The 131120-nt window shown below is 43.9% G+C and overlaps 3 protein-coding genes and 1 long non-coding RNA gene across 4 annotated transcripts; all 4 read left to right on the forward strand.

The window, feature by feature from the left end:
* The first annotated feature begins 971 nt into the window (after window positions 1-971).
* On the forward strand, window positions 972-17294 carry LOC308310705 (uncharacterized protein). Its single transcript, XM_080757087.1, has 6 exons — window positions 972-1226; window positions 6245-6309; window positions 12261-12804; window positions 14572-14685; window positions 15692-15835; window positions 17085-17294. Exons 3-6 carry the CDS (start codon window positions 12725-12727, stop codon window positions 17263-17265), a joined length of 519 nt encoding a protein of 172 aa, XP_080613213.1. The 5' UTR covers window positions 972-1226; window positions 6245-6309; window positions 12261-12724; the 3' UTR covers window positions 17266-17294.
* Window positions 17295-27856: 10562 nt separating this feature from the next.
* On the forward strand, window positions 27857-41865 carry LOC308310703 (NLR family CARD domain-containing protein 3-like). Its single transcript, XM_080757085.1, has 9 exons — window positions 27857-27973; window positions 28874-28987; window positions 32401-32486; window positions 32804-34586; window positions 35117-35290; window positions 36006-36179; window positions 36261-36416; window positions 37524-37573; window positions 40171-41865. The coding sequence occupies exons 4-9, from the start codon at window positions 32989-32991 to the stop codon at window positions 40776-40778; spliced, it is 2760 nt and encodes a 919-aa protein (XP_080613211.1). The 5' UTR covers window positions 27857-27973; window positions 28874-28987; window positions 32401-32486; window positions 32804-32988; the 3' UTR covers window positions 40779-41865.
* An 11320-nt stretch (window positions 41866-53185) lies between these two features.
* Window positions 53186-99634, forward strand: LOC308311009 (NACHT, LRR and PYD domains-containing protein 3-like). The gene is made up of 24 exons (XM_080757504.1): window positions 53186-53594; window positions 56686-56757; window positions 61888-62066; window positions 64385-64456; window positions 66103-66276; window positions 66720-66793; window positions 70270-70383; window positions 72317-72430; window positions 72980-73137; window positions 74072-74099; window positions 74730-74843; window positions 75813-75935; window positions 78793-78906; window positions 80036-80090; window positions 84157-84254; window positions 86529-86642; window positions 87934-88047; window positions 91502-91587; window positions 91907-93881; window positions 94420-94593; window positions 95211-95384; window positions 95466-95621; window positions 96241-96290; window positions 98967-99634. Exons 6-24 carry the CDS (start codon window positions 66723-66725, stop codon window positions 99569-99571), a joined length of 4437 nt encoding a protein of 1478 aa, XP_080613630.1. The 5' UTR covers window positions 53186-53594; window positions 56686-56757; window positions 61888-62066; window positions 64385-64456; window positions 66103-66276; window positions 66720-66722; the 3' UTR covers window positions 99572-99634.
* A 14296-nt stretch (window positions 99635-113930) lies between these two features.
* On the forward strand, window positions 113931-125520 carry LOC308310706. Its single transcript, XR_013963525.1, has 5 exons — window positions 113931-114044; window positions 117552-117730; window positions 120059-120130; window positions 121703-122391; window positions 125291-125520. It is a non-coding gene; the product is annotated as an uncharacterized lncRNA (long non-coding RNA).
* Window positions 125521-131120: the final 5600 nt, after the last annotated feature.

The raw sequence follows: 131120 nt of genomic DNA on the forward strand, positions 1-131120 counted from the left end.
CAGTCTGTCTCGAGAGACTACATCATTGGTATTAGGAAACGTTCCAGTCAGCCAACTGATTATGAAGCAGTGACTGATGCAGCAGCTACAGTAGCTGTCATAAACTATACAGTCATGTAAATATAATGCTATAATCCTGCATTGATGGAGTAGTACAGTGGTATAGCTATACAGTAGCTGTCATAAACTATACAGTCATGTAAATATAATGATATGAATGAATGAATAGTTTATTTCGATCTTTCAGAGGGGAGACATTACACAAAAACAGTTTACTTTTTATTTTTAGGTGATGGAAAAGGCATAGGCAGAAGCGTAAAGCTTATTAGTGCCTATCCTTATCAAAATGTATTCCAAAATACTATTATGCAATACTGATATGCATAACAATCAACATATAAACAAAACGAACAAATTACATTTATAGAAGAAGAAAAGAAAATTAAACAAACAAAAAAACAAAAACAAAACACAGACAACGAGAAACAAGTAGGAAAAAAGAGAAAAACAGACAAAGCTACAATGTTATACCTATTAGTCCATGAACACTACATAGCATAAGCATAACCCATAACATATAATCCTGCATTCAAAACAGGTGGTTCGCAGGGGCAGTTGAGTGATATCTGAGCGCTTCCAAACTCCAGTCTCCAGCACTTAGAAAAAAATATTAATCTGAAAGGACCCAAAGTAGCTCATAACATGTCAACAGTGGACTTTTATATGAAACAAACACTTTGAGGATAGAAAGAGGATAATTCAAGCTTTCCCTACAGCTGCAATGTCGGTGAGTTTGACGTCGTTTAATACAACCAGAGAGGACTTTTCTGTTTGGATGAATGGGCTTCCATTGCACCTATAGGTAGCGCCTTGCCATTAACTTTAATATATGGTAACTAAGATGGACGCGGTCTGAGAGTCATGTTTCAGGGCTAGCGGTCTGCATGATTCTCTCTCTGTCGCCATGCAGGCTGGATTGTCCTGTCTTTAAACGTCGAAGCCATCAGATCTACAAGCTCGCGATGCGACGCGCTGTGAGCTTGTGTGAGCTTGTAGATCTGCTCCATGATCTGCTCTTGTAGTGTGGGAGGAACGGAAGTGTCTCGTTCCCTTCCCCCTTCATTCTAGTTTAGGCTTATTCATTCTCGGGGGGAGGACGAAACGAATCCGTTCCTTTTCCCTCTACTCTCCGGCCAGCTCTGCTCTGCGCTCAACAAGGTCTACAGGTATTTATAAAAGATACTTTATGCTGTTAGTATGTTGTGTAAACACTTAACCTGTGGTTAACAATAAGCCTACTACATGTATCCCTGAATATTGAATACTTTACTTTTTAAACTACCGGTAAGCAACAGCTACCTATCCTTAAATATTTTCGATATTATTAGCCTGTGTGCACTTGTCTTCTGTAATCTCAGCATCATTGAAAATGAAGACGTTGTCCTTTTTATAAGAAAACAAATAAAGGTTAAATGTACTTTAGAACCCCTACCATGAAATGTTCTATGAGCAGGGTGTGGCTTAGCCCCTCTCGGAACCCCCTGGGTCAGCCCAATCCGAACCGAACCGGGCTGACCCGTAGGGTCCCTGGTCAAGCTAAGATTTTCCAATGCGATTGTTGGAACGCGGATATGAAAAACTCAACCTTTCTTCGATCTGCTCGCTATTACCGCGCTTTGTATTGTGTTTGATTACGGATGTGCGAACTATAAGTACCTTACATACCTCTGATAAAATCTCCTGTGTCGCGGAAGCCGTTAAGTATTTTTAATCCATGTTTGATTAAAAATGCGCTTTGCTTCTTCTCTTCCTGCCTTGCTATTGTACCGCCTCCAGCTGTGCTGTTGGCTAGCTATGTGTCCCTACGTTACTGCCCCTGATTGGCGGAGCTATGTTTTTGCTGTGGGGATGTTCGTTTTCCATCTTGCTGTGTCTGTTGTGTTCAAAAAGGACCTTTCAAAGTGATTCCACATACACCAATTGCATTATTTATTAGTAGTAGTAGTAGTATCACTACGTGTAGAGTTTGTAAATACATCAAAGATGCGATAATAATCCATTTTTTATGGATAAAGCCATTATATGGCTGTGTGTGTGTGTGATGATTTATCGGTTAATCGGTTTAATGATTTATTTGTGCCTTTGCAACCATATATGGTTGTGTATATGGATATTATTGTATATGGATATATTGTGTATATTCCTGCACTATACCTGCATTGAGTGACCTTGGTACATAGAATTTGATCTATTGAAGATTCTGACCTTCAAATGTACATCATTTTTGTTTTGATTGTATTGCTGTATTGTTGTATTGTTCTTTCTGCTTTGGCGATGTAAACGTATGTTTTCTCATGCCAATAAAGCCCTTTGAATTGAATTGAATTGAATTGTGTGTGTGTGTGTGTGTGTGTGTGTGTGTGCAATGCCGGTTTGTGCCACAGGGTGGTGCCAGATCTGACTTTAACTTTTGGTGCAGTGTGTCTGCGTACCAAACACTTCACTTTTGTGTATTAGTTAGTATAGTCTGGCTTGAAATTGTCAATAGTGAATGAATGCTCCATTAGTTGGCTGCTAAATAAACCAGTTTAGTGACATTATCTTTGTCTGTGTGAAATGCCTGGACACCTATTCTGCTGTATCCAGTCCAGTCATCTCACACACAGTTAATTATTTTCATTACACAAAAGTGGCACCTCTTTAGGCTTGTCATTTAAATAGACATTACATAATTGAAATAACCGATACCCCAAGTGTATAGCAATTAAGCAGCATGCTTCAACACAGACATTATTAATTATTAGCATATTTCATATACACGCAAGACATTTCATTGTAACAAATCCCAACACACATACTTTGGTGAACAACAACTGACTCGGACTACTTGTAAACTTGGGTTCACGGTTTTTAATATGGTATAAGAAAAAATACTGAAATTATTATGGCGCAGTAGCTGCAGCATCACACACACAGCAACAAGAAATGCCTCCACATGCAGCTTTTAATGAACTTTCTGCATGCATCTGGGGCAAGAGGATGTGTTTCAGTGCCTGCATTCTAAGACAAGCTTTCCCTTCCAGTGTATCTTTCACGAGGTCGATCATGGATTTGTCCAGATGTTTTGCCATATACACATTACTGTACACATACATGATGGCTCTCCCTGGAGCGCCATCACGGGAACACCGTCCCACCTCCTATATCATGTAGAAAAAAACGATCAGACCAAATTATGTGCATGTTTGTTTCCAAATTTTAATTCAGTGTCTCCGACTTGAGAAATAGATTGAGTCTTCAAGTTCAGCATTAATAAATCTGTACATTTTCCCCATACTTTAATTGAGAATGACTAGGAATCTAGAATTGGTTCACAATATAATTGGAAAGCTTTGTGATTTTTACTATACTGTATGTTCTATTTGCATGCATGATTCAATAACTTTCCAGTTCAGTTTTAAATTAATTATGCCATTATAGGATTCAATATGTTTTGAATCTGCCAAATAGGTGTAATTCCAGCTCATATTACCTGCCAGTTCAGGATGTTCTTCGGAGGGCCCCAGTGCAAAACAATCCGGACATCTTCAACGTGGATACCCATTCCAAATGCAACTGTCGCCACCACACATCGGATTTGGCTGTCAGGTCTGACAAATGTGGCCAGGATCCTTGCTTTAGCTGCATCGTCTGTGTTCTTCATGAACATGTCAATGAGTTTATTTTGTGGCTGATGCGCACCACCATTCCAAAATCCATCCTGAAGGCTCACGAACAATGCATAATAGATTTCTGTGACATGCTTTGTAGAACTATAAAGAACAGTTATTAATGTAGTTAGTATCAACATTATACATAGCAGTGTGCCACTGTGCATATTGACAAATATAATACAATTTAATTGATTTGATCTTTATGAATAAAATGATAAATCACAAATGTATCATTCATTGGATTAACACATTTATCTCAACAATTATCAACCAATCAGAAAAATTCAGCACACTTAAAAAAGTCAAAGAATAATTCACCAATGCCTTATACACCATCATTACATACTCACTTGGCATATATGATGCATTTAGGAGACAAAGGTCCCATCCTCTTGAGGTCCTTTATAAGCCAATCCAGCACTTTAAAGTAGTTGAGGGTGATTTTCTCCATGGACAGATGTATATTAGGCCTTATAACAGAAAGACATTAAAAGCATTAAAAGTATTTACCTCAACCACAAACATAAACATAAACATTACCACACACACACACACACACACACACACACACACACACACACACACACACACAGCCATATATTGGCTTTATCCATAAGAAATGGATTATTATCGCATCTTTGATGTATTGACAAACTGTACACTTTAAAGTGATACTAATAAATAATGCAATTGCTGTATCTGGATCACTTTTCTTTTTGGAAACAGCTGGTCTCCAAATATTGCACTACGTGAATGTAACGAACATCCCCCACAACAAGAAGACCTCCGCCAATCACAGGCAGTAACGTAGGGACACATAGCTAGCCAACCGCACAGCTGGAGGCGGTACCATTGGATGTCAATAAACAAGGCAGGAAGAGAAAGAGCTTAGCGACATTTTTAATCAATCATGGATTAAAAATACTTAACGGCTTCCGCGACACAGGAGATGTGTCGGTATGGTATGTAAGGTACTTATAGTTCGCACATTCGTAAGTCAATACATGAATAACCATGGTAAAAGCGCGCAGAAGTCCGTAACATGGCTTGTTTACATTGTATTTGTTTGTGCGTAACTGGCGACAGCCCCACTTGAAGCAGGACCCAATGCAAGTAAAGTCTTAAAAGTGTCAGAAACTTTACTACATTCGGGTTCTGCTTGCGGGGCTAGGTGTGGCTGTAAACAAGTCCTTGGCTGAACTTTGCTTTGAAAGTACAATACACCAAAGACAAGACCCTTGGCATTTTATCTGTTGAATTATCCTCCATTTTCAATTAATCTCTGAACATATAAAGACATGACATACAAATACACACTTCTATGAAAAAAGGAATAACAGTTAAATAAAGTTACACTCGACGTGCACGCGCACACGCACGACTTCCTTGATAAACATGGCAGCGACTTACAAAAGACTCGGCTCGGTTCAAATCGCTAGTTGGATTTTCTTTGGCGTTGCTAAGGTTGAATTGGTGTAAACGCTTTCTGCCCCTTCACGTTTTGGATTCATTGTGCACATTACAAAAGGGTAAGAAGCGTGTATTGTGGAAACATGCGCCGTTTCTGAACCGCGGTGCGAGGGGCCCAGGGTGTGGAACACAGTATAGGTGCATCCCCCAAACGAATGGTTGGGGGATGTTTGCCATTGTCCTAACATGGCAAACATCCCCCAACCATTTGTTTGTGGTCACTAGTTAGTGGCCACGGGCTATTCTGAGATTCCTAGCCTGCTAAGTCATGACATGTTTGCCCAGCCGAGAGACAAAGTAACGTCACACTATATATACAGTTATTTAAGATATATTAATTAATTAATACCACATATATTCATGTCCTCACTGTATTGCATTACTGCTTGTTTTTTAATGTCTTTGCCTTGCTTTGTTTTTGTCATTGCTCTGTAAAGCACCTTGAGCTGCATTTCATGTCATGAAAGGTGCTATACAAATAAAGTTTTATTATTATTATTATTATTATTATTATTATATGGGGCTAGCTTATATCCTACCAAAACATTTGAACTGATGCTGGAAAAACATGCAGGGTAGATGGCCCATTTTAGCATTTCAATTCATGCAGTGAGTGAGAGAGATATGGGTAAGGGAGGGAGCAGTGCTCCACCTTGTGGTACCAACTGGCATTGGCGCACGCCATGTGAAAACTGTGCTGAAAACTGAAACTGTGCTCACAGTAAGACGCACAGAGAGACGGATGTCATTGAATTGAGAATTATATATACACAACAAAGTGTGAACATCTAGCTATAAAGCAAGTCTTCTCACTTTGTGCTATCTAGATCTAGATAGACAGATACAACCGTTCTCAATGTGTGAAGGGCTTAGTATAAGATAAGACACACCAGACACAACCGTTCTCAATGTGTGAAGGGCCGTCATTTGTCTTGTTTTCATCAACATTCTGTGTAGACGTGTCATGATCAGTTGTTTGTGTGAACCAGGTAACCAGTTTGACAACCTCCTCTGTCTCTGTCTCTGTCTCTCTCTCTCTCTCTCTGTCTGTCTGGACACAGGAGTCATTTTTTATCCAGTCCAAAGTCTACAGTACAGCACCATGGGCGGACAGGATTCATGACGGGTAAAGATCCAAACAAACATTTGATGACTTGTAGGTCTACATCATACTTAGTATTTTAACCAGTGTTTGTTCAGGTTCAGAGCGAGGCAGCGAGCCTTTGGGGGGGTTTTATGATACATAATAGGGATGTGTAAATGTGTCCAAAATGAAAATCGATTTGTATAATCAAATATTAACGATTAATCGATTAATCGTTTGGGGGGGGGGGGGGGGGGGGTTTAATATTTTTTGAATCCTACAAATCTTCCCCCCAAGTGGTACCTAAGTCAAAAACGTTTGGGAACCCCTGATGTAGATGATTAACAATAATTTTAACTCTTGAGAGTTAATAAGGGTCCATTTGGTTACTAACTCCATCTTTTAAATGAGGACCACTGGTGGTCCCTGGACCAGTGTTGAGCCAATTGATCACCGTAGCAACCCCAGCCTAGGCCTGATTAGGTAAATTCCCAACACCTGCTAAATCCTCCAAACCTGTATCTGGAATCAATCTCCACTCACACTCAGTCACTCACACTCCTCTCAGTCATGCAGCTACACAGACACATCCCAAGCAGACTTTGGTAGGCCTATAGCCCTGTCCTGTTTGGATGACAATATTGCCTTTCCAAAAAAAAAAAAAAAAGATTATCGATTATTATTTTTCATAATCGATTTCGCGTCCTATTAACGATAATCGATTAATCGGACCCATCCCTAATACATAAACAGTAATGTGTTATGACTGACTGCACACAGGGTCCTATGCATAACATCTAGTTATGACTGACTGCACACAGGGTCCTAGCATAACATCTAGTTATGACTGACTGCACACAGGGTCCTACACATAACATCTAGTTATGACTGACTGCACACAGGGTCCTACACATAACATCTAGTTATGACTGACTGCACACAGGGTCCTATAGACATAACATCTAGTTATGACTGACTGCACACAGGGTCCTATAGACATAACATCTGGTTATGACTGACTGCACACAGGGTCCTATAGACATAACATCTGGTTATGACTGACTGCACACAGGGTCCTACGCATAACATCTAGTTATGACTGACTGCACACAGGGTCCTATGCATAACATCTAGTTATGACTGACTGCACACAGGGTCCTATGCATAACATCTAGTTATGACTGACTGCACACAGGGTCCTATAGACATAACATCTAGTTATGACTGACTGCACACAGGGTCCTATGCATAACATCTGGTTATGACTGACTGCACACAGGGTCCTATAGACATAACATCTAGTTATGACTGACTGCACACAGGGTCCTAGCATAACATCTAGTTATGACTGACTGCACACAGGGTCCTATAGACATAACATCTAGTTATGACTGACTGCACACAGGGTCCTAGCATAACATCTAGTTATGACTGACTGCACACAGGGTCCTACACATAACATCTAGTTATGACTGACTGCACACAGGGTCCTATAGACATAACATCTAGTTATGACTGACTGCACACAGGGTCCTATGCATAACATCTAGTTATGACTGACTGCACACAGGGTCCTATAGACATAACATCTAGTTATGACTGACTGCACACAGGGTCCTATGCATAACATCTAGTTATGACTGACTGCACACAGGGTCCTAGCATAACATCTAGTTATGACTGACTGCACACAGGGTCCTATGCATAACATCTAGTTATGACTGACTGCACACAGGGTCCTATAGACATAACATCTAGTTATGACTGACTGCACACAGGGTCCTAGCATAACATCTAGTTATGACTGACTGCACACAGGGTCCTATAGACATAACATCTAGTTATGACTGACTGCACACAGGGTCCTATGCATAACATCTAGTTATGACTGACTGCACACAGGGTCCTATAGACATAACATCTAGTTATGACTGACTGCACACAGGGTCCTATGCATAACATCTAGTTATGACTGACTGCACACAGGGTCCTATGCATAACATCTAGTTATGACTGACTGCACACAGGGTCCTAGCATAACATCTAGTTATGACTGACTGCACACAGGGTCCTATGCATAACATCTGGTTATGACTGACTGCACACAGGGTCCTATAGACATAACATCTAGTTATGACTGACTGCACACAGGGTCCTAGCATAACATCTAGTTATGACTGACTGCACACAGGGTCCTACACATAACATCTAGTTATGACTGACTGCACACAGGGTCCTATAGACATAACATCTAGTTATGACTGACTGCACACAGGGTCCTACACATAACATCTAGTTATGACTGACTGCACACAGGGTCCTATAGACATAACATCTAGTTATGACTGACTGCACACAGGGTCCTACACATAACATCTAGTTATGACTGACTGCACACAGGGTCCTATAGACATAACATCTAGTTATGACTGACTGCACACAGGGTCCTATGCATAACATCTAGTTATGACTGACTGCACACAGGGTCCTATGCATAACATCTAGTTATGACTGACTGCACACAGGGTCCTATAGACATAACATCTAGTTATGACTGACTGCACACAGGGTCCTATAGACATAACATCTAGTTATGACTGACTGCACACAGGGTCCTATGCATAACATCTAGTTATGACTGACTGCACACAGGGTCCTACGCATAACATCTAGTTATGACTGACTGCACACAGGGTCCTATGCATAACATCTAGTTATGACTGACTGCACACAGGGTCCTATAGACATAACATCTAGTTATGACTGACTGCACACAGGGTCCTATAGACATAACATCTAGTTATGACTGACTGCACACAGGGTCCTATAGACATAACATCTAGTTATGACTGACTGCACACAGGGTCCTATGCATAACATCTAGTTATGACTGACTGCACACAGGGTCCTATGCATAACATCTAGTTATGACTGACTGCACACAGGGTCCTACGCATAACATCTTTGTGGTGTGAATTTGTCCCCAGTGGGACAATAAAGATGAGATTTCATAAGCAGTGAATTAATATTCATAACTGGACATGTAACATTTTATTCAAAGGATTTACTCTTGTTTTCTTTCTTAAGATTTATGTTTTGGGGCTTTTATGCCTTTATTGAAGGACAGTAACTCACAGCATATGGGGACTTGGGAGTAACACGCAGCAAAGGTCGTCAGGATCGGGATTCGAACCATTGCAGCCTAGGGCGCCCGTACCACAACACCGGCGACCCGGGGTGTCTTTAAAAACAAATGTTGGTCATTTTATCGTCTACTCGGGCTTATGCCAACACCACAGTTTTAAGTTGCTCGAAACTCCTTCAACTTGTTTGTTAGTAACAACATATCAAAGGTCAGAAATCCCAGTGGCTGAACATATTGAAAAATGCTGAAATAGGTCATGGTTACCTTCACCTATTCACCTATAGAGGGCGCCAATACACTGTCACAGGTTCATGTCTTTTTTATTTGCAGTGAAATCACCATAGGGCGATTTTAGGTCGCTTCATATAAGAACTAAAATAAACCGACCACCCCGGCCTTTCTGTCAGGGGAGTGGCTGTGCGTCGTTAGTGAATTAATGTGGCCGCAAAAGCATCATGGCCACCATGCACCTATTCTAATAGGCTCTGCATTACACGCACCCCTGGCCAATAGGACGCATCATGGCCTGCATGCACCTATTCTAATAGGCTCTGCATTACACACACCCCTGGCCAATAGGACGCATCATGGCCTGCATGCACATATTCTAATAGGCTCTGCATTACACGCACCCCTGGCCAATAGGACGCATCATGGCCTGCATGCACCTATTCTAATAGGCTCTGCATTACACGCACCCCTGGCCAATAGGACGCATCATGGCCTGCATGCACATATTCTAATAGGCTCTGCATTACACACACCCCTGGCCAATAGGACGCATCATGGCCTGCATGCACATATTCTAATAGGCTCTGCATTACACACACCCTTGGCCAATAGGACGCATCATGGCCTGCATGCACCTATTCTAATAGGCTCTGCATTACACACACCCCTGGCCAATAGGACGCATCATGGCCTGCATGCACATATTCTAATAGGCTCTGCATTACACGCACCCCTGGCCAATAGGACGGGCTCTACGGCTACAACCAGTATTGATTTCGTTTCGTCGACTGAAACTGACGAGAAATGTTCGTCGACTTCCTTTTTTCACTTGCAAAAACTACGTGAAAACTATAAGCTATGACGACTAAAACTAAGACTAAATATATTGACAATTTCGTCAACAAATCAAAAAACAATCAATATACATTAAAAGAATAAAAAAATGTAAACTACAAAATGTCAGGAAGGGACTAGTGGACAAGAGATCCACTATTAGTCATGTTACACTTGGATTCATGCTGAAAATAGCAGATCTACAATTGATCTATTTTGTTTATAGCGTATGAGAGTTTGTGGTGAGAAAATAAAACCTTTAGTTTAGACTAGTCATTGATTAGACCAGTCATTAGTCCTACAACCTATTTCAAACCCTCACCCTAACCCTAACCTCCCACGGGGCAGCACACCTAAACCTAACCTTAACCCTCACCTTAACCCTAACCTCCCACGGGGCAGCACACCTAAACCTAACCTTAACCCTCTCCCAACCCTTAACGCACCCCTCACCAACCTTAATCCGGTCGTTTTAACGCACCCCTCACCAACCTTAATCTGGTCGTTTTAACGCACCCCCCACCAACCTTAATCCGGTCGTTTTAACGCACCCCTCACCAACCTTAATCCAGTCATTTTAACGCACCCCTCACCAACCTTAATCCAGTCATTTTAACGCACCCCTCACCAACCTTAATCCAGTCATTTTAACGCACCCCTCACCAACCTTAATCCGGTCGTTTTAACTCACCCCCCACCAACCTTAATCTGGTCGTTTTGACGCACCCCTCACCAACCTTAATCTGGTCATTTTAACGCACCCCCCACCAACCTTAATCTGGTCGTTTTAACGCACCCCCCACCAACCTTAATCTGGTCGTTTTAACGCACCCCCCACCAACCTTAATCCGGTCGTTTTAACTCACCCCCCACCAACCTTAATCCGGTCGTTTTAACGCACCCCCCACCAACCTTAATCCGGTCGTTTTAACTCACCCCCCACCAACCTTAATCCGGTCGTTTTAATGCACCCCCCACCAACCTTAATCCGGTCGTTTTAACGCACCCCCCACCAACCTTAATCCGGTCGTTTTAACTCACCCCCCACCAACCTTAATCCGGTCGTTTTAACGCACCCCCCACCAACCTTAATCCGGTCGTTTTAACTCACCCCCCACCAACCTTAATCCGGTCGTTTTAACGCACCCCCCACCAACCTTAATCCGGTCGTTTTAACGCACCCCCCACCAACCTTAATTTGTCAATTGTGTAAATCTGTCTGTCCACTGTACCAAGACATCAGAGACACATACTGTCCACTGTACCAAGACATCAGAGACACATACTGTCCACTGTACCAAGACATCAGAGACACATACTGTCCACTGTACCAAGACATCAGAGACACATACTGTCCACTGTACCAAGACATCAGAGACACATACTGTCTGTCCACTGTACCAAGACATCAGAGACACATACTGTCCACTGTACCAAGACATCAGAGACACATACTGTCCACTGTACCAAGACATCAGAGACACATACTGTCCACTGTACCAAGACATCAGAGACACATACTGTCTACTGTACCAAGACATCAGAGACACATACTGTCTGTCCACTGTACCAAGACATCAGAGACAAATACTTCCCACAGATTACGCACACCTGACATGAGTGTGAAACAATGACCAACGACCTGGCCTATCAGAGACCTTTCTAGTTTAATGTGTTTTAAATTCAGAGTGCTATAATGTAAGAGATGTGTGACCAGTGGCTGTAGATTCAACATGGATTATAATGATTCACTAAATATTGTTCATCCTCTCTTTTCTACCAGGAGTCATCAGGAGAGAAGCCGCCATCATTTTCAACAGCACTGCATGGGGCCAGAAGAGAATGTCCCATTCATTTAGCTTCATAGATGGATAGATGGATGGATAGAACATTTAAAAACATCCTTATATTAAATTAAGAGTTTGAAGGCTGGAATCAAGCCAACCTGCGACCTGATAAATTAACTCGTAACACATTTGATTCCATTCACAAGGATCGGAAAACCCTCAAAAAGAGGGTTTTTAATTGACCTATAGCTAAGACCCGCCCTCTCCCTCTTACACACTCCCACCTGGACACTTTCCAGCCAGGCTCATTCATTCCAATGTAAAGATCATGGATTTTACACATTAAATACTGGTTCATTTTTGGAACCAGACCTAGGTCTATAATGGTGTGACGTCAGGTTCTCTTTCTAAATACTGGATTGTTACGACATTTTACTGTAGCTGATAATACAATATCTCTATGGAGAAAATGAGTGGGAGTTCTGCTTCTGGCGCGTCATCGTTGACCTCTAGTGACGGAGACGACCCGACTGATGAAAGGTTTGAATTGACTCATTTCTCCTGCGTGTTTACAGATGCGTGTGTGTCGTTACCGATGTAGCGCGACGCTGCTTTCAACCACCTTATGGCAGACGCACCGCTCTGTTCCTTATCACAGACGCACCGCTCTGTTCCTTATCACAGACGCACCGCTCTGTTCCTTATCACAGACGCACCGCTCTGTTCCTGCTAAATACACTGAAGCATAATTAATCTATCTCTGTTCCTGCTAAATACACTGAAGCATGATTAATCTATCTCTGTTCCTGCAAAATACACTGAAGCATAATTAATCTATCTCTGTTCCTGCAAAATACACTGAAGCATAATTAATCTATCTCTGTTCCTGCTAAATACACTGAAGCATCATTAATCTATCTCTGTTCCTGCAAAATACACTGAAGCATAATTAATCTATCTCTGTTCCTGCAAAATACACTGAAGCATAATTAATCTATCTCTGTTCCTGCTAAATACACTGAAGCATCATTAATCTATCTCTGTTCCTGCTAAATACACTGAAGCATAATTAATCTATCTCTGTTCCTGCAAAATACACTGAAGCATAATTAATCTATCTCTGTTCCTGCTAAATACACTGAAGCATCATTAATCTATCTCTGTTCCTGCAAAATACACTGAAGCATAATTAATCTATCTCTGTTCCTGCTAAATACACTGAAGCATAATTAATCTACTCCATCGTACAGCGGTGTTGTTGCTCGTCAAAATGATGAAAAAGTTGTCAGGAGGACAGACGAGTGATGGATGTAAATAGATTTACAAGCTTACACTGACTCCCACTCATAAAACAATGTTTGCTCATAAAACAACGTTACATATGTTTAAAATTGTAATGTTGTGTATATCCAAATAATAATTGATTGTTTTTTTATTTAGCAGGCAATATTAAAACTTAAAGGACAACTATATTTTTTTCAACCAAGGTTGATGTTTTAGGTTGTTATTAGATAAAGTAAAAGATGAGTGAATTTGCTGCTTTCTTTAGTTTTAGGGATTTTAGCTGATTTTGACAGGGGGCGGGGGCATTCGTAACCTGACGCTGCCAGATCCAAAAAGCTTGCTACACAAATTTGTTTCACAGCTTATTTGGATCTGGGATCGCGGAAGCAAATTCGATGACGGGGCTGTTCCTTTTTTTCAAGATACATGGTAGATGATTGGATGGGAGCGTCTGTCTATCACCGTGTGGGCGTGCAAACACAACCAATCATATCGACGTGTCTATATACCGTCACATCCGCATCCCGCCTTTAGCTCACGCTGATTGGTTCGGTGCGAAGCAGATCTGACTCAGGGCTCAACTCTGTCAGAGATCCCAGATGAGTGTTGTGTTGGGGAATATGTTTCCGCAATACCGCCCTCATCTGGCAGCGTCAGGTTAGGGCATTCGAGCATGGGGCTAAATATGTATTTTCTTTTACAAATTTTTATAGCAATTTATTTTGATTATTTATATTTATTTATATTTATTATTTATATAATAAATTACATCTGGCCACAAAAGATCACAGGATCTACTGAAAGGGAAGGCTCACTGTGTGTATAGGCTCAATATGTCAGTTTGACACATTCAGTAGATCCTGTAATCTTCTGTGGCCAGATGTAATTTCTTGGGCTCTAGTAGGACTATAATAAATAATAAAAAAAGAGAAAAAAGAGAAATTAAAAAAATATATACACTCATCTTTTACTTTCTCTTATTTATAAATAAACTAAATCCTGTTGATCCTCTCTTTGTAACAGGGTTGATCGTCACAGAGCAGTCTCTCCTGTACCCAGCTGTGTCTCCATGAAGAGTGACTCGTCCATGCATGGACTTATTGACTTCAAAGATGGACACCACTCTACTGATCAAAGGTTGAAACATGAACTCCATCTGGTGTCTGAATTGTGTACTCCAAGTCAAATCAAACTTTATTTCTAAAGCATCTATCTGAGCAGATCTAATGGGGAGGGGCAGACATGGAGTAATGTGTTCACGTTTTATAGTGCCGGTGAGAAGGCGGTCAGCTGTGTTCTGCACTAGCTGTAAACGCCTGAGTGACGCCTGGTCGATGCCAATATACAAAGAGTTGCAATAATCTATTCTTGATGAAATCAAAGCATGGATAACCATCTCCAGCTGTTTTTAGGGGGAGGTAGGATTTGACCGTGGTGATGATTGGAAGAAGAGTTTTAACGACGGAGCTGATTTGTTTATTAAGTTTAAAATCTTTCATCAAAAATAAAACCAAGAGAGGGGACAGTGGTACAGCCGGTAGTGTTGTCGCCTCACAGCTAGAAGGTCCTGGGTTCGATTCCCGCTGTGGGCGCTGGGCGCGTGTTCTCTCCTCTGCGTCATCAGAGCCCATACCCGAGGCGGGGATGGCGAAAGGGCCTTTCTGTGTAGAGTTTGTATGTTCTCCCCGTTTCCCTTAGGGTAGGTACCCTCACATGTTCTCCCCGTGTCCCCTAGGGTAGGTACCCTCACATGTTGTCCCCTAGGGTAGGTACCCTCACATGTTCTCCCTGTGTCCCCTAGGGTAGGTACCCTCACATGTTCTCCCTGTGTCCCCTAGGATAGGTACCCTCACATGTTCTCCCCATGTCCCCTAGGGTAGGTACCCTCACAAAAAACATGCAGTAATCCTGGTCTCTAAACGACCTCCCCCTGCCAGCCGGGGGGGCCTGATGGAGAGGAAAGGAACTTGTCGGAATAACGCTGTGGTCAATGCTTACAGCTGAATGTTTAGGTTTAACTTTATAAGCTTTTCGTTTGTTTTCAACTAGGAATAATCACGTTTGAGTAGAACTTCCTAGACTATGAAATTGCCAAGCCTGATATGATTGTCTATAAATCCTGTTGATCCTCTCTTTGTAACAGGGTTGATCATCACAGAGCAGTCTCTCCTGTACCCAGCTGTGTCTCCATGAAGAGTGACTCGTCCATGCATGGGCGAGTTGTCAGAACAACAAAGAGGAAACATCAAAGCCACATGGAAAACCCTAAACAACATAATTCGAGAAGGTATGGGAAAAGGGGAGTATCCCAGCTACTTCAATAAAGAAAACATAACCATAGACAACAACAAAAAAATAGCCAATGAATTCAATTACTTCTTTGTAAATGTCGGTCCAACTTTAGCAAACGAGATAGTAGAACCTGGAGACAACGGCTTGGACTATAGAATCATAAACCGGAATCCACAATCTATCTTTGTCAAATGTGTACAGGAACAAGAGATACTGAATATGGTAAAAACATTTAAAAATATAAAGTCCACCGATAGTTCAAACATTGACATGACACTAATCAAAAACATATTTGACAAAATAATCAAACCGTTCACTCACATTTGTAACCTATGTTTCTCTACTGGCATCTTTCCCACAACCATGAAATTAGCTAAAGTCATTCCCATCTACAAAAGTGGTGACAAACATCAACTACAGACCTATCTCCCTGCTATCTCAATTCTCAAAAATATTAGAAAAACTATTCGTTATTAGATTAGACTGCTATATTAATAAACACCAGTTACTGAGTAACCACCAGTATGGTTTTCGGTCCAATATGTCCAAGACTTATTGACTTCAAAGATGGACACCACTCTACTGATCAAAGGTTGAAACATGAACTCTTTTACAACCAACAGCTCCATCTAATGTCTGAATTGTGTACTCCAAGTCAAATCAAACTTTGTTTCTAAACGCCTGAGTGACGCCTGGTCGATGCCAATATACAAAGAGTTGCAATAATCTTTTCTTGATACTCTATTCTAAAAGAAGCAGCTTGGACTCCTCATGCATAGAAGGAAGCATGATGTCAGTCCGTTGCTCTCCCAGGTTGGCAGAGGAAGTGTAGTGTCCAGGATTACATTAGATAATTGACACCGGGTGAAAATCGTGTTTTTAGAACATTTAAATTTAAATTTAGAAAAAAGTAAAAAATAAAACCAAGATTTCTAGGAAAGGGGTGGATGTTAGAACTTAACACACCCAGGGAGCTAAAGGATATTATGGTCGGATGGTGGTAAAAAAACATATGATTTCAGTTTTGTTTTCATTTAGGGTGAGAAAGTTTACATTTTAAATAACTTATATAACTGAAATAGCTGCGGTCAATGTTTACAGCTGAATGTTTAGGTTTAACTTCATAAGCTTTTCGTTTGTTTTCAACTAAGAATAATCACGTTTGAGTAGAACTTCCTAGACTATGAAATTGCCAAGCCTGATATGATTGTCTATAAATCCTGTTGATCCTCTCTTTGTAACAGGGTTGATCATCACAGAGCAGTCTCTCCTGTACCCAGCTGTGTCTCCATGAAGAGTGACTCGTCCATGCATGGACTTATTGACTTCAAAGATGGACACCACTCTACTGATCAAAGGTTGAAACATGAACTCCATCTGGTGTCTGAATTGTGTACTCCAAGTCAAATCAAACTTTATTTCTAAAGCATCTATCTGAGCAGATCTAATGGGGAGGGGCAGACATGGAGTAATGTGTTCACGTTTTATAGTGCCGGTGAGAAGGCGGTCAGCTGTGTTCTGCACTAGCTGTAAACGCCTGAGTGACGCCTGGTCGATGCCAATATACAAAGAGTTGCAATAATCTATTCTTGATGAAATCAAAGCATGGATAACCATCTCCAGCTGTTTTTAGGGGGAGGTAGGATTTGACCGTGGTGATGATTGGAAGAAGAGAGTTTTAACGACGGAGCTGATTTGTTTATTAAGTTTAAAATCTTTATAAAAAATAAAACCAAGAGGGGGGACAGTGGTACAGCCGGTAGTGTTGTCGCCTCACAGCTAGAAGGTCCTGGGTTCGATTCCCACTGTGGGCGTTGGGGGCGTGTTCTCTCCTCTGCGTCATCAGAGCCCATACCCGAGGCGGGGTTGGCGAAAGGGCCTTTCTGTGTGGAGTTTGTATGTTCTCCCCGTGTCCCCTAGGGTAGGTACCCTCACATGTTCTCCCCGTGTCCCCTAGGGTAGGTACCCTTGCATGTTCTCCCCGTGTCCCCTAGGGTAGGTACCCTCACATGTTCTCCCCGTGTCCCCTAGGGTAGGTACCCTCACATGTTCTCCCCATGTCCCCTAGGGTAGGTACCCTCACAAAAAACATGCAGTAATCCTGGTCTCTAAACGACCTCCCCCTGCCAGCCGGGGGGGCCTGATGGAGAGGAAAGGAACTTGTCGGAATAACGCTGTGGTCAATGTTTACAGCTGAATGTTTAGGTTTAACTTTATAAGCTTTTCGTTTGTTTTCAACTAAGAATAATCACGTTTGAGTAGAACTTCCTAGACTATGAAATTGCCAAGCCTGATATGATTGTCTATAAATCCTGTTGATCCTCTCTTTGTAACAGGGTTGATCATCACAGAGCAGTCTCTCCTGTACCCAGCTGTGTCTCCATGAAGAGTGACTCGTCCATGCATGGACTTATTGACTTCAAAGATGGACACCACTCTACTGATCAAAGGTTGAAACATGAACTCCATCTGGTGTCTGAATTGTGTACTCCAAGTCAAATCAAACTTTATTTCTAAAGCATCTATCTGAGCAGATCTAATGGGGAGGGGCAGACATGGAGTAATGTGTTCACGTTTTATAGTGCCGGTGAGAAGGCGGTCAGCTGTGTTCTGCACTAGCTGTAAACGCCTGAGTGACGCCTGGTCGATGCCAATATACAAAGAGTTGCAATAATCTATTCTTGATGAAATCAAAGCATGGATAAGCATCTCCAGCTGTTTTTAGGGGGAGGTAGGATTTGACCGTGGTGATGATTGGAAGAAGACGAGTGATGGATGTAAATAGATTTACAAGCTTACACTGACTCCCACTCATAAAAAAAGTTTGCTCATAAAACAACGTTACGTTACCGTTTTAAATTGTAATGTTGTGCCTATCCAAATAATAATAATAATGGATTTGTTTTTAAATCGTTGGCAATATTAAAACTTAAAGGACAACTATAGTTTTTTTCATCCAAGGTTGATGTTTTAGGTTGTTATTAGATAAAGTAAAAGATGAGTGTTCATTTTTTTTCATTTGCTGCTTTCTTTAGTTTTAGGGATTTTAGCTGATTTTGACAGGGGGCGGGGGCATTCGAGCATGGGGCTAAATCATAGACTGTAAAAAAAATGTTCTCCCCATGTCCCCTAGGGTAGGTAGGTACCCTCACATGTTCTCCCCATGTCCCCTAGGGGTAGGTACCCTCACATGTTCTCCCCGTGTCCCCTAGGGTAGGTACCCTCACATGTTCTCCCTGTGTCCCCTAGGGTACCCTCACAAAAACATGCAGTAATCCTGGTAGGAATGCGTTAAGGAGAAAACTGTTACAATTGCTCAATTCAACAGACCCATTCAGGATTCTAAAAACGCCTTCTCAATCCTGACCTAAGTTTTAAGTGTTTAGAGAGGCACTTGTCTTTATCTCCTTGGGCAAATCATTCCATTGCACCGTTTGTACTACATGGAATACAAGCTACTGTTATGCTAATTACGTCTGTTATTTACTTAGTATTATTTCTAGTAGTATTATTCACTGTCTCTGTTGTTTATGTATTGTTATTTCTTTCTGTATGATTCCAGAAGTGTCCACCACAGAGCAGTGTCTCCAACTCCCAGCCTTCTGTCTGTGAAGAGTGACAGGTCTAAAGGAAATCCTCCTGCATTCAGTAACGAACCTGGACCTCCTGATTCACAGTATGTCAACCCTCCTATAAATATATACAACACTATAACACTGTAACACTATACAATTTACACTATAACATATTTTATAGTGCCGGTGAGAAGGCGGGCAGCTGTGTTCTGCACTAGCTGTAAACGCCTGAGTGACGCCTGGTCGATGCCAATATACAAAGAGTTGCAATAATCTATTCTTGATGAAATCAAAGCATGGATAACCATCTCCAGCTGTTTTTAGGGGGAGGTAGGATTTGACCGTGGCGATGATTGGAAGAAGAGAGTTTTAACGACGGAGCTGATTTGTTTATTAAGTTTAAAATCTTTATCAAAAATAAAACCAAGAGGGGGGACAGTGGTACAGCCGGTAGTGTTGTCGCCTCAGAGCTAGAAGGTCCTGGGTTCGATTCCCGCTTTGGGCGCTGGGGGCGTGTTCTCTCCTCTGCGTCATCAGAGCCCATACCCGAGGCGGGGTTGGCGAAAGGGCCTTTCTGTGTGGAGTTTGTATGTTCTCCCCGTTTCCCCTAGGGTAGGTACCCTCACATGTTCTCCCCGTGTCCCCTAGGGTAGGTACCCTCACATGTTCTCCCCGTGTCCCCTAGGGTACCCTCACAAAAGCATGAAGTAATCCTGGTAGGAATGTGTTAAGGAGAAAACTGTTACAATTGCTCAATTCAACAGACCCATTCAGGATTCTAAAAACGCCTTCTCAATCCTGACCTAAGTTTTAAGTGTTTAGAGAGGCACTTGTCTTTATCTCCTTGGGCAAATCATTCCATTGCACCGTTTGTACTACATGGAATACAAGCTACTGTTATGCTAATTAATGTCTGTTATTTACTTAGTATTATTTCTAGTAGTATTATTCACTGTCTCTGTTGTTTATGTATTGTTATTTCTTTCTGTATGATTCCAGAAGTGTCCACCACAGAGCAGTGTCTCCAACTCCCAGCCTTCTGTCTGTGAAGAGTGACAGGTCTAAAGGAAATCCTCCTGCATTCAGTAACGAACCTGGACCTCCTGATTCACAGTATGTCAACCCTCCTATAAATATATACAACACTATAACACTGTAACACTATACAATTTACACTATAACATATTTTATAGTGCCGGTGAGAAGGCGGGCAGCTGTGTTCTGCACTAGCTGTAAACGCCTGAGTGACGCCTGGTCGATGCCAATATACAAAGAGTTGCAATAATCTATTCTTGATGAAATCAAAGCATGGATAACCATCTCCAGCTGTTTTTAGGGGGAGGTAGGATTTGACCGTGGCGATGATTGGAAGAAGAGAGTTTTAACGACGGAGCTGATTTGTTTATTAAGTTTAAAATCTTTATCAAAAATAAAACCAAGAGGGGGGACAGTGGTACAGCCGGTAGTGTTGTCGCCTCAGAGCTAGAAGGTCCTGGGTTCAATTCCCGCTTTGGGCGCTGGGGGCGTGTTCTCTCCTCTGCGTCATCAGAGCCCATACCCGAGGCGGGGTTGGCGAAAGGGCCTTTCTGTGTGGAGTTTGTATGTTCTCCCCGGTTCCCCTAGGGTAGGTACCCTCACATGTTCTCCCCGTGTCCCCTAGGGTACCCTCACAAAAGCATGAAGTAATCCTGGTAGGAATGTGTTAAGGAGAAAACTGTTACAATTGCTCAATTCAACAGACCCATTCAGGATTCTAAAAACGCCTTCTCAATCCTGACCTAAGTTTTAAGTGTTTAGAGAGGCACTTGTCTTTATCTCCTTGGGCAAATCATTCCATTGCACCGTTTGTACTACATGGAATACAAGCTACTGTTATGCTAATTACTGTCTGTTATTTACTTAGTATTATTTCTAGTAGTATTATTCACTGTCTCTGTTGTTTATGTATTGTTATTTCTTTCTGTATGATTCCAGAAGTGTCCACCACAGAGCAGTGTCTCCAACTCCCAGCCTTCTGTCTGTGAAGAGTGACAGGTCTAAAGGAAATCCTCCTGCATTCAGTAACGAACCTGGACCTCCTGATTCACAGTATGTCAACCCTCCTATAAATATATACAACACTATAACACTGTAACACTATACAATTTACACTATAACATATTTTATAGTGCCGGTGAGCAGGCGGGCAGCTGTGTTCTGCACTAGCTGTAAACGCCTGAGTGACGCCTGGTCGATGCCAATATACAAAGAGTTGCAATAATCTATTCTTGATGAAATCAAAGCATGGATAACCATCTCCAGCTGTTTTTAGGGCGAGGTAGGATTTGACCGTGGCGATGATTGGAAGAAGAGAGTTTTAACGACGGAGCTGATTTGTTTATTAAGTTTAAAATCTTTATCAAAAATAAAACCAAGAGGGGGGACAGTGGTACAGCCGGTAGTGTTGTCTCCTCAGAGCTAGAAGGTCCTGGGTTCGATTCCCGCTTTGGGCGCTGGGGGCGTGTTCTCTCCTCTGCGTCATCAGAGCCCATACCCGAGGCGGGGTTGGCGAAAGGGCCTTTCTGTGTGGAGTTTGTATGTTCTCCCCGTTTCCCCTAGGGTAGGTACCCTCACATGTTCTCCCCGTGTCCCCTAGGGTAGGTACCCTCACATGTTCTCCCCATGTCCCCTAGGGTACCCTCACAAAAGCATGAAGTAATCCTGGTAGGAATGTGTTAAGGAGATAACTGTTACAATTGCTCAATTCAACAGACCCATTCAGGATTCTAAAAACGCCTTCTCAATCCTGACCTAAGTTTTAAGTGTTTAGAGAGGCTGTTACGAAACGGTTCAAGTCTAGGGGTTTTACTGCCCGTAACATGTATGAAAGAACAACACGGCTCATAAAAGAGTATTTGGTTTAATACTCACAGCAGAATAAATAACAAAGTGGCTTAAGTGCATGACAAAATGGTGGACAGAATGATAAACAGAATGGCTCTGTGAGCCCAGAATTATAGAATGACTTACATGATGATGAACAAACGACACAACCTAACACACAGACAAATGGAACTACAACTAAACCTGACACGAAACACAAAAGCAGTCGGCTGGAGGGAAGGCCACACGCTGGAGTGCTCCCACACCACACGCAGCAGTGTTCCCCCCCCACCCCCCGAAGTCCAGACAGAGAGTGAGCTTTATAGTGCAGGAAGCAAGGCCTGAGCTGCCACAGGACCAATCCGAGGGCTGATCAGGCTCCAAGCCAGGCCCTCCTCAGGACGGCAACACATTAGGGACAACAATGCTCAGCACCTGCAGGGGACAGAAGCAACAACCAGTACCAGGCAACATAATAGGCGCTCCTCCTATAACCCAGTACCTGCTAAACAAGCCTACTAATAAATATATATAGATATGATGGCATCAGCTCTATATATATTTATAATCATTAATCAAACATAATCAAAACAGCCAACAGCTGTCACAGAGGCACTTGTCTTTATCTCCTTGGGCAAATCATTCCATTGCACCGTTTGTACTACATGGAATACGAGCTACTGTTATGCTAATTACCGTCTGTTATTTACTTAGTATTATTTCTAGTAGTATTATTCACTGTCTCTGTTGTTTATGTATTGTTATTTCTTTCTGTATGATTCCAGAAGTGTCCACCACAGAGCAGTGTCTCCAACTCCCAGCCTTCTGTCTGTGAAGAGTGACAGGTCTAAAGGAAATCCTCCTGCATTCAGTAACGAACCTGGACCTCCTGATTCACAGTATGTCAACCCTCCTATAAATATATACAACACTATAACACTGTAACACTATACAATTTACACTATAACATATTTTATAGTGCCGGTGAGAAGGCGGGCAGCTGTGTTCTGCACTAGCTGTAAATGCCTGAGTGACGCCTGGTCGATGCCAATATACAAAGAGTTGCAATAATCTATTCTTGATTAAATCAAAGCATGGATAACCATCTCCAGCTGTTTTTAGGGGGAGGTAGGATTTGACCGTGGTGATGATTGGAAGAAGAGAGTTTTAACGACGGAGCTGATTTGTTTATTACGTTTAAAATCTTTATAAAAAATAAAACCAAGAGGGGGGACAGTGGTACAGCCGGTAGTGTTGTCGCCTCACAGCTAGAAGGTCCTGGGTTCGATTCCCACTGTGGGCGTTGGGGGCGTGTTCTCTCCTCTGCGTCATCAGAGCCCATACCCGAGGCGGGGTTGGCGAAAGGGCCTTTCTGTGTGGAGTTTGTATGTTCTCCCCGTGTCCCCTAGGGTAGGTACCCTCACATGTTCTCCCCGTGTCCCCTAGGGTAGGTACCCTTGCATGTTCTCCCCGTGTCCCCTAGGGTAGGTACTCTCACATGTTCTCCCCGTGTCCCCTAGGGTAGGTACCCTCACATGTTCTCCCCGTGTCCCCTAGGGTAGGTACCCTCACATGTTCTCCCCATGTCCCCTAGGGTAGGTACCCTTGCATGTTCTCCCCGTGTCCCCTAGGGTAGGTACCCTCACATGTTCTCCCCGTGTCCCCTAGGGTAGGTACCCTCACATGTTCTCCCCATGTCCCCTAGGGTAGGTACCCTCACAAAAAACATGCAGTAATCCTGGTCTCTAAACGACCTCCCCCTGCCAGCCGGGGGGGCCTGATGGAGAGGAAAGGAACTTGTCGGAATAACGCTGTGGTCAATGTTTACAGCTGAATGTTTAGGTTTAACTTTATAAGCTTTTTGTTTGTTTTCAACTAAGAATAATCACGTTTGAGTAGAACTTCCTAGACTATGAAATTGCCAAGCCTGATATGATTGTCTATAAATCCTGTTGATCCTCTCTTTGTAACAGGGTTGATCATCACAGAGCAGTCTCTCCTGTACCCAGCTGTGTCTCCATGAAGAGTGACTCGTCCATGCATGGACTTATTGACTTCAAAGATGGACACCACTCTACTGATCAAAGGTTTGAATTTGAATTGACCAGACGGGTGATTGAAACATGAACTCCTTCACAACCAACAGCCTGTCAGGTGAAAAGAAGCAGATTGCACTCCTCATGCATAGAAGGAAGCATGAGGTCAGTCCGTTGCTCTCCCAGGTTGGCAGAGGAAGTGTAGTGCCCAGGATTAAATTAGATAATTGACACCGGGTGAAAATCGTGGGATAAAAATTTAGATAAAAATAAAACCAAGATTTCTAGGAAATGGGTGGATGTTAGAACTTAACACACCCAGGGAGCTAAAGGATATTATGGTCGGATGGTGGTAAAAAAAACATATGATTTCAGTTTTGTTTTCATTTAGGGTGAGAAAGTTGACATTTTAAATAACTTATATAACTGAAATAGCTGTGGTCAATGTTTACAGCTGAATGTTTAGGTTTAACTTTATATGCTTTTTGTTTGTTTTCAACTAAGAATAATCACGTTTGAGTAGAACTTCCTAGACTATGAAATTGCCAAGCCTGATATGATTGTCTATAAATCCTGTTGATCCTCTCTTTGTAACAGGGTTGATCATCACAGAGCAGTCTCTCCTGTACCCAGCTGTGTCTCCATGAAGAGTGACTCGTCCATGCATGGACTTATTGACTTCAAAGATGGACACCACTCTACTGATCAAAGGTTGAAACATGAACTCCATCTGGTGTCTGAATTGTGTACTCCAAGTCAAATCAAACTTTATTTCTAAAGCATCTATCTGAGCAGATCTAATGGGGAGGGGCAGACATGGAGTAATGTGTTCACGTTTTATAGTGCCGGTGAGAAGGCGGTCAGCTGTGTTCTCAAATAATAATAATAATGGATTTGTTTTTAAATCGTTGGCAATATTAAAACTTAAAGGACAACTATAGTTTTTTTCATCCAAGGTTGATGTTTTAGGTTGTTATTAGATAAAGTAAAAGATGAGTGTTCATTTTTTTTCATTTGCTGCTTTCTTTAGTTTTAGGGATTTTAGCTGATTTTGACAGGGGGCGGGGGCATTCGAGCATGGGGCTAAATCATAGACTGTAAAAAAAAATGTTCTCCCCATGTCCCCTAGGGTAGGTAGGTACCCTCACATGTTCTCCCCATGTCCCCTAGGGGTAGGTACCCTCACATGTTCTCCCCGTGTCCCCTAGGGTAGGTACCCTCACATGTTCTCCCTGTGTCCCCTAGGGTACCCTCACAAAAACATGCAGTAATCCTGGTAGGAATGCGTTAAGGAGAAAACTGTTACAATTGCTCAATTCAACAGACCCATTCAGGATTCTAAAAACGCCTTCTCAATCCTGACCTAAGTTTTAAGTGTTTAGAGAGGCATTTGTCTTTATCTCCTTGGGCAAATCATTCCATTGCACCGTTTGTACTACATGGAATACAAGCTACTGTTATGCTAATTACTGTCTGTTATTTACTTAGTATTATTTCTAGTATTATTATTCACTGTCTCTGTTGTTTATGTATTGTTATTTCTTTCTGTATGATTCCAGAAGTGTCCACCACAGAGCAGTGTCTCCAACTCCCAGCCTTCTGTCTGTGAAGAGTGACAGGTCTAAAGGAAATCCTCCTGCATTCAGTAACGAACCTGGACCTCCTGATTCACAGTATGTCAACCCTCCTATAAATATATACAACACTATAACACTGTAACACTATACAATTTACACTATAACATATTTTATAGTGCCAGTGAGAAGGCGGGCAGCTGTGTTCTGCACTAGCTGTAAACGCCTGAGTGACGCCTGGTCGATGCCAATATACAAAGAGTTGCAATAATCTATTCTTGATGAAATCAAAGCATGGATAACCATCTCCAGCTGTTTTTAGGGGGAGGTAGGATTTGACCGTGGTGATGATTGGAAGAAGAGAGTTTTAACGACGGAGCTGATTTGTTTATTAAGTTTAAAATCTTTATCAAAAATAAAACCAAGAGGGGGGACAGTGGTACAGCCGGTAGTGTTGTCGCCTCAGAGCTAGAAGGTCCTGGGTTCGATTCCCGCTTTGGGCGCTGGGGGCGTGTTCTCTCCTCTGCGTCATCAGAGCCCATACCCGAGGCGGGGTTGGCGAAAGGGCCTTTCTGTGTGGAGTTTGTATGTTCTCCCCGTTTCCCCTAGGGTAGGTACCCTCACATGTTCTCCCCGTGTCCCCTAGGGTACCCTCACAAAAGCATGAAGTAATCCTGGTAGGAATGTGTTAAGGAGAAAACTGTTACAATTGCTCAATTCAACAGACCCATTCAGGATTCTAAAAACGCCTTCTCAATCCTGACCTAAGTTTTAAGTGTTTAGAGAGGCATTTGTCTTTATCTCCTTGGGCAAATCATTCCATTGCACCGTTTGTACTACATGGAATACAAGCTACTGTTATGCTAATTACTGTCTGTTATTTACTTAGTATTATTTCTAGTAGTATTATTCACTGTCTCTGTTGTTTATGTATTGTTATTTCTTTCTGTATGATTCCAGAAGTGTCCACCACAGAGCAGTGTCTCCAACTCCCAGCCTTCTGTCTGTGAAGAGTGACAGGTCTAAAGGAAATCCTCCTGCATTCAGTAACGAACCTGGACCTCCTGATTCACAGTATGTCAACCCTCCTATAAATATATACAACACTATAACACTGTAACACTATACAATTTACACTATAACATATTTTATAGTGCCGGTGAGAAGGCGGGCAGCTGTGTTCTGCACTAGCTGTAAACGCCTGAGTGACGCCTGGTCGATGCCAATATACAAAGAGTTGCAATAATCTATTCTTGATGAAATCAAAGCATGGATAACCATCTCCAGCTGTTTTTAGGGGGAGGTAGGATTTGACCGTGGCGATGATTGGAAGAAGAGAGTTTTAACGACGGAGCTGATTTGTTTATTAAGTTTAAAATCTTTATCAAAAATAAAACCAAGAGGGGGGACAGTGGTACAGCCGGTAGTGTTGTCTCCTCAGAGCTAGAAGGTCCTGGGTTCGATTCCCGCTTTGGGCGCTGGGGGCGTGTTCTCTCCTCTGCGTCATCAGAGCCCATACCCGAGGCGGGGTTGGCGAAAGGGCCTTTCTTTGTGGAGTTTGTATGTTCTCCCCGTTTCCCCTAGGGTAGGTACCCTCACATGTTCTCCCCATGTCCCCTAGGGTAGGTACCCTCACATGTTCTCCCCGTGTCCCCTAGGGTACCCTCACAAAAGCATGAAGTAATCCTGGTAGGAATGTGCTAAGGAGAAAACTGTTACAATTGCTCAATTCAACAGACCCATTCAGGATTCTAAAAACGCCTTCTCAATCCTGACCTAAGTTTTAAGTGTTTAGAGAGGCATTTGTCTTTATCTCCTTGGGCAAATCATTCCATTGCACCGTTTGTACTACATGGAATACAAGCTACTGTTATGCTAATTACTGTCTGTTATTTACTTAGTATTATTTCTAGTAGTATTATTCACTGTCTCTGTTGTTTATGTATTGTTATTTCTTTCTGTATGATTCCAGAAGTGTCCACCACAGAGCAGTGTCTCCAACTCCCAGCCTTCTGTCTGTGAAGAGTGACAGGTCTAAAGGAAATCCTCCTGCATTCAGTAACGAACCTGGACCTCCTGATTCACAGTATGTCAACCCTCCTATAAATATATACAACACTATAACACTGTAACACTATACAATTTACACTAACATATTTTATAGTGCCGGTAAGAAGGCGGGCAGCTGTGTTCTGCACTAGCTGTAAACGCCTGAGTGTTGCCTGGTCGATGCCAATATACAAAGAGATGCAATAATCTATTCTTGATGAAATCAAAGCATGGATAACCATCTCCAGCTGTTTTTAGGGGGAGGTAGGATTTGACCGTGGTGATGATTGGAAGAAGAGAGTTTTAACGACGGAGCTGATTTGTTTATTAAGTTTAAAATCTTTATCAAAAATAAAACCAAGAGGGGGGACAGTGGTACAGCCGGTAGTGTTGTCGCCTCACAGCTAGAAGGTCCTGGGTTCGATTCCCGCTGTGGGCGCTGGGGGCGTGTTCTCTCCTCTGCGTCATCAGAGCCCATACCCGAGGCAGGGTTGGCGAAAGGGCCTTTCTGTGTGGAGTTTGTATGTTCTCCCCGTGTCCCCTAGGGTAGGTACCCTCACATGTTCTCCCCGTGTCCCCTAGGATAGGTACCCTCACATGTTCTCCCTGTGTCCCCTAGGGTAGGTACCCTCACAAAAGCATGAAGTAATCCTGGTAGGAATGTGTTAAGGAGAAAACTGTTACAATTGCTCAATTCAACAGACCCATTCAGGATTCTAAAAACGCCTTCTCAATCCTGACCTAAGTTTTAAGTGTTTAGAGAGGCACTTGTCTTTATCTCCTTGGGCAAATCATTCCATTGCACCGTTTGTACTACATGGAATACAAGCTACTGTTATGCTAATTACTGTCTGTTATTTACTTAGTATTATTTCTAGTAGTATTATTCACTGTCTCTGTTGTTTATGTATTGTTATTTCTGTCTGTATGATTCCAGAAGTGTCCACCACAGAGCAGTGTCTCCAACTCCCAGCCTTCTGTCTGTGAAGAGTGACAGGTCTAAAGGAAATCCTCCTGCATTCAGTAACGAACCTGGACCTCCTGATTCACAGTATGTCAACCCTCCTATAAATATATATAACACTATAACACTATACAATATACAATATACACTATAACACTATACAATATACACTATGGGCCTGATTCATTAAAAAGAAATACGCCACCGTTACACTGTGGCGGAAACAGATATCGTATTTATCCGTCCGATCAAGCTACGTTGAGATGACGTGTTATTCAGAGAGCGGTGTGTACCACAGGTGCGCTGGCGTATCGCAGGTGTATGTCATACTGAATGCAGCGCGTGCAAAGTGATCGGAAAAGCACCCGACAACCTCATTTGCATTGATCCACGCCCCATATCGCACCATAAAAGGCTTCAAGCATGACTCAGCAGACAGCAGTTTGGTCTGTCAAAAAAAGAAAAAAGGCTTTGCAGCCGCAGACTATGCGGCTTCACAGCCGCGGTCACTGCTATGAATATAGCCCGCACTCTATTAATGTAATAATTCTACACATGTAGGAGCAGGACAGTTAGGGCTTTTATGTTATGTCGTTTTTGCACCATTGTATATTACCACTGTAGGCTACTATATATGTACAAACTGACATCAATCCATCAAAGGACACCAATGGAAATTATAATTCTATTGCTTCAGCGGAGCACGCACCGTTGTAAGGTACAACGGTGCGTGCTCCGCTGCTGAAGCGATATAATTATAATTTATTGAATTAAGTTCGGGACCAAGGCGGGTGCTGCACTCACACCTTTGCAGTCAGAGGTAAAACATAGGCTATCCGATATTTAAAATATCGGATATATGTCAATGCAAAAGTCGTCTTTTGAGAGAGAGAGAGAGAGAGAGAGAGAGAGAGAGAGAGAGAGAGAGAGAGAGAGAGAGAGAGGAGAGAGGGAGGGGGGCATGGCTTGCGCGATAAAGAACAGTAGGCTATAGCCTATACATTCATAAGTGAATAATTGGGATCCTCTTGTCTGAAGAATTAAGAAATTATAATCCAGTGAGTTTATCCAGTGAGTTAAACTATTCTGTGTGTGGCATCCATGCATGTGATCAATATCAATATGATTATAAAGTCTGTCCTTCATATTTGCGAACAAGCGCGAGTGGAGGTGAGCTGGCTTAAAACTATGATATGACTGGCCGGCTTTCAAACGCGCTGATGCCATTCATTAGGCTAATGTGGTCTTCTATTTTTTTATATAGGGCTATATAGCCCTATTCATTTTCCAATGTGAATCGGATCGGCAGCACGCTGCTGTCTGCCCCCCCACCCCCCCCCCCACACACACACACACACACACACACACACACACACCCTGCACACACACATACACACACACACCGACCGACAGTCAACTGACTCAAGGTGCTCCGTAACAAAACAATTTCAATAGGCCTGCCGCCTACTGCAGGCATTACTACACTAAACAATGTTGGATTCGTAGTGCAGAATGCAGATAAGCCTATGTTCTTATTATAATTGTGAGTTTGTTTTTTAACATGCGCGAGAGCCGATCTACAAGCTCACAACGCGTTGCACTGCGAGTAGAAAGCTGTCGAGTGAGAAGCGCAATCGCGCATGCTATAGTAATATCCTAATGAATAAATAAAAAGGTGTCGGGCTTGCAGGGGAAGTTTCTGTATGGGAAATGCATGCATTTAGGCATACAAGTGCACTCGGCTTTTATTATATAGGCTATCATTTATTTTGTGCTGATCGACCAATATGTTGGGGACACATGCCTACATATTTTATCTGAGATTTGGGAACTATTTATTGATTCAGCATGAAGACTAAAGCCTTCTGAATAAATCTATAGGCAAGTGTATGCTTCCGCAAATGTCTCCGCCACCTAAAGACCTCCCGTAGGATTTGACGGAGTTTCCGACCAACCTACGTGAGCGTCAAGTTCACGGCCATTTCCATGAATTCCAAATTAATGTGGGAAATCCACGTAAATGCCTTTCCGCTAGCTTCACGTCATGTTATCATCGTAAACGCCGTTGTGAATCAGGCCCTATAACACTATACAATATATTATACACTAACATATACAATATACTCTATAACACTATACAATATACACTAACATATTTTATAGTGCCGGTGAGAAGGCGGTCAGCTGTGTTCTGCACTAGCTGTAAACGCCTGAGTGACGCCTGGTCGATGCCAATATACAAAGAGTTGCAATAATCTATTCTTGATGAAATCAAAGCATGGATAACCATCTCCAGCTGTTTTTAGGGGGAGGTAGGATTTGACCGTGGCGATGATTGGAAGAAGAGAGTTTTAACGACGGAGCTGATTTGTTTATTAAGTTTAAAATCTTTATCAAAAATAAAACCAAGAGGGGGGACAGTGGTACAGCCGGTAGTGTTGTCGCCTCACAGCTAGAAGGTCCTGGGTTCGATTCCCGCTTTGGGCGTTGGGGGCGTGTTCTCTCCTCTGCGTCATCAGAGCCCATACCCGATGTCAGGGGGTAACCGGCTAGCCGGTTAGCCGACCGTTTATTTTAGATTGTTTTTAGTAATAGTACAACATAAACATTACAGAGACTGTAGTTGTCACTGTACAATACTGTACAAAACAGTTGTCATGTTGCACACATGTCCCAAAGTTCTCTGTTGTACTCCGTCTCCCCACACTGGCACGGCTTACGGCTATCAAGTTAGCCATGTGCTATCCATGTTTGAGGGGTTTCTCGTCAGCGAAAAGTCAAGAAACAGAACACGGTGACATGCATGCTGATCTTCCTTAACCCATTCTGACCTGAGATCAGATTCTAAAAATGCCTGTTTGAAAATTACAGTTTTCTGAAAAAGCTGTTTCTATGTCAGTCGTTCTTCGGTTTTTCAAAAATAGCAGACCTACAAGCTCGTAGCGCGCCACTCGGTGGCGCGCTATGAGCTTGTAGATCTGCTATTTTTTAATAGCTAAAGTATAACGTAATGCTAACACCAAAAGGGGTTCCCGCCTAAAATGGGTTAATAATTAAAAAAGGCTCAGCCCATGATGCGTCCAGTGGCTTTATAGTTAGGCTATAGGCTGCTCAGATCTGGACTGGACTTATTTATGTTTTGGACTAGAACCGGCGGACCTCTGTACTGTAGACGCGCAGATGCGATGTGTTGTTTATTGATGATTAAGCCTACAACTATTTATTTATATTGTTAAATGTTGCTTTAACAACATTTAGTTTGTCTTTTAAAAATGAGCATGAATAAATGTATAGCATTCGTCTACCAACTTTAATTATTGTAGCCTATACATGCATATTACATTTAGGTTAGGGCCATCGGCTACCCGGCTGGAAAATTAACCGTTAGATACAATTATGTATCTATATGTATATATTCTATTGTCTTCATCTATATGTATCTATATGTATATATTCTATTGTCTTCATCTATATATGTTCTATTGTCTTCATCTCCACAGAGAGACATTCAGAAACACACCTGGACAGAAGACATTCAGAAACACACCTGGACAGAAGACATCCAGTCGAACCACACCTGGACACAGTAAGACTGGACACATTTTACACCAACCTTTTATTTCAATGAATGAAATGTTTAAACAGCAGCAGACTCATCAGATTAAATATACACGTTGTATTCCTGTCTCATTGTCCAAATACAAATACTGATGATAAACACATACATTTAGACTAAAAAAACCATCCAATGTTGTTTATTTTAGCCAATTCTCTCCTTTTTTTCTTTTACAAATTCAGATTTTCTGTAGGATATATACATAGTTCTAATGCTATGGATTGTTCAATGTAAAGTTGTAAATGAAGCATAATGTTTAACATGTATTAATTGTCTCCTCATATCAGATGTCCGTCTGCCGGAGTATTTAAAGGTCTATAGGGTCACTTTGGACGGTCTTGAACATGTGGCATACGTCACTGAAGAGCCCTCCTCCCTCTCCGACATCTACACAGACCTCCACCTATCAGCGGGAGGGAGTAAAGGGGTTAATCCGCAACATGAGGTGTGGCAGCTTGAGACCGCCTCCAGCATGAAGACCCTCTATGACGTCCTAATCAAGTGCCGTTCCATCTTTAAGACCGTCCTCCCTGGCAGAGACACACCCAGCAGCAGAGTTCTGACCAATGGCATCGCTGGCATCGGGAAGACATTCTCCGTGCGTAAGTTCGCTCTGGACTGGGCGAGAGGTTTGGAGAACCAAGACATCAATCTCCTGGTTCTCTTCGCATTCCGGGAGCTGAACTTGGTCCGAGATGAGCAGCACAGTCTTCTCTCACTGATCCATGTTTTCCATCCAACGTTAAAGAAGGTCACAGCAGAGGAGCTCGCTGCCTGGAAAGTTGGCTTCATCTTCGATGGTCTCGACGAAAGCAGGTTTCCGCTGAAATTCCAGAACATCGACGTCAATTCTGACGACTTCGACAACAATGACGTCATCTCTGATGTCACGGTGACATCATCGGTGGGCCTGCTGTTGACGAACCTCATCAAGAGGAATCTGCTCCCCTCGGCTCTCCTCTGGATAACCACCAGACCTGCAGCAGCCAATCAGATCCCTCCTGAATGCGTTGACATGGTGACAGAAATACGAGGGTTCACAGACCCCCAGAAGGAGGAGTTCTTCAGGAAGATGTTCAGTGATGATGAGGAGCTGGCCAGCACCATCATCTCACACATGAAGACATCAAAGAGCATCCACATCATGTGTCACATCCCAGTCTTCTGTTGGATGACCGCTACCGTTGTGGAGGACCTGGTGAAGACAGGCAAGAGAGGACAGATGCCCAAGAACCTGACCGGGATGTTCAGCCTCTTCATATCGCTCATGATAAAAAAGATGAAGACGAAGTATGGCGAGACTGACAGGGATGTTCTTCTGCAGCTGTGCCTGCTGGCGTTTGTACATCTGGAGAAAGGCAGCCTCATGTTCTACCAAGAAGACCTGGAAGAGTGTGGTCTCGATGTGAACCACGCCGCGCTGTACTCGGGAGTGTGCACAGAGATCTTCAAAGAAGAGACCGTTCAATCCCAGAGAAAGATCTACAGCTTTGTTCATCTGAGCATCCAGGAGTTCCTGGCTGCAGTCTACCTGATGCACTGTTTCACACAGAAGAACATGAAGGTACTGAAGACATTCCTGGGAGATGATGTCAGTTCCTTGGAGGACTTCCTGCAGAGAGCCAGCGAAAAAGCCCTGAAGAGTAAGAACGGCCACCTGGACCTCTTTGTCCGCTTCCTTCATGGCCTCTCGCTGGAGTCCAACCAGAGTCTGTTAGGAGGCCTGCTGGGTCACACAGAGAACAGTCCAGAGAGCATCCAGAGAGTCATCAACAACCTGAAGGAGAAGAAAATGGAAGATGCGAGTCTCTCTCCTGACAGATTCATCAACATCTTCCACTGTCTGATGGAGATGAACGACCTCTCAGTACATCAGGAGATCCAACAGTACCTGAAGTCAGCGGACAGATCAAAGACAGAACTGTCTGAGAGCCAGTGTTCAGCTCTGGCCTTCATGCTGCTGACGTCAGAGGAGGTTCTGGAGGAGTTTGACCTGCAGCAATACGACACATCATCAGAATGGGGGAGATCCAGACTACTCCCAGCTGTGAGGAACAGCAGAAAGGCTCGGTTAGTAGTCATGTGGATAGAAAACCTGTTAGAATCAATCTACCATCACACCTAATTACTATAATAATAATCGGGTCTCAAAGTGTGTGTGTGTGTGTGTGTGTGTGTGTGTGTGTGTGTTGCCTAAATGGAACTGACTGACACTCACAGAGAACAAAGAAAAAAAAAATAAGAGAACATTCATAGATCAATCAATGTAGTATTAAACCATTTTGGGCGGGAAACCCCTTTTGGTGTTAGCATTATGTTATGCTTTAGCTATTGAAAAATAGCAGATCTACAAGCTCATAGCGCGCCACTCGGTGGCGCGCTATGAGCTTGTAGGTCTGCTATTTTAATCGAAGAACGACTGACATAGAAACATGACCTGTCAATATCTGACCATCTAGACTGTTCTTATATGACCTGTAAATATCTGACCAACTACACATTGGTACATTTACATTACACTTTATAGTTCATTTCATTGAACATGAATTTGATCTAATCCATGTTGATGATCACTGATTTTACATCATCTACATTTACAGACTTGTTGGCTGTCAACTCGGAGAGGCAGATTGTGAGATTGTGGCTTCAGCTCTCAGCTCTAATCCTTCACATCTGAGAGAATTGGACATCAGTTATAATAAGATAACGGATCCATCCATGGACCTGCTCTCTGCTGCATTGAAGAGTCCAAACTGTCATCTGGAGATACTGAGGTCACATTATTATTTATTATTTACATTAGTTCTGTTTTATTATTTATAGTTTGATTCTTAATAAGAGTGTTAATAAAGTTGACATCATGATATCCCACTGATTAGAATAATAATATGGTCAGAGTTTGTGTTGTCTAGTTCACACTCTCACATCACAATGCTACGGTACAGTAACTACAATATGTGATCCATCATGGCTGCTAGGGGATTATCATTATCAATGCTACGGTACAGTAACTACAATATGTGATCCATCATGGCTGCTAGGGAATTATCATTATCAATGCTACGGTACAGTAACTACAATATGTGATCCATCATGGCTGCTAGGGGATTATCATTATCAATGCTACGGTACAGTAACTACAATATGTGATCCATCATGGCTGCTAGGGGATTATCATTATCAATGCTACGGTACAGTAACTACAATATGTGATCCATCATGGCTGCTAGGGAATTATCATTATGTGAACTAATGGGGTACAGTGATTACAGTATGTAGTCATGTTGGCACGCACACACACTTACACACACACACACACACACACACACACACACACACACACACACACACACACAGTTCCTATGTTGGAAGATTAAGATTATGATGATTTACTTCACATTATCCCTGCCTGCCTTCTCTTTCCATCTCTTGGGGTCCAAAACTGCAAAACTGTGATATTCAGTCCAGATATTTCATGTGTAATTACAGACTTGCTGGCTGTACCTTCACACAGACAGGATTTGAAGTTCTGCTCTCAGCTCTCAGCTCTAATCTTCTCCATCTGAAAGAATTGGACCTCAGTTTCATCTGCCTGCAGGAATCACAACTGCTCCAGCTCTCTGCGTTACTGAAGAGTCCACAGTGTGGACTGCAGATCCTGGGGTAAAGAATGTGTGTTCTCTCTGTGTGGATCTCTACTTGAACATCAATACAGCACTTTGTTAAATGTGTATTTCTCTGCAGGTTGTCAGGCTGTGGAGTCACAGAGGAAGGCTGTTCTTCTCTGGCTTCAGCTGTGACCTCCAACCCCTCCTCCCAGCTGAAACAGCTGGACTTGAACTTCAGCCACTTAGGAGACTCTGCTCTGAAGAAGCTGTCTGCTGCCCTGGATACTGTCAAGTGAGTAGACTTGTGTAGAGCGGCCGTCAAAGGTTCCAGGTTAAATTCCCGGCTCCTCCTGGCTGCTACATGTCGAAGTGTCCTTGAGCAAGACTCTCTGAACCCCTAACAGCTCCCGATGAGCATGCATGTTTTCCTCTGCCATCGGTGGGTGAATGTGAACTACATTGTAATGTAAAGCGCTTTATAAATGCAGTTTCCCATATTATCATATCATATTACCATATGATTCATGGTTCATTCTAGCAGAGATTTAATATACAGTAGATAGTGTCTATGTTCCATGGTTCTATAACATAGATTAATATACAGTAGATAGTGTCTATGTTCCATGGTTCTATAACATGGCTTAATATACAGTAGATAGTGTCTATGTTCTATAACATAGATTAATATACAGTAGATAGTGTCTATGTTCCATGGTTCTATCACATAGATTAATATACAGTAGATATTGTCTATGTTCCATGGTTCTATAACATGGCTTAATATACAGTAGATAGTGTCTATGTTCTATAACATAGATTAATATACAGTAGATAGTGTCTATGTTCCATGGTTCTATCACATAGATTAATATACAGTAGATAGTGTCTATGTTCCATGGTTCTATAACATAGATTAATATACAGTAGATAGTGTCTATGTTCCATGGTTCTAGAGAGAGAGCATTTTGTTCCTCAATCTAATCCAAATCTGAGAGATACGTGTTAATCACATGACCACAGAGATATGGTACCAATGTGTGTGATGTTTGGACAGAGTCTTAATCACATGACCACAGAGATATGGTACCAATGTGTGTGATGTTTGGACAGAGTCTTAATCACATGACCACAGAGATATGGTACCAATGTGTGTGATGTTTGGACAGAGTCTTAATCACATGACCACAGAGATATGGTACCAATGTGTGTGATGTTTGGACAGAGTCTTAATCACATGACCACAGAGATATGGTACCAATGTGTGTGATGTTTGGACAGAGTCTGTGGGAGAATGATGACAAAATGTGTTTAGTAAATATTTGGTGGGACTAAAACAGGCCGATGTGAGACATTAAGCAGCAGGTTTTGACTTGATTCATTGTTGTTCTACTTCCTACAGTGTGAATCATGGAGGAGAACACTGGACTAAACCTCAACTCCTTACAACACGTGAGTCTGTCTGTCTGTCTGTCTGTCTGTTCCAGGGGGTCCTTAGGGGGTTCCAGGGGGTCCGTGGACAGTTCCAGGGGGTCTGTGGGGGGTTCCAGGGGGTCCTTGGGGGGTTCCAGGGGTCTGTGGAGGGTTCCAGGGGTCCGTGGACGGTTCCAGGGGGTCCGTGGACGGTTCCAGGGGGTCTGTGGACTGTTCCAGGGGGTCTGTGGAGGGTTCCAGGGGGTCTGTGGGGGGTTCCAGGGGGTCTGTGGGGGGTTCCAGGGGGTCCTTGGGGGGTTCCAGGGGTCTGTGGAGGGTTCCAGGGGGTCCTTGGGGGGTTCCAGGGGTCTGTGGAGGGTTCCAGGGGGTCCTTGGGGGGGTTCCAGGGGGTCCTTGGGGGGTTCCAGGGGGTCCGTGGGTCGTGGGTCGTTCTTCGATTTTTCAAAAATAGCAGACCTACAAGCTCATAGCGCGCCACTCGGTGGCGCGCTATGAGCTTGTAGATCTGCTATTTTTCAATAGCTAAAGCATAACATGATGCCAACACCAAAATGGGTTCCCGCCCAAAATGGGTTAAACACTTTATCCATGTTTTATACGTTGGCTATTTAAAAATAGCAGATCTACAAGCTCACAGCGCATCACTGCGTGCCGATCTTTGAGCTTGTACATCTGATACTGTGTGTGTGTGTGTCCTTGGAGGGTTCCAGGGGGTCCTTGGGCGGTTACAGGGGGTCTTTGTGGGGTTCCAGGGGTCCGTGGGGGGTTCCAGGGGGTCTGTGGAGGGTTCCAGGGGTCCGTGGGGGGGGGGTTCCTAGGGGGTCCTTGGGGGGTTCCAGGGGTCTGTGGACGGTTCCAGGGGTCTGTGGAGGGTTCCAGGGGGTCTGGGGAGGGTTCCAGGGGTCCGTGGGGGGTTCCAGGGGGTCCGTGGAGGGTTCCAGGGGTCTGTGGAGGGTTCCAGGGGGTCTGTGGGGGGTTCCAGGAGTCTGTGGAGGGTTCCAGGGGGTCTGTGGAGGGTTCCAGGGGGTCTGTGGACGGTTCCAGGGGTCTGTGGAGGGTTCCAGGGGGTCTGTGGGGGGTTCCAGGAGTCTGTGGGGGGTTCCAGGGGGTCCGTGGAGGGTTCCAGGGGGTCTGTGGGGGGTTCCAGGGGTCTGTGGAGGGTTCCAGGAGTCTGTGGACGGTTCCAGGGGTCTGTGGAGGGTTCCAGGGGGTCTGTGGAGGGTTCCAGGGGGTCCGTGGGGGGTTCTTCGATTTTTCAAAAATAGCAGACCTAGATCTGCTATTTTTCAATGGCTAAAGCATAACATGATGCCAACACCAAAATGGGTTCCCGCCCAAAATGGGTTAAACACTTTATCCATGTTTTATACGTTGGCTATTTAAAAATAGCAGATCTACAAGCTCACAGCGCATCACTGCGTGCCGATCTTTGAGCTTGTACATCTGATACTGTGTGTGTGTGTGTCCTTGGAGGGTTCCAGGGGGTCCTTGGGCGGTTACAGGGGGTCTGTGGGGGGTTGCAGGGGGTCCGTGGGGGGTTCCAGGGGTCTGTGGAGGGTTCCAGGGGGTCTGTGGAGGGTTCCAGGGGGTCTGTGGACGGTTCCAGGAGTCTGTGGAGGGTTCCAGGGGGTCAGTGGGGGGTTACAGGGGGTCTTTGTGGGGTTCCAGGGGTCGGTGGGGGGTTCCAGGGATCTGTGGGGGGTTCCAGGGGGTCCGTGGGGGGTTCCAGGGGATCTGTGGAGGGTTCCAGGGGGTCTGTGGAGGGTTCCAGGGGGTCCGTGGACGGTTCCAGGGGGTCCGTGGACGGTTCCAGGGGTCTGTGGAGGGTTCCAGGGGGTCTGTGGAGGGTTCCAGGGGGTCTGTGGACGGTTCCAGGGGGTCAGTGGGGGGTTACAGGGGGTCTTTGTGGGGTTCCAGGGGTCGGTGGGGGGTTCCAGGGGTCCGTGGGGGGTTCCAGGGGGTCCGTGGGGGTTCCAGGGGGTCCGTGGGGGGTTCCAGGGGGTCTGTGGGGGGTTCCAGGGGGTCCGTGGGGGGTTCCAGGGGGTCCGTGGAGGGTTCCAGGGGGTCTGTGGAGGGTTCCAGGGGGTCTGTGGACGGTTCCAGGGGTCTGTGGAGGGTTCCAGGGGGTCTGTGGACGGTTCCAGGGGTCCGTGGAGGGTTCCAGGGGGTCTGTGGAGGGTTCCAGGGGGTCCGTGGAGGGTTCCAGGGGTCCGTGGAGGGTTCCAGGGGTCCGTGGAGGGTTCCAGGGGGTCCGTGGGTCGTGGGTCGTTCTTCGGGTTTTTCAAAAATAGCAGACCTACAAGCTCGTAGCGCGCCACTCGGTGGCGCGCTATGAGCTTGTAGATCTGCTATTTTTCAATGGCTAAAGCATAACATGATGCTAACACCAAAAAGGGTTCCCGCCCAAAAATGGGTTAAACACTTCATCCATATTTTATACGTTGGCTATTTAAGTGTGTGTGTGTGTGTGTGTGTGTGTGTGTGTGTGTGCGCGTGTGCGCGCGTGTGTGTGTGCGTGCGTGTGTGCGTGCGTGCGTGTGTGTGTGGTTGTGCTCCGTGCACGTATCATTCAGTGAAGGATGTATTTAATGTGTACTGTGTTGTTTTCTCATCAGATTTCCAGCGTCTCACTCTGGACACAAACACAGCACACTGTGACCTCTCTCTGTCTGAGAACAACAGGAAGGTGACCCGTCAGGATGGTCAGCGTCATTCATATCCTGACCATCCTGACAGGTTTGATGGACGGCCTCAGGTCCTGAGTTCAGAGAGTCTAGATGAACGCTGCTACAGTGAGGTACAGTTCAGTGGAGTGGTTACGATAGGAGTGACTGACGGAGACATCAGTAGGAAAGGAGCCGGTCTGGACTGTGAGCTTGGAGAGAATGAACGGTCCTGGGTTCTGTCCTGTGCTCATGGTCAGCATGGTGACAGTTACTCTGTCATACACAATAGTAAGACGACTTTCCTTCCTATCAGTGCCTCTGGCTCCAACAGAGTAGCCGTATATCTGGACCGTCCCGCTGGGACTCTGTCCTTCTACAGAGTGTTAGAGGACACTCTGACTCACCTGTACACCTTCCAGACCACCTTCACTCAACCGCTCTATGCTGGGTTCTGGTTGTTCACTGACTCCTCTGTGTCTGACTCCTCTGTGTCTCTGTGTGAGGACAGACAGGCTGTGAGGACAGACAGACAGGCTGTGAGGACAGACAGGCTGTGAGGACAGACAGGCTGTGAGGACAGACAGACAGGCTGTGAGGACAGACAGACAGGCTGTGAGGACAGACAGACAGGCTGTGAGGACAGACAGGCTGTGAGGACAGACAGACAGGCTGTGAGGACAGACAGACAGGCTGTGAGGACAGACAGACAGGCTGTGAGGACAGACAGGCTGTGAGGACAGACAGACAGGCTGTGAGGACAGACAGACAGGCTGTGAGGACAGACAGGCTGTGAGGACAGACAGACAGGCTGTGAGGACAGACAGACAGGCTGTGAGGACAGACAGGCTGTGAGGACAGACAGACAGGCTGTGAGGACAGACAGGCTGTGAGGACAGACAGGCTGTGAGGACAGACAGACAGGCTGTGAGGACAGACAGGCAGGCTGTGAGGACAGACAGACAGGCTGTGAGGACAGACAGACAGGCTGTGAGGACAGACAGGCTGTGAGGACAGACAGACAGGCTGTGAGGACAGACAGGCAGGCTGTGAGGACAGACAGACAGGCTGTGAGGACAGACAGACAGGCTGTGAGGACAGACAGGCTGTGAGGACAGACAGGCTGTGAGGACAGACAGGCAGGCTGTGAGGACAGACAGGCAGGCTGTGAGGACAGACAGGCAGGCTGTGAGGACAGACAGGCAGGCTGTGAGGACAGACAGACAGGCTGTGAGGACAGACAGGCTGTGAGGACAGACAGGCTGTGAGGACAGACAGACAGGCTGTGAGGACAGACAGGCTGTGAGGACAGACAGGCTGTGAGGACAGACAGACAGGCTGTGAGGACAGACAGACAGGCTGTGAGGACAGACAGACAGGCTGTGAGGACAGACAGGCTGTGAAGACAGGCAGGCTGTGAGGACAGACAGGCTGTGAGGACAGACAGGCTGTGAGGACAGACAGGCTGTGAGGACAGACAGACAGGCTGTGAGGACAGAAAGACGGGCTGTGAGGACAGACAGACGGGCTGTGAGGACAGACAGACAGACAGGCTGTGAGGACAGACAGACGGGCTGTGAGGACAGACAGACGGGCTGTGAGGACAGACAGACGGGCTGTGAGGACAGACAGACGGGCTGTGAGGACAGACAGCAGACGGGCTGTGAGGACAGACAGACGGGCTGTGAGGACAGACAGACGGGCTGTGAGGACAGACAGACGGGCTGTGAGGACAGACAGACGGGCTGTGAGGACAGACAGACAGACAGGCTGTGAGGACAGACAGACGGGCTGTGAGGACAGACAGACGGGCTGTGAGGAACTGAGGACAGACAGACAGGCTGTGAGGACAGACAGACAGGCTGTGAGGACAGACAGACAGGCTGTGAGGACAGACAGACGGGCTGTGAGGACAGACAGACGGGCTGTGAGGACAGACAGACGGGCTGTGAGGACAGACAGACGGGCTGTGAGGACAGACAGACGGGCTGTGAGGACAGACAGACGGGCTGTGAGGACAGACAGACAGGCTGTGAGGACAGACAGACGGGCTGTGAGGACAGACAGACGGGCTGTGAGGACAGACAGGCTGTGAGGACAGACAGACAGGCTGTGAGGACAGACAGACATGCTGTGAGGACAGACAGACAGACAGGCTGTGAGGACAGACAGACAGGCTGTGAGGACAGACAGACAGGCTGTGAGGACAGACAGACAGACAGGCTGTGAGGACAGACAGACAGACAGGCTGTGAGGACAGACAGACGGGCTGTGAGGACAGACAGACAGACAGGCTGTGAGGACAGACAGACAGTGTGTTGTATCATAATGTAATAATCAGGACCAGGTGTGGTGGGGGGGGTGTTTACATAATCAATATGTTTTGGTTTCCATGGAGTCACTGATAGGGTCATCTGGGGTCACCGTTAGGGTTATCTGGGGTCACCATTAGGGTCATCTGGGGTCACCGGCGTTAGGGTCATCTGGGGTCGCCATTAGGGTCATCTGGGGTCGTTGACATGTAAAAGTAGCACAGTGGTTCTCAACCTGTGGGTCGAGATCCTCTTATTTTCTTAACATTAGTTTTTGGCTTTTCTATTCTATTTATATTCTATAACAATCACATACCTCAAGGAAACATATGCGCGCGCGCGCGCACACACGCACGCACGCACGCACGCACGCACACACACACACACACACACACACAGTGTGTGTGCATTGGGTCCAGATGGTTCAAATGGAACCAAATGGACCGCGACGGGGCACGGCACCTCCGATAAACATCCACCCAATCCACTTCTCTCCACCTGAGTCGTGCCCTGAGAGACAAAGACTTTGAGAAGCTGTCCAGTGTTGTCCAGTGTGTCGCAGCGTGAGCTTGTAGATCGGCTATTTTGTGTAAAAACAGTGATTTCTAGTTTTTAACCTTTTAAACCTTTTTAAATAGTTTTCTAATAAATATGTCTGTACCTCTTTCTGTAAAGCGACTTTGGGTACCCAGAAAAGCGCTATATAAATCGTATATATTATTATTATTATTAAAAACAGTCATTACGACCGCATCAAGGCCCGCCAAATGTTTTATTCCAAAGACTGACTAAAACTAAAATAGAAATGTGCCCAAAACAACACTGTTGTCACAATGCTGTTATCTTATATAACTATATTTGTTGTTATATTTGAGTATGTGTTGTGAATGTGTTGATTAAAAACATATTTACATTTCATGCTGTTGAACGCCTTCTTTGACCCTCCTATGACCCTTCTTTGAGGGGCGCTAGTCCCTCCTATGAACAGCTGTTCAGGGTGAGTGTGACCCTCCTATGAACAGCTGTTCAGGGTGAGTGTGACCCTCCTATGAACAGCTGTTCAGGGTGAGTGTGACCCTCCTATGAACAGCTGTTCAGGGTGAGTCTGACCCTCCTATGAACAGCTGTTCAGGGTGAGTGTGACCCTCCTATGAACAGCTGTTCAGGGTGAGTCTGACCCTCCTATGAACAGCTGTTCAGGGTGAGTCTGACCCTCCTATGAACAGCTGTTCAGGGTGAGTGTGACCCTCCTATGAACAGCTGTTCAGGGTGAGTGTGACCCTCCTATGAACAGCTGTTCAGGGTGAGTGTGACCCTCCTATGAACAGCTGTTCAGGGTGAGTGTGACCCTCCTATGAACAGCTGTTCAGGGTGAGTGTGACCAGAGAGCGCCCCTCACTTCACACGGGTGTGATTTGTCTTTTTCCTAACCCATTTTGGCCTGACGTCGAAATTTGAAAAATGTCTTCAAAATCCTGAAAACCCTTATGTTTCTGTGTGCTCAATATTTCATGTCAAGGACCCCAAAATAATATGTAATTGGCCACCGACCCCCCTCTGAAAATATGTTGTTCCAGGGACCCCTCAGAAGCAAAGACTTGAGTTAAAATGTTCACTCTGTAATAATATATATTCAAACATTTTCACGCTTTAAAAAAAAATAGCAGATCTACAAGCTCATAGCGGTGCCGCGCTATGAGCTTGTATAGATCTGCTATTTTTCAATAGCTAAAGTATAACATAATGCTTAAAACAACAAAATAGTTTAATGAAAGATGTTCTACTTCCAGATGACTTCCATGTGTAACCATCATACCATGCGTTGTTACACTTTAAACTCCAGCTTCTCGCTCAAAGGTTTTCAACAACACTTTTCAGAGCAATGTTTGATTATAATAAACATAAACATTGTTCGGCTGTAAATGAACATTGCGTGTGTGTTTTACGTCGTGGCTGTCATGCTGGAAACGGCAGTAAATCAAGCGGGCGCAGCTGGTGCTCCGAGGCTTTGATTAGGCATCGGTCTGTGTTACGGTTACGTAAGAACTTATTTCTTACGGTCCGTAAGAACTTAATCACACCCGTGTGAAGTGAGGGGCGCTAATATATTAAAGTAATCAAAACTCATGTTGATTATATAGGTGATGTAAAACAAACATTACATTCCCTTTATTGTTAATGGCATTTAATGTTTGTGTTTAGGGACAAGATGACGTACATTTTCCCTTCGTTGTCAAGGGTTAGGGTTAGTGGCGTTAGTAGTACTAATGGCGTTTTTAAAACAAACACTGAACTAAAAACAAACATTAAACCTGTATGTACTCACAAACAAATACTATAGCCGATCTACAAATCGGCTATTTTAAATATTTATTCAAATGTCTTTAATATTTATTTATATATATATATATATATATATATATATATATATATATATATATATATATATAGATGTTGTAGGAAACGGACACAAATGAGGCAGATTTAATGTAATTTTGGGAAAGACTGATTTAACCAGCACAATCATTACTCACTCTCTGGTTACAGTAAAAATCCTCAATGTTAATTGAAATCTAACTGTACAAATGTAACCGAAAGGGGTCCATTTGGTTATATTTGTGCACTCTGATGAATTAAATAAACACTGAGGATTTTACCGTGTTAATTGCTAGAAACGTATAATCCACATATACAGGAACCCTGGCATCCCAATTCACATCACAACAGGCGAACATCCAGCTAAAAACAGTCAATCTACACTACAGGGTCTCAGATATGTGTCTAAAAACAGTCAATCTACACTACAGGGTCTCAGATATGTGTCTAAAAACAGTCAATCTACACTACAGGGTCTCAGATATGTGTCTAAAAACAGTCAATCTACACTACAGGGTCTCAGATATGTGTCTAAAAACAGTAAATCTTTTTTTTTAAAGTGAAATATCCCTTTAAAGTTTAAACAATCTGTGCTGTTTGTTGTCAGGCTTGGCTACAGGTTGCAACTGCAGGCTCTCTCCACATGAGGGCAGCATAGGGACGGCTGCTTTCTGTCAAGCCTCAACCTTCACAAACATTTCTCTGTGTCAAAACGCTGCTGTTTCCGAGCTGTCCCAAACAAACAGAACTATAGACAACATGCGTTCATTTGTAGTCTCCTACTGCGGAGAATGAGATATACAAGCTCACAACGTATAGTTCCACATTGATTTATATCTTCATTATTGAGTCGCCCGGGCCATGTTGGAAAGCCAGGTGACGCGAGGCTATAGTAATTAGTAGTCGGTCGCCCACACACAGAGGCAGCACAGCAGTTTGATTTAGAAAGATACAGTTCTGTGTGAGACTGTCTGAGACACAACAATACAAAGGTAAGAAATAATAACATTAAGAAGCACCATTGATAATACAAAAGTATACACGAAATGATGCAAGCTCTCCTGCACTATATCAACAACACCATGGTTACACTACACTATACAGTCACGTTTACTTTCATTACGCCAGCTGGCGCATGTACATATGGGGCAGCAACAATGTCTTCTCTATTATTATGGTTCTGCTTCTCTATCCTGCTATACGCATGTCATTCTACTGATTCTAGGGCCGATCCCTACGCCGCTATTTGCAACTCGGTTGCAATACGGTACCCTCCATTGACTCCCCATCTCATCCAATTGCGTTTGCGATCTGCTTGTCTTTAAACGACGTTAAACTCACCAACATTGCATCTGTAGGGCAAGCTTGAATTATCCTCTTTCAATCTGCCGAGCTTGTTTTTCATAAAAATTAGACATGTTATGAGATACTTTCTGTCAAGACATCCTCTGCAGGTGATTCTTTTTCTAAGTGTTGCAGTTTGGAAGCACTCGTTTTTGTTAACTGGTCGCGCCGCTGCCTCCTGCATTATGTGCTAATTCGAAACAGGTGTTACGCAGGGCCGTTCAGTGACATACGACGAGTGCTTCCAAACTCTTGCACAGAATGTCTTGACAGAAAGTATCTCATAACAACAATGTCTACGGTGCATTGTTATGAAAAACAAGTTCGGCAGATTGAAAGAGGATAATTCAAGCTTGCCCTACAGCTGTAATGTTGGTGAGTTTAACGTCGTTTAAGACGAGCAGGTCGCAAACGCAGAGTGGGGAGACAATGGAGGGTATTGCAACTCTAGATTCATCCCATTATTATAACAAATCTAGAGTTGCAAATTGCGGCTATAGGCCGATCCCTTTCTTTCTCTTGGCTTCATGGTTCTGGGTCTGGGGTCCAGATAGCTCTGGACCAGAGCTAGGGTCCAGACAGTCTACTCTTGTGGTTGTTGATCCATTCTGAGTTCTGAGGACGTGATGCATTGCCACCCAGGCAGGTCCATATACCCGTTTATTGATTAACTAGCCTATAATGTATGCAGTGCCTGTGCATGTCATCTTGTTGGGTGATTGAGGAGGTTGTTGTTTGATTGATTTAAATATTTATTTACAGTTTGCAGAATTACAGTAGGCCTACATTTCAAGCACAACTCGATACAAAGACTGTTGTTTGTGATGGTCTTGGCCCTCTTGGGTCAGAATATGTGCAGCATGATGGTGCAATATGTGGATAATTTATGGATGTCGATTTCTGTAGTTTTCCATTTACAGTCTGTGCCAGTGGAGTAAAACCAAACCAGTAAAACAAATTACATAATTACTCAAATCCATCTACTGTCTACACTATACTTTTTTTTTTTTGTGAAAATGTACTGCTGGTTTTATGTCCTTCCAGGACCTCTAGTACTGCTGGTTTTATGTCCTTCCATCAATATTCCAATTGCTCAATTCAACAGACCCATTCAGGATTCTAAAAACGCCTTCTCAATCCTGACCTAAGTTTTAAGGCCCTCATTTATCAATCGAGTGTAAAATCTGCCACAGATTCGAGTGCAGGTTTCGTAGTACACCCACGTCGCCACGGCATTTATAAAGTGATCGCAAACAGCTGATCCTTCCTTAATTTCGTTCTGACGTTAATAAATGTGACGGCTGAAATCTATCTGGCACGCCCTATGAAATCAAGCCTCGCCCTCGTTTTTGCGACTGAACACATGAAATACGACCTGTGGGAACCATGGTTACAGGGGAAAAACGTTTCTCCCGTGCCTTGCTGCCCGCCTCACCCACCTCTCTCATACACACACACACACACACACACACACACACACACACACTTGTTAAATAAATAAAGAACGAACACCTGCATGAATTAAATAAAGTTGTAGGCCTACCCTGTCTGTTTCCCTCTCACCTCGCTTGCCTTGCTGTCATGTCCACGCACGTACCTGCATGACACGTACATCGACATCGCATCGCCATGAATGGAATTAGTTTGTAGGCTGGCCTATATACATTTTACCCATTCGTGCGCAGTGCACGGCAAAGGTGTGATACTGCGCACTGCTGTGATATTAAAGTCCTGTGGATGACTCAGTGATGCCTGCATGAGAGATAGGCTATCATGTCGTCAAGGCAGTCATAATCAACGTTTATGTAGTGATTTGATCATTGATGAACGAATCATAAACATATGGATGAAGGCTTGCCGCTTGCATGTGTGCTGGTATGTGTTGGCGACGCACGTCCCGTCCTCCCGACCCCCGAAAATGATCTCGCTTTTATCTGAACTGTCAAAACTGTCAAAACCTGTCTAAGCACTTATTTAAATGGTGAATGATTAAGCCCCTTACGCCTATAGCCTGCTAGTACTTACTACAAATAGGCAAGCTTGTCATTGTCACTTATAATAAAGGCGTGCAGTCCATTTATGCCTTTTTTTAATAATATCATAATCACATATGCCGCATCACCGCATGCGCTCCAAAATCACTTGCATAACAAGGCCAGTAAAGCACTGTTTGATTAAGCACAAACTAATACATTGTAAACATGTTATATTGTTTTTAATTGCGCGATTTTAATTACTTGTAAAGTTGGAAATCTCTCCCTTTTTTTTTTTTACATACACATACCGTTTTATATTAACATTTTAGGAGTGAAAATATAAGTTTAGATGCCTGTGACAGCGTGTCAGCAGTTCAGACAATGCTGCTCCGCTTGTGTAAGACAGAAAAACAGCCAAGGAAAAAGCGTACGCCAGCTGCGGAGCAGAAGTGGATTTTGAACGTTGTCAAGTTCAATTTCAAGCTTTGCCGGAAATGGTTCGAGAATAGACTTTTACCAAGGTCTAGCAGGCTTTATTTCGGTGAGTGGTTACGTCGTTTTGTTTATTTGCTGGTATTAGAAAAACAGCGCACGGGAGTGGAAATATGACCAGTGGGCCGTGGAAGGTATTTCCACAAGGCGTCAGAGAGAGACACTCGCTGTAAGCATTGGACCAGGGCTAACCAAAGACAAGCCCCTTGGCATTTTATCTGTTGAATTATCCTCCATTTTCAATTAATCTGAACATTAAAGACATGACATACAAATACACACTTCTATGAAGTAAAAAGGAATAACAGTTAAATAAAGTTACAAATTACAATACAATAATTAGTGCAGATTTGCAGTTTTTCCACACAGCCTTATAGCCCCATTTGTGCCCTCTCCCTGCTACGCTCATTCTGTAGCTCCGAGACCCTGGGCCCCTCCCACCGCGGTTCAGAAACGTTTCCACAATACACGCTTCTTACCCTTTTCTGCACAATGAATCCAAAACGTGAAGGGGCAGAAAGGGTTTACACTAATTCAAACTTAGCAACGCCAAAGAAAATCCAACTTTAAACGGTTACACGAGCGTCACAGCGGTTGTTTAGCATGTTTTTCAAGGAAGTTTAAAATCTTTAGCGCCTCCCCGGCGCCTCCCCTGGTCGAACATTTCCAACTGACCTCAGTTCACTCGACGTGCTGCACGCGCACGACTTCCTTGATAAACATGGAAGCGACTGACAAAAGGCTCGGTTCAAATGGCCAGTTGGATTTTCTGTGGCGTTGCTAAGGTTGAATTAGTGTAAACCCTTTCTGCCCCTTCACGTTTTGGATTCATTGTGCAGAAAAGGGTAAGAAGCGTGTATTGTGGAAACATGCGCCGTTTCTGAACCGCGGTGGGAGGGGCCCAGTAGGGTGTGACCTCATCTCGGAGCTACAGAATGAGCGTATAGGGAGAGGACACATATGGGGCTATCTTATATCCTACCAAAACATTTGAACTGATGCTGGAAAAACATGCAGGGAAGATGGCCCATTTTAGCATTTCAATTCATTCAGTGAGTGAGAGAGACAGTCATTTGAATGCTTCGCATAGTAGCCTAAACCCACCATCACAACTTGTTTAGAAGTCAATTCAAATCATTAGCATAGACACTCACTGGCCTGACAGAAGTGGGTATTTAGGGAGCAGTGCTCCACCTTGTGGTACCAACTGGCATTGGCGCACGCCGTGTGAAAACTGTGCTGAAAACTGAAACTGTGCTCACAGTAAGACGCACAGAGAGACAGATGTCATTGAATTGAGCATTATCTATACATAACAAAGTGTGAATATCTAGCTATAAAGCAAGTCTTCTCACTTTGTGCTATTCTAGATCTAGCATAGTAAGACAAGACACAACAGATACAATGGTTCTTCTGACAAGACAAGACACAACCGTTCAACATTCTGTGTAGACGTGTCATGATCAGTTGTTTGTGTGAACCAGGTAACCAACCAGTTTGACAACCTCTTCTCTTTCCTTGTCTGTCTGTCTGTCTGTCTGTCTCTCAAACATGCTTTATTGGCATGACATTTTACAAGTGTTGCCAAAGCACAATCACAGATATGACAAACAACAACATAACAACATAATATCACTGAAATGAAAAAAATATATACTTGTGACAGGAATTGACATATTTTGCAGCCAAAACTGCACATTCCTTCTGTTCCCCCAGAAGGAGTGGTAATTTCTCCCTTTCTGTCATACTTCGGAATTCTGGGAAATTTGTGGGAAAAACTTGTCTGTCTGTCTGTCTGTGCACATTGTCAAAGTCTTTCTCAGGTTTGTATCAGTTACTGTAGTTAGGTAGTCTGCCACAGTATACTGTCTGTTTAGAGCCACATATGTTTCTAGTTTGGGTTGTGATTGTGTGAGTTCGTTCCAATATGTGATGTATTTATCTTTTTCTTTAGTTATAATCTAATAGTCTCTCTCTCTGTCTCTCTCTTTCTTTCTCTCTGTCTCTCTATGTCTCTCAAAAGTCAGTCTACAGTACAGAACCAGAACCAAGGGTGGTGTACAGTACAGAACCGGGCGGACAGGATTCATAACGGGTAACAAAACATAACAAACATTTGATGACTTGGAGGTCTACATTCAATATACATTAAACAAAACAAATAAAAACTACACTAAAATGTCAGGAAGGGACTAGTGGACAAGAGATCTACTGTTAGTCATTTTACACTTGGATTCATGCTGAAAATAGCAGATCTACAATTGATCTATATTGTTTATAGCGTATGAGAGTTTATGAGTTTTGTCCCCTGTGGTGAGAAAATAAAACCATAAATTGGTCATTGGTTAGACCAGTCATACAACCAATCTCAAACCCTCCCCCTAACCCTAACCTCCCACGGGGCAGCACACCTAAACCTAACCTTAACCCTCTCCCAACCCTTAACGCACCCCTCACCAACCTTAATCCGGTCGTTTTAACGCACCCCTCACCAACCTTAATCCGGTCGTTTTAACGCACCCCTCACCAACCTTAATCCGGTCGTGTTTTTTTAAATATATATTTTTATCCCACGATTTTGTAACCCATTTTTCACCCGTGTCAATTATCTAATGTGATCCTGGGCTCTACACACCCTCCACCAACCTAGTCCCCATATATGGGGGACAAGGGGAGAGCAACCTAGTCCCCATATATGGGGGACAAGGGGAGACCAACCTAGTCCCCATATATGGGGGACAAGGGGAGAGCAACGGACTTGAACTCATGCTTCCTTCATGCCAGAGTGTCCAAGTTGCTCCTTTACACCTGACAGGGGGGAGTTTCCCTGGTTAGACGTAGCACGTGGAAGGAACACGTTATTCCAACCAGTTCCTTTCCCCTCCATCAGGCACCCCGGCTGGCCAGGGGGAGGCAGTATAGAGACCAGTTCCTTTCCCCTTCATCAGGCGCCCCGGCTGGCCAGGGGGAGGCAGTATAGAGACCAGTTCCTTTCCCCTCCATCAGGCGCCCCGGCTGGCCAGGGGGAGGCAGTTTAGAGACCAGTTCCTTTCCCCTCCATCAGACGCCCCGGCTGGCCAGGGGGAGGCAGTTTAGAGACCAGTCCACAGTGTACAGTTATGCCCCAGTCCACAGTCCACAGTGTACAGTTATGCCCCAGTCCACAGTCCACAGTGTACAGTTATGCCCCAGTCCACAGTCCACAGTGTACAGTTATGCCCCAGTCCACAGTGTACAGTTATGCCCCAGCCGATCCCAGATGGTTGTCTCACACGTTGGGAGGAGAAAAAAAAGGATGGGATATCGGGCTTTCACCCCACACATTACTTTTCTCAGAGATAAGCCTCAAGGCTTGCAGTCATGGCTTCACATAGCTCACGTAAAGTTAAAATATCCGTGCAGGATCCAGAAATGCATAGCCGTTGCATTTCGTCACTATTCTAGTGGGACATCTGCCCGGATGTGTATCGGTTCTATTCTAGTGGGACATCTGCCCGGATGTGTATCGGTTGAGGCTTCCCGTAGGGCGTTCTCTGTTCTGCTTTGTTGGGGGGGGGGTAGCATATCCGTGCAGGGGGGGGGGGTTAGCATATCCGTGCAGGTTCCAGGGGGGGGGGGGGTGCAGGTTCCAGAAATGCATATTTGCATTTGAAATCTGGCTGACTATATAGTTGTGTACAACAGGAAAATCATCATAAAGGAGGTAAAGATGGAAAAGAAACATATACAGTGAGGGGGGGGGGGGGGTTCATATTTTACGGGGGCCAGTTTCTAATTGCAGCCGTCCGTATAGGTGCCCTTTGAGAGCAGTTTTGAAGGAGTCAAGTGATTTGCATGTCTTAATGACTGTTGGTAGGGCGTTCCACATTTTGATGGCATAGGAGCGAAATTAATTTAGTCCCTTGTTTGTGCCAAATCTGGGTTGCACATGGGTTGTTCGTTGCACTCCCTCATGGTGTTGTGGGTGTGGACTTCGTTTACATTAAGGAAGTATCTAGACAGGTACATGCAGGGTATCTTGGTGGTGTATGGAATCTTGTGGACCAGACCCATTGCTAGATGCTGTACTAATTAAGCCATCCAGCCTGTCAAAGTGGGCACTGGGTAGGGGTTCGGGGGGTGAGGCTAAGTAAGTAAGTAGAGAGAGAGAGGAAGGACAGGCCAGTTCTGATGAGTCAGATTAACTGACTGTAGTTTTACAATGAGTCCACTAGGTGGTGGACAATGAACACATTACATTTAAAAAGAGAAATGTTGCAGCCATGTTTCCATCAGAGTTTAGAAGCACTCGTTTTCTGTAAAGCAACGTCCTGCTGCCTCTTGCGTTATGTGCTAATTCAAAACAGGTGGTACGCAGGGTCAGTTGAGTGATATCTAACGAGCGCTTCCAAACTCCAGCACTTAGAAAAAGATGAATCTGCAAGGACCCAAAGTAGATCATAACATGTCAACAGTGGACTTTTATATGAAACAAACACTTTGAGGATAGAAATAGAATAATTCAAGCTTTCTCTACAGCTGCAATGTTGGTGAGTTTGACGTTGTTTAATACAACCAGAGAGGACTTTTCTGTTTGGATGAATGGGCTTCCATTGCACCTGTAGGTAGCACCTTGCCATTAACTTTAATATATGGTAAGATGGGCGCGCGGTCTGCATGATTCTCTCTCTGTCACCATGCTGTTTTTAAACGTCGCAGCCATCAGATCTACAAGCTCTCGCGACGCGCTGTGAGCTTGTAGATCTGCTCTTGTAGTGTGGGAGGAACCAAGGGGAGGAACGAGGAAGTGTCTCGTTCCCTTCCGCCCCAAACAGTCAGATCATCTTGGATCTTTTCCCTCTACTCTCCGGCCAGCTCTGCTCAACAAGGTCTACAGGTATTTATAAAAGATACTTTATGCTGTTAGTATGTTGTGTTTACACTTAACCTGTGGTTAACAATAACCCTACTACATGTATCTCTGAATATTGAATACTTTACTTTTTAAACTAAGCAACAGCTACCTATCCTTAAATATTTTCAATATTATTAGCCTCTACTTGTATTATGTCTTCTGTAATCTCAGCATCATTGGAAATGAAGACTTTGTGTTCAGCATAGTTGCGTTGCGGTGGAGATTTATTAGAACTCGAGTCGTTAGACTATCTTTAGCCTTGTAGGCATATTTATTTATTCAAACAAGCGGCAATGATACGGCTGTGTTGCCGCTCTGCTCTGTAGTATCAGAATAACAACATCATACCGGAACAGGTAGTTCTGTAGGTGACAGAGGTATAGTCAGTGACGTCACGTTCAGGACGCACTGCAGATAACATTGCCCTCTGTAGGACACAAGAAGTAGGGGCGCACATAATGCTATACTTAACACTTTGTCCTTTTTATAAGAAAACAAATGAAGGTTAAATGTACTTTTGAACCCCTACCATGACATGTTCTATGAGCAGGGTGTGGCTGTAAACAAGTCCTTGGCTTAGTCCACTTCCCTGGGTAAACAAATAACTTTGCTTTGCTTTGCTTTGAAAGTGCAATATAATTTGTATTATACACCAAAGACTAGCCCTGGTCCAATGCTTACAGCGAGTGTCTCTCTCTGACGCCTTGTGGAAATACCTTCCACAGCCCACTGGTCATATTTCCACTCCCGTGCGCTGTTTTTCTAATACCAGCAAATAAACAAAACGACGTAACCACTCACCGAAATAAAGCCTGCTAGACCTTGGTAAAAGTCTATTCTCGACCCTGGGAAGCGTCCCAGGTCCCCAGTTTCTCTCTAAAATGCACTATTTTAATCATTAAATGAAATGAATCCAGCCAGATCGGCGCGGGTAAAACCCGGAAATGCCATAGTAGAAGAAATGACTCTGCCCGGTAAATTCAGGGTACATTGCGTTATTAAGATGACACAAAGTGCATTTTAGAGAGAAACTGGGGACCTGAGACGCTTCCCAGGTTCGAGAATAGACTTTTACCAAGGTCTAGCAGGCTTTATTTCGGTGAGTGGTTACGTCGTTTTGTTTATTTGCTGGTATTAGAAAAACAGCGCACGGGAGTGGAAATATGACCAGTGGGCCGTGGAAGGTATTTCCACAAGGCGTCAGAGAGAGACACTCGCTGTAAGCATTGGACCAGGGCTAACCAAAGACAAGCCCCTTGGCATTTTATCTGTTGAATTATCCTCCATTTTCAATTAATCTGAACATTAAAGACATGACATACAAATACACACTTCTATGAAGTAAAAAGGAATAACAGTTAAATAAAGTTACAAATTACAATACAATAATTAGTGCAGATTTGCAGTTTTTCCACACAGCCTTATAGCCCCATTTGTGCCCTCTCCCTGCTACGCTCATTCTGTAGCTCCGAGACCCTGGGCCCCTCCCACCGCGGTTCAGAAACGTTTCCACAATACACGCTTCTTACCCTTTTCTGCACAATGAATCCAAAACGTGAAGGGGCAGAAAGGGTTTACACTAATTCAAACTTAGCAACGCCAAAGAAAATCCAACTTTAAACGGTTACACGAGCGTCACAGCGGTTGTTTAGCATGTTTTTCAAGGAAGTTTAAAAGCTTTAGCGCCTCCCCGGCGCCTCCCCTGGTCGAACATTTCCAACTGACCTCAGTTCACTCGACGTGCTGCACGCGCACGACTTCCTTGATAAACATGGAAGCGACTGACAAAAGGCTCGGTTCAAATGGCCAGTTGGATTTTCTGTGGCGTTGCTAAGGTTGAATTAGTGTAAACCCTTTCTGCCCCTTCACGTTTTGGATTCATTGTGCAGAAAAGGGTAAGAAGCGTGTATTGTGGAAACATGCGCCGTTTCTGAACCGCGGTGGGAGGGGCCCAGTAGGGTGTGACCTCATCTCGGAGCTACAGAATGAGCGTATAGGGAGAGGACACATATGGGGCTATCTTATATCCTACCAAAACATTTGAACTGATGCTGGAAAAACATGCAGGGAAGATGGCCCATTTTAGCATTTCAATTCATTCAGTGAGTGAGAGAGACAGTCATTTGAATGCTTCGCATAGTAGCCTAAACCCACCATCACAACTTGTTTAGAAGTCAATTCAAATCATTAGCATAGACACTCACTGGCCTGACAGAAGTGGGTATTTAGGGAGCAGTGCTCCACCTTGTGGTACCAACTGGCATTGGCGCACGCCGTGTGAAAACTGTGCTGAAAACTGAAACTGTGCTCACAGTAAGACGCACAGAGAGACAGATGTCATTGAATTGAGCATTATCTATACATAACAAAGTGTGAATATCTAGCTATAAAGCAAGTCTTCTCACTTTGTGCTATTCTAGATCTAGCATAGTAAGACAAGACACAACAGATACAATGGTTCTTCTGACAAGACAAGACACAACCGTTCAACATTCTGTGTAGACGTGTCATGATCAGTTGTTTGTGTGAACCAGGTAACCAACCAGTTTGACAACCTCTTCTCTTTCCTTGTCTGTCTGTCTGTCTGTCTGTCTCTCAAACATGCTTTATTGGCATGACATTTTACAAGTGTTGCCAAAGCACAATCACAGATATGACAAACAACAACATAACAACATAATATCACTGAAATGAAAAAAATATATACTTGTGACAGGAATTGACATATTTTGCAGCCAAAACTGCACATTCCTTCTGTTCCCCCAGAAGGAGTGGTAATTTCTCCCTTTCTGTCATACTTCGGAATTCTGGGAAATTTGTGGGAAAAACTTGTCTGTCTGTCTGTCTGTGCACATTGTCAAAGTCTTTCTCAGGTTTGTATCAGTTACTGTAGTTAGGTAGTCTGCCACAGTATACTGTCTGTTTAGAGCCACATATGTTTCTAGTTTGGGTTGTGATTGTGTGAGTTCGTTCCAATATGTGATGTATTTATCTTTTTCTTTAGTTATAATCTAATAGTCTCTCTCTCTGTCTCTCTCTTTCTTTCTCTCTGTCTCTCTATGTCTCTCAAAAGTCAGTCTACAGTACAGAACCAGAACCAAGGGTGGTGTACAGTACAGAACCGGGCGGACAGGATTCATAACGGGTAACAAAACATAACAAACATTTGATGACTTGGAGGTCTACATTCAATATACATTAAACAAAACAAATAAAAACTACACTAAAATGTCAGGAAGGGACTAGTGGACAAGAGATCTACTGTTAGTCATTTTACACTTGGATTCATGCTGAAAATAGCAGATCTACAATTGATCTATATTGTTTATAGCGTATGAGAGTTTATGAGTTTTGTCCCCTGTGGTGAGAAAATAAAACCATAAATTGGTCATTGGTTAGACCAGTCATACAACCAATCTCAAACCCTCCCCCTAACCCTAACCTCCCACGGGGCAGCACACCTAAACCTAACCTTAACCCTCTCCCAACCCTTAACGCACCCCTCACCAACCTTAATCCGGTCGTTTTAACGCACCCCTCACCAACCTTAATCCGGTCGTTTTAACGCACCCCTCACCAACCTTAATCCGGTCGTGTTTTTTTAAATATATATTTTTATCCCACGATTTTGTAACCCATTTTTCACCCGTGTCAATTATCTAATGTGATCCTGGGCTCTACACACCCTCCACCAACCTAGTCCCCATATATGGGGGACAAGGGGAGAGCAACCTAGTCCCCATATATGGGGGACAAGGGGAGACCAACCTAGTCCCCATATATGGGGGACAAGGGGAGAGCAACGGACTTGAACTCATGCTTCCTTCATGCCAGAGTGTCCAAGTTGCTCCTTTACACCTGACAGGGGGGAGTTTCCCTGGTTAGACGTAGCACGTGGAAGGAACACGTTATTCCAACCAGTTCCTTTCCCCTCCATCAGGCACCCCGGCTGGCCAGGGGGAGGCAGTATAGAGACCAGTTCCTTTCCCCTTCATCAGGCGCCCCGGCTGGCCAGGGGGAGGCAGTATAGAGACCAGTTCCTTTCCCCTCCATCAGGCGCCCCGGCTGGCCAGGGGGAGGCAGTTTAGAGACCAGTTCCTTTCCCCTCCATCAGACGCCCCGGCTGGCCAGGGGGAGGCAGTTTAGAGACCAGTCCACAGTGTACAGTTATGCCCCAGTCCACAGTCCACAGTGTACAGTTATGCCCCAGTCCACAGTCCACAGTGTACAGTTATGCCCCAGTCCACAGTCCACAGTGTACAGTTATGCCCCAGTCCACAGTGTACAGTTATGCCCCAGCCGATCCCAGATGGTTGTCTCACACGTTGGGAGGAGAAAAAAAAGGATGGGATATCGGGCTTTCACCCCACACATTACTTTTCTCAGAGATAAGCCTCAAGGCTTGCAGTCATGGCTTCACATAGCTCACGTAAAGTTAAAATATCCGTGCAGGATCCAGAAATGCATAGCCGTTGCATTTCGTCACTATTCTAGTGGGACATCTGCCCGGATGTGTATCGGTTCTATTCTAGTGGGACATCTGCCCGGATGTGTATCGGTTGAGGCTTCCCGTAGGGCGTTCTCTGTTCTGCTTTGTTGGGGGGGGGGTAGCATATCCGTGCAGGGGGGGGGGGTTAGCATATCCGTGCAGGTTCCAGGGGGGGGGGGGGGTGCAGGTTCCAGAAATGCATATTTGCATTTGAAATCTGGCTGACTATATAGTTGTGTACAACAGGAAAATCATCATAAAGGAGGTAAAGATGGAAAAGAAACATATACAGTGAGGGGGGGGGGGGGTTCATATTTTACGGGGGCCAGTTTCTAATTGCAGCCGTCCGTATAGGTGCCCTTTGAGAGCAGTTTTGAAGGAGTCAAGTGATTTGCATGTCTTAATGACTGTTGGTAGGGCGTTCCACATTTTGATGGCATAGGAGCGAAATTAATTTAGTCCCTTGTTTGTGCCGAATCTGGGTTGCACATGGGTTGTTCGTTGCACTCCCTCATGGTGTTGTGGGTGTGGACTTCGTTTACATTAAGGAAGTATCTAGACAGGTACATGCAGGGTATCTTGGTGGTGTATGGAATCTTGTGGACCAGACCCATTGCTAGATGCTGTACTAATTAAGCCATCCAGCCTGTCAAATTGGGCACTGGGTAGGGGTCAGTGTTGTTTTCGTCAGGACTGACGATAACGTAAATGACGACGTCAACGCCCCTTTTTCCAGGACTAAGACGGACTAAAACTAAAGACACTCAAATAATTCGGGACAAGACTGACGCTGACGAGCTAATAAGCTCTGTTTGACGCGATGACGATGACGAGACGTGTTTGTGTTATCGCTGACAAGACGAGGTTAGACGAACGTGTTAGTGGATTGACGAACAAAGTTTTAAATGCATGAAAATGTTCGCCAATAATATCACTGCTCTCGCCTCTATCCTCCTCTCCTTTCCTTGTTGGTCACGCCCATCTGCATGCACGCACACACACACACACACACACACACACACCGTCCCAAAGGTCCCATTCAGACAATAACATCACCAGACTGGGGAAAGCCAAGCCGCTGCAGATCACTTTGCTTGTCCCCGTGGATTGGAAATAGGATTTAAAATGCTATCCGATGATAGCGTGGATTACAGCTGCATACAGCACAGTTGTGTGCAATTATTCAACAAAGAATTCACATTTCACCGCGCCTCGTCAAGCCTCCAGTATCGGCTCAATGCGAAACATGTTGCACCTAGCCTAGCCTGGAAGCTAACGTCAATCAACAACAGTAGCTCTGGTCGATAGCGTAGTTAGGACTCAGGAGTTCTATGGTACTTAATTTGATCCTTTCCCCTCACTCACACCCGCGGCCTCGTTTTTAACATAAAAAAAGATGTGAAAGCCTACTTTCCTCCTTCTAACACTATGGATCAGAGCTAATGTTATTCCAACTCCCAGTAGCAGTTCAAGTACCCGACCAGATGACATGGTTTCTAACTAAACGGTTATGGCCAAATAAAATGTAAAATCTGCTATGGCTGTTACTGTATGTCCACGGAAGAAACACAGAGGTGTTTTCTTATGGTCAACTCATGTCACATATTTGCTGCACCAATTGAAACCCCCCCCACCAACCCTGTGGAATGCATACCCCAAAACTCTCAGAGACATGCCCCCACCATCCAAAACCTTCAATATTACTTTCCCCAGATATTTATTTTTATTTACTTAGTGTTTTTCCTTTAATAAAGTTGTTTTTGATTTATCATGTCCCCCTTGTAATTGTAAAGCATTTTTCGGTACTCAAAAAAGCTCTATATAAATTATTAATTTTGAGATATTATTACTACAAAAACAAGGTTTTATTGCTTAAACTTATGTATTCACTATTCATTGATTCACTAGTATACCAAAATCCATAAAAAAATGGCTCTCACAGTTCTTGGGTAAAATAATGATATGCGATTAAAATGCGATTAATCGAGATGAATTAACTACAAAGCCTCTGATTAATTAGATTTTTTTTAAATTGAGTCCCAGCTCTAATTAATACCTGTACGCTATAGACATTTTATTTAAAGACATTTTAAAATAATTGACAAACTGGACTAAAACCTTTTACTAAAATGACTAAAACTGACTAAAACCCTTAGGAGTTTCCGTCGACTAAAACTATCAAGGATAGAAATGACTAAGACTGACTAAGACTAATTAAGCATTTTTCCAAATGACTAAGACTGACTAAGACTAATTAAGCATTTTTCCAAATGACTAAGACTGACTAAGACTAATTAAGCATTTTTCCAAAAGACTAAGACTGACTAAATCTAAAAAATGCCTGCCAAAAACAACACTGGTAGGGGTGAGGTGGGTTCGGGGGGTGAGGTCAAGTAGAGAGAGAGAGAGAGAGAGAGAGAGAGAGAGAGAGAGAGAGAGAGAGAGAGAGAGAGAGGGGGGGGGGGGGGGGGGGAACGACGACAGGCCAGTTCTGATGAGTCAGATTAACTGACTGTAGTTTTACAATGAGTCCACTAGGTGGTGGACAATGAACACATTACATTTAAAAATGTGTTTTTACTCCCCGTGGAGTATTGTCCATTTGCAGACCATGTTTCCATCAGAGTTTAGAAGCACTCGTTTTCTGTAAAGCAACGTCCTGCTGCCTCTTGCGTTATGATGTGCTAATTCAAAACAGGTGGTACGCAGGGTCATGTTGAGTGATATCTAACGAGCGCTTCCAAACTCCAGTAGCCTACTTGGAAAAAGATTAATCTGAAAGGACCCAAAGTAGATCATAACATGTCAACAGTGGACTCTTTTTTTTTTTTTTTAAACAATGTATTTATTTTCCTTTTTTACACACAAATAACAATACAACCATACAGAAAACAACAATGAACATTACAAGACAATACAATTACTAATAGGCTATAAAGAAAGCAAAACAATAACCAAAAAACAAAACAAACAACAACAGCACTACTCCTCTTCAGCTCCATCCATTAAGCGTGACAATTTATTGTTCTTTATCTAATAAAACGGCCCCACACCTCCTGCAACATTTCTTGTTTGTCCTTGAGAATATATGCAATCTTTTCCAAAGGTAAACATATAGACAGTTCCCTGAACCACTGTGTAATACTTGGTTTGTCTGGTCTCTTAATGCTATCATTCTCTTAGCTTGTAAAAGACATATATCTATAAACATTTGTTCATTACGCTTTATCTTCTGTCCCTCTGGATATAGACCGAGCAGGAAGAACTTTGGTTCTGGTACAATATTTATTGACAAAATCTTCTGTATTTAAATCCTGCCCCCAAAATTCCATCAACTTTGGACAGGACCATAGACAGTGGAACAATGTGCCTCTTTCTTCACCGCATCTGGTGCACACATCTGGAATGTTACAATTATATACTTATTGAGTTTAACTGGTGTGATGTACACTCTCATAAGCCAATTGTATTGTAGAAGTTTTCGACGAGTATTCCCAGTCTGGGATTGAGCTATTCGTACACAAGCCGTACTCCATTGTTCCACTGTTAAATCAACAGTGGACTTTTATGAAACAAACACTTTGAGGATAGAAAGAGAATAATTCAAGCTTTCCCTACAGCTGCAATGTTGGTGAGTTTGACGTTGTTTAATACAACCAGAGAGGACTTTTCTGTTTGGATGAATGGGCTTCCATTGCACCTGTAGGTAGCGCCTTGCCATTAACTTTAATATATGGTAACTAAGATGGACGCGGTCTGCATGATTCTCTCTCTGTCACCATGCAGGCTGGATTGTCCTGTTTTTCTTGTAGATCTGCTCTTGTAGTGTGGGAGGAACCAAGGGGAGGAACGAGGAAGTGTCTCGTAACGTTCCCTTCCCCCCCAAACAGTCAGAGACTCAGATAATCTTGGATCTTTTCCCTCTACTCTCCGGCCAGCTCTGCTCTGCTCAACAAGGTCTACAGGTATTTATAAAAGATACTTTATGCTGTTAGTATGTTGTGTAAACACTTAACCTGTGGTTAACAATAAGCCTACATGTATCTCTGAATATTGAATACTTTACTTTTTAAACTAAGCAACAGCTACATATCCTTAAATATTTTCAATATTATTAGCCTCTACTTGTATTATGTCTTCTGTAATCTCAGCATCATTGAAAATGAAGACTTTGTCCTTTTTATAAGAAAACAAATAAAGGTTAAATGTACTTTTGAACCCCTACCATGACATGTTCTATGAGCAGGGTGTGGCTGTAAACAAGTCCTTGGCTTAGTCCACGTCCCTGCAGGGTAAACAAAGAACTTTGCTTTGCTTTGAAAGTGCAATTATCCTCCATTTTCAATTAATCTGAACATTAAAGACATGACATACAAATACACACTAATATGAAGTAAAAAGGAATAACAGTTAAATAAAGTTACAAATTACAATACAATAATTAGTGCATATTTGCAGTTTGTCCACACAGCCTTATAGCCCCATTTGTGCCCTCTCCCTGCTACGCTCATTCTGTAGCTCCGAGACCCTGGGCCCCTCCCACCGCGGTTCAGAAACGTTTCCACAATACACGCTTCTTACCCTTTTCTGCACAATGAATCCAAAACGTGAAGGGGCAGAAAGGGTTTACACTAATTCAAACTTAGCAACGCCAAAGAAAATCCAACTTTAAACGGTTACATGAGCGTCACAGCGGTTGTTTAGCATGTTTTTCAAGAAAGTTTAAAAGCTCTAGCGCCTCCCCGGCGCCTCCCCTGGTCGCACATTTCCAACTGACCTCAGTTCACTCGACATGCTGCACGCGCACACGCACGACTTCCTTGATAAACATGGAAGCGACTGACAAAAGGCTCGGTTCAAATGGCCAGTTGGATTTTCTTTGGCGTTGCTAAGTTTGAATTAGTGTAAACCCTTTCTGCCCCTTCACGTTTTGGATTCATTGTGCAGAAAAGGGTAAGAAGCGTGTATATGTGGAAACATGCGCCGTTTCTGAACCGCGGTGGGAGGGGCCCAGGGTGTGACCTCATCTCGGAGCTACAGAATGAGCGTATAGGGAGAGGACACATATGGGGCTAGCTTATATCCTACCAAAACATTTGAACTGATGCTGGAAAAACATGCAGGGAAGATGGCCCATTTTAGCATTTCAATTCATTCAGTGAGTGAGAGAGACAGTTTGAATGCTTCGCATAGTAGCCTAAGCCCACCATCACAACTTGTTTAGAAGTCAATTCAAATCATTAGCATAGACACTCACTGGCCTGACAGAAGTGGGTATTTAGGGAGCAGTGCTCCACCTTGTGGTACCAACTGGCATTGGCGCACGCCGTGTGAAAACTGTGCTGAAAACTGAAACTGTGCTCACAGTAAGACACACAGAGAGAGACAGATGTCATTGAATTGAGCATTATCTATACATAACAAAGTGTGAATATCTAGCTATAAAGCAAGTCTTCTCACTTTGTGCTATTCTAGATCTAGCATAGTAAGACAAGACACAACAGATACAATGGTTCTTCTGACAAGACAAGACACAACCGTTCTCAATGTGTGAAGGGCCGTCATTTGGCTTGTTGTCATCAACATTCTGTGTAGACGTGTCATGATCAGTTTGTGTGAACCAGGTAACCAACCAGTTTGACAACCTCTTCTCTTTCCTTGTCTGTCTGTCTGTCTGTCTGTCTGTCTGTCTCTCAAACATGCTTTATTGGCATGACATTTTACAAGTGTTGCCAAAGCACAATCACAGATATGACAAACGACAACATAACAACATAATATGACTGAAATTAAAAAAATATATACTTGTGACAGGAATTGACATATTTTGCAGCCAAAACTGCACATTCCTTCTGTTCCCCCAGAAGGAGTGGTAATTTCTCCCTTTCTGTCATACTTTGGAATTCTGGGAAATTTGTGGGAAAAACTCTCTATAGCTCCGTCATCACAGTGACAGCTCCTCTCTGGGCAGCCAGGTCTGTCTGTCTGTCTGTCTGTCTGTCTGTCTGTCTGTCTGTCTGTCTGTCTGTCTGTCTGTCTGTCTGTCTGTCTGTCTGTCTGTCTGCACATTGTCAAAGTCTTTCTCAGGTTTGTATCAGTTACTGTAGTTAGGTAGTCTGCCACAGTATACTGTCTGTTTAGAGCCACATATGTTTCTAGTTTGTGTTGTGATTGTGTGAGTTCGTTCCAATATGTGATGCATTTATCTTTTTCTTTAGTTATAATCTAATAGTCTCTCTCTCTGTCTCTCTCTCTCTATGTCTCTCTCTCTGTCTCTCAAAAGTCAGTCTACAGTACAGAACCAGAACCAAGGGTGGTGTACAGTACAGAACCGGGCGGACAGGATCCATGACGGGTAAAGATTCAAACACACATTTGATGACTTGTAGGTCTACATTCAATATACATTAAACAAAACAAATAAAAACTACACTAAAATGTCAGGAAGGGACTAGTGGACAAGATATCTACTATTAGTCATTTTACACTTGGATTCATGCTGAAAATAGCAGATCTACAATTGATCTATATTGTTTATAGCGTATGAGAGTTTATGAGTTTTGTCCCCTGTGGTGAGAAAATAAAACCATAAATTGGTCATTGGTTAGACCAGTCATACAACCAATCTCAAACCCTCCCCCTAACCCTAACCTCCCACGGGGCAGCACACCTAAACCTAACCTTAACCCTCTCCCAACCCTTGATGCACCCCTCACCAACCTTAATCCGGTCGTTTTAACGCACCCCTCACCAACCTTAATCCGGTCGTTTTAACGCACCCCTCACCAACCTTAATCCGGTCGTTTTAACGCACCCCTCACCAACCTTAATCCGGTCGTTTTAACGCACCCCTCACCAACCTTAATCCGGTCGTTTTAACGCACCCCTCACCAACCTTAATCCTACTAAGTCATCCAGCCTGTCAAAGTGGGCACTGGGTATAGGGTGAGGTGGGATCGGGGGGTGAGGTCAAGTAGAGAGAGAGAGAGAGAGAGAGAGAGAGAGAGAGAGAGGAAGGACAGGCCAGTTCTGATGAGTCAGATTAACTGACTGTAGTTTTACAATGAGTCCACTAGGTGGTGGACAATGAACACATTACATTTAATGTGTTTTTACTCCCCTGCTGCCTCTTGCGTTATGCGCTAATTCAAAACAGGTGGTTCGCAGGGGCAGTTGAGTGATATCTAACGAGCGCGTCCAAACTCCAGCACGTAGAAAAAGATTAATCTGCAAGTGATGGCCAAAGCATTTCCGCGGGTCCCCAGTGGGGGTCCCCAGTGGGGGTCCCCAGACAAAAACCTTGAGAACCCCTGCAGTAAGGATATGCTATTGCACTACTGGTCTGTCGTGACCCTATATTACTGGAATTACAAATTCTAAAGTCTAGGATACCTTAACTCTAATTAAAAGTTAAAGATGGCGCCGTATTCACTATGGTGAGCTAAGTTGTGTGATGTTAACTGTCACCGACCAACCTGACAATGCTCCAAATGTATGTGCAGCTATTTTAGATATTTTGTAAAAGTCGTGAAAATGTGACGCAAATTTGGAATATTTATTTTTCTGTTTTCTGTTTTTAACTCAAATCTTTGCTTCTGGGGGGAGGGGGTGGGGGGTCCCTGGAACTACATATTTTCAGATGGGGGTCCCTGGAACTACATATTTTCAGATGGGGGTCCCTGGAACTACATATTTTCAGATGGGGGTTGGCGGCCAAATACATATAGTTTCTGGGGTTCTTGACATTAAATATTGAGAACCACTGATATAGAAACATGAGGTTTAAAAAATACATTTTTTTAATTTCGACGTCGGGCCTCAATGGGTTAAGTGCCTTCCAGACTTTGTGCCCCCAACAACCTGGCCTAGCAGAGACCTTTCTAGTTTAATGTGTTTTAAATTCAGAGTGCTATAATGTAAGAGATGTGTGACCAGTGGCTGTAGATTCAACATGGATTATAATGATTCACTAAATATTGTTCATCCTCTCTTTTCTACCAGGAGTCATCAGGAGAGAAGCCGCCATCATTTTCAACAGCACTGCACGGGGCCAGAAGAGAATGTCCCATTCATTTTGCTTCATAGATAGATAGATGGATGGATAGAACATTTAAAAACATCCTTATATTAAATTAAGAGTTTGAAGGCTGGAATGAAGCCAACCAGCGACCTGATAAATTAACTCGTAACACATTTGATTCCATTCACAAGGATCGGAAAACCCCCAAAAAGAGGGTTTTTAATTGACCTATAGCTAAGACCCGCCCTCTCCCTCTTACACACTCCCACCTGGACACTTTCCAGCCAGGCTCATTCATTCCAATGTAAAGATCATGGATTTTACACATTAAATACTGGTTCATTTTTGGAACCAGAAATACAACAACAAGGCCTGCCGTCATACTGTATGCACTGGAAAAATATGTGCGTGGCATTTCTTTATTAAAACAATGTTTTATCATATAGGAAAACTGTTATGCTTAGCTGTGATTGGACCATAGCAGTTTGGGGAGGGGCTCGGGATAGGTCTAATGGTGTGACAGGTGTCAGGTTCTCTTTCTAAATACTGGATTGTTACGACATTTTACTGTAGCTGATAATACAATATCTCTATGGAGAAAATGAGTGGGAGTTCTGCTTCTGGTGTGTCATCGTTGACCTCTAGTGACGGAGACGACCCGACCGATGAAAGGTTTGAATTGACTAATTTCTCCTGCGTGTTTACAGATGCGTGTGTGTCGCTACCTGCAAAATACACTGAAGCATAATTAATCTATCTCTGTTCCTGCAAAATACACTGAAGCATAATTAATCTATCTCTGTTCCTGCTAAATACACTGAAGCATAATTAATCTATCTCTGTTCCTGCAAAATACACTGAAGCATAATTCATCTATCTCTGTTCCTGCTAAATACACTGAAGCATAATTAATCTATCTCTGTTCCTGCAAAATACACTGAAGCATAATTAATCTATCTCTGTTCCTGCTAAATACACTGAAGCATAATTAATCTATCTCTGTTCCTGCTAAATACACTGAAGCATCATTAATCTATCTCTGTTCCTGCAAAATACACTGAAGCATAATTAATCTATCTCTGTTCCTGCAAAATACACTGAAGCATAATTAATCTATCTCTGTTCCTGCAAAATACACTGAAGCATAATTAATCTATCTCTGTTCCTGCAAAATACACTGAAGCATAATTAATCTATCTCTGTTCCTGCAAAATACACTGAAGCATCATTAATCTATCTCTGTTCCTGCTAAATACACTGAAGCATAATTAATCTATCTCTGTTCCTGCTAAATACACTGAAGCATCATTAATCTATCTCTGTTCCTGCTAAATACACTGAAGCATAATTAATCTCTCTGTTCCTGCAAAATACACTGAAGCATAATTAATCTATCTCTGTTCCTGCTAAATACACTGAAGCATCATTAATCTATCTCTGTTCCTGCTAAATACACTGAAGCATAATTCATCTCTCTGTTCCTGCAAAATACACTGAAGCATCATTAATCTATCTCTGTTCCTGCTAAATACACTGAAGCATAATTAATCTATCTCTGTTCCTGCTAAATACACTGAAGCATAATTAATCTATCTCTGTTCCTGCTAAATACACTGAAGCATCATTAATCTATCTCTGTTCCTGCTAAATACACTGAAGCATAATTAATCTATCTCTGTTCCTGCAAAATACACTGAAGCATCATTAATCTATCTCTGTTCCTGCTAAATACACTGAAGCATCATTAATCTATCTCTGTTCCTGCTAAATACACTGAAGCATAATTAATCTATCTCTGTTCCTGCTAAATACACTGAAGCATAATTAATCTATCTCTGTTCCTGCAAAATACACTGAAGCATAATTAATGTACTCCATCGTACAGCGGTGTTGTTGCTCGTCAAAATGATGAAAAAGTTGTCAGGAGGACAGACGAGTGATGGATGTAAATAGATTTACAAGCTTACACTGACTCCCACTCATAAAACAATGTTTGCTCATAAAACAACGTTACATATGTTTAAAATTGTAATGTTGTGTATATCCAAATAATAATTGATTGTTTTTTTATTTAGCAGGCAATATTAAAACTTAAAGGACAACTATATTTTTTTCAACCACGGTTGATGTTTTAGGTTGTTATTAGATAAAGTAAAAGATGAGTGAATTTGCTGCTTTCTTTAGTTTTAGGGATTTTAGCTGATTTTGACAGGGGGCGGGGGCATTCGAGCATGGGGCTAAATATGTATTTTCTTTTACAAATTTTTATAGCAATTTATTTTGATTATTTATATTTATTTATATTTATTATTTATATAATAAATTACATCTGGCCACAAAAGATCACAGGATCTACTGAAAGGGAAGGCTCACTGTGTGTATAGGCTCAATATGTCAGTTTGACACATTCAGTAGATCCTGTAATCTTCTGTGGCCAGATGTATTTTCTTGGGCTCTAGTAGGACTATAGTAAATAATAAAAAAAGAGAAATTAAAAAAATATATACACTCATCTTTTACTTTCTCTTATTTATAAATAAACTAAATCCTGTTGATCCTCTCTTTGTAACAGGGTTGATCGTCACAGAGCAGTCTCTCCTGTACCCAGCTGTGTCTCCATGAAGAGTGACTCGTCCATGCATGGACTTATTGACTTCAAAGATGGACACCACTCTACTGATCAAAGGTTGAAACATGAACTCCATCTGGTGTCTGAATTGTGTACTCCAAGTCAAATCAAACTTTATTTCTAAAGCATCTATCTGAGCAGATCTAATGGGGAGGGGCAGACATGGAGTAATGTGTTCACGTTTTATAGTGCCGGTGAGAAGGCGGTCAGCTGTGTTCTGTACTAGCTGTAAACGCCTGAGTGACGCCTGGTCGATGCCAATATACAAAGAGTTGCAATAATCTATTCTTGATGAAATCAAAGCATGGATAACCATCTCCAGCTGTTTTTAGGGGGAGGTAGGATTTGACCGTGGTGATGATTGGAAGAAGAGTTTTAACGACGGAGCTGATTTGTTTATTAAGTTTAAAAATCTTTATAAAAAATAAAACCAAGAGGGGGGACAGTGGTACAGCCGGTAGTGTTGTCGCCTCACAGCTAGAAGGTCCTGGGTTCGATTCCCGCTTTGGGCGTTGGGGGCGTGTTCTCTCCTCTGCGTCATCAGAGCCCATACCCGAGGCGGGGTTGGCGAAAGGGCCTTTCTGTGTGGAGTTTGTATATTCTACCCGTTTCCCTTAGGGTAGGTACCCTCGCATGTTCTCCCCGTGTCCCCTAGGGTAGGTACCCTCACATGTTCTCCCCGTGTCCCCTAGGGTAGGTACCCTCACATGTTCTCCCCATGTCCCCTAGGGTAGGTACCCTCACATGTTCTCCCCGTGTCCCCTAGGGTAGGTACCCTCACAAAAAACATGCAGTAATCCTGGTCTCTAAACTACCTCCCCCTGGCCCCTAGGGTAGGTAACCTCACATGTTCTCCCCGTGTCCCCTAGTGTAGGTACCCTCACATGTTCTCCCCGTGTCCCCTAGGGTAGGTACCCTCACAAAAAACATGCAGTAATCCTGGTCTCTAAACTACCTCTCCCTGGCCAGCCAGGGGGGCCTGATGGAAAGGAACTTGTCGGATTAACGTGGTCTTTCCACGCTCTATGTCCGACGGGGGAAACTCTCTCTTGTTGGGTGAAAAGAAGCAGCTTGGACTCCTCATGCATAGAAGGAAGCATGAGGTCAGTCCGTTGCTCTCCCAGGTTGGCAGAGGAAGTGTTGTGCCCAGGATTACATTAGATAATTGACACCGGGTGAAAATCGTGGGATAAAAATATAGAAATTTCTAGAAAATGGGTGGATGTTAGAACTTAACACACCCAGGGAGCTAAAGGATATTATGGTCGGATGGTGGTAAAAAAACATATTATTTCAGTTTTGTTTTCATTGAGGGTGAGAAAGTTGACATTTTAAATAACTTATATCGCTGAAATAGCTGTGGTCAATGTTTACAGCTGAATGTTTAGGTTTAACTTTATAAGCTTTTTGTTTGTTTTCAGCTAAGAATAATCACGTTTGAGTAGAACTTCCTAGACTATGAAATTGCCAAGCCTGATATGATTGTCTATAAATCCTGTTGATCCTCTCTTTGTAACAGGGTTGATCATCACAGAGCAGTCTCTCCTGTACCCAGCTGTGTCTCCATGAAGAGTGACTCGTCCATGCATGGACTTATTGACTTCAAAGATGGACACCACTCTACTGATCAAAGGTTGAAACATGAACTCCATCTGGTGTCTGAATTGTGTACTCCAAGTCAAATCAAACTTTATTTCTAAAGCATCTATCTGAGCAGATCTAATGGGGAGGGGCAGACATGGAGTAATGTGTTCACGTTTTATAGTGCCGGTGAGAAGGCGGTCAGCTGTGTTCTGCACTAGCTGTAAACGCCTGAGTGACGCCTGGTCGATGCCAATATACAAAGAGTTGCAATAATCTATTCTTGATGAAATCAAAGCATGGATAACCACCTCCAGCTGTTTTTAGGGGGAGGTAGGATTTGACCGTGGTGATGATTGGAAGAAGAGAGTTTTAACGACGGAGCTGATTTGTTTATTAAGTTTAAAATCTTTATAAAAAATAAAACCAAGAGGGGGGACAGTGGTACAGCCGGTAGTGTTGTCGCCTCACAGCTAGAAGGTCCTGGGTTCGATTCCCACTGTGGGCGTTGGGGGCGTGTTCTCTCCTCTGCGTCATCAGAGCCCATACCCGAGGCGGGGTTGGCGAAAGGGCCTTTCTGTGTGGAGTTTGTATGTTCTCCCCGTGTCCCCTAGGGTAGGTACCCTACCCTCACATGTTCTCCCCGTGTCCCCTAGGGTAGGTACCCTACCCTCACATGTTCTCCCCGTGTCCCCTAGGGTAGGTACCCTTGCATGTTCTCCCTGTGTCCCCTAGGGTAGTGATGTATATTTCTGGATGGAAACTCGGTGCCATGCGTCTCTCACAAAAGGTTCTCAGTCGGACGGAGTCATCTCAATGCTTGTAGGTATCAAGTTTTATTCGATCAAAGTTTACTCTCAGTTTACAAAGACAGGGGAACAACGGCCCCTTTTGGAGTCACACAGCTAGTCCCTTCAAATCGACGTTTGCAGTGTGAGCACAAAGACACAGTAGAATTGTTACAGTTATATATGCATGACAAATGACGGCCCTTCTCATCCGAGAAGGTATGACATAAGAGGTGTCCTGACTTATTGACCAATCACAGAAGCCTAGGCGAGTCACACAAATAACTTTGCATGTCATATAACTTATATAGGAATGAAACACTTTATTACATGTTACCACATGAGGATAACTCTATAATGTTCTATATTCAAATATCCTTATAGTTCAATCTTAAACAAACTGAATATGAAACTAAATAATGAATAAGACAGAAGGTATTGTTAACAATATAATTGATTGAACACACAAAACACATCTAAGGTAATTCAAAGGGGATGGACTTTTCCTGACAGCTGAGCTGAGGGCTCACCCTCTCTTGTGAGATCAGCTGTCATACCCCAGAAGGGCAGGATGTGGTCCTAATCGTGGACCCTGTTATTTCAGCTATAGTTGCAAAATCCTTGTAACCGTTTTACGCCTATTTATGACTATGTGAACTTTACCAGAATGAAGTTATTTAAGGCCTTAACCTAAGGCTCGACCAGCTGTCAAGATAGGCCCGTTTCCCGGGCACGCCGGTGAGAGCCATCCCAGGGGGTAGCCCCATCTTGACACCTTCAACCTAGGGAGATTTTATGACTAGGTGGTCTTTATTTTTAAGACACCAGCTGCAACCATTTGTAAAATTATTCATCAGTAGGTACCCTCACATGTTCTCCCCGTGTCCCCTAGGGTAGGTACCCTCACATGTTCTCCCCATGTCCCCTAGGGTAGGTACCCTCACAAAAAACATGCAGTAATCCTGGTCTCTAAACGACCTCCCCCTGCCAGCCGGGGGGGCCTGATGGAGAGGAAAGGAACTTGTCGGAATAACGCTGTGGTCAATGTTTACAGCTGAATGTTTAGGTTTAACTTTATAAGCTTTTCGTTTGTTTTCAACTAAGAATAATCACGTTTGAGTAGAACTTCCTAGACTATGAAATTGCCAAGCCTGATATGATTGTCTATAAATCCTGTTGATCCTCTCTTTGTAACAGGGTTGATCATCACAGAGCAGTCTCTCCTGTACCCAGCTGTGTCTCCATGAAGAGTGACTCGTCCATGCATGGACTTATTGACTTCAAAGATGGACACCACTCTACTGATCAAAGGTTTGAATTTGAATTGACCAGACGGGTGATTGAAACATGAACTCCTTACCTTCACAACCAACAGCCTGTCAGGTGAAAAGAAGCAGATTGCACTCCTCATGCATAGAAGGAAGCATGAGGTCAGTCCGTTGCTCTCCCAGGTTGGCAGAGGAAGTGTAGTGCCCAGGATTAAATTAGATAATTGACACCGGGTGAAAATCGTGGGATAAAAATTTAGATAAAAATAAAAATAAAACCAAGATTTCTAGGAAATGGGTGGATGTTAGAACTTAACACACCCAGGGAGCTAAAGGATATTATGGTCGGATGGTGGTAAAAAAACATATGATTTCAGTTTTGTTTTAATTTAGGGTGAGAAAGTTGACATTTTAAATAACTTATATAACTGAAATAGCTGTGGTCAATGTTTACAGCTGAATGATTAGGTTTAACTTTATAAGCTTTTCGTTTGTTTTCAACTAAGAATAATCACGTTTGAGTAGAACTTCCTAGACTATGAAATTGCCAAGCCTGATACGATTGTCTATAGTGATCCTCTCTTTGTAACAGGGTTGATCATCACAGAGCAGTCTCTCCTGTACCCAGCTGTGTCTCCATGAAGAGTGACTCGTCCATGCATGGACTTATTGACTTCAAAGATGGACACCACTCTACTGATCAAAGGTTGAAACATGAACTCCATCTGGTGTCTGAATTGTGTACTCCAAGTCAAATCAAACTTTATTTCTAAAGCATCTATCTGAGCAGATCTAATGGGGAGGGGCAGACATGGAGTAATGTGTTCACGTTTTATAGTGCCGGTGAGAAGGCGGTCAGCTGTGTTCTGCACTAGCTGTAAACGCCTGAGTGAGGCCTGGTCGATGCCAATATACAAAGAGTTGCAATAATCTATTCTTGATTAAATCAAAGCATGGATAACCATCTCCAGCTGTTTTTAGGGGGAGGTAGGATTTGACCGTGGTGATGATTGGAAGAAGAGAGTTTTAACGACGGAGCTGATTTGTTTATTAAGTTTAAAATCTTTATAAAAAATAAAATCAAGAGGGGGGACAGTGGTACAGCCGGTAGTGTTGTCGCCTCACAGCTAGAAGGTCCTGGGTTCGATTCCCACTGTGGGCGTTGGGGGCGTGTTCTCTCCTCTGCGTCATCAGAGCCCATACCCGAGGCGGGGTTGGCGAAAGGGCCTTTCTGTGTGGAGTTTGTATGTTCTCCCCGTGTCCCCTAGGGTAGGTACCCTCACATGTTCTCCCCGTGTCCCCTAGGGTAGGTACCCTTGCATGTTCTCCCCGTGTCCCCTAGGGTAGGTACCCTCACATGTTCTCCCCGTGTCCCCTAGGGTAGGTACCCTCACATGTTCTCCCCATGTCCCCTAGGGTAGGTACCCTCACAAAAAACATGCAGTAATCCTGGTCTCTAAACGACCTCCCCCTGCCAGCCGGGGGGGCCTGATGGAGAGGAAAGGAACTTGTCGGAATAACGCTGTGGTCAATGTTTACAGCTGAATGTTTAGGTTTAACTTTATAAGCTTTTCGTTTGTTTTCAACTAAGAATAATCACGTTTGAGTAGAACTTCCTAGACTATGAAATTGCCAAGCCTGATATGATTGTCTATAAATCCTGTTGATCCTCTCTTTGTAACAGGGTTGATCATCACAGAGCAGTCTCTCCTGTACCCAGCTGTGTCTCCATGAAGAGTGACTCGTCCATGCATGGACTTATTGACTTCAAAGATGGACACCACTCTACTGATCAAAGGTTTGAATTTGAATTGACCAGACGGGTGATTGAAACATGAACTCCTTCACAACCAACAGCCTGTCAGGTGAAAAGAAGCAGATTGCACTCCTCATGCATAGAAGGAAGCATGAGGTCAGTCCGTTGCTCTCCCAGGTTGGCAGAGGAAGTGTAGTGCCCAGGATTAAATTAGATAATTGACACCGGGTGAAAATCGTGGGATAAAAATTTAGATAAAAATAAAAATAAAACCAAGATTTCTAGGAAATGGGTGGATGTTAGAACTTAACACACCCAGGGAGCTAAAGGATATTATGGTCGGATGGTGGTAAAAAAACATATGATTTCAGTTTTGTTTTAATTTAGGGTGAGAAAGTTGACATTTTAAATAACTTATATAACTGAAATAGCTGTGGTCAATGTTTACAGCTGAATGATTAGGTTTAACTTTATAAGCTTTTCGTTTGTTTTCAACTAAGAATAATCACGTTTGAGTAGAACTTCCTAGACTATGAAATTGCCAAGCCTGATATGATTGTCTATAGTGATCCTCTCTTTGTAACAGGGTTGATCATCACAGAGCAGTCTCTCCTGTACCCAGCTGTGTCTCCATGAAGAGTGACTCGTCCATGCATGGACTTATTGACTTCAAAGATGGACACCACTCTACTGATCAAAGGTTGAAACATGAACTCCATCTGGTGTCTGAATTGTGTACTCCAAGTCAAATCAAACTTTATTTCTAAAGCATCTATCTGAGCAGATCTAATGGGGAGGGGCAGACATGGAGTAATGTGTTCACGTTTTATAGTGCCGGTGAGAAGGCGGTCAGCTGTGTTCTGCACTAGCTGTAAACGCCTGAGTGAGGCCTGGTCGATGCCAATATACAAAGAGTTGCAATAATCTATTCTTGATTAAATCAAAGCATGGATAACCATCTCCAGCTGTTTTTAGGGGGAGGTAGGATTTGACCGTGGTGATGATTGGAAGAAGAGAGTTTTAACGACGGAGCTGATTTGTTTATTAAGTTTAAAATCTTTATAAAAAATAAAATCAAGAGGGGGGACAGTGGTACAGCCGGTAGTGTTGTCGCCTCACAGCTAGAAGGTCCTGGGTTCGATTCCCACTGTGGGCGTTGGGGGCGTGTTCTCTCCTCTGCGTCATCAGAGCCCATACCCGAGGCGGGGTTGGCGAAAGGGCCTTTCTGTGTGGAGTTTGTATGTTCTCCCCGTGTCCCCTAGGGTAGGTACCCTCACATGTTCTCCCCGTGTCCCCTAGGGTAGGTACCCTTGCATGTTCTCCCCGTGTCCCCTAGGGTAGGTACCCTCACATGTTCTCCCCGTGTCCCCTAGGGTAGGTACCCTCACATGTTCTCCCCATGTCCCCTAGGGTAGGTACCCTCACAAAAAACATGCAGTAATCCTGGTCTCTAAACGACCTCCCCCTGCCAGCCGGGGGGGCCTGATGGAGAGGAAAGGAACTTGTCGGAATAACGCTGTGGTCAATGTTTACAGCTGAATGTTTAGGTTTAACTTTATAAGCTTTTCGTTTGTTTTCAACTAAGAATAATCACGTTTGAGTAGAACTTCCTAGACTATGAAATTGCCAAGCCTGATATGATTGTCTATAAATCCTGTTGATCCTCTCTTTGTAACAGGGTTGATCATCACAGAGCAGTCTCTCCTGTACCCAGCTGTGTCTCCATGAAGAGTGACTCGTCCATGCATGGACTTATTGACTTCAAAGATGGACACCACTCTACTGATCAAAGGTTTGAATTTGAATTGACCAGACGGGTGATTGAAACATGAACTCCTTCACAACCAACAGCCTGTCAGGTGAAAAGAAGCAGATTGCACTCCTCATGCATAGAAGGAAGCATGAGGTCAGTCCGTTGCTCTCCCAGGTTGGCAGAGGAAGTGTAGTGCCCAGGATTAAATTAGATAATTGACACCGGGTGAAAATCGTGGGATAAAAATTTAGATAAAAATAAAAATAAAACCAAGATTTCTAGGAAATGGGTGGATGTTAGAACTTAACACACCCAGGGAGCTAAAGGATATTATGGTCGGATGGTGGTAAAAAAACATATGATTTCAGTTTTGTTTTAATTTAGGGTGAGAAAGTTGACATTTTAAATAACTTATATAACTGAAATAGCTGTGGTCAATGTTTACAGCTGAATGATTAGGTTTAACTTTATAAGCTTTTCGTTTGTTTTCAACTAAGAATAATCACGTTTGAGTAGAACTTCCTAGACTATGAAATTGCCAAGCCTGATATGATTGTCTATAAATCCTGTTGATCCTCTCTTTGTAACAGGGTTGATCGTCACAGAGCAGTCTCTCCTGTACCCAGCTGTGTCTCCATGAAGAGTGACTCGTCCATGCATGGACTTATTGACTTCAAAGATGGACACCACTCTACTGATCAAAGGTTGAAACATGAACTCCATCTGGTGTCTGAATTGTGTACTCCAAGTCAAATCAAACTTTATTTCTAAAGCATCTATCTGAGCAGATCTAATGGGGAGGGGCAGACATGGAGTAATGTGTTCACGTTTTATAGTGCCGGTGAGAAGGCGGTCAGCTGTGTTCTGCACTAGCTGTAAACGCCTGAGTGACGCCTGGTCGATGCCAATATACAAAGAGTTGCAATAATCTATTCTTGATTAAATCAAAGCATGGATAACCATCTCCAGCTGTTTTAGGGGGAGGTAGGATTTGACCGTGGTGATGATTGGAAGAAGAGAGTTTTAACGACGGAGCTGATTTGTTTATTACGTTTAAAATCTTTATAAAAAATAAAACCTAGAGGGGGGACAGTGGTACAGCCGGTAGTGTTGTCGCCTCACAGCTAGAAGGTCCTGGGTTCGATTCCCACTGTGGGCGTTGGGGGCGTGTTCTCTCCTCTGCGTCATCAGAGCCCATACCCGAGGCGGGGTTGGCGAAAGGGCCTTTCTGTGTGGAGTTTGTATGTTCTCCCCGTGTCCCCTAGGGTAGGTACCCTCACATGTTCTCCCCGTGTCCCCTAGGGTAGGTACCCTTGCATGTTCTCCCCGTGTCCCCTAGGGTAGGTACCCTCACATGTTCTCCCCGTGTCCCCTAGGGTAGGTACCCTCACATGTTCTCCCCATGTCCCCTAGGGTAGGTACCCTCACAAAAAACATGCAGTAATCCTGGTCTCTAAACGACCTCCCCCTGCCAGCCGGGGGGGCCTGATGGAGAGGAAAGGAACTTGTCGGAATAACGCTGTGGTCAATGTTTACAGCTGAATGTTTAGGTTTAACTTTATAAGCTTTTCGTTTGTTTTCAACTAAGAATAATCACGTTTGAGTAGAACTTCCTAGACTATGAAATTGCCAAGCCTGATATGATTGTCTATAAATCCTGTTGATCCTCTCTTTGTAACAGGGTTGATCGTCACAGAGCAGTCTCTCCTGTACCCAGCTGTGTCTCCATGAAGAGTGACTCGTCCATGCATGGACTTATTGACTTCAAAGATGGACACCACTCTACTGATCAAAGGTTGAAACATGAACTCCATCTGGTGTCTGAATTGTGTACTCCAAGTCAAATCAAACTTTATTTCTAAAGCATCTATCTGAGCAGATCTAATGGGGAGGGGCAGACATGGAGTAATGTGTTCACGTTTTATAGTGCCGGTGAGAAGGCGGTCAGCTGTGTTCTGCACTAGCTGTAAACGCCTGAGTGACGCCTGGTCGATGCCAATATACAAAGAGTTGCAATAATCTATTCTTGATTAAATCAAAGCATGGATAACCATCTCCAGCTGTTTTTAGGGGGAGGTAGGATTTGACCGTGGTGATGATTGGAAGAAGAGAGTTTTAACGACGGAGCTGATTTGTTTATTAAGTTTAAAATCTTTATCAAAAATAAAACCAAGAGGGCGGACAGTGGTACAGCCGGTAGTGTTGTCGCCTCACAGCTAGAAGGTCCTGGGTTCGATTCCCGCTGTGGGCGCTGGGGGCGTGTTCTCTCCTCTGCGTCATCAGAGCCCATACCTGCGGCGGGGTTGGCGAAAGGGCCTTTCTGTGTGGAGTTTGTATGTTCTCCCCGTGTCCCCTAGGGTAGGTACCCTCACATGTTCTCCCCGTGTCCCCTAGGGTAGGTACCCTCACATGTTCTCCCCATGTCCCCTAGGGGTAGGTACCCTCACATGTTCTCCCCGTGTCCCCTAGGGTAGGTACCCTCACATGTTCTCCCCGTGTCCCCTAGGGGTAGGTACCCTCACATGTTCTCCCCGTGTCCCCTAGGGGTAGGTACCCTCACATGTTCTCCCCGTGTCCCCTAGGGTACCCTCACAAAAACATGCAGTAATCCTGGTAGGAATGCGTTAAGGAGATAACTGTTACAATTGCTCAATTCAACAGACCCATTCAGGATTCTAAAAACGCCTTCTCAATCCTGACCTAAGTTTTAAGTGTTTAGAGAGGCACTTGTCTTTATCTCCTTGGGCAAATCATTCCATTGCACCGTTTGTACTACATGGAAAACAACTCACTGTTATGCTAATTAATGTCTGTTATTTACTTAGTATTATTTCTAGTAGTATTATTCACTGTCTCTGTTGTTTATGTATTGTTATTTCTGTCTGTATGATTCCAGAAGTGTCCACCACAGAGCAGAGTCTCCAACTCCCAGCCTTCTGTCTGTGAAGAGTGACTGGTCTAAAGGAAATCCTCCTGACTTCAGTAACGAACCTGGACCTCCTGATTCACAGTATGTCAACCCTCCTATAAATATATACAACACTATAACACTGTAACACTATACAATATACACTACCATATTTTATAGTGCCGGTAAGAAGGCGGTCAGCTGTGTTCTGCACTAGCTGTAAACGCCTGAGTGACGCCTGGTCGATGCCAATATACAAAGAATTGCAATAATCTATTCTTGATGAAATCAAAGCATGGATAACCATCTCCAGCTGTTTTTAGGGGGAGGTAGGATTTGACCGTGGCAATGATTGGAAGAAGAGAGTTTTAACGACGGAGCTGATTTGTTTATTAAGTTTAAAATCTTTATAAAAAATAAAACCAAGAGGGGGGACAGTGGTACAGCCGGTAGTGTTGTCGCCTCACAGCTAGAAGGTCCTGGGTTCGATTCCCGCTGTGGGCGCTGGGGGCGTGTTCTCTCCTCTGCGTCATCAGAGCCCATACCCGAGGCGGGGTTGGCGAAAGGGCCTTTCTGTGTGGAGTTTGTATGTTCTCCCCGTGTCCCCTAGGGTAGGTACCCTACCCTCACATGTTCTCCCCGTGTCCCCTAGGGTAGGTGCCCTCACATGTTCTCCCCGTGTCCCCTAGGGTAGGTGCCCTCACATGTTCTCCCCGTGTCCCCTAGGGTAGGTACCCTCACATGTTCTCCCCGTGTCCCCTAGGGTAGGTACCCTCACATGTTCTCCCCGTGTCCCCTAGGGTAGGTACCCTCACATGTTCTCCCCGTGTCCCCTAGGGTAGGTACCCTCACATGTTCTCCCCGTGTCCCCTAGGGTAGGTACCCTCACATGTTCTCCCCGTGTCTCCTAGGGTAGGTACCCTCACAAAAACATGCAGTAATCCTGGTAGGAATGTGTTAAGGAGATAACTGTTACAATTGCTCAATTCAACAGACCATTCAGGATTCTAAAAACGCCTTCTCAATCCTGACCTAAGTTTTAAGTGTTTAGAGAGGCACTTGTCTTTATCTCCTTGGGCAAATCATTTCATTGCACCGTTTGTACTACATGGAATACAAGCTACTGTTATGCTAATTAATGTCTGTTATTTACTTAGTATTATTTCTAGTAGTATTATTCACTGTCTCTGTTGTTTATGTATTGTACTTATTTCTGTCTGTATGATTCCAGAAGTGTCCACCACAGAGCAGAGTCTCCAACTCCCAGCCTTCTGTCTGTGAAGAGTGACTGGTCTAAAGGAAATCCTCCTGACTTCAGTAACGAACCTGGACCTCCTGATTCACAGTATGTCAACCCTCCTATAAATATATACAACACTATAACACTATACAATATACACTATAACACTATACAATATACACTATAACATATTTTATAGTGACTGTGAGAAGGCGGGCAGCTGTGTTCTGCACTAGCTGTAAACGCCTGAGTGACGCCTGGTCCATGCCAATATACAAAGAGTTGCAATAATCTATTCTTGATGAAATCAAAGCATGGATAACCATCTCCAGCTGTTTTTAGGGGGAGGTAGGATTTGACCGTGGTGATGATTGAAAAAGAGAGGTTTAACGATGGAACTGATTTGTTTATTAAGTTTAAATCTTTATGAAAAAGCAAAACCAAGAGGGGGGACAGTGGCACAGTCGGTAGTGTTATCGCCTCACAGCTAGAGCTTAGCAAAGGAACACAGGGCCAGGGATCACAATGACTGACTGGTAGGCTTTCTTTATTTTCTGTAGGCTGCAACATGGCCTTATTTTTTTTGAACAAGATATTGCACTGTCCTGTTTTTTTATTTTAGTTAAAGAGAGAGAGAGAAAGAGAGACTTCTGAAAATATTGCACTGAGTTTTTAGTTTTAATTTATTTTATTTAAAACAAAAAGAGTCTGTTCTGTCATGATGTGAAACTATGAGTCTATAACTGTGCTAATGTGGACATATTGCACTGAGTTTATAACTGTTCTAATGTGGAAATATGCATGACATGTAGCAACACAAAATGGACAATGAAATATGTGGAAACCGTGGAAATGTACTATTGACTAAGGGAATTTATTACTATGGCACTCTGAGTATCAAGGAAAAATATCATGGCACTTCATGTCAAAAAGGTTGCCTACCCCTGCTCTAGGGTAGGTACCCTCACATGTTCTCCCCGTGTCCCCTAGGGTAGGTACCCTCACATGTTCTCCCCGTGTCCCCTAGGGTAGGTACCCTCACATGTTCTCCCCGTGTCCCCTAGGGTAGGTACCCTCACATGTTCTCCCCGTGTCCCCTAGGGTAGGTAGGTACCCTCACATGTTCTCCCCATGTCCCCTAGGGTAGGTACCCTCACATGTTCATGTGGCCCAGAGGCACTTGTCTTTATCTCCTTGGGCAAATCATTCCATTGCACCGTTTGTACTACATGGAATACAAGCTACTGTTATGCTAATTACTGTCTGTTACAATTTACAATTTAGGCATTTAGCAGACGGTCCTGTATGTTATTTACTTAGTATTATTTCTAGTAGTATTATTCACGGTCTCTGTTGTTTATGTATTGTTATTTCTGTCTGTATGATTCCAGAAGTGTCCACCACAGAGCAGAGTCTCCAACTCCCAGCCTTCTGTCTGTGAAGAGTGACTGGTCTAAAGGAAATCCTCCTGACTTCAGTAACGAACCTGGACCTCCTGATTCACAGTATGTCAACCCTCCTATAAATATATACAACACTATAACACTGTAACACTATACAATATACACTATAACACTATACAATATACACTATAACACTATACAATAGAATATACACTATAACACTATACAATATACACTATAACATATTTTATAGTGACTGTGAGAAGGCGGGCAGCTGTGTTCTGCACTAGCTGTAAACGCCTGAGTGACGCCTGGTCGATGCCAATATACAAAGAGTTGCAATAATCTATTCTTGATGAAATCAAAGCATGGATAACCATCTCCAGCTGTTTTTAGGGGGAGGTAGGATTTGACCGTGGCGATGATTGGAAGAAGAGAGTTTTAACAACGGAACTGATTTGTTTATCAAGTTTAAAATCTTTCATCAAAAATAAAACCAAGAGAGGGGACAGTGGTACAGCCGGTAGTGTTGTCGCCTCACAGCTAGAAGGTCCTGGGTTCGATTCCCGCTGTGGGCGCTGGGGGCGTGTTCTCTCCTCTGCGTCATCAGAGCCCATACCCGAGGCGGGGTTGGCGAAACGGCCTTTCTGTGTGGAGTTTGTATGTTCTCCCCGTTTCCCTTAGGGTATAGTACCCTCACATGTTCTCCGCGTGTCCCCTAGGGTAGGTACCCTCACATGTTCTCCCCGTGTCCCCTAGGGTAGGTACCCTCACATGTTCTCCCCGTGTCCCCTAGGGTAGGTACCCTCACATGTTCTCCCCGTGTCCCCTAGGGTAGGTACCCTCACATGTTCTCCCCATGTCCCCTAGGGTAGGTACCCTCACATGTTCTCCCCGTGTCTCCTAGGGTAGGTACCCTCACAAAAACACGCAGTAATCCTGGTCGGAATGTGTTAAGGAGATAACTGTTACAATTGCTCAATTCAACAGACCCATTCAGGATTCTAAAAACGCCTTCTCAATCCTGACCTAAGTTTTAAGTGTTTAGAGAGGCACTTGTCTTTATCTCCTTGGGCAAATCATTCCATTGCACCGTTTGTACTACATGGAATACAAGCTACTGTTATGCTAATTACTGTCTGTTATTTACTTAGTATTATTTCTAGTAGTATTATTCACTGTCTCTGTTGTTTATGTATTGTTATTTCTGTCTGTATGATTCCAGAAGTGTCCACCACAGAGCAGAGTCTCCAACTCCCAGCCTTCTGTCTGTGAAGAGTGACTGGTCTAAAGGAAATCCTCCTGACTTCAGTAACGAACCTGGACCTCCTGATTCACAGTATGTCAACCCTCCTATAAATATATACAACACTATAACACTGTAACACTATACAATATACACTAACACTATACAATATACACTATGGGCCAGATTCACAACGGCGTTTACGATAACATGACGTGACATTTACGTGGATTTCCCACATTAATTTGGAATTCATGGAAATGGCCGTGAACTTGACGCTCACGTAGGTTGTTCGGAAACTCCGTCAAATCCTATGGAACCTCTTTAGGTGGCGGACGAATCTACGCAAGCATTCAGAAGGCTTTAGTCTTCATGCTGAATCAATAAATAGTTCCCAAATCGCAGATAAAATATGTAGGCATGTGTCCCTACTCCATAACATTGTTCAGCACATAAAAAAATTATATATATATAAAAGCCGAGTGCACTTGTATGCCTATGCATGCATTCTAGAGGCAAGTCCCATAAGGAAACTGCCCCTGCAAGCAACACCTTTTTATTTATTTATTAGGATATTTCTATAGCATGCGCGATTGCGCTGCTCACTTGACAGCTTTCTCTAGGCTACTCGCAGTGCAACGTTGTGAGCTTGTAGATCGGCTCCCGAGGACTCGCACTGCATGTTAAAAAACAAACTCACAATTACAATTACTGTGTCCCCTAGGGTAGGTACCCTCACATGTTCTCCCCGTGTCCCCTAGGGTAGGTACCCTCACATGTTCTCCCCGTGTCCCCTAGGGTAGGTACCCTCACATGTTCCCCCCGTGTCCCCTAGGGTAGGTACCCTCACATGTTCTCCCCGTGTCCCCTAGGGTAGGTACCCTCACATGTTCCCCCCGTGTCCCCTAGGGTAGGTACCCTCACATGTTCTCCCCGTGTCCCCTAGGGTAGGTACCCTCACATGTTCTCCCCGTGTCCCCTAGGGTAGGTACCCTCACATGTTCCCCCCCGTGTCCCCTAGGGTAGGTACCCTCACATGTTCCCCCCGTGTCCCCTAGGGTAGGTACCCTCACATGTTCTCCCCGTGTCCCATAGGGTACCCTCACAAAAGCATGAAGTAATCCTGGTCGGAATGTGTTAAGGAGAAAACTGTTACAATTGCTCAATTCAACAGACCCATTCAGGATTCTAAAAACGCCTTCTCAATCCTGACCTAAGTTTTAAGTGTTTAGAGAGGCACTTGTCTTTATCTCCTTGGGCAAATCATTCCATTGCACCGTTTGTACTACATGGAATACAAGCTACTGTTATGCTAATTACTGTCTGTTACAATTTACAATTTAGGCATTTAGCAGACGGTCCTGTTATTTACTTAGTATTATTTCTAGTAGTATTGTTCACGGTCTCTGTTGTTTATGTATTGTTATTTCTGTCTGTATGATTCCAGAAGTGTCCACCACAGAGCAGAGTCTCCAACTCCCAGCCTTCTGTCTGTGAAGAGTGACTGGTCTAAAGGAAATCCTCCTGACTTCAGTAACGAACCTGGACCTCCTGATTCACAGTATGTCAACCCTCCTATAAATATATACAACACTATAACACTAACACTATACAATATACACTATAACACTATACAATTTACACTATAACATATTTTATAGTGACTGTGAGAAGGCGGTCAGCTGTGTTCTGCACTAGCTGTAAACGCCTGAGTGACGCCTGGTCGATGCCAATATACAAAGAGTTGCAATAATCTATTCTTGATGAAATCAAAGCATGGATAACCATCTCCAGCTGTTTTTAGGGGGAGGTAGGATTTGACCGTGGTGATGATTGGAAGAAGAGAGTTTTAACAACGGAGCCGATTTGTTTATTAAGTTTAAAATCTATATAAAAAATAAAACCAAGAGGGGGGACAGTGGTACAGCCGGTAGTGTTGTCGCCTCACAGCTAGAAGGTTCTGGGTTCGATTCCCGCTTTGGGTGCTGGGGGCGTGTTCTCTCCTCTGCGTCACCAGAGCCCATACCCGAGGCGGGGTTGGCGAAACGGCCTTTCTGTGTGGAGTTTGTATGTTCTCCCCGTTTCCCCTAGGGTAGGTACCCTCACATGTTCTCCCCGTGTCCCCTAGGGTAGGTACCCTCACATGTTCTCCCCGTGTACCCTAGGGTAGGTACTAGGGATGTCAGTAACGGATAGTTTCCCAGCCGGTTAGCCGATAGGATTAACCGGGTCATTAACGGATAGTGGTTGATTTTTTTTCTTTTTTTTAATAGGCTACCCCAAATGTAATATGCATGTATAGGCTACATAATTAAAGTTGGTAGACGAATGGTATACATTTATTTATGCTCCTTTTTAAAAGACAAACTAAAAAGCAACATTTAACAATATAAATAAATCATCAATAAACAACGCATCGCATCTCCGCGTCTACAGTAGCCTACAGAGGTCCGCCGGGTTCTAGTCCAAAACATAAATAAATCCAGTCCAGATCTAAGCAACCTATACCTATAAAGCCACTGGACGCATGGGCTAAGTCTTTTTTTATTATTAAGGAAGATCAGCATGCATGTCACCGTGTTCTGTTTGTTGACTTTTCGCTGACGAGAAAACCCTCAAACATCGATAGCACATGGCTAACTTGATAGCCGTAAGCCGTGCCAGACAGTGTGGGGACTCGAGGAGACGGATAGGAGGAGGAGGTTGAGGAGGAAGCGACAGCGGCTGTAAACGTTCTCCCTCCAGGCCAAATGGCCAATAATGGATTTAATAATGTAGGTCTCTGCATTGATACGGTCGACATGTGTTAATCTCGTCTCGCTGTCAGCCTGTCACTCGCTTACATTTTGACTACCACAACGCTACCGTTGTAGGCTTGTCGCCAACTAGCCATTGAAATACAACAGAGAACGGGGACATTGAGGGGGCAGAGAACAGAGCCAGAGCGCTGTTCATGCAGCCTGGAGTGTGACAAGCTGGGCGGCGCAAATAAGAGCAATTTTAGGCATGTGTGCAACATGACAACTGTTTTAAAGTATTGTACAGTGACAAGTACAGTCTCTGTAATGTTTATGTTGTACTATTACTAAAAACTATCTAAAATAAAGGGATTTAAGATCAGAACACGCATTTATTATTATGCAAATTAACCGTTAAAGCTGATAATAATATCCGGATGTTTCTTAACGGTCGGCTAACCGGTTAGTCGGTTAACCCCTGACATCCCTAGTAGGTACCCTCACATGTTCTCCCGTGTCCCCTAGGGTAGGTACCCTCACATGTTCTCCCCGTGTCCCCTAGGGTATAGTACCCTCACATGTTCTCCCCGTGTCCCCTAGGGTAGGTACCCTCACATGTTGTCCCCTAGGGTAGGTACCCTCACATGTTCTCCCCGTGTCCCCTAGGGTATAGTACCCTAACATGTTCTCCCCGTGTCCCCTAGGGTATAGTACCCTCACATGTTCTCCCCGTGTCCCCTAGGGTAGGTACCCTCACATGTTCTCCCTATGTCCCCTAGGGTAGGTACCCTCACAAAAACATGCAGTAATCCTGGTCGGAATGTGTTAAGGAGATAACTGTTACAATTACTCAATTCAACAGACCCATTCAGGATTCTAAAAACGCCTTCTCAATCCTGACCTAAGTTTTAAGTGTTTAGAGAGGCACTTGTCTTTATCTCCTTGGGCAAATCATTCCATTGCACCGTTTGTACTACATGGAATACAAGCTATTGTTATGCTAATTACTGTCTGTTATTTACTTAGTATTATTTCTAGTAGTATTTTTCACGGTCTCTGTTGTTTATGTATTGTTATTTCTGTCTGTATGATTCCAGAAGTGTCCACCACAGAGCAGAGTCTCCAACTCCCAGCCTTCTGTCTGTGAAGAGTGACTGGTCTAAAGGAAATCCTCCTGACTTCAGTAACGAACCTGGACCTCCTGATTCACAGTATGTCAACCCTCCTATAAATATATACAAAACTATAACACTGTAACACTATACAATATACACTATAACACTATACAATTTACACTATAACATATTTTATAGTGCCGGTGAGAAGGCGGTCAGCTGTGTTCTGCACTAGCTGTAAACGCCTGAGTGACGCCTGGTCGATGCCAATATACAAAGAGTTGCAATAATCTATTCTTGATGAAATCAAAGCATGGATAACCATCTCCAGCAGTTTTTAGGGGGAGGTAGGATTTGACCGTGGTGATGATTGGAAGAAGAGAGTTTTAATGAACAAGCTGATTTGTTTATTAAGTTTAAAATCTATATCAAAAATAAAACCAAGAGGGGGGACAGTGGTACAGCCGGTAGTGTTGTCGCCTCACAGCTAAAAGGTCCTGGGTTCGATTCCCGCTTTGGGCGCTGGGGGCGTGTTCTCTCCTCTGCGTCATCAGAGCCCATACCCGAGGCGGGGTTGGTGAAACAGCCTTTCTGTGTGGAGTTTGTATGTTCTCCCCGTTTCCCCTAGGGTAGGTACCCTCACATGTTCTCCCTGTTTCCCCTAGGGTAGGTACCCTCACATGTTCTCCCCGTCTCCCCTAGGGTAGGTACCCTCACATGTTCTCCCCGTGTCCCCTAGGGTAGGTACCCTCACATGTTCTCCCCGTGTACCCTAGGGTATAGTACCCTAACATGTTCTCCCCGTGTCCCCTAGGGTAGGTGCCCTCACATGTTCTCCCCGTGTCCCCTAGGGTAGGTGCCCTCACATGTTCTCCCCGTGTCCCCTAGGGTAGGTACCCTCACATGTTCTCCCCGTGTCCCCTAGGGTAGGTACCCTCACATGTTCTCCCCGTGTCCCCTAGGATAGGTACCCTCACATGTTCTCCCCGTGTCCCCTAGGGTAGGTACCCTCACATGTTCTCCCCGTGTCCCCTAGGGTAGGTACCCTCACATGTTCTCCCCGTGTCCCCTAGGGTACCCTCACAAAAACATGCAGTAATCCTGGTAGGAATGTGTTAAGGAGAAAACTGTTACAATTGCTCAATTCAACAGACCCATTCAGGATTCTAAAAACACCTTCTCAATCCTGACCTAAGTTTTAAGTGTTTAGAGAGGCACTTGTCTTTATCTCCTTGGGCAAATCATTCCATTGCACCGTTTGTACTACATGGAATACAAGCTACTGTTATGCTAATTACTGTCTGTTATTTACCTAGTATTATTTCTAGTAGTATTATTCACTGTCTCTGTTGTTTATGTATTGTTATTTCTTTCTGTATGATTCCAGAAGTGTCCACCACAGAGCAGAGTCTCCAACTCCCAGCCTTCTGTCTGTGAAGAGTGACTGGTCTAAAGGAAATCCTCCTGACTTCAGTAACGAACCTGGACCTCCTGATTCACAGTATGTCAACCCTCCTATAAATATATACAACACTGTAACACTGTAACACTATACAATATACACTATAACACTATACAATATACACTATGGGCCTGATTCATTAAAAAGAAATACGCCACCGTTACACTGTGGCGGAAACAGATATCGTATTTATCCGTCCGATCAAGCTACGTTGAGATGACGTGTTATTCAGAGAGCGGTGTGTACCACAGGTGCGCTGGCGTATCGCAGGTGTATGTCATACTGAATGCAGCGCGTGCAAAGTGATCGGAAAAGCACCCGACAACCTCATTTGCATTGATCCACGCCCCATATCGCACCATAAAAGGCTTCAAGCATGACTCAGCAGACAGCAGTTTGGTCTGTCAAAAAAAGAAAAAAGGCTTTGCAGCCGCAGACTATGCGGCTTCACAGCCGCGGTACACTGCTATGAATATAGCCCGCACTCTATTAATGTAATAATTCTACACATGTAGGAGCAGGACAGTTAGGGCTTTTATGTTATGTCGTTTTTGCACCATTGTATATTACCACTGTAGGCTACTATATATGTACAAACTGACATCAATCCATCAAGGACACCAATGGAAATTATAATTCTATTGCTTCAGCAGAGCACGCACCGTTGTAAGTTACAACGGTGCGTGCTCCGCTGCTGAAGCGATATAATTATAATGTATTGAATTAAGTTCGGGACCAAGGCGGGTGCTGCACTCACACCTTTGCAGTCAGAGGTAAAACATAGGCTATCCGATATTTAAAATATCGGATATATGTCAATGCAAAAGTCGTCTTTTGAGAGAGAGAGAGAGAGAAAGAGAGAGAGGGGGGCATGGTTTGCGCGATAAAGAACAGTAGGCTATAGCCTATACATTCATAAGTGAATAATTGGGATCCTCTTGTCTGAAGAATTAAGAAATTATAATCCAGTGAGTTTATCCAGTGAGTTAAACTATTCTGTGTGTGGCATCCATGCATGTGATCAATATCAATATGATTATAAAGTCTGTCCTTCATATTTGCGAACAAGCGCGAGTGGAGGTGAGCTGGCTTAAAACTATGATATGACTGGCCGGCTTTCAAACACGCTGATGCCATTCATTAGGCTAATGTGGTCTTCTATTTTTTTATATAGGGCTATATAGCCCTATTCATTTTCCAATGTGAATCAGATCGGCAGCACGCTGCTGTCTGCCCCGCCCCCCCCCCCCCCCCCCCACACACACACACACACACACACACACACACACACACACACACACACCGACCGACCGACAGTCAACTGACTCAAGGTGCTCCGTAACAAAACAATTTCAATAGGCCTGCCGCCTACTGCAGGCATTACTACACTAAACAATGTTGGATTCGTAGTGCAGAATGCAGATAAGCCTATGTTCTTATTATAATTGTGAGTTTGTTTTTTAACATGCGCGAGAGCCGATCTACAAGCTCACAACGCGTTGCACTGCGAGTAGAAAGCTGTCGAGTGAGAAGCGCAATCGCGCATGCTATAGTAATATCCTAATGAATAAATAAAAAGGTGTCGGGCTTGCAGGGGAAGTTTCTGTATGGGAAATGCATGCATTTAGGCATACAAGTGCACTCAGCTTTTATTATATAGGCTATCATTTATTTTGTGCTGATCGACCAATATGTTGGGGACACATGCCTACATATTTTATCTGAGATTTGGGAACAATTTATTGATTCAGCATGAAGACTAAAGCCTTCTGAATAAATCTATACGCACGTGTATGCTTCCGCAAATGTCTCCGCCACCTAAAGACGTCCCGTAGGATTTGACGGAGTTTCCGACCAACCTACGTGAGCGTCAAGTTCACGGCCATTTCCATGAATTCCAAATTAATGTGGGAAATCCACGTAAATGCCTTTCCGCTAGCTTCACGTCATGTTATCATCGTAAACGCCGTTGTGAATCAGGCCCTATAACACTATACAATATATTATACACTAACATATACAATATACACTATAACACTATACAATATACACTAACATATTTTATAGTGACTGTGAGAAGGCGGTCAGCTGTGTTCTGCACTAGCTGTAAACGCCTGAGTGACGCCTGGTCGATGCCAATATACAAAGAGTTGCAATAATCTATTCTTGATGAAATCAAAGCATGGATAACCATCTCCAGCTGACGGAGCTGATTTGTTTATTAAGTTTAAAATCTTTATAAAAAATAAAACCAAGAGGGGGGACAGTGGTACAGCCGGTAGTGTTGTCGCCTCAGAGCTAGAAGGTCCTGGGTTCGATTCCCGCTGTGGGCGCTGGGGGCGTGTTCTCTCCTCTGCATCATCAGAGCCCATACCCGATAGCCGGTTAGCCAACCGTTAAGAAATATCCGAGTATGCTTATCAGCTTTACGGTTAATTTGCATAATAATAAATGCGTGTTCTGATCTTAAATCCCTTTATTTTAGATAGTTTTTAGTAATAGTACAACATAAACATTACAGAGACTGTAGTTGTCACTGTACAAAACAGTTGTCATGTTGCACACATGCCTAAAATTGCTGTTATTTGCGCCGCCCAGCTTGTCACACTCCAGGCTGCATGAACAGCGCTGCTCGGGCGCTGTTTTCTGCCCCCTCAATGTCCCAAAGTTCTCTGTTGTACTCCGTCTCCCCACACTGGCACGGCTTACGGCTATCAAGTTAGCCATGTGCTATCCATGTTGGAGGGGTTTCTCGTCAGCGAAAAGTCAACAAACAGAACACGGTGACATGCATGCTGATCTTCCTTAACCCATTCTGACCTGAGATCAGATTCTAAAAATGCCTGTTTGAAAATGACAGTTTTCTGAAAAAGCTGTTTCTATGTCAGTCGTTCTTCGATTTTTCAAAAATAGCAGACCTACAGGCTCGTAGCGCGCCACTCGGTGGCGCGCTTTGAGCTTGTAGATCTGCTATTTTTTAATAGCTAAAGTATAACGTAATGCTAACACCAAAAGAGGTTCCCGCCTAAAATGGGTTAATAATTAAAAAAGGCTCAGCCCATGATGCGTCCAGTGGCTTTATAGTTAGGCTATAGGCTGCTCAGATCTGGACTGGACTTATTTATGTTTTGGACTAGAACCGGCGGACCTCTGTACTGTAGACGCGCAGATGCGATGTGTTGTTTATTGATGATTAAGCCTACAACTATTTATTTATATTGTTAAATGTTGCTTTAACAACATTTAGTTTGTCTTTTAAAAATGAGCATGAATAAATTTATAGCATTCGTCTACCAACTTTAATTATTGTAGCCTATACATGCATATTACATTTAGGTTAGGGCCATCGGCTACCCGGCTGGAAAATTAACCGTTAGATACAATTATGTATCTATATGTATATATTCTATTGTCTTCATCTATATGTATCTATATGTATATATTCTATTGTCTTCATCTATATGTATATGTTCTATTGTCTTCATCTCCACAGAGAGACATTCAGAAACACACCTGGACAGAAGACATTCAGAAACACACCTGGACAGAAGACATCCAGTCGAACCACACCTGGACACAGTAAGACTGGACACATTTTACACCAACCTTTTATTTCAATGAATGAAATGTTTAAACAGCAGCAGACTCATCAGATTAAATATACACGTTGTATTCCTGTCTCATTGTCCAAATACAAATACTGATGATAAACACATACATTTACACTAAAAAAAACATCCAATCTTGTTTATTTTAGCCAATTCTCTCCTTTTTTCTTTTACAAATTCAGATTTTCTGTAGGATATATACATAGTAGTTCTAATGCTATGGATTGTTCAATGTAAAGTTGTAAATGAAGCATAATGTTTAACATGTATTAATTGTCTCCTCATATCAGATGTCCGTCTGCCGGAGTATTTAAAGGTCTATAGGGTCACTTTGGACGGTCTTGAACATGTGGCATACGTCACTGAAGAGCCCTCCTCCCTCTCCGACATCTACACAGACCTCCACCTATCAGCGGGAGGGAGTAAAGGGGTTAATCAGCAACATGAGCTGTGGCAGCTTGAGACCGCCTCCAGCATGAAGACCCTCTATGACGTCATAATCAAGTGCCGTTCCATCTTTAAGACCGTCCTCCCTGGCAGAGACACACCCAGCAGCAGAGTTCTGACCAATGGCATCGCTGGCATCGGGAAGACATTCTCCGTGCGTAAGTTCGCTCTGGACTGGGCGAGAGGTTTGGAGAACCAAGACATCAATCTCCTGGTTCTCTTCGCATTCCGGGAGCTGAACTTGGTCCGAGATCAGCAGCACAGTCTTCTCTCACTGATCCATGTTTTCCATCCAACGTTAAAGAAGGTCACAGCAGAGGAGCTCGCTGCCTGGAAAGTTGGCTTCATCTTCGATGGTCTCGACGAAAGCAGGTTTCCGCTGAAATTCCAGAACATCGACGTCAATTCTGACGACTTCGACAACAATGACGTCATCTCTGATGTCACGGTGACATCATCGGTGGGCCTGCTGCTGACGAACCTCATCAAGAGGAATCTGCTCCCCTCGGCTCTCCTCTGGATAACCACCAGACCTGCAGCAGCCAATCAGATCCCTCCTGAATGCGTTGACATGGTGACAGAAATACGAGGGTTCACAGACCCCCAGAAGGAGGAGTTCTTCAGGAAGATGTTCAGTGATGATGAGGAGCTGGCCAGCACCATCATCTCACACGTGAAGACATCAAAGAGCATCCACATCATGTGTCACATCCCAGTCTTCTGTTGGATGACCGCTACCGTTGTGGAGGACCTGGTGAAGACAGGCAAGAGAGGACAGATGCCCAAGAACCTGACCGGGATGTTCAGCCTCTTCATCTCGCTCATGATAAAAAGGATGAAGACGAAGTATGGCGAGACTGACAGGGATGTTCTTCTGCAGCTGTGCCTGCTGGCGTTTGTACATCTGGAGAAAGGCAGCCTCATGTTCTACCAAGAAGACCTGGAAGAGTGTGGTCTCGATGTGAACCACGCCGCGCTGTACTCGGGAGTGTGCACAGAGATCTTCAAAGAAGAGACCGTTCAATCTCAGAGAAAGATCTACAGCTTTGTTCATCTGAGCATCCAGGAGTTCCTGGCTGCAGTCTACCTGATGCACTGTTTCACACAGGAGAACATGAAGGTACTGAAGACATCCCTGGGAGGAGGAGGAGGAGGAGGAGGAGGAGGAGGAGGAGGAGGAGGAGGAGGAGGAGGAGGAGAAGACGAAGACGACGTCTTCCTGCAGAGAGCCATCGCAGAATCCCTGATGAGTATGGAAGGAGGAGGAGGAGGAGAAGAAGAAGACACACAGAAGAACATGAAGGTACTGAAGACATTCCTGGGAGATGATGTCAGTTCCTTGGAGGACTTCCTGCAGAGAGCCAGCGAAAAAGCCCTGAAGAGTAAGAACGGCCACCTGGACCTCTTTGTCCGCTTCCTTCATGGCCTCTCGCTGGAGTCCAACCAGAGTCTGTTAGGAGGCCTGCTGGGTCACACAGAGAACAGTCCAGAGAGCATCCAGAGAGTCATCAACAACCTGAAGGAGATGAAAATGGTAGATGAGAGTCTCTCTCCTGACAGATTCATCAACATCTTCCACTGTCTGATGGAGATGAACGACCACTCAGTACATCAGGAGATCCAACAGTACCTGAAGTCAGCGGACAGATCAAAGACAGAACTGTCTGAGAGCCAGTGTTCAGCTCTGGCCTTCATGCTGCTGACGTCAGAGGAGGTTCTGGAGGAGTTTGACCTGCACCAATACAAGATACCAGCAGCAGCACAATGGCAGTCGAGATCCAGACTACTCCCAGCTGTGAGGAACAGCAGAAAGGCTCGGTTAGTAGTCATGTGGATAGAAAACCTGTTAGAATCAATCTACCATCACACCTAATTACTATAATAATAATCGGGTCTCAAAGTGTGTGTGTGTGTGTGTGTGTGTGTGTGTGTGTGTGTGTGTGTGTTGCCTAAATGGAACTGACTGACACTCACAGAGAACAAAGGAAAAAAAAATAAGAGAACATTCATATATCAATCAATGTAGTATTAAACCATTTTGGGCGGGAAACCCCTTTTGGTGTTAGCATTATGTTATGCTTTAGCTATTGAAAAATAGCAGATCTACAAGCTCATAGCGCGCCACTCGGTGGCGAGCTATGAGCTTGTAGGTCTGCTATTTTAATCGAAGAACGACTGACATAGAAACATGACCTGTCAATATCTGACCATCTAGACTGTTCTTATATGACCTGTAAATATCTGACCAACTACACATTGGTACATTTACATTACACTTTATAGTTCATTTCATTGAACATGAATTTGATCTAATCCGTGTTGATGATCACTGATTTTACATCATCTACATTTACAGACTTGATGGCTGTCAACTCGGAGAGGCAGATTGTGAGATTGTGGCTTCAGCTCTCAGCTCTAATCCTTCACATCTGAGAGAATTGGACATCAGTTATAATAACATAGATGATCCATCCATGGACCTGCTCTCTGCTGCATTGAAGAGTCCAAACTGTCATCTGGAGATACTGAGGTCACATTATCATTTACATTAGTTCTGTTTTATTATTTATAGTTTGATTCTTAATAATAAGAGTGTTAATAAAGTTGACATCATGGTATCCCACTGATTAGAATAATAATATGGTCAGAGTTTGTGTTGTCTAGTTCACACTCTCACATCACAATGCTACAGTACAGTAACTACAATATGTGATCCATCATGGCTGCTAGGGGATTATCATTATCAATGCTACGGTACAGTAACTACAATATGTGATCCATCATGGCTGCTAGGGGATTATCATTATCAATGCTACGGTACAGTAACTACAATATGTGATCCATCATGGCTGCTAGGGGATTATCATTATCAATGCTACGGTACAGTAACTACAATATGTGATCCATCATGGCTGCTAGGGGATTATCATTATCAATGCTACGGTACAGTAAATACACACACACACACACACACACACACACACACACACACACACACACACACACACACACACACACAATTCCTATGTTGGAAGATTAAGATTATGATGATTTACTTCACATTATCCCTGCCTTCTCTTTCCATCTCTTGGGGTCTTTACTCCAAACCTCTGATATTCAGTCCAGATATTTCATGTGTAATTACAGACTTGCTGGCTGTACCTTCACACAGACAGGATTTGAAGTTCTGCTCTCAGCTCTCAGCTCTAATCTTCTCCATCTGAAAGAATTGGACCTCAGTTTCATCTGCCTGCAGGAATCACAACTGCTCCAGCTCTCTGCGTTAATGAAGAGTCCACAGTGTGGACTGCAGATCCTGGGGTAAAGAATGTGTGTTCTCTCTGTGTGGATCTCTACTTGAACATCAACACAGCACTTTGTTAAATGTGTATTTCTCTGCAGGTTGTCAGGCTGTGGAGTCACAGAGGAAGGCTGTTCTTCTCTGGCTTCAGCTGTGACCTCCAACCCCTCCTCCCAGCTGAAACAGCTGGACTTGAACTTCAGCCACTTAGGAGACTCTGCTCTGAAGAAGCTGTCTGCTGCCCTGGAGACTGTCAAGTGAGTAGACTTGTGTAGAGCGGCCGTCAAAGGTTCCAGGTTAAATTCCCGGCTCCTCCTGGCTGCTACATGTCGAAGTGTCCTTGAGCAAGACTCTCTGAACCCCTAACAGCTCCCGATGAGCATGCATGTTTTCCTCTGCCATCGGTGGGTGAATGTGAACTACATTGTAATGTAAAGCGCTTTATAAATGCAGTTTCCCATATTATCATATCATATTACCATATGATCCATGGTTCATTCTAGCAGAGATTTAATATACAGTAGATAGTGTCTATGTTCCATGGTTCTATAACATAGATTAATATACAGTAGATAGTGTCTATGTTCCATGGTTCTAGAGAGAGAGCATTTTGTTCCTCAATCTAATCCAAATCTGAGAGATACGTGTTAATCACATGACCACAGAGATATGGTACCAATGTGTGTGATGTTTGGACAGAGTCTTAATCACATGACCACAGAGATATGGTACCAATGTGTGTGATGTTTGGACAGAGTCTGTGGGAGAATGATGACAAAATGTGTTTAGTAAATATTTGGTGGGACTAAAACAGGCCGATGTGAGACATTAAGCAGCAGGTTTTGACTTGATTCATTGTTGTTCTACTTCCTACAGTGTGAATCATGGAGGAGAACACTGGACTAAACCTCAACTCCTTACAACACGTGAGTCTGTCTGTCTGTCTGTCTGTTCCAGGGGGTCCTTAGGGGGTTCCAGGGGGTCCGTGGACAGTTCCAGGGGGTCTGTGGGGGGTTCCAGGGGGTCCTTGGGGGGTTCCAGGGGTCTGTGGAGGGTTCCAGGGGTCCGTGGACGGTTCCAGGGGGTCCGTGGACGGTTCCAGGGGGTCTGTGGGGGGTTCCAGGGGGTCCGTGGACTGTTCCAGGGGGTCTGTGGAGGGTTCCAGGGGGTCTGTGGGGGGTTCCAGGGGGTCTGTGGGGGGTTCCAGGGGGTCCTTGGGGGGTTCCAGGGGTCTGTGGAGGGTTCCAGGGGGTCCTTGGGGGGTTCCAGGGGTCTGTGGAGGGTTCCAGGGGGTCCTTGGGGGGGTTCCAGGGGGTCCTTGGGGGGTTCCAGGGGGTCCGTGGGTCGTGGGTCGTTCTTCGATTTTTCAAAAATAGCAGACCTACAAGCTCATAGCGCGCCACTCGGTGGCGCGCTATGAGCTTGTAGATCTGCTATTTTTCAATAGCTAAAGCATAACATGATGCCAACACCAAAATGGGTTCCCGCCCAAAATGGGTTAAACACTTTATCCATGTTTTATACGTTGGCTATTTAAAAATAGCAGATCTACAAGCTCACAGCGCATCACTGCGTGCCGATCTTTGAGCTTGTACATCTGATACTGTGTGTGTGTGTGTCCTTGGAGGGTTCCAGGGGGTCCTTGGGCGGTTACAGGGGGTCTTTGTGGGGTTCCAGGGGTCCGTGGGGGGTTCCAGGGGGTCTGTGGAGGGTTCCAGGGGTCCGTGGGGGGGGGTTCCTAGGGGGTCCTTGGGGGGTTCCAGGGGTCTGTGGACGGTTCCAGGGGTCTGTGGAGGGTTCCAGGGGGTCTGGGGAGGGTTCCAGGGGTCCGTGGGGGGTTCCAGGGGGTCCGTGGAGGGTTCCAGGGGTCTGTGGAGGGTTCCAGGGGGTCTGTGGGGGGTTCCAGGGGGTCTGTGGACGGTTCCAGGGGTCTGTGGAGGGTTCCAGGGGGTCTGTGGGGGGTTCCAGGAGTCTGTGGGGGGTTCCAGGGGGTCCGTGGAGGGTTCCAGGGGGTCTGTGGGGGGTTCCAGGGGTCTGTGGAGGGTTCCAGGGATCTGTGGAGGGTTCCAGGGGTCTGTGGAGGGTTCCAGGGATCTGTGGAGGGTTCCAGGGGTCTGTGGACGGTTCCAGGGGTCTGTGGAGGGTTCCAGGGGGTCTGTGGAGGGTTCCAGGGGGTCCGTGGGGGGTTCTTCGATTTTTCAAAAATAGCAGACCTAGATCTGCTATTTTTCAATGGCTAAAGCATAACATGATGCCAACACCAAAATGGGTTCCCGCCCAAAATGGGTTAAACACTTTATCCATGTTTTATACGTTGGCTATTTAAAAATAGCAGATCTACAAGCTCACAGCGCATCACTGCGTGCCGATCTTTGAGCTTGTACATCTGATACTGTGTGTGTGTGTGTGTCCTTGGAGGGTTCCAGGGGGTCCGTGGACGGTTCCAGGGGGTCAGTGGGGGGTTGCAGGGGGTCCGTGGGGGGTTCCAGGGGTCTGTGGAGGGTTCCAGGGGGTCTGTGGAGGGTTCCAGGGGGTCTGTGGACGGTTCCAGGAGTCTGTGGAGGGTTCCAGGGGGTCAGTGGGGGGTTACAGGGGGTCTTTGTGGGGTTCCAGGGGTCGGTGGGGGGTTCCAGGGATCTGTGGGGGGTTCCAGGGGGTCCGTGGGGGGTTCCAGGGGATCTGTGGAGGGTTCCAGGGGGTCTGTGGAGGGTTCCAGGGGGTCCGTGGACGGTTCCAGGGGGTCCGTGGGGGGTTCCAGGGGTCTGTGGAGGGTTCCAGGGGGTCTGTGGACGGTTCCAGGGGGTCTGTGGACGGTTCCAGGGGGTCTGTGGAGGGTTCCAGGGGGTCTGTGGACGGTTCCAGGGGGTCAGTGGGGGGTTACAGGGGGTCTTTGTGGGGTTCCAGGGGTCGGTGGGGGGTTCCAGGGGTCCGTGGGGGGTTCCAGGGGGTCCGTGGGGGTTCCAGGGGGTCCGTGGGGGGTTCCAGGGGGTCTGTGGGGGGTTCCAGGGGGTCCGTGGGGGGTTCCAGGGGGTCCGTGGAGGGTTCCAGGGGGTCTGTGGAGGGTTCCAGGGGGTCTGTGGACGGTTCCAGGGGTCTGTGGAGGGTTCCAGGGGGTCTGTGGACGGTTCCAGGGGGTCCGTGGAGGGTTCCAGGGGTCCGTGGAGGGTTCCAGGGGTCCGTGGAGGGTTCAGGGGTCCGTGGAGGGTTCCAGGGGTCCGTGGAGGGTTCCAGGGGTCCGTGGGTCGTGGGTCGTTCTTCGGTTTTTCAAAAATAGCAGACCTACAAGCTCGTAGCGCGCCACTCGGTGGCGCGCTATGAGCTTGTAGATCTGCTATTTTTCAATGGCTAAAGCATAACATGATGCTAACACCAAAAAGGGTTCATCCATATTTTATACGTTGGCTATTTAAGTGTGTGTGTGTGTGTGTGTGTGTGTGTGTGTGCGTGTGTGTGTGCGTGTGCGCGCGTGTGTGTGTGTGTGTGTGTGTGTGTGCGTGCGTGCGTGCGTGTGTGCGCGTGTGTGTGTGTGTGTGGTTGTGCTCCGTGCACGTATCATTCAGTGAAGGATGTATTTAATGTGTACTGTGTTGTTTTCTCATCAGATTTCCAGCGTCTCACTCTGGACACAAACACAGCACACTGTGACCTCTCTCTGTCTGAGAACAACAGGAAGGTGACCCATCAGGATGGTCAGCCTCATTCATATCCTGACCATCCTGACAGGTTTGATAGAGCTGCTCAGGTCCTGAGTTCAGAGAGTCTAGATGAACGCTGCTACAGTGAGGTACAGTTCAGTGGAGTGGTTTGGATAGGAGTGACTGACGGAGACATCAGTAGGAAAGGAGACGGTCTGGACTGTGAGCTTGGAGGGAATGAACGGTCCTGGGTTCTGCTCTGTAGAGATGGTCAGCGTGGTGACTTTTACTCTGTCAAACACAATAGTAAGACGACTTACCTTCCTATCTATCCCTCTGGCTCCAACAGAGTAGCCGTATATCTGGACCGTCCCGCTGGGACTCTGTCCTTCTACAGAGTGTTAGAGGACACTCTGACTCACCTGTACACCTTCCAGAACACCTTCACTCAACCGCTTTACGCTGGGTTTAGGTTGTTCACTGACTCCTCTGTGTCTCTGTGTGAGGACAGACAGACAGGCTGTGAGGACAGACAGGCTGTGAGGACAGACAGACAGACAGACAGGCTGTGAGGACAGACAGGCTGTGAGGACAGACAGGCTGTGAGGACAGACAGACAGGCTGTGAGGACAGACAGACAGACAGTGAGGACAGACAGTGAGGACAGACAGTGAGGACAGACAGACGGGCTGTGAGGACAGACAGACGGGCTGTGAGGACAGACAGCAGGGCTGTGAGGACAGACAGCAGACGGGCTGTGAGGACAGACAGACGGGCTGTGAGGACAGACAGACGGGCTGTGAGGACAGACAGACGGGCTGGGACAGACAGACGGGCTGTGAGGACAGACAGACGGGCTGTGAGGACAGACAGACGGGCTGTGAGGACAGACAGACGGGCTGTGAGGACAGACAGACGGGCTGTGAGGACAGACAGACGGGCTGTGAGGACAGACAGACGGGCTGTGAGGACAGACAGACAGGCTGTGAGGACAGACAGGCTGTGAGGACAGACAGACAGGCTGTGAGGACAGACAGACGGGCTGTGAGGACAGACAGGCTGTGAGGACAGACAGACAGGCTGTGAGGACAGACAGACAGGCTGTGAGGACAGACAGACAGACAGGCTGTGAGGACAGACAGACAGACAGGCTGTGAGGACAGACAGACAGTGAGGACAGACAGACAGACAGGCTGTGAGGACAGACAGACAGACAGGCTGTGAGGACAGACAGACAGACAGACAGGCTGTGAGGACAGACAGACAGACAGGCTGTGAGGACAGACAGACGGGCTGTGAGGACAGACAGACAGACAGGCTGTGAGGACAGACAGACAGTGTGTTGTATCATAATGTAATAATCAGGACCAGGTGTGGTGGGGGGGGTGTTTACATAATCAATATGTTTTGGTTTCCATGGAGTCACTGATAGGGTCATCTGGGGTCACCGTTAGGGTCATCTGGGGTCACCGTTAGGGTCATCTGGGGTCACCGTTAGGGTCATCTGGGGTCGTTGACATGTAAAAGTAGCACAGTGGTTCTCAACCTGTGGGTCGAGACCCTCTTATTTTCTTAAGATTAGTTTTTGGCTTTTCTATTCTATTTATATTCTATAAAAATCACATACCTCAAGGAAACACACACACACGCACGCACGCACGCACGCACGCACGCACGCACGCACGCACGCACGCACGCACGCACACACATACACACACACACACAGTGTGATGTGCATTGGGTCCAGATTGTTCAAATGGAACCAAATGGACCGCGACGGGGCACGGCACCTCCGATAAACATCCACCCAATCCACGTCTCTCCACCTGAGTCGTGCCCTGAGAGACAAAGACTTTGAGAAGCTGTCCAGTGTTGTCCAGTGTGTCGCAGCGTGAGCTTGTAGATCGGCTATTTTGTGTAAAAACTGTGATTTCTAGTTTTTAACCTTTTAAACCTTTTTAAATAGTTTTCTAATAAATATGTCTGTACTTCTTTCTGTAAAGCGACTTTGGGTACCCAGAAAAGCGCTATATAAATCGTATATATTATTATTATTATTAAAAACTGTCATTACGACCGCATCAAGGCCCGCCAAATGTTTTATTCCAAAGACTGACTCAAACTAAAATAGAAATGTGCCCAAAACAACACTGTTGTCACAATGCTGTTATCTTATATAACTATATTTGTTGTTATATTTGAGTATGTGTTGTGAATGTGTTGATTAAAAACATATTTACATTTCATGCTGTTGAACGCCTTCTTTGACCCTCCTATGACCCTTCTTTGAGGGGCGCTAGTCCCTATCAGCAGCTTTTCAGGGTGAGTCTGACCCGCCTATGAACAGCTGTTCAGGGTGAGTCTGACCCTCCTATGAGCAGCTTTTCAGGGTGAGTCTGACCCGCCTATGAACAGCTGTTCAGGGTGAGTCTGACCCTCCTATGAACAGCTGTTCAGGGTGAGTGTGACCCTCCTATGAACAGCTGTTCAGGGTGAGTGTGACCCTCCTATGAACAGCTGTTCAGGGTGAGTGTGACCCTCCTATGAACAGCTGTTCAGGGTGAGTGTGACCCTCCTATGAACAGCTGTTCAGGGTGAGTGTGACCCTCCTATGAACAGCTGTTCAGGGTGAGTCTGACCCTCCTATGAACAGCTGTTCAGGGTGAGTCTGACCCTCCTATGAACAGCTGTTCAGGGTGAGTGTGACCCTCCTATGAACAGCTGTTCAGGGTGAGTGTGACCCTCCTATGAACAGCTGTTCAGGGTGAGTCTGACCCTCCTATGAACAGCTGTTCAGGGTGAGTGTGACCCTCCTATGAACAGCTGTTCAGGGTGAGTGTGACCCTCCTATGAACAGCTGTTCAGGGTGAGTCTGACCCTCCTATGAACAGCTGTTCAGGGTGAGTGTGACCCTCCTATGAACAGCTGTTCAGGGTGAGTCTGACCCTCCTATGAACAGCTGTTCAGGGTGAGTGTGACCCTCCTATGAACAGCTGTTCAGGGTGAGTGTGACCCTCCTATGAACAGCTGTTCAGGGTGAGTGTGACCCTCCTATGAACAGCTGTTCAGGGTGAGTGTGACCCTCCTATGAACAGCTGTTCAGGGTGAGTGTGACCCTCCTATGAACAGCTGTTCAGGGTGAGTGTGACCCTCCTATGAACAGCTGTTCAGGGTGAGTGTGACCCTCCTATGAACAGCTGTTCAGGGTGAGTCTGACCCTCCTATGAACAGCTGTTCAGGGTGAGTGTGACCAGAGAGCGCCCCTCACTTCACACGGGTGTGATTTGTCTTTTTCCTAACCCATTTTGGCCTGACGTCGAAATTTGAAAAATGTCTTCAAAATCCTGAAAACCCTTATGTTTCTGTGTGCTCAATATTTCATGTCAAGGACCCCAAAATAATATGTAATTGGCCACCGACCCCCTTCTGAAAATATGTTGTTCCAGGGACGCCTCAGAAGCAAAGACTTGAGTTAAAATGTTCACTCTGTAATAATATATATTCAAACATTTTCACGCTTTAAAAAAAAATTGCAGATCTACAAGCTCATAGCGGTGCCGCGCTATGAGCTTGTATAGATCTGCTATTTTTCAATAGCTAAAGTATAACATAATGCTTAAAACAACAAAATAGTTTAATGAAAGATGTTCTACTTCCAGATGACTTCCATGTGTAACCATCATACCAGGCGTTGTTACACTTTAAACTCCAGCTTCTCGCTCAAAGGTTTTCAACAACACTTTTCAGAGCAATGTTTGATTATAATAAACATAAACATTGTTCGGCTGTAAATGAACATTGCGTGTGTGTTTACGTCGTGGCTGTCATGCTGGAAACGGCAGTAAATCAAGCGGGCGCAGCTGGTGCTCCGAGGCTTTGATTAGGCATCGGTCTGTGTTACGGTTACGTAAGAACTTATTTCTTACGGTCCGTAAGAACTTAATCACACCCGTGTGAAGTGAGGGGCGCTAATATATTAAAGTAATCAAAACTCATGTTGATTATATAGGTGATGTAAAACAAACATTACATTCTCTTTATTGTTTTTTTTAATACTGTTTTTATTAGGCATTTTTGTAAGACAATTTCAGATTTAGACAATGATAATAAGTAATTCAGTTAATTAAAAATGAAAAAAATAACAGGCAATGTAAATGTTCCACATACAGTATAATAAAAAAGACATAAGTGTAAAACAAAAAAACAGTTAAACAATGACAAGTGTGAACAGACAAACAAAACAGACAACAGGACAGACACTCTTGCTCTCAAACTTCCAACATGTTGTGAATTAAGTAAGTTTAGACATTCTTTTTTAAATAATAAAAAATACTCAGTTCCTTTTCTTTCAGTTCCTTTTCTTTCTTTCCAATTTTCTATTGTGCTATCTATTGTGTTGGAGGGGTTAGCGTGCACCTATTAAAATATTCAATAAAGGGTTGCCATGTCTGGTAGAACCTATCTTCACTCCCTCTCAATTCAAATTTAATCTTTTCCAATTGTAAGTAATGCATAACATCTTTCATCAGTGAAGTGTGAGTTGGAACCTGTGCTTGTTTCCAATTCAACAGTATCAGTCTGCGAGCCAGTAGAGTCACATATTTTACCATGTTATATTGGAAAGTAGACAGTTTGACCCCGGGCCCTGTGACTCCCATAATTGCTGTTAGTGGATCCGGGTCAAAAGGTCTTTCAACAATGTCTGACAGTGATTTAAATATACTTTGCCAATATGATCTTAGTTTTGTGCAATGCCAGAACATATGAGCTAGAGTGGCCGGCGACTGGCCACATCTGTCGCAGGCTGGATTCACATTTGGCATTCTCTTTATTGTTAATGGCATTTAATGTTTGTGTTTAGGGACAAGAATGACGTACTTTTTCCCTTCGTTGTCAAGGGTTAGGGTTAGTGGCGTTAGTACTAATGGCGTTTTTAAAACAAACACTGAACTAAAAACAAACATTAAACCTGTATGTACTCACAAACAAATACTATAGCCGATCTACAAATAGGCTATTTTAAATATTTATTCAAATGTCTTTAATATTTATTTATATATATATATATATATATATATATATATATATATATATATATATATATAGATGTTGTAGGAAACAGACACAAATGAGGCAGATTTAATGTCATTTTGGGAAAGACTGATTTAACCAGCACAATCATTACTCACTCTCTGGTTACAGTAAAAATCCTCAATGTTAATTGAAATCTAACTGTACAAATGTAACCGAAAGGGGTCCATTTGGTTATATTCGTGCACTCTGATGAATTAAATAAACACTGAGGATTTTACTGTGTTAATTGCTAGAAACGTATAATCCACATATACAGGAACCCTGGCATCCCAATTCACATCACAACAGGCGAACATCCAGCTAAAAACAGTCAATCTACACTACAGGGTCTCAGATATGTGTCTAAAAACAGTCAATCTACACTACAGGGTCTCAGATATGTGTCTAAAAACAGTCAATCTACACTACAGGGTCTCAGATATGTGTCTAAAAACAGTAAATCTTTTTTTTTAAAGTGAAATATCCCTTTCAAGTTTAAACAATCTGTGCTGTTTGTTGTCAGGCTTGGCTACAGGTTGCAACTGCAGGCTCTCTCCACATGAGGGCAGCATAGGGACGGCTGCTTTCTGTCAAGCCTCAACCTTCACAAACATTTCTCTGTGTCAAAACGCTGCTGTTTCCGAGCTGTCCCAAACAAACAGAACTATAGACTACATGCGTTCATTTGTAGTCTCCTACTGCGGAGAATGAGATATACAAGCTCACGTAGTTTCACTGTATAGTCGCCTACTGCGGAGAATGAGATATACAAGCTCACAACGTAGTTCCACATTGATTTATATCTTCATTATTGAGTCGCCCGGGCCATGTTGGAAAGCCAGGTGACGCGAGGCTATAGTAATTAGTAGTCGGTCGCCCACACACAGAGGCAGCACAGCAGTTTGATTTAGAAAGATACAGTTCTGTGTGAGACTGTCTGAGACACAACAATACAAAGGTAAGAAATAATAACATTAAGAAGCACCATTGATAATACAAAAGTATACACGAAATGATGCAAGCTCTCCTGCACTATATCAACAACACCATGGTTACACTACACTATACAGTCACGTTTACTTTCATTACGCCAGCTGGCGCATGTACATATGGGGCAGCAACAATGTCTTCTCTATTATTATGGTTCTGCTTCTCTATCCTGCTATACGCATGTCATTCTACTGATTCTAGGGCCGATCCCTACGCCGCTATTTGCAACTCTAGATTTTTTTAAATAATGGGATTAATCTAGAGTTGCAATACGGTACCCTCCATTGACTCCCCATCTCATCCAATTGCGTTTGCGATCTGCTTGTCTTTAAACGACGTTAAACTCACCAACATTGCATCTGTAGGGCAAGCTTGAATTATCCTCTTTCAATCTGCCGAGCTTGTTTTTCATAAAAATTAGACATGTTATGAGATACTTTCTGTCAAGACATCCTCTGCAGGTGATTCTTTTTCTAAGTGTTGCAGTTTGGAAGCACTCGTTTTTGTTAACTGGTCGCGCCGCTGCCTCCTGCATTATGTGCTAATTCGAAACAGGTGTTACGCAGGGCCGTTCAGTGACATACGACGAGTGCTTCCAAACTCTTGCACAGAATGTCTTGACAGAAAGTATCTCATAACAACAATGTCTACGGTGCATTGTTATGAAAAACAAGTTCGGCAGATTGAAAGAGGATAATTCAAGCTTGCCCTACAGCTGTAATGTTGGTGAGTTTAACGTCGTTTAAGACGAGCAGGTCGCAAACGCAGAGTGGGGAGACAATGGAGGTACGTATTGCAACTCTAGATTCATCCCATTATTATAACAAATCTAGAGTTGCAAATTGCGGCTATAGGCCGATCCCTTTCTTTCTCTTGGCTTCATGGTTCTGGGTCTGGGGTCCAGATAGCTCTGGACCAGAGCTAGGGTCCAGACAGTCTACTCTTGTGGTTGTTGATCCATTCTGAGTTCTGAGGACGTGATGCATTGCCACCCAGGCAGGTCCATATACCCGTTTATTGATTAACTAGCCTATAATGTATGCAGTGCAGTGCATGTCATCTTGTTGGGTGATTGAGGAGGTTGTTGTTTGATTGATTTAAATATTTATTTACAGTTTGCAGAATTACAGTAGGCCTACATTTCAAGCACAACTCGATACAAAGACTGTTGTTTGTGATGGTCTTGGCCCTCTTGGGTCAGAATATGTGCAGCATGATGGTGCAATATGTGGATAATTTATGGATGTCGATTTCTGTAGTTTTCCATTTACAGTCTGTGCCAGTGGAGTAAAACCAAACCAGTAAAACAAATTACATAATTACTCAAATCCATCTACTGTCTACACTATACTTTTTTTTTTTTGTGAAAATGTACTGCTGGTTTTATGTCCTTCCAGGACCTCTAGTACTGCTGGTTTTATGTCCTTCCATCAATATTCCAATTGCTCAATTCAACAGACCCATTCAGGATTCTAAAAACGCCTTCTCAATCCTGACCTAAGTTTTAAGGCCCTCATTTATCAATCGAGTGTAAAATCTGCCACAGATTCGAGTGCAGGTTTCGTAGTACACCCACGTCGCCACGGCATTTATAAAGTGATCGCAAACAGCTGATCCTTCCTTAATTTCGTTCTGACGTTAATAAATGTGACGGCTGAAATCTATCTGGCACGCCCTATGAAATCAAGCCTCGCCCTCGTTTTTGCGACTGAACACATGAAATACGACCTGTGGGAACCATGGTTACAGGGGAAAAACGTTTCTCCCGTGCCTTTGACCCTCCTATGACCCTTCTTTGAGGGGCGCTAGTCCCTATCAGCAGCTTTTCAGGGTGAGTCTGACCCTCCTATGAACAGCTGTTCAGGGTGAGTCTGACCCTCCTATGAACAGCTGTTCAGGGTGAGTGTGACCCTCCTATGAACAGCTGTTCAGGGTGAGTGTGACCCTCCTATGAACAGCTGTTCAGGGTGAGTGTGACCCTCCTATGAACAGCTGTTCAGGGTGAGTGTGACCCTCCTATGAACAGCTGTTCAGGGTGAGTGTGACCAGAGAGCGCCCCTCACTTCACACGGGTGTGATTTGTCTTTTTCCTAACCCATTTTGGCCTGACGTCGAAATTTGAAAAATGTCTTCAAAATCCTGAAAACCCTTATGTTTCTGTGTGCTCAATATTTCATGTCAAGGACCCCAAAATAATATGTAATTGGCCACCGACCCCCCTCTGAAAACATGTTGTTCCAGGGACGCCTCAGAAGCAAAGACTTGAGTTAAAATGTTCACTCTGTAATAATATATATTCAAACATTTTCACGCTTTAAATTTTTTTTGCAGATCTACAAGCTCATAGCGGTGCCGCGCTATGAGCTTGTATAGATCTGCTATTTTTCAATAGCTAAAGTATAACATAATGCTTAAAACAACAAAATAGTTTAATGAAAGATGTTCTACTTCCAGATGACTTCCATGTGTAACCATCATACCATGCGTTGTTACACTTTAAACTCCAGCTTCTCGCTCAACGGTTTTCAACAACACTTTTCAGAGCAATGTTTGATTATAATAAACATAAACATTGTTCGGCTGTAAATGAACATTGCGTGTGTGTTTACGTCGTGGCTGTCATGTTGGAAACGGCAGTAAATCAAGCGGGCGCAGCTGGTGCTCCGAGGCTTTGATTAGGCATCGGTCTGTGTTACGGTTACGTAAGAACTTATTTCTTACGGTCCGTAAGAACTTAATCACACCCGTGTGAAGTGAGGGGCGCTAATATATTAAAGTAATCAAAACTCATGTTGATTATATAGGTGATGTAAAACAAACATTACATTCCCTTTATTGTTAATGGCATTTAATGTTTGTGTTTAGGGACAAGAATGACGTACTTTTTCCCTTCGTTGTCAAGGGTTAGGGTTAGTGGCGTTAGTACTAATGGCGTTTTTAAAACAAACACTGAACTAAAAACAAACATTAAACCTGTATGTACTCACAAACAAATACTATAGCCGATCTACAAATCGGCTATTTTAAATATTTATTCAAACATGTCTTTAATATTTATTTATATATATATATATATATATATATATATATATATATATATATATATATATATATATATGTTATAGGAAACAGACACAAATGAGGCAGATTTAATCTAATTTTGGGAAAGACTGATTTAACCAGCACAATCATTACTCACTCTCTGGTTACAGTAAAAATCCTCAATGTTAATTGAAATCTAACTGTACAAATGTAACCGAAAGGGGTCCATTTGGTTATATTCGTGCACTCTGATGAATTAAATAAACACTGAGGATTTTACTGTGTTAATTGCTAGAAACGTATAATCCACATATACAGGAACCCTGGCATCCCAATTCACATCACAACAGGCGAACATCCAGCTAAAAACAGTCAATCTACACTACAGGGTCTCAGATATGTGTCTAAAAACAGTCAATCTACACTACAGGGTCTCAGATATGTGTCTAAAAACAGTCAATCTACACTACAGGGTCTCAGATATGTGTCTAAAAACAGTAAATCTTTTTTTTTAAAGTGAAATATCCCTTTAAAGTTTAAACAATCTGTGCTGTTTGTTGTCAGGCTTGGCTACAGGTTGCAACTGCAGGCTCTCTCCACATGAGGGCAGCATAGGGACGGCTGCTTTCTGTCAAGCCTCAACCTTCACAAACATTTCTCTGTGTCAAAACGCTGCTGTTTCCGAGCTGTCCCAAACAAACAGAACTATAGACTACATGCGTTCATTTGTAGTCTCCTACTGCGGAGAATGAGATATACAAGCTCACGTAGTTTCACTGTATAGTCGCCTACTGCGGAGAATGAGATATACAAGCTCACAACGTAGTTCCACATTGATTTATATCTTCATTATTGAGTCGCCCGGGCCATGTTGGAAAGCCAGGTGACGCGAGGCTATAGTAATTAGTAGTCGGTCGCCCACACACAGAGGCAGCACAGCAGTTTGATTTAGAAAGATACAGTTCTGTGTGAGACTGTCTGAGACACAACAATACAAAGGTAAGAAATAATAACATTAAGAAGCACCATTGATAATACAAAAGTATACACGAAATGATGCAAGCTCTCCTGCACTATATCAACAACACCATGGTTACACTACACTATACAGTCACGTTTACTTTCATTACGCCAGCTGGCGCATGTACATATGGGGCAGCAACAATGTCTTCTCTATTATTATGGTTCTGCTTCTCTATCCTGCTATACGCATGTCATTCTACTGATTCTAGGGCCGATCCCTACGCCGCTATTTGCAACTCTAGATTTTTTTAAATAATGGGATTAATCTAGAGTTGCAATACGGTACCCTCCATTGACTCCCCATCTCATCCAATTGCGTTTGCGATCTGCTTGTCTTTAAACGACGTTAAACTCACCAACATTGCATCTGTAGGGCAAGCTTGAATTATCCTCTTTCAATCTGCCGAGCTTGTTTTTCATAAAATTAGACATGTTATGAGATACTTTCTGTCAAGACATCCTCTGCAGGTGATTCTTTTTCTAAGTGTTGCAGTTTGGAAGCACTCGTTTTTGTTAACTGGTCGCGCCGCTGCCTCCTGCATTATGTGCTAATTCGAAACAGGTGTTACGCAGGGCCGTTCAGTGACATACGACGAGTGCTTCCAAACTCTTGCACAGAATGTCTTGACAGAAAGTATCTCATAACAACAATGTCTACGGTGCATTGTTATGAAAAACAAGTTCGGCAGATTGAAAGAGGATAATTCAAGCTTGCCCTACAGCTGTAATGTTGGTGAGTTTAACGTCGTTTAAGACGAGCAGGTCGCAAACGCAGAGTGGGGAGACAATGGAGGGTATTGCAACTCTAGATTCATCCCATTATTATAACAAATCTAGAGTTGCAAATTGCGGCTATAGGCCGATCCCTTTCTTTCTCTTGGCTTCATGGTTCTGGGTCTGGGGTCCAGATAGCTCTGGACCAGAGCTAGGGTCCAGACAGTCTACTCTTGTGGTTGTTGATCCATTCTGAGTTCTGAGGACGTGATGCATTGCCACCCAGGCAGGTCCATATACCCGTTTATTGATTAACTAGCCTATAATGTATGCAGTGCCTGTGCATGTCATCTTGTTGGGTGATTGAGGAGGTTGTTGTTTGATTGATTTAAATATTTATTTACAGTTTGCAGAATTACAGTAGGCCTACATTTCAAGCACAACTCGATACAAAGACTGTTGTTTGTGATGGTCTTGGCCCTCTTGGGTCAGAATATGTGCAGCATGATGGTGCAATATGTGGATAATTTATGGATGTCGATTTCTGTAGTTTTCCATTTACAGTCTGTGCCAGTGGAGTAAAACCAAACCAGTAAAACAAATTACATAATTACTCAAATCCATCTACTGTCTACACTATACTTTTTTTTTTTTGTGAAAATGTACTGCTGGTTTTATGTCCTTCCAGGACCTCTAGTACTGCTGGTTTTATGTCCTTCCATCAATATTCCAATTGCTCAATTCAACAGACCCATTCAGGATTCTAAAAACGCCTTCTCAATCCTGACCTAAGTTTTAAGGCCCTCATTTATCAATCGAGTGTAAAATCTGCCACAGATTCGAGTGCAGGTTTCGTAGTACACCCACGTCGCCACGGCATTTATAAAGTGATCGCAAACAGCTGATCCTTCCTTAATTTCGTTCTGACGTTAATAAATGTGACGGCTGAAATCTATCTGGCACGCCCTATGAAATCAAGCCTCGCCCTCGTTTTTGCGACTGAACACATGAAATACGACCTGTGGGAACCATGGTTACAGGGGAAAAACGTTTCTCCCGTGCCTTGCTGCCCGCCTCACCCACCTCTCTCATACACACACACACACACACACACACACACACACACTTGTTAAATAAATAAAGAACGAACACCTGCATGAATTAAATAAAGTTGTAGGCCTACCCTGTCTGTTTCCCTCTCACCTCGCTTGCCTTGCTGTCATGTCCACGCACGTACCTGCATGACACGTACATCGACATCGCATCGCCATGAATGGAATTAGTTTGTAGGCTGGCCTATATACATTTTACCCATTCGTGCGCAGTGCACGGCAAAGGTGTGATACTGCGCACTGCTGTGATATTAAAGTCCTGTGGATGACTCAGTGATGCCTGCATGAGAGATAGGCTATCATGTCGTCAAGGCAGTCATAATCAACGTTTATGTAGTGATTTGATCATTGATGAACGAATCATAAACATATGGATGAAGGCTTGCCGCTTGCATGTGTGCTGGTATGTGTTGGCGACGCACGTCCCGTCCTCCCGACCCCCGAAAATGATCTCGCTTTTATCTGAACTGTCAAAACTGTCAAAACCTGTCTAAGCACTTATTTAAATGGTGAATGATTAAGCCCCTTACGCCTATAGCCTGCTAGTACTTACTACAAATAGGCAAGCTTGTCATTGTCACTTATAATAAAGGCGTGCAGTCCATTTATGCCTTTTTTTAATAATATCATAATCACATATGCCGCATCACCGCATGCGCTCCAAAATCACTTGCATAACAAGGCCAGTAAAGCACTGTTTGATTAAGCACAAACTAATACATTGTAAACATGTTATATTGTTTTTAATTGCGCGATTTTAATTACTTGTAAAGTTGGAAATCTCTCCCTTTTTTTTTTTTACATACACATACCGTTTTATATTAACATTTTAGGAGTGAAAATATAAGTTTAGATGCCTGTGACAGCGTGTCAGCAGTTCAGACAATGCTGCTCCGCTTGTGTAAGACAGAAAAACAGCCAAGGAAAAAGCGTACGCCAGCTGCGGAGCAGAAGTGGATTTTGAACGTTGTCAAGTTCAATTTCAAGCTTTGCCGGAAATGGTTCGAGAATAGACTTTTACCAAGGTCTAGCAGGCTTTATTTCGGTGAGTGGTTACGTCGTTTTGTTTATTTGCTGGTATTAGAAAAACAGCGCACGGGAGTGGAAATATGACCAGTGGGCCGTGGAAGGTATTTCCACAAGGCGTCAGAGAGAGACACTCGCTGTAAGCATTGGACCAGGGCTAACCAAAGACAAGCCCCTTGGCATTTTATCTGTTGAATTATCCTCCATTTTCAATTAATCTGAACATTAAAGACATGACATACAAATACACACTTCTATGAAGTAAAAAGGAATAACAGTTAAATAAAGTTACAAATTACAATACAATAATTAGTGCAGATTTGCAGTTTTTCCACACAGCCTTATAGCCCCATTTGTGCCCTCTCCCTGCTACGCTCATTCTGTAGCTCCGAGACCCTGGGCCCCTCCCACCGCGGTTCAGAAACGTTTCCACAATACACGCTTCTTACCCTTTTCTGCACAATGAATCCAAAACGTGAAGGGGCAGAAAGGGTTTACACTAATTCAAACTTAGCAACGCCAAAGAAAATCCAACTTTAAACGGTTACACGAGCGTCACAGCGGTTGTTTAGCATGTTTTTCAAGGAAGTTTAAAAGCTTTAGCGCCTCCCCGGCGCCTCCCCTGGTCGAACATTTCCAACTGACCTCAGTTCACTCGACGTGCTGCACGCGCACGACTTCCTTGATAAACATGGAAGCGACTGACAAAAGGCTCGGTTCAAATGGCCAGTTGGATTTTCTGTGGCGTTGCTAAGGTTGAATTAGTGTAAACCCTTTCTGCCCCTTCACGTTTTGGATTCATTGTGCAGAAAAGGGTAAGAAGCGTGTATTGTGGAAACATGCGCCGTTTCTGAACCGCGGTGGGAGGGGCCCAGTAGGGTGTGACCTCATCTCGGAGCTACAGAATGAGCGTATAGGGAGAGGACACATATGGGGCTATCTTATATCCTACCAAAACATTTGAACTGATGCTGGAAAAACATGCAGGGAAGATGGCCCATTTTAGCATTTCAATTCATTCAGTGAGTGAGAGAGACAGTCATTTGAATGCTTCGCATAGTAGCCTAAACCCACCATCACAACTTGTTTAGAAGTCAATTCAAATCATTAGCATAGACACTCACTGGCCTGACAGAAGTGGGTATTTAGGGAGCAGTGCTCCACCTTGTGGTACCAACTGGCATTGGCGCACGCCGTGTGAAAACTGTGCTGAAAACTGAAACTGTGCTCACAGTAAGACGCACAGAGAGACAGATGTCATTGAATTGAGCATTATCTATACATAACAAAGTGTGAATATCTAGCTATAAAGCAAGTCTTCTCACTTTGTGCTATTCTAGATCTAGCATAGTAAGACAAGACACAACAGATACAATGGTTCTTCTGACAAGACAAGACACAACCGTTCAACATTCTGTGTAGACGTGTCATGATCAGTTGTTTGTGTGAACCAGGTAACCAACCAGTTTGACAACCTCTTCTCTTTCCTTGTCTGTCTGTCTGTCTGTCTGTCTCTCAAACATGCTTTATTGGCATGACATTTTACAAGTGTTGCCAAAGCACAATCACAGATATGACAAACAACAACATAACAACATAATATCACTGAAATGAAAAAAATATATACTTGTGACAGGAATTGACATATTTTGCAGCCAAAACTGCACATTCCTTCTGTTCCCCCAGAAGGAGTGGTAATTTCTCCCTTTCTGTCATACTTCGGAATTCTGGGAAATTTGTGGGAAAAACTTGTCTGTCTGTCTGTCTGTGCACATTGTCAAAGTCTTTCTCAGGTTTGTATCAGTTACTGTAGTTAGGTAGTCTGCCACAGTATACTGTCTGTTTAGAGCCACATATGTTTCTAGTTTGGGTTGTGATTGTGTGAGTTCGTTCCAATATGTGATGTATTTATCTTTTTCTTTAGTTATAATCTAATAGTCTCTCTCTCTGTCTCTCTCTTTCTTTCTCTCTGTCTCTCTATGTCTCTCAAAAGTCAGTCTACAGTACAGAACCAGAACCAAGGGTGGTGTACAGTACAGAACCGGGCGGACAGGATTCATAACGGGTAACAAAACATAACAAACATTTGATGACTTGGAGGTCTACATTCAATATACATTAAACAAAACAAATAAAAACTACACTAAAATGTCAGGAAGGGACTAGTGGACAAGAGATCTACTGTTAGTCATTTTACACTTGGATTCATGCTGAAAATAGCAGATCTACAATTGATCTATATTGTTTATAGCGTATGAGAGTTTATGAGTTTTGTCCCCTGTGGTGAGAAAATAAAACCATAAATTGGTCATTGGTTAGACCAGTCATACAACCAATCTCAAACCCTCCCCCTAACCCTAACCTCCCACGGGGCAGCACACCTAAACCTAACCTTAACCCTCTCCCAACCCTTAACGCACCCCTCACCAACCTTAATCCGGTCGTTTTAACGCACCCCTCACCAACCTTAATCCGGTCGTTTTAACGCACCCCTCACCAACCTTAATCCGGTCGTGTTTTTTTAAATATATATTTTTATCCCACGATTTTGTAACCCATTTTTCACCCGTGTCAATTATCTAATGTGATCCTGGGCTCTACACACCCTCCACCAACCTAGTCCCCATATATGGGGGACAAGGGGAGAGCAACCTAGTCCCCATATATGGGGGACAAGGGGAGACCAACCTAGTCCCCATATATGGGGGACAAGGGGAGAGCAACGGACTTGAACTCATGCTTCCTTCATGCCAGAGTGTCCAAGTTGCTCCTTTACACCTGACAGGGGGGAGTTTCCCTGGTTAGACGTAGCACGTGGAAGGAACACGTTATTCCAACCAGTTCCTTTCCCCTCCATCAGGCACCCCGGCTGGCCAGGGGGAGGCAGTATAGAGACCAGTTCCTTTCCCCTTCATCAGGCGCCCCGGCTGGCCAGGGGGAGGCAGTATAGAGACCAGTTCCTTTCCCCTCCATCAGGCGCCCCGGCTGGCCAGGGGGAGGCAGTTTAGAGACCAGTTCCTTTCCCCTCCATCAGACGCCCCGGCTGGCCAGGGGGAGGCAGTTTAGAGACCAGTCCACAGTGTACAGTTATGCCCCAGTCCACAGTCCACAGTGTACAGTTATGCCCCAGTCCACAGTCCACAGTGTACAGTTATGCCCCAGTCCACAGTCCACAGTGTACAGTTATGCCCCAGTCCACAGTGTACAGTTATGCCCCAGCCGATCCCAGATGGTTGTCTCACACGTTGGGAGGAGAAAAAAAAGGATGGGATATCGGGCTTTCACCCCACACATTACTTTTCTCAGAGATAAGCCTCAAGGCTTGCAGTCATGGCTTCACATAGCTCACGTAAAGTTAAAATATCCGTGCAGGATCCAGAAATGCATAGCCGTTGCATTTCGTCACTATTCTAGTGGGACATCTGCCCGGATGTGTATCGGTTCTATTCTAGTGGGACATCTGCCCGGATGTGTATCGGTTGAGGCTTCCCGTAGGGCGTTCTCTGTTCTGCTTTGTTGGGGGGGGGGTAGCATATCCGTGCAGGGGGGGGGGGTTAGCATATCCGTGCAGGTTCCAGGGGGGGGGGGGGGGTGCAGGTTCCAGAAATGCATATTTGCATTTGAAATCTGGCTGACTATATAGTTGTGTACAACAGGAAAATCATCATAAAGGAGGTAAAGATGGAAAAGAAACATATACAGTGAGGGGGGGGGGGGGGGGTTCATATTTTACGGGGGCCAGTTTCTAATTGCAGCCGTCCGTATAGGTGCCCTTTGAGAGCAGTTTTGAAGGAGTCAAGTGATTTGCATGTCTTAATGACTGTTGGTAGGGCGTTCCACATTTTGATGGCATAGGAGCGAAATTAATTTAGTCCCTTGTTTGTGCCGAATCTGGGTTGCACATGGGTTGTTCGTTGCACTCCCTCATGGTGTTGTGGGTGTGGACTTCGTTTACATTAAGGAAGTATCTAGACAGGTACATGCAGGGTATCTTGGTGGTGTATGGAATCTTGTGGACCAGACCCATTGCTAGATGCTGTACTAATTAAGCCATCCAGCCTGTCAAATTGGGCACTGGGTAGGGGTGAGGTGGGTTCGGGGGGTGAGGTCAAGTAGAGAGAGAGAGAGAGAGAGAGAGAGAGAGAGAGAGAGAGAGAGAGAGAGAGAGAGAGAGAGAGAGAGAGAGAGAGAGAGAGAGAGAGAGAGAGAGAGAGAGAGAGAGAGAGAGGGGGGGGGGGGGGGGGGGGGGGGGGGAACGACGACAGGCCAGTTCTGATGAGTCAGATTAACTGACTGTAGTTTTACAATGAGTCCACTAGGTGGTGGACAATGAACACATTACATTTAAAAATGTGTTTTTACTCCCCGTGGAGTATTGTCCATTTGCAGACCATGTTTCCATCAGAGTTTAGAAGCACTCGTTTTCTGTAAAGCAACGTCCTGCTGCCTCTTGCGTTATGATGTGCTAATTCAAAACAGGTGGTACGCAGGGTCATGTTGAGTGATATCTAACGAGCGCTTCCAAACTCCAGTAGCCTACTTGGAAAAAGATTAATCTGAAAGGACCCAAAGTAGATCATAACATGTCAACAGTGGACTCTTTTTTTTTTTTTTTTTTTTTTTTTTAAACAATGTATTTATTTTCCTTTTTTACACACAAATAACAATACAACCATACAGAAAACAACAATGAACATTACAAGACAATACAATTACTAATAGGCTATAAAGAAAGCAAAACAATAACCAAAAAACAAAACAAACAACAACAGCACTACTCCTCTTCAGCTCCATCCATTAAGCGTGACAATTTATTGTTCTTTATCTAATAAAACGGCCCCACACCTCCTGCAACATTTCTTGTTTGTCCTTGAGAATATATGCAATCTTTTCCAAAGGTAAACATATAGACAGTTCCCTGAACCACTGTGTAATACTTGGTTTGTCTGGTCTCTTAATGCTATCATTCTCTTAGCTTGTAAAAGACATATATCTATAAACATTTGTTCATTACGCTTTATCTTCTGTCCCTCTGGATATAGACCGAGCAGGAAGAACTTTGGTTCTGGTACAATATTTATTGACAAAATCTTCTGTATTTAAATCCTGCCCCCAAAATTCCATCAACTTTGGACAGGACCATAGACAGTGGAACAATGTGCCTCTTTCTTCACCGCATCTGGTGCACACATCTGGAATGTTACAATTATATACTTATTGAGTTTAACTGGTGTGATGTACACTCTCATAAGCCAATTGTATTGTAGAAGTTTTCGACGAGTATTCCCAGTCTGGGATTGAGCTATTCGTACACAAGCCGTACTCCATTGTTCCACTGTTAAATCAACAGTGGACTTTTATGAAACAAACACTTTGAGGATAGAAAGAGGATAATTCAAGCTTTCCCTACAGCTGCAATGTTGGTGAGTTTGACGTTGTTTAATACAACCAGAGAGGACTTTTCTGTTTGGATGAATGGGCTTCCATTGCACCTGTAGGTAGCACCTTGCCATTAACTTTATTATGGTAAGATGGACGCGGTCTGCATGATTCTCTCTCTGTCACCATGCAGGCTGGATTGTCCTGTTTTTCTTGTAGATCTGCTCTTGTAGTGTGGGAGGAACCAAGGGGAGGAACGAGGAAGTGTCTCGTAACGTTCCCTTCCCCCCCAAACAGTCAGAGACTCAGATAATCTTGGATGTTTTCCCTCTACTCTCCGGCCAGCTCTGCTCTGCTCAACAAGGTCTACAGGTATTTATAAAAGATACTTTATGCTGTTAGTATGTTGTGTAAACACTTAACCTGTGGTTAACAATAAGCCTACATGTATCTCTGAATATTGAATACTTTACTTTTTAAACTAAGCAACAGCTACATATCCTTAAATATTTTCAATATTATTAGCCTCTACTTGTATTATGTCTTCTGTAATCTCAGCATCATTGAAAATGAAGACTTTGTCCTTTTTATAAGAAAACAAATAAAGGTTAAATGTACTTTTGAACCCCTACCATGAAATGTTCTATGAGCAGGGTGTGGCTGTAAACAAGTCCTTGGCTTAGTCCACGTCCCTGCAGGGTAAACAAAGAACTTTGCTTTGCTTTGAAAGTGCAATTATCCTCCATTTTCAATTAATCTGAACATTAAAGACATGACATACAAATACACACAAGTAAAAAGGAATAACAGTTAAATAAAGTTACAAATTACAATACAATAATTAGTGCATATTTGCAGTTTGTCCACACAGCCTTATAGCCCCATTTGTGCCCTCTCCCTGCTACGCTCATTCTGTAGCTCCGAGACCCTGGGCCCCTCCCACCGCGGTTCAGAAACGTTTCCACAATACACGCTTCTTACCCTTTTCTGCACAATGAATCCAAAACGTGAAGGGGCAGAAAGGGTTTACACTAATTCAACCTTAGCAACGCCAAAGAAAATCCAACTTTAAACGGTTACATGAGCTTCACAGCGTTTGTTTAGCATGTTTTTCAAGGAAGTTTAAAAGCTCTAGCGCCTCCCCTGGTCGAACATTTCCAACTGACCTCAGTTCACTCGACATGCTGCACGCGCACACGCACGACTTCCTTGATAAACATGGAAGCGACTGACAAAAGGCTCGGTTCAAATGGCCAGTTGGATTTTCTTTGGCGTTGCTAAGTTTGAATTAGTGTAAACCCTTTCTGCCCCTTCACGTTTTGGATTCATTGTGCAGAAAAGGGTAAGAAGCGTGTATATGTGGAAACATGCGCCGTTTCTGAACCGCGGTGGGAGGGGCCCAGTAGGGTGTGACCTCATCTCGGAGCTACAGAATGAGCGTATAGGGAGAGGACACATATGGGGCTAGCTTATATCCTACCAAAACATTTGAACTGATGCTGGAAAAACATGCAGGGAAGATGGCCCATTTTAGCATTTCAATTCATTCAGTGAGTGAGAGAGACAGTTTGAATGCTTCGCATAGTAGCCTAAGCCCATCACAACTTGTTTAGAAGTCAATTCAAATCATTAGCATAGACACTCACTGGCCTGACAGAAGTGGGTATTTAGGGAGCAGTGCTCCACCTTGTGGTACCAACTGGCATTGGCGCACGCCGTGTGAAAACTGTGCTGAAAACTGAAACTGTGCTCACAGTAAGACACACAGAGAGAGACAGATGTCATTGAATTGAGCATTATCTATACATAACAAAGTGTGAATATCTAGCTATAAAGCAAGTCTTCTCACTTTGTGCTATTCTAGATCTAGCATAGTAAGACAAGACACAACAGATACAATGGTTCTTCTGACAAGACAAGACACAACCGTTCTCAATGTGTGAAGGGCCGTCATTTGGCTTGTTGTCATCAACATTCTGTGTAGACGTGTCATGATCAGTTTGTGTGAACCAGGTAACCAACCAGTTTGACAACCTCTTCTCTTTCCTTGTCTGTCTGTCTGTCTGTCTGTCTGTCTCTCAAACATGCTTTATTGGCATGACATTTTACAAGTGTTGCCAAAGCACAATCACAGATATGACAAACGACAACATAACAACATAATATGACTGAAATGAAAAAAATATATACTTGTGACAGGAATTGACATATTTTGCAGCCAAAACTGCACATTCCTTCTGTTCCCCCAGAAGGAGTGGTCATTTCTCCCTTTCTGTCATACTTTGGAATTCTGGGAAATTTGTGGGAAAAACTCTCTATAGCTCCGTCATCACAGTGACAGCTCCTCTCTGGGCAGCCAGGTCTGTCTGTCTGTCTGTCTGTCTGTCTGTCTGTCTGTCTGTCTGTCTGCACATTGTCAAAGTCTTTCTCAGGTTTGTATCAGTTACTGTAGTTAGGTAGTCTGCCACAGTATACTGTCTGTTTAGAGCCACATATGTTTCTAGTTTGTGTTGTGATTGTGTGAGTTCGTTCCAATATGTGATGTATTTATCTTTTTCTTTAGTTATAATCTAATAGTCTCTCTCTCTGTCTCTCTTTCTTTCTCTCTCTCTCTCTCTGTCTCTCTCTTTCTTTCTCTTTGTCTCTCTCTTTCTCTCTGTCTCTGTCTCTCTCTATGTCTCTCTCTCTGTCTCTCAAAAGTCAGTCTACAGTACAGAACCAGAACCAAGGGTGGTGTACAGTACAGAACCGGGCGGACAGGATCCATGACGGGTAAAGATTCAAACACACATTTGATGACTTGTAGGTCTACATTCAATATACATTAAACAAAACAAATAAAAACTACACTAAAATGTCAGGAAGGGACTAGTGGACAAGAGATCTACTATTAGTCATTTTACACTTGGATTCATGCTGAAAATAGCAGATCTACAATTGATCTATATTGTTTATAGCGTATGAGAGTTTGAGTTTTGTCCCCTGTGGTGAGAAAATAAAACCATAAATTGGTCATTGGTTAGACCAGTCATACAACCAATCTCAAACCCTCCCCCTAACCCTAACCTCCCACGGGGCAGCACACCTAAACCTAACCTTAACCCTCTCCCAACCCTTGACGCACCCCTCACCAACCTTAATCCGGTCGTTTTAACGCACCCCTCACCAACCTTAATCCGGTCGTTTTAACGCACCCCTCACCAACCTTAATCCGGTCGTTTTAACGCACCCCTCACCAACCTTAATCCTACTAAGTCATCCAGCCTGTCAAAGTGGGCACTGGGTATAGGGTGAGGTGGGATCGGGGGGTGAGGTCAAGTGTAGAGAGAGAGAGAGAGAGAGAGAGAGAGAGGAAGGACGGACAGGCCAGTTCTGATGAGTCAGATTAACTGACTGTAGTTTTACAATGAGTCCACTAGGTGGTGGACAATGAACACATTACATTTAATGTGTTTTTACTCCCCTGCTGCCTCTTGCGTTATGCGCTAATTCAAAACAGGTGGTTCGCAGGGGCAGTTGAGTGATATCTAACGAGCGCGTCCAAACTCCAGCACGTAGAAAAAGATTAATCTGCAAGTGATGGCCAAAGCATTTCCGCGGGTCCCCAGTGGGGGTCCCCAGTGGGGGTCCCCAGACAAAAACCTTGAGAACCCCTGCAGTAAGGATATGCTATTGCACTACTGGTCTGTCGTGACCCTATATTACTGGAATTACAAATTCTAAAGTCTAGGATACCTTAACTATAATTAAAAGTTAAAGATGGCGCCGTATTCACTATGGTGAGCTAAGTTGTGTGATGTTAACTGTCACCGACCAACCTGACAATGCTCCAAATGTATGTGCAGCTATTTTAGATATTTTGTAAAAGTCGTGAAAATGTGACGCAAATTTGGAATATTTATTTTTCTGTTTTCTGTTTTTAACTCAAATCTTTGCTTCTGGGGGGAGGGGGTGGGGGGTCCCTGGAACTACATATTTTCAGATGGGGGTCCCTGGAACTACATATTTTCAGATAGGGGTCCCTGGAACTACATATTTTCAGATGGGGGTTGGCGGCCAAATACATATAGTTTCTGGGGTTCTTGACATTAAATATTGAGAACCACTGATATAGAAACATGAGGTTTAAAAAATACATTTTTTTAATTTCGACGTCGGGCCTCAATGGGTTAAGTGCCTTCCAGACTTTGTGCCCCCAACAACCTGGCCTAGCAGAGACCTTTGTAGTTTAATGTGTTTTAAATTCAGAGTGCTATAATGTAAGAGATGTGTGACCAGTGGCTGTAGATTCAACATGGATTATAATGATTCACTAAATATTGTTCATCCTCTCTTTTCTACCAGGAGTCATCAGGAGAGAAGCCGCCATCATTTTCAACAGCACTGCACGGGGCCAGAAGAGAATGTCCCATTCATTTAGCTTCATAGATGGATAGATGGATGGATAGAACATTTAAAAACATCCTTATATTAAATTAAGAGTTTGAAGGCTGGAATGAAGCCAACCAGCGACCTGATAAATTAACTCGTAACACATTTGATTCCATTCACAAGGATCGGAAAACCCCCAAAAAGAGGGTTTTTAATTGACCTATAGCTAAGACCCGCCCTCTCCCACTTACACACTCCCACCTGGACACTTTCCAGCCAGGCTCATTCATTCCAATGTAAAGATCATGGATTTTACACATTAAATACTGGTTCATTTTTGGAACCAGAAATACAACAACAAGGCCTGCCGTCATACTGTATGCACTGGAAAAATATGTGCGTGGCATTTCTTTATTAAAACAATGTTTTATCATATAGGAAAACTATGTTATGCTTAGCTGTGATTGGACCATAGCAGTTTGGGGAGGGGCTTGGGATAGGTCTAATGGTGTGACGTCAGGTTCTCTTTCTAAATACTGGATTGTTACGTCATTTTACTGTAGCTGATGATACAATATCTCTATGGAGAAAATGAGTGGGAGTTCTGCTTCTGGCGCGTCATCGTTGACCTCTAGTGACGGAGACGACCCGACCGATGAAAGGTTTGAATTGACTCATTTCTCCTGCGTGTTTACAGATGCGTGCGCGTCGTTACCGATGTAGCGCGACGCTGCTTTCAACCACCTTATGGCAGACGCACCGCTCTGTTCCTTATCACAGACGCACCGCTCTGTTCCTTATCACAGACGCACCGCTCTGTTCCTTATCACAGACGCAACGCTCTGTTCCTGCTAAATACACTGAAGCATAATTAATCTATCTCTGTTCCTGCAAAATACACTGAAGCATAATTAATCTATCTCTGTTCCTGCTAAATACACTGAAGCATCATTAATCTATCTCTGTTCCTGCAAAATACACTGAAGCATAATTAATCTATCTCTGTTCCTGCAAAATACACTGAAGCATAATTAATCTATCTCTGTTCCTGCTAAATACACTGAAGCATCATTAATCTATCTCTGTTCCTGCTAAATACACTGAAGCATAATTAATCTATCTCTGTTCCTGCAAAATACACTGAAGCATAATTAATCTATCTCTGTTCCTGCTAAATACACTGAAGCATCATTAATCTATCTCTGTTCCTGCTAAATACACTGAAGCATCATTAATCTATCTCTGTTCCTGCAAAATACACTGAAGCATAATTAATCTATCTCTGTTCCTGCTAAATACACTGAAGCATAATTAATCTACTCCATCGTACAGCGGTGTTGTTGCTCGTCAAAATGATGAAAAAGTTGTCAGGAGGACAGACGAGTGATGGATGTAAATAGATTTACAAGCTTACACTGACTCCCACTCATAAAACAATGTTTGCTCATAAAACAACGTTACATATGTTTAAAATTGTAATGTTGTGTATATCCAAATAATAATTGATTGTTTTTTTATTTAGCAGGCAATATTAAAACTTAAAGGACAACTATATTTTTTTCAACCAAGGTTGATGTTTTAGGTTGTTATTAGATAAAGTAAAAGATGAGTGAATTTGCTGCTTTCTTTAGTTTTAGGGATTTTAGCTGATTTTGACAGGGGGCGGGGGCATTCGAGCATGGGGCTAAATATGTATTTTCTTTTACAAATTTTTATAGCAATTTATTTTGATTATTTATATTTATTTATATTTATTATTTATATAATAAATTACATCTGGCCACAAAGGATCACAGGATCTACTGAAAGGGAAGGCTCACTGTGTGTATAGGCTCAATATGTCAGTTTGACACATTCAGTAGATCCTGTAATCTTCTGTGGCCAGATGTAATTTCTTGGGCTCTAGTAGGACTATAGTAAATAATAAAAAAAGAGAAAAAAGAGAAATTAAAAAAATATATACACTCATCTTTTACTTTCTCTTATTTATAAATAAACTAAATCCTGTTGATCCTCTCTTTGTAACAGGGTTGATCGTCACAGAGCAGTCTCTCCTGTACCCAGCTGTGTCTCCATGAAGAGTGACTCGTCCATGCATGGACTTATTGACTTCAAAGATGGACACCACTCTACTGATCAAAGGTTGAAACATGAACTCCACCTGGTGTCTGAATTGTGTACTCCAAGTCAAATCAAACTTTATTTCTAAAGCATCTATCTGAGCAGATCTAATGGGGAGGGGCAGACATGGAGTAATGTGTTCACGTTTTATAGTGCCGGTGAGAAGGCGGTCAGCTGTGTTCTGTACTAGCTGTAAACGCCTGAGTGACGCCTGGTCGAATATACAAAGCGTTGCAATAATCTATTCTTGATGAAATCAAAGCATGGATAACCATCTCCAGCTGTTTTTAGGGGGAGGTAGGATTTGACCGTGGTGATGATTGGAAGAAGAGTTTTAACGACGGAGCTGATTTGTTTATTAAGTTTAAAAATCTTTATAAAAAATAAAACCAAGAGGGGGGACAGTGGTACAGCCGGTAGTGTTGTCGCCTCACAGCTAGAAGGTCCTGGGTTCGATTCCCGCTTTGGGCGTTGGGGGCGTGTTCTCTCCTCTGCGTCATCAGAGCCCATACCCGAGGCGGGGTTGGCGAAAGGGCCTTTCTGTGTGGAGTTTGTATGTTCTCCCCGTGTCCCCTAGGGTAGGTACCCTCACATGTTCTCCCGGTGTCCCCTAGGGTAGGTACCCTCACATGTTCTCCCCGTGTCCCCTAGGGTAGGTACCCTCACAAAAAACATGCAGTAATCCTGGTCTCTAAACTACCTCCCCCTGGCCCCTAGGGTAGGTAACCTCACATGTTCTCCCCGTGTCCCCTAGTGTAGGTACCCTCACATGTTCTCCCCGTGTCCCCTAGGGTAGGTACCCTCACATGTTCTCCCCATGTCCCCCAGGGTAGGTACCCTCACAAAAAACATGCAGTAATCCTGGTCTCTAAACTACCTCTCCCTGGCCAGCCAGGGGGGCCTGATGGAAAGGAACTTGTCGGAATAACGTGGTCTTTCCACGCTCTATGTCCGACCGGGGAAACTCTCTCTTGTTGGGTGAAAAGAAGCAGCTTGGACTCCTCATGCATAGAAGGAGCATGAGGTCAGTCCGTTGCTCTCCCAGGTTGGCAGAGGAAGTGTTGTGCCCAGGATTACATTAGATAATTGACACCGGGTGAAAATCGTGGGATAAAAATATAGAAATTTCTAGAAAATGGGTGGATGTTAGAACTTAACACACCCAGGGAGCTAAAGGATATTATGGTCGGATGGTGGTAAAAAAACATATTATTTCAGTTTTGTTTTCATTGAGGGTGAGAAAGTTGACATTTTAAATAACTTATATCGCTGAAATAGCTGTGGTCAATGTTTACAGCTGAATGTTTAGGTTTAACTTTATAAGCTTTTTGTTTGTTTTCAGCTAAGAATAATCACGTTTGAGTAGAACTTCCTAGACTATGAAATTGCCAAGCCTGATATGATTGTCTATAAATCCTGTTGATCCTCTCTTTGTAACAGGGTTGATCATCACAGAGCAGTCTCTCCTGTACCCAGCTGTGTCTCCATGAAGAGTGACTCGTCCATGCATGGACTTATTGACTTCAAAGATGGACACCACTCTACTGATCAAAGGTTGAAACATGAACTCCATCTGGTGTCTGAATTGTGTACTCCAAGTCAAATCAAACTTTATTTCTAAAGCATCTATCTGAGCAGATCTAATGGGGAGGGGCAGACATGGAGTAATGTGTTCACGTTTTATAGTGCCGGTGAGAAGGCGGTCAGCTGTGTTCTGCACTAGCTGTAAACGCCTGAGTGACGCCTGGTCGATGCCAATATACAAAGAGTTGCAATAATCTATTCTTGATTAAATCAAAGCATGGATAACTATCTCCAGCTGTTTTTAGGGGGAGGTAGGATTTGACCGTGGTGATGATTGGAAGAAGAGAGTTTTAACGACGGAGCTGATTTGTTTATTACGTTTAAAATCTTTATCAAAAATAAAACCAAGAGGGGGGACAGTGGTACAGCCGGTAGTGTTGTCGCCTCACAGCTAGAAGGTCCTGGGTTCGATTCCCACTGTGGGCGTTGGGGGCGTGTTCTCTCCTCTGCGTCATCAGAGCCCATACCCGAGGCGGGGTTGGCGAAAGGGCCTTTCTGTGTGGAGTTTGTATGTTCTCCCCGTGTCCCCTAGGGTAGGTACCCTCACATGTTCTCCCCGTGTCCCCTAGGGTAGGTACCCTTGCATGTTCTCCCCGTGTCCCCTAGGGTAGGTACCCTCACATGTTCTCCCCGTGTCCCCTAGGGTAGGTACCCTCACATGTTCTCCCCATGTCCCCTAGGGTAGGTACCCTCACAAAAAAATGCAGTAATCCTGGTCTCTAAACGACCTCCCCCTGCCAGCCGGGGGGGCCTGATGGAGAGGAAAGGAACTTGTCGGAATAACGCTGTGGTCAATGTTTACAGCTGAATGTTTAGGTTTAACTTTATAAGCTTTTCGTTTGTTTTCAACTAAGAATAATCACGTTTGAGTAGAACTTCCTAGACTATGAAATTGCCAAGCCTGATATGATTGTCTATAAATCCTGTTGATCCTCTCTTTGTAACAGGGTTGATCATCACAGAGCAGTCTCTCCTGTACCCAGCTGTGTCTCCATGAAGAGTGACTCGTCCATGCATGGACTTATTGACTTCAAAGATGGACACCACTCTACTGATCAAAGGTTGAAACATGAACTCCATCTGGTGTCTGAATTGTGTACTCCAAGTCAAATCAAACTTTATTTCTAAAGCATCTATCTGAGCAGATCTAATGGGGAGGGGCAGACATGGAGTAATGTGTTCACGTTTTATAGTGCCGGTAGAAGGCGGTCAGCTGTGTTCTGCACTAGCTGTAAACGCCTGAGTGACGCCTGGTCGATGCCAATATACAAAGAGTTGCAATAATCTATTCTTGATTAAATCAAAGCATGGATAACCATCTCCAGCTGTTTTTAGGGGGAGGTAGGATTTGACCGTGGTGATGATTGGAAGAAGAGAGTTTTAACGACGGAGCTGATTTGTTTATTAAGTTTAAAATCTTTATAAAAAATAAAATCAAGAGGGGGGACAGTGGTACAGCCGGTAGTGTTGTCGCCTCACAGCTAGAAGGTCCTGGGTTCGATTCCCACTGTGGGCGTTGGGGGCGTGTTCTCTCCTCTGCGTCATCAGAGCCCATACCCGAGGCGGGGTTGGCGAAAGGGCCTTTCTGTGTGGAGTTTGTATGTTCTCCCCGTGTCCCCTAGGGTAGGTACCCTCACATGTTCTCCCCGTGTCCCCTAGGGTAGGTACAATTTACAATTTACAATTTAGGCATTTAGCAGACGCTCTTAATCCAGAGCGACTTACATTAAGCAAGAACAAAAAGCATGGGAATACATCACATAAAGACATTTATCATGAAACATGCGTAGCTAAGAAAGTAACAGTGGAATATCTATAATGAAACTATACATATAAGCTATACATCTATACTACTATGCTACACATATGTACTATGACGTGCTATGACTACATACAATGCACTTATGCTGTCTACATAACATGCTACAAGTCTGTATCAAATGCTATCTAAGTCTACAGAATTGCTATCTAAGGGGGTGGGGTAAGTGCTATGGGCCATGATGGAGTCTGAAAAGGTGGGTTTTCAGACTACGGCGGAAGATTGGGAGTGATGCTGCAGGTACCCTTGCATGTTCTCCCCGTGTCCCCTAGGGTAGGTACCCTCACATGTTCTCCCCATGTCCCCTAGGGTAGGTACCCTCACAAAAAACATGCAGTAATCCTGGTCTCTAAACGACCTCCCCCTGCCAGCCGGGGGGGCCTGATGGAGAGGAAAGGAACTTGTCGGAATAACGCTGTGGTCAATGTTTACAGCTGAATGTTTAGGTTTAACTTTATAAGCTTTTCGTTTGTTTTCAACTAAGAATAATCACGTTTGAGTAGAACTTCCTAGACTATGAAATTGCCAAGCCTGATATGATTGTCTATAAATCCTGTTGATCCTCTCTTTGTAACAGGGTTGATCATCACAGAGCAGTCTCTCCTGTACCCAGCTGTGTCTCCATGAAGAGTGACTCGTCCATGCATGGACTTATTGACTTCAAAGATGGACACCACTCTACTGATCAAAGGTTGAAACATGAACTCCATCTGGTGTCTGAATTGTGTACTCCAAGTCAAATCAAACTTTATTTCTAAAGCATCTATCTGAGCAGATCTAATGGGGAGGGGCAGACATGGAGTAATGTGTTCACGTTTTATAGTGCCGGTGAGAAGGCGGTCAGCTGTGTTCTGCACTAGCTGTAAACGCCTGAGTGACGCCTGGTCGATGCCAATATACAAAGAGTTGCAATAATCTATTCTTGATGAAATCAAAGCATGGATAAGCATCTCCAGCTGTTTTTAGGGGGAGGTAGGATTTGACCGTGGTGATGATTGGAAGAAGACGAGTGATGGATGTAAATAGATTTACAAGCTTACACTGACTCCCACTCATAAAAAAAGTTTGCTCATAAAACAACGTTACGTTACCGTTTTAAATTGTAATGTTGTGCCTATCCAAATAATAATAATAATGGATTTGTTTTTAAATCGTTGGCAATATTAAAACTTAAAGGACAACTATAGTTTTTTTCATCCAAGGTTGATGTTTTAGGTTGTTATTAGATAAAGTAAAAGATGAGTGTTCATTTTTTTTCATTTGCTGCTTTCTTTAGTTTTAGGGATTTTAGCTGATTTTGACAGGGGGCGGGGGCATTCGAGCATGGGGCTAAATCATAGACTGTAAAAAAAATGTTCTCCCCATGTCCCCTAGGGTAGGTAGGTACCCTCACATGTTCTCCCCATGTCCCCTAGGGGTAGGTACCCTCACATGTTCTCCCCGTGTCCCCTAGGGTAGGTACCCTCACATGTTCTCCCTGTGTCCCCTAGGGTACCCTCACAAAAACATGCAGTAATCCTGGTAGGAATGCGTTAAGGAGAAAACTGTTACAATTGCTCAATTCAACAGACCCATTCAGGATTCTAAAAACGCCTTCTCAATCCTGACCTAAGTTTTAAGTGTTTAGAGAGGCATTTGTCTTTATCTCCTTGGGCAAATCATTCCATTGCACCGTTTGTACTACATGGAATACAAGCTACTGTTATGCTAATTACTGTCTGTTATTTACTTAGTATTATTTCTAGTAGTATTATTCACTGTCTCTGTTGTTTATGTATTGTTATTTCTTTCTGTATGATTCCAGAAGTGTCCACCACAGAGCAGTGTCTCCAACTCCCAGCCTTCTGTCTGTGAAGAGTGACAGGTCTAAAGGAAATCCTCCTGCATTCAGTAACGAACCTGGACCTCCTGATTCACAGTATGTCAACCCTCCTATAAATATATACAACACTATAACACTGTAACACTATACAATTTACACTATAACATATTTTATAGTGCCGGTGAGAAGGCGGGCAGCTGTGTTCTGCACTAGCTGTAAACGCCTGAGTGACGCCTGGTCGATGCCAATATACAAAGAGTTGCAATAATCTATTCTTGATGAAATCAAAGCATGGATAACCATCTCCAGCTGTTTTTAGGGCGAGGTAGGATTTGACCGTGGCGATGATTGGAAGAAGAGAGTTTTAACGACGGAGCTGATTTGTTTATTAAGTTTAAAATCTTTATCAAAAATAAAACCAAGAGGGGGGACAGTGGTACAGCCGGTAGTGTTGTCTCCTCAGAGCTAGAAGGTCCTGGGTTCGATTCCCGCTTTGGGCGCTGGGGGCGTGTTCTCTCCTCTGCGTCATCAGAGCCCATACCCGAGGCGGGGTTGGCGAAAGGGCCTTTCTGTGTGGAGTTTGTATGTTCTCCCCGTTTCCCCTAGGGTAGGTACCCTCACATGTTCTCCCCGTGTCCCCTAGGGTAGGTACCCTCACATGTTCTCCCCATGTCCCCTAGGGTACCCTCACAAAAGCATGAAGTAATCCTGGGCTGGTAGGAATGTGTTAAGGAGATAACTGTTACAATTGCTCAATTCAACAGACCCATTCAGGATTCTAAAAACGCCTTCTCAATCCTGACCTAAGTTTTAAGTGTTTAGAGAGGCTGTTACGAAACGGTTCAAGTCTAGGGGTTTTACTGCCCGTAACATGTATGAAAGAACAACACGGCTCATAAAAGAGTATTTGGTTTAATACTCACAGCAGAATAAATAACAAAGTGGCTTAAGTGCATGACAAAATGGTGGACAGAATGATAAACAGAATGGCTCTGTGAGCCCAGAATTATAGAATGACTTACATGATGATGAACAAACGACACAACCTAACACACAGACAAATGGAACTACAACTAAACCTGACACGAAACACAAAAGCAGTCGGCTGGAGGGAAGGCCACACGCTGGAGTGCTCCCACACCACACGCAGCAGTGTTCCCCCCCCACCCCCCGAAGTCCAGACAGAGAGTGAGCTTTATAGTGCAGGAAGCAAGGCCTGAGCTGCCACAGGACCAATCCGAGGGCTGATCAGGCTCCAAGCCAGGCCCTCCTCAGGACGGCAACACATTAGGGACAACAATGCTCAGCACCTGCAGGGGACAGAAGCAACAACCAGTACCAGGCAACATAATAGGCGCTCCTCCTATAACCTAGTACCTGCTAAACAAGCATACTAATAAATATATATAGATATGATAGCATCAGCTCTATATATATGTATAATCATTAATCAAACATAATCAAAACAGCCAACAGCTGTCACAGAGGCACTTGTCTTTATCTCCTTGGGCAAATCATTCCATTGCACCGTTTGTACTACATGGAATACGAGCTACTGTTATGCTAATTACCGTCTGTTATTTACTTAGTATTATTTCTAGTAGTATTATTCACTGTCTCTGTTGTTTATGTATTGTTATTTCTTTCTGTATGATTCCAGAAGTGTCCACCACAGAGCAGTGTCTCCAACTCCCAGCCTTCTGTCTGTGAAGAGTGACAGGTCTAAAGGAAATCCTCCTGCATTCAGTAACGAACCTGGACCTCCTGATTCACAGTATGTCAACCCTCCTATAAATATATACAACACTATAACACTGTAACACTATACAATTTACACTATAACATATTTTATAGTGCCGGTGAGAAGGCGGGCAGCTGTGTTCTGCACTAGCTGTAAATGCCTGAGTGACGCCTGGTCGATGCCAATATACAAAGAGTTGCAATAATCTATTCTTGATTAAATCAAAGCATGGATAACCATCTCCAGCTGTTTTTAGGGGGAGGTAGGATTTGACCGTGGTGATGATTGGAAGAAGAGAGTTTTA

This window comes from Protomyctophum bolini, assembly GCF_963924005.1.
Source record: "Protomyctophum bolini genome assembly, chromosome: 23".
Taxonomy (NCBI): Eukaryota; Metazoa; Chordata; class Actinopteri; order Myctophiformes; family Myctophidae; genus Protomyctophum; species Protomyctophum bolini.

What these genes read in the sequence shown, in the direction of transcription:
- LOC308310705 (XM_080757087.1), top strand. Translation starts at nt 12,725, where the DNA reads ATGGAGAAAATGAGTGGGAGTTCTGCTTCTGGCGCGTCATCGTTGACC. An exon ending in CACCACTCTACTGATCAAAG is followed by an intron (nt 14,686 to 15,691) that starts GTTGAAACATGA and finishes TCTTTGTAACAG; the next exon opens with GGTTGATCATCACAGAGCAG. An exon ending in AAACAACATAATTCGAGAAG is followed by an intron (nt 15,836 to 17,084) that starts GTATGGGAAAAG and finishes TCTTTGTAACAG; the next exon opens with GGTTGATCATCACAGAGCAG.
- LOC308310703 (XM_080757085.1), top strand. Translation starts at nt 32,989, where the DNA reads ATGAAGACCCTCTATGACGTCCTAATCAAGTGCCGTTCCATCTTTAAG. An exon ending in AGGAACAGCAGAAAGGCTCG is followed by an intron (nt 34,587 to 35,116) that starts GTTAGTAGTCAT and finishes CTACATTTACAG; the next exon opens with ACTTGTTGGCTGTCAACTCG. An exon ending in GCTGCCCTGGATACTGTCAA is followed by an intron (nt 36,417 to 37,523) that starts GTGAGTAGACTT and finishes TACTTCCTACAG; the next exon opens with TGTGAATCATGGAGGAGAAC.
- LOC308311009 (XM_080757504.1), top strand. Translation starts at nt 66,723, where the DNA reads ATGAGTGGGAGTTCTGCTTCTGGTGTGTCATCGTTGACCTCTAGTGAC. An exon ending in GCCTTCTGTCTGTGAAGAGT is followed by an intron (nt 80,091 to 84,156) that starts GACTGGTCTAAA and finishes GTCCACCACAGA; the next exon opens with GCAGAGTCTCCAACTCCCAG. An exon ending in AGGAACAGCAGAAAGGCTCG is followed by an intron (nt 93,882 to 94,419) that starts GTTAGTAGTCAT and finishes CTACATTTACAG; the next exon opens with ACTTGATGGCTGTCAACTCG.